Below are 143,415 nucleotides of genomic sequence, written 5' to 3' on the forward strand. Positions count from 1 at the left end.
GCACATGGGCTACTAACAGCTTACTACACAACATACACTTGTATTACTTTCTTAGCTACAGTATACATATCTCCCTGGCATATTACATCAATTATGCAGCAGAATACAGTAGCATTGTCATGAGACTTTGTCATCAAAGTCTGGAATTCTCTGGATTTATGGTGCTTTCAAGACAACTGGGAACTCGTAAAAAAAAATAAGGTCGAATCATGACGTCAGTGATCTCAAGGTCGGAGCTCTAGAAAGAGGATTGTTGAATTTGCGATTTCCAAGTTATTGTGTAATGTTTATGTCCAATGGCCGATGAGCACCGATACGTTTTATCTATAATTTCTCTTCATATGACAGGGATTGAAAAGGATTTGCAAGTAGATTGTCGACATGATTCATGATGGTGACTGCTTGTCAGCTTCCTAGCTAAGATCCAATCAAAGCTACAGTCCAATCAAAGCTACGGTAGATTTGACGTCATTTTATCTGTGGCCAATGACCTTGAGCCTTTTTGGATGGGCACTTCTAATGTAAATCTAAGGCAGCACGCAAGGGTGCTTGAACTGCCTAGCTCTCCCTGTAGATTCTGCAGTGACATAGTGTCCCCATGAGTGACAGAACACTGAGCCAATCACGGCGCAACTAGAGAAGATGACCAATGCCTACGCTCTGTATTTTCCGCTGGCTGCCTCACCACTACAGAAAGCACTGATCTAGGCTGAAACGTCTGTGTTTTGGAGCTGCCTTACTCAAGAAAGCACAAAAGAGACCATGTTTGTATGAGGCTTTATTAACTCAATAATTGTTCTTACATTGTTTGCAAACTGATATGTGACACGTATTAATATTTTTTTTCTTTAACCTTTATTTAACTAGGCAAGTCAGTTAAGAACAAATTCTTATTTACAATGATGGCTTAGGAACAGTGCCTTATTCAGGTGCAGAACGACAGATTTTTACCTTGTCCGCTCAAGGATTCGATATAGCAACCTTTCAGTTACTAGCCCAATGCTCTAACCACTAGGCTCAAAATAACATGCAAAACAGGTCACCAATGATAGATAACATGAAAACAGCCTAACCAACTCTGCTAGGCTGAGTAAAAAGGTGAGGTGTTCTCTCATTTGTGTCTTGAAGTAGCTCGCAAGCTAGCCAACTTTAGCCAGTTAGCTTGGGTACTTGACTGCTGTTGTGAGGTCAGAACGCTCGGATCAACCCTAGTCCTTGGCCAGAGCGTCCAGTGTGCGTTCTGAGCGCTCCGAGCGCAAAACGCTCTGAATTTACGAAAGCCCAGAGTGCAATCTGGCACTCCAGAATGAATTTACGAACACACCCTCAGTAGACTTTTATTTTGTCCCAAAAATCTGGAATATAAATCATCTTGTTGCAAACATCACACTCTAAAATCCCGTGATCTATCATGTGACCGAAAGTCATATGAATAGGCGGAGTAGTGTTGCACCATTAAAGGCACAAACCTTATTTCTTTATTATTTTTTTTTAATTACATATTTTCATTAAAACGTTATTTTGACAAGCCAATTAATACAACTGAATTCTTCCACCAGAAGATATAGCTAGTCCAGACAAAAATCTGGTTGTTAGGTATTTTGGTCATGTTGCTTTATACAACGGGTGGGCCTAATCCTGAACTCTGATTGGTTAAAACCGCATTCCATCCAGTGTCTATTCCACAAATTACCACCGGCTAAATCTATGCCATTAAAATGCCTATTTACTCTGTTCCATCTGACTGCGCAATCCACTGTCTCATCAACCCAGCCAAACAATTTATAAACTTGATCTCCATTATAAAAAGCATCTAGACATTATCTCACATTTATTTTAGACTAACATTTGGTTTTCAACAGCGGAGATTTGTATAAACCTCGCTGTCTGTCTCCCCGACATTTGTAACATTGTTTCAATCTCCAGCTGTCCCATAGTAATGAACATGTCGGGACAAGACAGACAGACAGCGTTTCTCAGCCAGTCGAAATCATGTATCAGCTGGCATAATTTTTATGGATCTAGACAAAGAAATGTCAGTTGAAAAAAGTAAAACGAAATGAAGTGGAGCTAGTTCACAGTCTTTCCAGCTTCGGTTTGAAGTGATTGTGTTAGCTGTGTTGTTGGCTAGCTCCTCTCAACAAATAAAATAAAATGTTATTTGTCACATGCACCGAATACAACCTTACAGTTAAATGCTTACTTACAAGCCCTTAACCAACAATGCAGTTAAGAAAAATAAGTGTTAAGTAAAAAATGTAAATAACAATTAAAGAGTAGCAGTAAAATAACAGTAGCGAGGCTATATACAGGGGTACCGGTACAGAGTCAATGTGCGGGGGCACAGGTTAGTCAAGGAAATTGAGGTAATATGTACATGTAGGTAGAGTTAAAGTGACTGTGCATAGATAATAAACAGAGAGTAGCAGCAGTGTAAAAGAGGGGGGACAATGCAAATAGTCTGGGTAGCCATTTGATTAGCTGTTCAGGAGTCTGATGGCTTGGGGGTAGAAGCTGTTAAGAAGCCTTTTGGACCTAGACTTTGCGCTCCGGTACCACTTGCCATGCGGTAGCAGAGAGAACAGTCTGCATTGCTTCTACATCTGCATTGCTTGCTGTTTGGCGTGTTAGGCTGGGTTTCTGTATAGCACTTTGTGACATCGGCTGATGTAAAAAGAGCTTTATAAATCAATTTGATTGATTGAACAGTCTATGACTAGGGTTGCTGGAGTCTTTGACAATTTTTAAGGCCTTCCTCTGACACCGCCTGGTATAGAGGTCCTGGATGGCAGGAAGCTTGGTCCCAGTGATGTACTGGGCCATATGCACTACCCTCTGTAGTGCCTTGCAGTCGGAGGCTGAGCAGTTACCATACCAGGTAGTGATGCAACCAGTCAGGATGCTCTTGATAGTGCAGCTGTAGAACTTTGATGATTTGAGGACCCATGCCAAATCTTTTCAGTCTCCTGAGGTGGAATAGGCTTTGTCATGGCCTCTTTGCGACTGTCTTGGTGTGTTTGGATCATGATAGTTTGTTGGTGATGTGGACACCAAGGAACTTGAAGCTCTCAACCTGCTCCACTACAGCCCTGTTGATGAGAATAGGGGCGTGCTTGGTTCTCCTTTTCCTGTAGTCCACAATCATCTCCTTTGTCTTGATGTTGAGGGAGAGATTGTTATCCTGGCACCACACAGCCAGGTCTCTGACCTCCTTCCTATAGGCTGTCTCAAAGTTGTCGGTGATCAGGACTACCACTGTTGTGTCTTAGGCAAACTTAATGATGGTGTTGGAGTCGTGCCTGGCCATGCAGCCATGAGTGAACAGTGTCCTGATGAGTGAACACATTTTCTATGCCAGGCGATATCGCACCTCATTAGCTCATTGTTATGGATGTATCCAAATAAATGTCACTAGAAAACAGCATAAACAAATGCAAATGCATTTTGCTGTTATTCTTGCTGCACTTTTTGAGGTGACTGTAAATTAGTCGTAGTTGGCTGGCTAGCTAGCAAGCAAGGGATAAGAAATAACGTTGCCAGTCAGTATGGCAATGGAACATTTAGAAGGAACGACTGGGTCACTTCCATGGATACAGAACAAAAATACTGAAGACTGGGTCGCATCTTTAGCAACCGAACCGATAGAACGCACAACCAGCTGGCTTGGGTAGAAACCCTAGATTTGTGTCGGGACTATATCTTGTGGGAGGATGGAATAGTATGAATAAATTCCTCAAAATAACGTTTAATCAAAATATGTAAATCATTATTTAAATATGTTGGTAACCCTTTGTATAAAAGTGATAATGCCCTCGAAGCCGGTGTTTGGAGGATATATTGACACGGTTTGCTGGCCAGAGACGAAACACCGGCTTCGAGGGCATTATCACTTTCACATTATCACACGCGACACCTTCATTTAATTATAGTTGCTATTCAAAATGACTGGTCGTCCATTCTAAAATAAATGGTTGCTATGCAGGCTGGATAACGTTCATGTGACTTGCTAGCTAACTAGCCAACTTCAGCTAACTCAGTCACTTCAAACATTGAACCTGGAATGACAGTATCCTAGCTTCGTTTGATTGTGCTTTTTTTCTATTGGCATTTACTTGGTTATGTCCATGATAATGACATTGATGCGCGATTTCGACTGGCTCTGAAGTTGTCTGGGCACGGTTCACTCTGTGTTTATGACGGCCAATACATACAGCACGGTTTGGAACGCTGCTCGTCCAATCAGCATCCAGGATCCAAACAACCAGTTTAATAAGAAACAATACAGTCTATTTTTATCCTGTATTTTCATCTGGAAAATTATGAAAAAGAGAGGCAAGTGCGCTAACCAACTCTTGACAGGTTAATATATTTTCTAACTTTTTTAGTTTTCTTTCTGCTTGCCTTTTGTATTTGTATTTTAATGTGTGTATTTCTGTAATTTCAGTAATTCAGGGATCATCTTAAAAAATATACCTTGGTCTCAGCATGACAAAACTGGTGGTTTTGTAGGTCATCAGAAACTTTACAGAGGAAGCTCAGGGAAATATTCAACATGAGGGTGTGATAATTGACTATCGCCAGTTCAGGAAATGACACAGTGTGGTTGAAGTGTCACGGGAGGTTCTGAACCCTGGTCTCCCACGGGAGAAACTAACGTCTTGGCCATTAAACCCTCATATGAACATTTAGATCACGAGGAAATTCCCTCAGCAGCATAGTGACACTGACACTGAAGTTGCAGGCAGGTATGGAGCAATTTCAGGTCAAACAGAAATTGTATTTGAATTCCGTAATTTAGAATTTGTATTAGGATATTGAATTTGAATTTAATATTTTTTAATTTGTTGTGCACACATTGAATAATTGAATTCATAAATTAAACTGGTTTTAAAATTGAATTAATATTGCATTCAGCTTTAAAATTAAATGTCAATTTAATTGAATATTCAAATTCAGTATTTATATATTGAGTTTCAATATGGTAGATATTGCATTCATTGTCTGTGTATCAAGTTTACAAACTATCAAGTTTACAAACTATAATTTCAAGTTCATCAAAGTTTCATATATTCAACTTCTCAGATGCATTCAGATTTAGTTTTCAAATTCAGTTCTCTAAATTCAGATTCAAAACCAGAGACAACATCCTGGTATTTTAACAGTCAGAAAGGTAGAGGAGAACGGATAGCGTTTGATTCTATCTCTGGTAAACAGAAGCTTTTAGCGGTTTATGAAGGGAATGTGACATGTTGAATTAATTTCCGTCCTATGAATTTGGAAAGCTAAGACTCTCTGGAACATGGATATGCCTTCTGTTTTCCTTTACGATGACCACATGCCGCGCAGGATACGTTAGAAGGGAGTGTCACAAAAAATGCAATTTGGCCTAATAAGAATATAATTCTAAGGATAGCCTTTCCACTCCCCATTTAATCTCGCTCTTGAGATTGACTGGGTTCGAACCAATGTTCCGCCTGATTCAGCTCATACCGAGACTCAAACTCAGGACCTCTGCCTCGAAAACACACATGACCTCTCTGCTGAAGCATTCCAACCCACCACGCTATTGAGAAAGGCCTTCTGCTAATGTACAAGGGACGACACTTCAAGCTGATGAGTGAGTTTCACATAACCCCATCTGCTACATTCACCTTCCAAACTGATTTCACAGTGACCACAGTGGTTGAACCAGCAAACTGCAGATTGGAGTTCAGTGGCACAATTGTAGAGGATGTTAGCTGCCTGCTTAGCTAGTACCGTTTACCCCTGATTCAGCTCAAATGGAGACTTGAACTCAGGACTCCTGCCTCGAAAACACACATGAACGCCCTACTGAAGCATTCCAACCCATCTTACTATTAAAAAGGTCTATTGAGTTTCACAGATCCCCATCTGCTACACCAATACAAGTCTTCAAGATCCAGCAAAATTACTCGTCAAAAGAGTGTGGTTTGGTGGGCCATGCTAATGCGATGAGAACCTTGCCTGAAACCTAAAGAAGTGTTAGTTTGACATGTGTGAGTTTGTGTTAGACATGTTAGTTTCAAGTCTCCGGCAAGGGTAGTCATGATGTGTAACATGTGACTGGCTGGGTTAAGACTGTGTTTGCCTGCTGAGCTAAAGCCTAGGCATTGGTCCTGTGACTTGGATGGTCTCTTCAAGGAGGAGATCAAAGGGGGGTGAAGCGTAACACAGGTGGTTTGGTGACCACGCTCGCATGATGACTAACTTGTCTGAGACCTGAAAAGTTGCATTGTCTGGCGCACAGGTGACCAGGGTTAGACCCCATCAGTCATACTAACACATCTTTAGGTCTCAGGCAAGGTTACTCATCACATGCATGGATCACCATACCCTCTCTATTGCACTTTCATTAAATGGGTTTTATTGGTTTACTCGGATCCCCATTAGCTTTTGCCGAAGCAGCAGCTATTCTTCCAGGGGCCAACACAACAAAAAAACACAACAAAACACTGATATACTGATAAACAAGAACAGTCACACAAATTTAAAATACAACGATATACAAACAATATAACTAAACAATAATGTATGTGTACTACCTCTTCAACAAAAGAGTCCTAAGAAAACATTTTGTATGATCTCTTATAAATTACTTTAGGCCCAACCTTTAGCACTTTGGCTTTCCTTGTTATTGCCACAATCTTATGGTCACTACAGCCAATCACTACAGCCAATTGCTTTGGAGCAAAGCTCTAGCAATAGTGAAGATATGATCAATACAAGTGGATGTCACAGCTCAAACACTATTGGAATATTGTGTTTGTAGATTGTGTGTGATAGAGTGTGTCTGTGTGCATGCGTTTGTCATTTCTCAGTTCCTATTGTTCCATGAGATGTTGTTTTAATATATTTTTGACAGTAATTTTGCTGTTTGCTTGAGTAATTGTAGATGACAATGCGATCATGGCTCTGTACAATACTGTCTGTTGCTGTGAATTAGTTTTGGACATGGGGACTGTGAAGAGACCCCTGGTGGGATGTCTTGTGGGGCATGTATGGGTGTTTGAGCTCTATGTTATTTGATTATGCAGACAATGTGAAATTTTCATAACAGTAATATTTCTCATAAAAACTAGACGAGAAGCAGTTAATCTCTCGTCAACCCTCAAGTAGACTGGCATGCATGCTGTTGATATTAGTTTGTATGTGCAGTTAAGAGAAAGGTGTGCTGCACTGTTTTGAACCAGCTAGGTCTTTTTTTGCGGAACCTGACCATATTACCTGACAGTAATCAAGATGGGACAAGACCAGAGACCTAACAACGAGTGCAGTTGATTTGTGGTAAACAACACAGAACATCTTTTTATAACAGACATACCCTTCCCCATCTTCACAACAACTTTGTCAGTATGACTTGACCATGATAATTGACCATCCAGTGGTATACCTAGGAGTTTAGCTTCCTCAACTTACTCAATGGTCACACCCTTTACACACAACTCCAGTTGAGGTTTAGATCTTAGAGAATGTTTGGAACCAAATACAACACTGTATTACTAATCACACATTCTGATACTGACTGTAACTTCTTATTTAGAATTTCTGTGAACTCACTGGCTTTGGGTGATGACATGGAGAGTGTGGACTCATCCGCATACATAGTCATTCTAGCTTCGTGTAAGACCAGTGGCAAATCATTTGTAAAAATAGAGAAGAGTAACGGCCCAAGGCAACTGCCCTGAAGGACACCACACTGTACATAGCTGATGTCAGAGAAGCTTCATTGAAGAACACTCTCTAGGTTCTATTGGATAAATATCTCTCCAAACATGTGATGATGGGTGATGCAAAGCTATAGCAAGTGAGCTTTTTCAATAACAATTTATGATCACTAACACCAAAGGCTGCACTGAAATCTAATAATAAAGCTCTGAATCAGTGCAGTACTAGTTGAGTGCCTTTCTTTATATGTGTGCTGAAAGTCAGTAGTTAACTTGTTCTCTGAAAAATAGCATTGTATTTGGTCAAACACAATTCTCCATCAGTTTACTAAGAACAGGCAGCAAACTGATTGGGCGGCAGTTAGAGCCAGCAAACAGTGCTTTACTATTTTTAGGCAGTGAAATTACTTTAGCTTCCTTCCATACCCGTGGACACACACTCTCCTTTAGTCTTTGGTTAAAGACATGGCGATCATTGTCCCCATGTGCAGTTGCAAACCTTAGTCTGGCTTTTTTTATGGCGGTTTTGGAGCAGTGGCTTCTTCCTTGCTGAGCGGCATTTCAGGTTATGTCGATATAGGACTCGTTTTACTGTGGATATAGATACTTTTGTACCTGTTTCCCATGATGTCAAGGAAAGAGGCACTGGGTTTGAAGGTAGGCCTTGAAATACATCCACAGATACACCTCCAATTGACTCAAATGATGTCAATTAGCCTATCAGAAGCTTCTAACGCCATGACATAATTTTCTGGAATTTTCCAAGCTGTTTAAAGGCAGTCAACTTAGTGTACCGTATGTAAACTTCTAACCCACTGGAATTGTGATACAGTGAATTGTGTGAAATAATCTGTCTGTAAACAATTGTTGGAAAAATTACTTGTGTCATGCACAAAGTAGATGTCCTAACCGACTTGCCAAAACTATAGTTTGTTAACAAGAAATGTGTGGAGTGGTTGAAAAACGAGTTTTAATGACTCCAACCTAAGTGTATGTAAACTTCTGACTTCAACTGTATGTGTACATTTATTTTGCAATGATCCCGCACGCAACATGGGCAGTGTGGTCAGCATGTAACTGGTCCTGCGCGGCCTGTGATCATCATAGAGGGGATCAGAAGGCACATCCATGTTCCAGAGAGTCTTAGCTTTCAGGAATGGGCTTATAATAGCTTATAGCTAAAACAGTTCAAACTTACTATTTTGCTATCAACATTGAAACAAGGTCAAATAACAGGAAGTTCTGCATAATTTCAACCACGCAATATATAGGTAACTGCCAAAATAATGGAAACACCAACATAAAGTGTCTTAATAGGGCCATCAGGATAGAAATGATTCACCATAGGTTCAAGGTCATCACTCAAACAATGGCTGTATATTTATTGGAGTTTACCTCGCCCTCTAAGGGGTTAAATCTTCCCAAAAAATATGAGTGCGGAATGATATAATATCAAATTGTGACAATTGTGGAAATTCTGAATAAAGTATTATGTTTGACAATATTTGAAGAGGGAAAGACTATCATATAGTATCTTATACATTTCATTGCCTAACCCTTCTAACCCTAACCCTAACCCATAAAACCACACGTTTTAAAACATGAAAAATATAATTTGCTGAGCTCAAAAATAAAGGCTACAGGTTAAATCTAATTAATTACATTCTTGCCAGGTATTCAAAATAAAAACACCCAAAAAAGCAATCGCTTTGGTTCCCATGGGAAATAACTAAACTGTGTAAATGATGCTATAAATCCACTTACATTGCCCACACTTCAGTTACCTAAATGCAATCTTACACAGCCAAGCATCAATACCTGGGTCAAATAGATTGGTACTACTACTTTCACAAGATGCAGATAGCATTGACCAGAAAATACAATAATTCAAATGGAAATTCCATTTTAAGGTGCTCATGGAATCATGAGAGGTTGCAAAATGCATTTTACACAACTGGATTGACATCACAATTTCAATATTTAGCATTCTGGCAGGCTACAGGATCAGGTGATCCTCTTTCAATTCCTGAGCAGGAGGCAGAGCCTGATCCATGGTCATTTTCGGTGGGAAGACAAAGCCAGGGTAGTCAATCCCATCCACATCTGTGCTGCCCAACTGGTCGCCAGAGCCCTGCTCAGTGAAAAGGATTCCTGTGGCAGAACCCTCGTCTGACTGCTCCTCCGGCTCTGAGCCAGCCTCTTCCGGCACTCTGGAAGAAAAACAGAAGCACAGTATCGTTAGCCATTACAGTCTACATCCTCTGAGCTCTTCCTGTGATTTTTCACTACAGAGCAGGCCTGGGAGTCTCTACACACCCATCCTCCCTGCTTTGTTTGTCTGAGAGCCTTGGATTGTATTAAGTTGAAGTCACAAAGCGTTTAACAAGAAAGGCTGAGTGTATGATAACTCTATAACCTTTCTTGCCAGAGAATATATTGTTGAAACAGTGTCCAATCTTTTATTTTATCAACTTAAAGCAGCATTATGTAACTTTTTGGGCGACCCGACCAAATTTACATAGAAATGTGTGTTATAGAGCTGTCATTCTCATTGAAAGCAAGTCTAAGAAGCAGTAGATATGTTTTATGTGCATTTTTTCTATGCTTCCCGCTCTTAAGTTTCATTTTTGTGTCTTTTACTTTCGGTTTTGTACACCAGCTGAAAATACAATATTTTTGGTTATGGAAAATATATTTCACAGCGGTTTAGAGTATACAATGATTCTCTACACTATACCTGCTTGTTTTGTCACATAAACTGAAATGAGGCGAACTATTACAATTTTAGCAACCAGGAAATGGCAAAGAGATTTCTACATAGTGCACATTAAAGTGAATGCGAAAATAACCACATGTAGATGAATAATTTGTAAAACTTTACAAAGTTGCTCTGATACCTGTGAAGAAACACTTATTACTCCAGTCACTATATTGGATTCATATGTTGTTACATAGTAATTATTTAGGAAATGCTTTGTAATTGCATAAAATACAATGTTATTACTAACATAATAACAGCACTACTACACAGGTTTTATTAAAATACTGAAGCTTCTGTTTGCATGGTACTTTTAACAAGTGTAATACACAAAATCCATAATTTAACAGTGTATTCCTGACTTTTTGCCATTGTACTTTATTGTCGTATAAGGCAGGTTTTTATATTTCTTCATGGTAACAGGGAATTTATAACGATAATAACTTTTTCTGCAAACAACAGTATAAGGAAGAGGGTTTTGTGAGATCCAACCCTTTTGGCTCTTAGTGTTTTTCTAACTGATACAATGTCTTGCTGAGGATTTTGACCACTAGAGGGGAAGTGGTGTCTTAGACCATGTGATAGCAAATGTTTAGCTTCCTCAATAGTGAAAACGTTGAACAAAGCGTTTAACAGAGCTGAGTGCATATTGTTATCTTCTGTCTGTCGTAATATAATGAGTGCAGAAATCACACATATATAATCAGATCATTTAAAATAGGTCGTAGTTTTAACACTGATCTTTCAGCAGGATAATCTAGAACCAAAGAGTAGGCCCACCGTGTGTAGTTTATACTAATAACAAGTCATCAAAGTGCTCTCTTTCTGTATGCTACCATCGCTCTCGGAATAAGACCGAATATCGGAGGCCATTCAAGTCACAGTACGTACCTACCAGGCTGATTCTGTAATTAGTAACATTTCCTACAGGAAATTGTGAAGAGATTTTTTGAAAAGATTTTGGAAATGTTATTGCTTAAGTCGGGGTTTGTGACACAATTTGTCAATGTCCGTTATTGCAATCCTTTATGGAGACATCGCTCATCAAAAGCAATGGCGCAAAGAAGTTAAAGTTTGAACAATTCTGTCACAGTCTGTTCAATTCTGAAATTCATTAGCCCATAGAGCCTTGGTCTCCTGACAAATTGATCTGTGATGATGACATATACTTACATATCCTTTACGGCAATTGAAGGGAGTCTGTCAGGAGGCCCGGGCAAGTCCATCCAGGGACCCCTCTGTGTCTCACAGTTGGTATTCTTGGCGTCTGGACTGCACTTAACCCACATATATCTGCCTTTTGCTGGAGTCCCTGTGTTTCGTAAAGGAATGACAATATATAAACATAACTCATTTGTGACAAAGGATCATTTGTCAACAATATTCCTATTGAATATGATATATGAAATATATGCTTTAAAACATTGGAATTTGATTAGGATCCCTGTTAGCTGTTGCGAAAGCAGCATCTACTCTTCCTGGGGTCCACACAAAACATTAAACATGATATAATACAGAACATTAATACATTCTGGAATGGCGCCCGAGACAGCGTTTTCCACCACCATTAAAAAAACATAAAATTATGGAATTTCTCATAAAAGAATGGTGTCAAATCCCACCAATAGAGTTCCAGACAATTGTAGAATCTATGCCAAGATGCATTGAATCTGTTATGGCTCGTGGTGGTCCAATGCCCTATTAACACACTTTATATTGGTGTTTCCTTTATGTTGGCAGTTATCTGTTTCTGGAGGCTGATTTATAATGCCCGGGAATAATCAATAGGCCTGAAAAGACTTCAAAGGACCTTGGAATGGTTTAGGAACAAGTCAAGGTAGCCCCCATCCCTAACACGGAACCCCAACCGGCTGCGCGCGTGCGCCATCGTGCATAAATGTATTTTGTCCCCCCACACCAAACGCGATCACGACACGCAGGTTAAAATATCAAAACAAACTCTGAAGAGCGATCTGCGTCAGAAATAGAACTGATTTCTATTTTAGCCCTTGGCAACACAGATGCTCGTTGGTGCGCGCAAGCAGTGTGGGTGCAATAATTGAATAACATAGATTTTGCGACGCGAGCGGTGTAGTCAGCCTGTAAGAGGAGTCTGGGAGTTTTGATATGAACAAGTGTGCTTGCTACCATTCTTCCTGACCAACAAAAATTATGTAACAGTATAAAACAACTTGTTTTGGGGGTATATTTTGACAACTTTCCAAAACATGTACTCTAAACTATTCTCGGTCTGGTCCGTATGTACCAAGCGTAGGGGTCTCAGAGTAGGGGTGTTGATTTGGGATCAGTTTTGCCTTTAAGATTATAATGGACAGAGAGCACCTGACCAGCACTCCTACTGTGAGAGGACCTGAGCAGCACTCCAACTGTGAGAGGACCTGACCAGCACTCCAACTGTGAGAGGACCTGAGCAGCACTCCAACTGTGAGAGGACCTGAGCAGCACTCCAACTGTGAGAGGACCTGACCAGCACTCCAACTGTGAGAGGACCTGAGCAGCACTCCAACTGTGAGAGGACCTGACCAGCACTCCAACTGTGAGAGGACCTGACCAGCACTCCAACTGTGAGAGGACCTGACCAGCACTCCAACTGTGAGAGGACCTGAGCAGCACTCCTACTGTGAGAGGACCTGAGCAGCACTCCTACTGTGAGAGGACCTGAGCAGCACTCCTACTGTGAGAGGACCTGAGCAGCACTCCTACTGTGAGAGGACCTGAGCAGCACACCTACTGTGAGACACTTTCCCATTTCTTGCTAGTAAACTTGTTCTTGCAATCTATGAGTACATTTTCCCTTTAGAAAAAACGAACAAACTAAATAGGTAGCCTACAGCTTTAGTTTTTGTTGGGCAGAATGGATATAGGCCTACTTATTTCGATTTTTTAACAGAAAACAAAGAAATACCTTATTCACACAAACTCACAGTGGCTACTCTGCATTTACACATTTAGCCTATATTATTATTATTATAAGGCATTAAAATGTCTTCACAGTATGATGGCGGCCTACAATAGACTATGTCAATACTATGATCAAATTACACTTTCACTTATGCAACCATCCATTTTATAAATGGCAGCTATGTTAATGGCAGGTCCAGTTATGAGCAACATGTGAATTGTTCTAACTTGTGGGGCATCAACCTTTTTCTTACTCGTACTCTATTCTGGTAGTAAAACGTGTCCTCCTGTCAGAAAATACAGACCAATTCAAACAAAATAGTCAGTAACCTATAGGCTATTTTGTCAAGCGTGCCAGAAGACGTCAACTTGAAAGCAGACGCGCGGATAAATGTATCAATACGAATTACTCAACTTTAATGTTATTGTTAAAAATCCTTAACTATCCCTAATTACTTTTGTCAATAGTTAAATATTCTAGTATCCTATATGTGGCTAATGCAAAAAGGTGATATAGCCTACTATTTATTTTAAAACTTACCATGTCCGTTATCTGCGAGAAAGAAGATGACAGCCAGTGTCAGACAGATCTTCGAATTCAGTAGTCCCTTCATTATTTTCGATGCTGTAATGAGGAGACGACAATATATGCTTTTAAGAATAACCTTTGTGTGTGAATATTCTGAAAGTACACCTAATCGCACTGTTGAATACCCCTAAACCCTGCCCATTTATGCGTCATTGTTTCCTGAAAGCAGAAATTTTAGCAAGAAGTTTTACATCCGCAATGGAAAGTTCTTGTCTTCCATATCTGGCATGCCTACGTTCAGCGCATTTAGTTTGTAACAAAAAAAAAAAGATAAACACAGTAGCTTAATCTGGAAATTCCACGGATATACAAATTGGTAGTCACACTTTAAAACTGCAATAGACCATCATATATTGATAGAAAATGACACATAGCCTAATTTGAATCAAGCGTTGGCCCAATAAATAGCCTAAATCCAATAGATGAAGTCCTAGATGAACAAATAAGATCTAAAACGTAAAACACTTAGTCTCTCTGTGTTTGGAGACATGGTATGCTATATCATCTCTCCAAAGGCTTATCATTGTCCCCCCCATTAATTTGCTGAAGGGAATTTTCAGCAAATGAATGAGCAGTATTTCACATTTGATTACCTTTGGCTAATTTCTCAAGAATTTTGAAGATATTATGAAAATTCTATGTATTGGTAAAGTGACTGTATGCATACTATATATCTAACATATCTACTGCAGCCCTCATCCTCCACATACAACACCCGTTCTGACAGTCACATTCTGTTAAAGGTCCCCATAGCACACACATCCCTGGGTCGCTCCTCTTTTCAGTTCACTGCAGCTAGCGACTGGAAAGAGCTGCAACAAACATTCAAACTGGACAGTTTTATCTCAATCTCTTCATTCAAAGACTCAATCATGGACACTTTTACTGACAGTTGTGGCTGCTTTGTGTGATGTATTGTGTATTGTGCTGTTGTCTGTGCTCAATAATGTTTGTACCATGTTTTGTGCTGCTACCATGTTGTGTTGCTACCATGCTGTGTTGTCATGTGTTGCTGCCTTGCTATGTTGTCTTAGGTCTTTCTTTATGTAGTGTTGTGTTGTCTCTCTTGTTGTGTGTGTTTTGTCCTATATTTATGCTGTAATTATTAATTTTTTAAATCCCAGGCCCCTGTCCCAGCAGGAGGCCTTTTGGTAGGCCGTCATTGTAAATAAGAATGTGTTGACTGAATTGCCTAGTTAAATAAAGGTTAAAAAAAAATTGGTAACAGGCGAAATGTTGAGGTGGGGTTACTGTCACTGTCTTGGATGTGGTTGGTATCGACCAAACAAATTACTCCTAGAAAACACCACACAACTTGGAAGAAAAGTGCATTTCAAACCATACTCAAAATACACAAGAGTGAGAATATTAGAATTATATGGATCTGACAAGCAATGTAAGCACTTAATAGAAATTATAAGTACATTAATGAAAGAGTATTGCTCAATGTCAGCTGAGCTTTGCAAATTAAAATACTGTGTTGGCTTAAAATACATGTCTTATTAACACATTTCCCAGTGTGCCTTTCGGCAAGTTGTATTATACTACATTGTAGTTAATTTACTTGTCAGAGACCTGCAGTGTCTCCACTTGCATGGGTCTAATAGCTACCTTTTCAGCGGTGGGACTGGGTAACACGCTTCAGGAGAGCGGTCATGTGTGTTTGGGAGGCAGAGGTTGTGGGTTTGAATCTTGAATCTCGATATTAGCAAGCAACATGGTGTCCTTCATGCTTAAAATATGGATGTTTATTAATAATAGGCCCTTTAGCAGACACTTTTATCCAAAGCAACTTACAATCATGCATGCATTCTTTCTGCACGGGTGGTCCTGGTAATTGAACCCACTATCCTGATGTTGCAAGTGCCATGCTCTACCAACTGAGCTACAGAGGACCAACACTTCTCCAAAATGTTGAGTAAACTCAAAAAGTCTGTGGAACTAGTTACTTAAAGATCCTGAGTTGGGCAACATCGATTTTTTTTACAGTGTACTCTAGATTCTGATGATTGATCTCTGTCTTGTTAATTGGTCTCTTTAAAATCTTGTTTTGAAAAGGTGACGTGCATGTGTATGAATGTTTCTTTTCAGCCAATGCGTAGTCGTAGATGTGAGATGGAACAGGAAGTGGGTTTATCGGGTGCTTTTATCTTTTCTCAGGAAATGACACTTCAGTTTCTTCACTGGCTTCATACTTTTGAAGCCAGCCATGTTATTCTTGAGATCAACACTTCTAACATGTTTAAGCCTTCATACTTTTGAAGCCAGCCAGCAATAGAGGTGCCTGGCCTGGGGAACATACATAGCCTATGCAGTTTGTCTTAAGGGGGAAATGTGTTGATCTCAAGAATAACATGGCTTCAAAAGTATGAAGGCTTAAACATGTTAGAAGTTTTTAGTTCAAAGTGTAAGTGATCAATTCATACAAGAACAACTTGACTTTATTCACAATTTACTAACCTTGTCCTGATCCTGTTGCTGTCATAACCCCATTGCAGCAAGTCACCTGTTTTGTATTAGGTCGCCTGTTGGAGCAACTGTCAGTCATACTTATGGGTCTAAACATATGGCTCTGCCAAACTGTCCTTTTCATAAAAGACTGCACTGGAGACCCATCCTGATGTGCTGAGGAATCTCCTCTTTTTGCTTTTAGGCTCCATTACAGTCTACCCTTCAGCCATGTATCCCATGAAAACAAATTATACTGAAAAACTATTGGACTAACTTTACTGATACCACTATACATGTTATGACTGATAGTGAAGTGTCTGTTTTTGTTACTTGTACTCATGCTGTTGTTTTAGCTCATTGAGACAGTTTCCCAGACACAGATTAAGCTTAGTCCAGGACTAAAAAGCAAACTCAATGGACAATATCCATCGAAAATAATTTTTGGTCTAGGACTAGGCTCAATCTGTGTCCACTGAAAACCACTCCATGTTGAGCACTCATGCATGCAAACAGAAGATTTTCTAGAGAAGGGTAGAAAGTTGAGACGTGAATGAGGTCATCTAGATTCTTTGCTGACTGTCTCTTTCTCAAATATCATTCAGAGTAAAATGCCCTAGCTGAGCAAAAACTGAAGTGTTTGATGACCTAGTAAATGAAATGCCTTAAATCATACATTGTTCTAGGGCAGGGACAAATCATTTTTCAACTGAATTATTGTTTATTTTATTTTTGTGGACACTGTTTTTGTTGAGTAAATTATATCAAATGTGCATTTTTTAAGCACAAAAAGAACGATTCTCCACCTTACCAAGGAAACATGTTTTTGCTTTAATAAAAATAAGTATTAGCTACTATTTTGAATGTTTTTAAAATAACAAGCATGCTCATCAGCTGTCTTGTCTGTCATCTCTCTTTAGCACAAATGGAGAAAAGATCATTCCTCTTCATTGGGCTTATAAAGAGAGCGACTACACTGCCATTGTCAGGTTGAGGTTTCATCCTACAGCCAAGTCACACCAAGTGGAGCTAAATGTCTCCCACAGCCTCGTTGGCATCTTGCTCAGGAGAATTCACATGGTAACAAAAGCCTCATCCGGATGGTTTTGCATTCAAAGTATATTTACAGAGCTGAAGTGGCAATAAATCTTGACACAGAGACACATTTATGCCTCTTAAAATGTAAACAATATAGGTCTGTAATTAAATCCTCCCAGCTCCTAAAATGTACAATTATGTACATCTAAGTCACAGAGCTATTATATATTTTCCCATGTAAGTATGAATGTTACAATGTTCCTATGTTCCTATGTTTGTATGAATGTTACAATAAAATGTTTATTTTATAAAAAACAAGTATTCATGGACATGATCATCAAACATTTGGGAACCTTTCAAAGGGGAACTAAGATGAATTTAAGTTTCTGCTGTATCCTTAGTAGCACTGAGCAATGATTGAGATACAAAACACTGTTTATCAATAGATAGACGCTGCTTAACAAAATTCTTCTTGGTAACTTGTCTGTGAGGAACTAATCATTTGGTAATAGATTAAGATTATCAGATGTTTTTATATTCAGCTATGAACACATTTATACATTCATACTTGAGTGAAGGTTTGATTATCTAAAAAACAATATATTAGTTTATAAATGAGGATGGGCGTGTGTATGCTTTTTCTTATCAGAGGAAAAGATTAAGTGATTCATACTAAGCATGGCCACATCTGCTAATACAGATAGCGGAAGGGTAATTTCCAATTACAGGCACAATCTGATATTTCATCAGCCTGGCCCTGCCACTTTGTTTGGTAAGCTAAGAGATGGGGTTGAGGAAATGTAACAACATTCAAAATTCATACACAGAGCTATAGACACAAAGACTGACAGTTCATGACATCAACATAATACCTTTTATATATACACTTTTTTTCAAAAAACTAAACTTGTTACAAAAACCTAAGCAATGGAGGAAGTGTCTTAGATTTGGGTTTATGATAGGGTAAGACATCTATGCTTGTACTAGCCTGAGAGCAATGGGTATATTTACATTTCAAATTAGTATAGTACTGACAATAAAGTAAAGTTAAAGTGAAGTAGCTAGATAAATAACTTCCGCTGTAACCTCTGCCCTGTACCCTCTGCCTGTGGATATTAATAATAAAAGCATTGCATGAATCTATCATCATATTTGAAGGTCTGATAAAATTGCTTTTGATAAAAGAATTTCATGCAATTCTATGTCAGAAGCCATTTGATGAGTAACAGCGCCCTCTTCAGTTTCTTTATAAGCCCTACTCTGACTCCGACGTGGCCCACACCGCTGTCTACTCTGACGCAGCAACATATCTGCTTGTATCTATGTATTAGAGTTCCGATTTGATACTGTGTTAAAAACACAATTGACACTTGCTGGACAAGAACACATAGATCGTCATAATCAACTTAATTGTTCAAATTTACTTACACAATTATAATTTGAGAGACAAGTGAAAGTGATTTGCACTTTGTTTATTTTTGGATGTCAATTGGAAATAAACCGAAAAACATCCTTTTAAAACAAATATCACATCAGTTAATTCATGTTTCCATTACATTGTTTTTAGCTACATATCTACATTCCATACAACATAAGTTATTTTCAATCAGCTAGAACAAATAAATTAGGCAATGAATGTGTAATCATGCATATAACTAATTGTTTTAAGATATTAAAGGTGTGGTTAATTGGTCCAAGAGTAACAATTTACACAGTGACATCAGGAAATGCAGATGGGGGTTAAGGAGAATTACATATGCAATATATGATAGGGGTGTTTAAGCAAGCTTTGTCATGTTGCGTTTAGGACACATTTAGAGTCCGTTAGAGGAGGCCAGATTTGCCTGGAGTCGGTTGATCTTGAGGGGCAGAAGGCTGACCATCTCTTCGCTCAGCTCCAGCTCTGTCTCAATGGCGCTTTTAGCCTCTGGGTTGTCCTTGCAGTACTGGACCACAAAGTTGTAGCACTCCAGGGAGCGGTTCAGGTTCTCCAGCTGAACGGTTTTGCTGGACGAGATCAGCCTGCTGTGGAGACGAGCCACCCGGAACTTAGCCACCAGTGCCGGCCTCAGCACCTCGTCCTCCAGTTTCTCCGGCCATTTGCCCTCTGGCGAGCGGACGGAGTCAAGGAACATCTGGTAGAACCTGGTGGAGGAGGAGCAGAGGTGGTTAAACTTCTTGACCGTGTGCGCATCCAAGTCGTCCTGCTTGTTGGCCACGGCCAGCTTGAGATCCATCATCTCGTAGTAGGTCTCAGCCAGCTCAAACTGCAGCTGGCGGCAGACGAGCAGGTAGTACTGGGCGTTCAGGTCTTTGCAGATGGGCTCCATCATGTCCACACGCCGCTTGTGCATCTTGCAGCGACGCTCCATGTCCTCCTCAAAGAAAGCCAGGGCCTTGAAGAGAGCGCTGTGGTCCTGCAGGATCTCGATGTGGTCTGTGACGTGGCCGTCCATTTCAAAGTACTCCTTGGCTTGATTTACGTAGGTCTGGCCAACCAGGAAGATGGCGCGGGCTTCCTCAAAGTCCACAGGGAAGACACAACTCACTTTCTCCTCCAGGCCACAGATGGAGTCAAAGGTGTCAGTGGAACCAAACAGAACAGCACTCTTCCTTCCCCTCTCCTTCTCCTCCTCCTCCTGTAGCCGTGTTGCTCTCAGCTCTGCTTGACGATCCATATCTAGCTCTCCAATGTTGTCCTGCTCAAACCGGTAGACATAAGAATAAGATACTGTCTCACAATTATAGGCTAATCATCTACAGAATTACATTTGATCTGAAGATATCTAAATTACCTCGAGAAGTTTCTTGGCATCTTGCAACAAATTAAGACAGTATTTTATCCAACACCTGGCTATTTCAGCTCTCTTCTGTCTAAGTTGGTCTCGCTTCTCAGCTTCAGCTTCACCTAGAGAAAAAGGTTTGAGATGTGTATTAATGAGTATTGAATGAAAAGCAACTTTACAAACATTTCAGAAAGAACATATACTATCAAGGTTGAGTATATGAATTCAGAGTGAGAACTTACTCTCCTGGGCAGCAGCTTCTGAGGGGACCTCCCCGGCCAGGTCTGCTATGACACTGGCAGCAGATAGACAGTGCCTGCCCTCCATGTAGAGGTTCTGGGAGGAAGAACAAAATATATGTGAGATTAATCCATAGTTGATGTTCTGTATTATGTCATGTTTCATGTGGACCCCCTGGAAGAGTAGCTGCTGCTTTCGCACCATTATTATTATTATTATTATGGGATCCATAATAATACAAATAGAAATGGGGATCTTATTAAAAATACCAAATATAATTTTAAAGAAATCAAGTCATGTACTGACTGTAAATACATGACAAGTCATTCATCTTGATGAAGACAACACATTTGTACAGTTTATCATTTACCTTGGTGATGTAATATTGTGATAACGTGGCTGCGTTGATGGCCCATTCCAGAGGAATGAATTGGTTGAATTTCAGCTGTCTCTGCAGAGTGCTGTGGCAGTAGCCCCCAGCTTTCTCATACTGCTCCAAGTTCTTGTACACTTGTGCAAGATAGTACAGTGTGTGGGTATAAGCCATTTCAAATCTGTTTGAAGAGAGGGAAAAGTTAAAAAGAGCAATGTCATTTATTTATGAAATTGTTGAAAGACTCCACAACAGTGATGTCCCTACCTCTTGGTCCTCTCCTGTTGGGGTAATGCTTCTTCCTCTGCCACAAAGAACTCGGTGAGGTCCATTGGGGGTTGCCCATCCTAAGGTGTGAATTAAACAAAACAATAGATTATTCCTTCAGCCTTTTCAAGGTCACAATTATTAAACATAGAATTAAGTCTGACAGGACAATAATCCAGAATGCACTGCGGCTGGCCTTCTGATGAAAGATGATGATGCTGCTGTTTTCTCTTCTCCCAAAATGAACCTAGCTAAGTAGGTAAATTATGCATCTAGACAGTGTCGTTACTAGCTACCTCTTTCATGTACCGAATATACATTGCTTCTGCAGTTTCCAAAAATCCTTGGGCTTTCTCAATTTCATCCCTGCCAGCCCACAGAATGCCCAGTTGATTCTGTAAAAAAAGACACACAAACAGCAAAGTCAGTTCACAGAATTTTACTAGCTACTTAATTCATTATCTTTAGCTAAAGTTAGACAATGTGTGTGCATATTTAATTATACAAATATTATGCAATGGACTGCTAGTTGCGGACTAAATTAAAGATTGCTAGGTGCTCTATTACTGCATTGTTGAGGGAGCTGCACGTTTTATACCGGCTGTAAACTGTGTATGTGATGAATACAATTTAATTTGATTACCCTGACTTGGATGAACAAAGACACGTTCTCTGGTGATATGCTGCACTTCTCCAGCAATGTCATGCAATTCATTAAATGTTCCTCTCCAGCAGACAGCTCTTCTGTTTCCACGTGGTTTACACCAAGATAATACTCCACCGCCCCGAGTTTAGCTGCTCTTGATCCGGCTGGGGAATCTCCACAGTGGCCTCTCCCAAAGCCCTCCTCCATTCCTCCGTCAACGGGCTGCTCTGTCGGGCGCTGGTCGGCTTCATCATTGACGCTCTCGTTTTCACCGACATCGAAATTCTTCAAGGAGCAGTAAATCTCTCTCAAAAGCTCCCTTGCCTTATACTTCGATCGAAAAGGGTCATTTTCTGGGTCTTTTCTTGATTCTACTTCAGATAGATCTTGAGCATTATTAAATTTGTCGCAAACTGCTCTCCACTCATGACTATATGTGGAAGCCATGTTTGTTAGTTCAGTATGACTCAACCGGGGACCCGTAGTTGTGTGCTCAGGGTCGTGTCCATTAGGATATACCGTTGCTAAACATTTTGCAACAGAAAACAAAAACGAGCGTTTAGTGTTGGACAAGTTCAGGTAGTCCCTCCCTCCCTGTTTCAGTTCGTCTGGTGCCTAATGAATAGAACCCAGGACACGGTACGTATAAAGAAAGCTAGGGTCATAAAGAAATAATGAGATTCACAAAGGAATCTCAAAAGCTGTTTTTAATTGACAATTTAACTAGGACTAATTTAGCTAGGACTAATCTCTCAAAGATTATAGCAAATTGAATTAAATACAGCGGTTTACACCAAGATAATAAATACAGCAGGACAGCTTTTTTTCTTAAATGATCCCACTCAACTATTTATACAACTGACTAAATTCTGCAATCACCACACTGTTTCGGTTTAGAACATGCCTGTTTTGTCCAACTACACTGAACAAAAATATGAACGCAACATGTAAAGTGTTGGTCCCATGTTTCATGAGCTGAAATAAAAGGTCCCAGAAATGTTCCATACGCACAAAAAGCTTATTTCTGACAAATGTTGTGCACAAAATAGTTTACATCCCTGTTATTGAGCATTTCTCCATTGCCAAGATAATCCATCCACCTGACAGGTGTGGCATATCAAGAAGATGCTTAAACAGCACGATCATTAAACAGGTGCACCTTGTGCTGGCGAAAAAAATTGCAGTTTTGTTACACAACACAATGCCATCAGATGTCTCAAATTTTGAGGGAGAGTGCAATGCTGACTGCAGGAATGTCCACCAGAGCTGTTGCCAGAAAATTGAATGTCCATAAGCCACCTCCAACGTCGTTTTAGAGAATCTGGCAGTACGTTCAACCGGCCTCAGAACTGCAAACCACGTGTATGGCATCGTGTGAGCGAGCGGTTTGCTGATGTCAATGTTGTGAACAGAATGCCCCATGGTGGTGGTGGAGTTATGGTATGGGCAGGCATAAGCAACGGACAATGAAGACAATTACATTTTATCGATGGCAATTTGAATTCACAGAGATACCGTGACGAGATCCTGAGGCCCATTCACCCGCCACCATCACCTCTTGTTTCAGCATGATAATGCACGGCCCCATGCATGTTTGGGATGCTTTGGATTGACGTGTAACACAGTATGTTCCAATATCCAGCAACTTTGCACAGCTATTGAAGAGGAGTGGGACAACATTCCACAGGCCACAATCAACAAACAGCCTTATTAACTCAATGCGAAGGAGATGTGTTGCGTGGCACGGTTGATCTGTAATTCCTCTATATGGGACTATCCAAATAAAGTGTGACTCAATATCATAGCACACTATCCATTCATATTTATCACGCAACATTCATGGGAGATATTTCCTGAAATTATATCTCAAAATGTGTTTTTTAATCTTCTCAATGCAATTCAAATCAAATGGTATTTGTCACATGCGCCGTAAACAACAGGTGTAGACTTTACAGTGAAATGCTTACTTACAAGCCCTTAACCAGCAATGCAGTTCTAAGAAAAATAAGTGTTAAGTAAAATATAGATGGGTAAAATATAAAAAATAAAGTAACAAATAATTAAAGAGCAACAGTAAAATAACAATAGCGAGGCTATATACAGGGGGTACTTGTACAGAATCAATGTGCGGGGTCACCAGCAGTGTTAACTCCATGTGTAACTCTGTGTTGTTGTCTGTTCACACTGCTTTGCTTTATCTTGGCCAGGTTGCAGTTGCAAATGAGAACTTGTTCTCAACTAGCCTACCTGGTTAAATAAAGGTGAAATAAAAAATAAAAAAATTGTTGAGGTAATATGTACACTACCGGTCAAAAGTTACAGAACACCTACTCATTCAAGGGTTTTTCTTTATTTTTACTATTTTCTACATTGTAGAATAATAGTGAAGACATCAAAACTATGAAATAACACATATGGAATCATGTAGTAACCAAAAAAGTGTTAAACAAATCAAAATATATTTTATATTTGAGATTCTTCAAATAGCTACCCTTTGCCTTGATGACAGCTTTGCATACTCTTGGCTGGGGCAGCAGGTAGCCTAGTGGTTAGAGCGTTGGACTAGTAACTGAAAGGTTGCAAGATCAAATCCCTGAGCTAACAAGCTAAAAATCTGTTGCTCTGCCCCTGACCAAAGCAGTTCACACACTGTTCCTAGGCTGTCATTGAAAATAAGAATTTGTTCTTAACTGACTTACCTAGTTAAATAAATGTAAAAAAAACAGCTTCACCTGGAATGCTTTTCCAACAATCTTGAAGGAGTTCTCACATGCTGAGCACTTGCTTTTCCTTCACTCTGCGGTCCCACTCATCCCAAACCATCTCAATTTGTTTGAGGTCGGGGTATTATGGAGGCCAGGTCACCTGATGCAGCACTCCATCACTCCGCTTCTTGGTAAAATAGCCCTTACACAGCCTGGAGGTGTGTTAGGTCATTGTCCTGTTGAAAAACAAATGATAGTCCCACTAAGCCCAAACCATGGCGTATTGCTGCAGAATGCTCTGGTAGCCATTTGGGTTAAGTGTGCCTTGAATTCAAAATAAATCACTGACAGTGTCACCAGCAAAGCACCCCGACACCATAACAACTCCTCCATGCTTCACGGTGGAAAATACACATGCGGAGATCATCCGTTCACCCACACCGCGTCTCACAAAAATCTCCTATTTGGACTCCAGACCAAAGGACAAATTTCCACCGGTCTAATGTACATTGCTCATGTTTCTTGGCCCAAGCAAGTCTCTTCTTATTATTGGTGTCCTTTAGTAGTGGTTTCTTTGCAGCAATTCGACCATGAAGGCCCGATTCACACAGTCTCCTCTGAACAGTTGATGTTGAGATGTCTGTTACTTTAACTCTGTGAAGCATTTATTTGAGCTGCAATTTTTTGAGGCTGGTAACTCTAATGAACGTATCCTCTGCAGCAGAGGTAACTCTGGGTCTTCCATTCCTGTGGCGGTCCTCATGAGAGTCAGTTTCATCATAGTGCTTAATGGTTTTTGCAACTGCACTTGAAGAAACTTTCAAAGTTCATGAAATGTTCCGTATTGACTGACCTTCATGTCTTAAAGTAATGATGGACTGTTGTTTCTCTTTGCTTATTTGAGCTGTTCTTGCCATAATATGGACATTGGTCTTTTACCAAATAGGGCTATCTTCTGTATACCCCCCCTAACTTGTCACAACACAACTGATTGGCTTAAACGCATTAAGATGGAAAGAAATTACACAAATTCACTTTTAACAAGGCACACCTATTAATTGAAATGCATTCCAGGTGACTACCTCATGAAGCTGGTTGAGAGAATGCCAAGCATGTGCAAAGCTGTCTTTAAGGCAAAGGGTCGCTATTTGAAGAATCACAAATATAAAATATATTTTGATTTGTTTAACACTTTTTTGGTTACTACATGATTCCATATGTGTTGTTTCATAGTTTTGATGTCTTCGATATTATTCTACAATGTAGAAAATAGTAATAAAGAAAAACCCTGAAATGAGTAGGTGTTTCCAAACGTTTGACTGGTACTGTCCAAGGAAGAATTTTTGGGGGATTAAAAACAGAGTACGTGAAAAAAGAAGACCTAGAATTTTATTTCCTCAGACCACCTTTAATTCTACAATGTAGAAAATAGTAAAAATAAAGAAAAACCCTTGAATGAGTAGGTGTTCTTAAACTTTTGACCGGTAGTGTACATGTAGGCAGAGTTAAAGTGACTATGGCGGTACTCAAACTATCTTTAAGGAAATGCTCAAATTAAGCTTTGTTGGTCCACATCTTGGCCACTGACCAGTATTTGAACACTGACCAGTACTTGACCACTGACCAGTACTTTCAGACAAATATGTCATGCTGCAAGTCGTTACAAACTTGTTCTTTGGTGTGTGGGTGTCACATTTCTGTATGTTGTGTAGTTGGAGGAGGGGCCTTAAAGGGTGCTGAGTGAAGGTAGAGTTCCCTTGAAATTCCTACGTACTTCTAAGGAAACCTGGCCAACTGTCAATGTGGGCACCTGTGGTTTAAGTAAACCTGTCAGTGCGAGCACACAGGAGGTTTGAGGATTCCATGCACTGGTAAGTGAAGTAGCTATTATCAAGATTCTTCTAAACAGCAGAGTGATAAATGATAATCAAATATGTGATGACAGCTATCACAAAACATAGACACCACTCATTAAGCAATGTCTGTTTAATGTCTGAAAAGCATTCTAGTTGGACTAATTCAGGCATATTCTAAATCGAAACAGTGTGGTGATTGCGGAATTGAGTCAGTTGTGTAAATAGTTGAGTGTGATCATTTAAGAAAAAAATATGTCCTGCCGTATTTATTACTATTTGTTATAATCTTTCTGACATTCGCCTGACAATGTAGGGTAATTTCACACCTCATTTTCTAATCACACACACTCACTAATCAAGCACAGTTCTGAATTCTGAATCCCCCCCCCGGACAATACGTTGATGTAGTTGAACAAGGTACACATCCATTTTGTGCAGTGTAATTTGTCAGGTGTGAGCTAAGGCAGACTGCAACCCTAGGGTCATTAGAAGATGCAACAAGGTCGTCTAAGACTGCGACCCTGGCTTGAGAAGCAGATACAGTCAGGGAAATACCCAGGGGTCACCTGGCTTGATGAGGTGAGATATTGTTCCACATGTTTTCAATCATTTTACAATAATATTTTCATAATCCAGATTGTCAATACTTTTGTTCTTATATATTTATAGTATGGCTACACTGTACTCAGTATGCATACTGTATTGTACTCTCTGTATGGATTTAGGTCTAAAGTTTGATAAATAAAAGCTTTTAGGCCACAAACATTGATTATGTTAGATATCGTGTAAGACTGCTCCCACCAGAAAATGTTTAAATCCATCCCCACAGATCAGTGGAGGCTGCTGAGGGGATTACGGCTCATAATAATTGCTGGAACGGCGCAAATGGAATTGCATTGAACACATGGAAACCATGTGTTTAATGTATTTCATACCATTCCAGCTATTCCGCTCCAGCCATTACCACGAGCCCTTCCTCCCCAATTAAGTTGCCACCAACAACCTGTGTCAAAGACATCAGATCTCAAGTGCAACATCATTTTGATCATAGCCATGAGAAGTTAATTCCACTCTCTAATGGGGGTATCGCATCGTTCTTTTGAGAATATACTGCTTTTGTCACAGTTCAGATGGGAAAAGGTGAATGGTAAAACATTTTGACTACTCTGCTTTGAACTTTAGACAGCTCAAGTTTTCCAGATTCCTTGGAAGCATGCGGCTCGACATGGTTGGAATATAGACAAGGACGCCACTTTGTTCCGAAACTGGGCAATGCACACAGGTAAGAAGCAAGTCCAGACACCAATGTACAAAGCTCTCAGATTGCACAATGCAAAGCTATCTTCCATCAAGGCATGAAGGTATTATGTACAGTTGAAGTCGAAAGTTTACATACGGTCAGGTTGGAGTCATTAAAACTTGTTTTTCAACCACTCCACACATTTCTTGTTTAACAAACTATAGTTTTGGCAAGTCGGTTAGGAGATCTACTTTGTTGATGACACAATAAATTTTTACAACAATTATTTACAGACAGATTATTTCACCTATAATTCACTGTATCACAATTTCAGCGGGTCAGAAGTTGACATACACTAAGTTGACTGTGCCTTTAAACAGCTTGGAAAATTACAGAAAATCATGTCATGGCTTTAGAAGCTTCTGATAGGCTAATTGACATCATTTGAGTCAATTGGAGGTGTACCTGTGGATGTATTTCAAGGCCTACCTTCAAACTCAGTGCCTCTTTGTTTGACATCGTGGTAAAATCAAAAGAAATAAGCCAAGACTTCAGATTTTTTTTTTTTTTTAGACCTCCACAAGTCTGGTTCATCATTGGGAGCAAATTCCAAACACCTGAAGGTACCACGTTCATCTGTACAAACAATAGTATGCAAGTATAAACACCATGGGACCATGCAGCCGTCATACCACTCAGGAAGGAGACGCGTTCTGTCTCCTAGAGATGAACGTACTTTGGATCCGAAAAGTGCAAATCAATCCCAGAACAACAGCAAAGGACCTTGTGAAGATGCTGGAGGAAACGGGTACAAAAGTATCTATATCCACATTCAAACGAGTCCTATATCGACATAACCTGAAAGGCCGCTCAGCAAGGAAGAAGCCACTGCTCCAAAACCGCCATAAAAAAGCCAGGCTACGGTTTGAAACTGCACATGGGGCCAAAGAAATGTGGAGAATTGTCATCTGGTCTGATGAAACAAAAATAGAACTGTTTGGCCATAATGACCATTGTTATGTTTGGAGGAAACAGGGGGATGCTTGCAAGTCGAAGAACACCATCCTAAACGTGAACCACGGGGGTGGCAGCATCATGTTGTGGGGATGCTTTGCTGCAGGAGGGACAGGTGCACTTCACAAAATAGATGGCATCATGAGGGATGCAAATTATGTGGATATATTGAAGCAACATCTCAAGACATCAGTCAGGAAGTTAAAGCTTGGTAGCAAATGGGTCTTCTAAATGGACAATGACCCCAAGCATACTTCCAAAGTTGTGGCAAAATGGCTTAAGGAAAACAAAGTCAAGGTATTGGAATGACCATCACAAAGCCCTGACCTCAATCCTATAGAAGATTTGTGGGCAGAACTGAAAAAGTGTGTGTGAGCAAGGAGGCCTACAAACCTGACTCAGTTACACCAGCTCTGTCAGGAGGAATGGGACAAAATTCACCCAAGTTATTGTGGGAAGCTTGGGGAAGGCTACCTGAAACATTTGACCCAAGTTAAACCATTTAAAGGCAATGCTACCAAATACTAATTGAGTGTATGTAAACTTCTGACTCACTGGGAATGTGATGAAAGAAATAAAGTGGAAATAAATCATTCTCTCTACTATTATTCTGACATTTCACATTCTTAAAATAAAGTGGTGATCCTAACTGACATAAAACGGAATTTTTACTAGGATTAAATTTCAGGAATTGTGAAAAACTGAGTGTAAATGTATTTGGCTAAGGTGTATGTAAACTTCTGACTTCAACTGTATTCCCAAGTCCCACATGTTTTATCTCTAAAGCAAGTTAGAATAACAGCAGTACATTTATCAGTTTGTGTTGTTGCAATATGATAATTTTTTGCCCGCGCTCCAGATGGCTACAGCAGTCCGCTAATACAGGACTAGTAAAGGCACAGTGCACTACTTTTGGTAAACAATATTTTTTTCAAAAGATAATATCTTTGTATTTTTTATTATGTATTTTCAGGGGGTTCTGCAGCACGCTTAGCACCCCTACTTCCTGCGGCTATGCATGACCCTTGTGGAATTAACTTTTTTCTCATCTTCCATGTTCAATGGCCATAGCACCTGGAGCATTTCCAAACAGCAGTGTTTTGATGCATTGTCATTCAAGCAGAGATTCTTAGGAAGCCCTGATAAGCTATTTGCCTGGAAACACTGTTGTCACACAAGCCAAACCACATTTTTGTGACGCTACTCTGAAAATATAGTTTACCAAGCTACCCATAACTTCACACTGGAAGAAGTTAAGCTACACTAAAGCTACCCTTAAGAAAAATTGTTTACTGAAGTTACTTAGAAAAAAAATTCTATGTAAACTGAAATGTCACAGATTACAAATTGCAAGAGCAAATTACTTTGGGGTCATACGTTAACAGAATGTTTAATTTAGCCAATTCAACACAAAATACTATGTTTTAAGTGAGAATTAGGCGGTCCTGATGCTGAAAAAGAAAGGAAATTCTTGCCTACTTCACCCATATTTTATTTTATTTTTGCAGAAAAAAGTAGTGTGTAGTTCCAGTAGTTAGCTACACCGCTACATGGCGAGAATATAACTAACTACTGAAAATACTACATAGATTAGAATTCAGTTCAACTACCACCCAGCTACTGCAAAATGTAGTTCAATTACTAGTTGAACTACATGTAGTTCACTACTACCCAACACTGTTCAGATCTATGGATGGTCAAATGCAATTCAATTGTTGTGGATATGGATAGTTTTATCAATTGTTACTATTTTTTTCTGTACAGACAAGGGCAACAAATTGACTAATTTGAGCGTGCGTTTTCAAAGTCAGTACTCGGAACCTTTGAATCAAATCAAATGTAATTTGTCACATGCGCTGAATACAACAAGTAACACACCTTACCGCATACTTACAAACCCTTAACCAACAATGCAGTTCAAAAATATTTACTAAATAAACTCAAGTAAAACACTACTTCCTCATCCTTGCTTGTATGTAAAACGACACAGTTCACAGGTTTGCTTTGATGAACTAATTGTATCCCTTCGTTTCAAGGCAGATACAAACCTGGGATAGACAAGCCTGATCCTAAGACATGGAAAGCCAACTTCCGATGTGCCCTGAACACTCTACCCGATGTGAAAGAGCTACAGGGCAAGAGCATCAAGAAGGGCAGTAATGCCTCCAGGGTTTACATGATGCTGAATGTTGTTAAACGTACCGAACGAAGAAAAGGTGAGTAGCTTTAGAATGCATGCTTTAAGTTGTTTACAATGTTGGGAAAGTTACTCTGAAAATATAGTTTACTAAGCTACCAATAACTTCACACTGGAAGAAGTTAAACTACACTAAAGCTACACTTAAAAAAGTTTACTGAAGTTACTTTGAAAAAGTAGTTCACTACATCCAAACTACTTCGTGAAAAATTATCATATGTAAATCGGATATGTCACAGACTACAAAATGCAAGAACAGATCAGTTTGCGGTCATAGGTTAACAGCATGTTTAATTCAGCTTATTAACCCAAAAACAATGTTTCAAGTGAGAATTAGGCAGGTCTGATGAAATTCGTGCCTACTTCACCCATATTTTATTTTTGCAAAATAAGTTGTGTGCAGTTCCGGTAGTTAGCTGCACGGCTACATGGCAAAATTCAAATGTATTTATTTGAATAGCCCTTCTTACATCAGCTGATATATCAAAGTGCTGTACAGAAACCCAGCCTAAAACCCCAAACAGCAAACAATGCAGGTGTAGAAGCATGGTGGCTAGGAAAAACTCCCTAGAAAGGCCAAAACCTAGCAAGAAACCTAGAGAGGAACCAGGCTATGAGGGGTGGCCAGTCCTCTTCTGGCTGTGCCGGGTGGAGATTATAACAGAACATGGCCAAGATGTTCAAATGTTCATAAATGACCAGCATGGTCAAATTATAGTAATCACAGTGAACAGGTCAGGGTTCCATAGCCGCAGGCAGAACAGTTGAAACTGGAACAGCAGCAAGGCCAGGTGGACTGGGGACAGCAAGGAGTCATCATGCCCGGTAGTCCTGACGCATGGTCCTAGGGCTCAGGTCCGCCGAGAGAGAGAAAGAAAGAGAGAAGGAGAGAATTAGAGAGAGCATACTTAAATTCACACAGGACACCGGATAAGACAGGAGAAGTACTCCAGATATAACAAACTGACCCTAGCCCCCCGACACATAAACTACTGCAGCATAAATACTGGAGGCTGAGACAGGAGGGGTCAGGAGACACTGTGGCCCCATCCGATGATACCCCCGGACAGGGCCAAACAGGAAGGATATAACCCCACCCACTTTGCCAAAGCACAGCCCCCGCACCACTAGAGGGATATCTTCAACCACCAACGTACAATCCTGAGACAAGGCCGAGTACAGCCCACAAAGATCTCCGCCACGGCACAAACCAAGGGGGGGCGCCAACCCAGACAGGAAGATCACGTCAGTGACTCAACCCACTCAAGTGACGCACCCCTCCTAGGGACGGCATGAAAGAGCACCAGTAAGCCAGTGACTCAGCCCCTGTAATAGGGTTAGAGACAGAGAATCCCAGTGGAGAGAGGGGAACCGGCCAGGCAGAGACAGCAAGGGCGGTTCGTTGCTCCAGAGCCTTTCCGTTCACCTTCACACTCCTGGGCCAGACTACACTCAATCGTATGACCTACTGAAGAGATAAGTCTTCAGTAAAGACTTAAAGGTTGAGACCGAGTCTGCGTCTCTCACATGGTGAGAGTGACCGTAGCGTACGTGTAGGTATGTACGGCAGGACCAACTCGGAAAGATAGGTAGGAGCAAGCCCATGTAACGCTTTGTAGGTTAACAGTAAAACCTTGAAATCAGCCCTTGCCTTAACAGGAAGCCAGTGTAGGGAAGCTAGCACTGGAGTAATATGATCACATTTTTTGGTTCTAGTCAGGATTCTAGCAGCCGTATTTAGCACTACCTGAAGTTTATTTAGTGCTTTATCCGGGTAGCCGGAAAGTAGAGCATTGCAGTAGTCTACCCTAGAAGTAACAAAAGCATGGATTAATTTTTCTGCATAATTTTTGGACAGAAAATTTCTGATTTTTGCAATGTTACGTAGATGGAAAAAAGCTGTCCTTGAAACAGTCTTGATATGTTCGTCAAAAGAGAGATCAGGGTCCAGAGTAACGCTGAGGTCCTTCACAGTTTTATTTGAGACGACTTTACAACCATCAAGATTAATTGTCAGATTCAACAGAAGATCTCTTTGTTTCTTGGGACCTAGAACAAGCATCTCTGTTTTGTCCGAGTTTAAAAGTATAAAGTTTTCAGCCATCCACTTCCTTATGTCTGAAACACAGGCTTCTAGCGAGGGCAATTTTGGGGCTTCACCATGTTTCATTGAAATGTACAGCTGTGTGTCATCTGCATAGCAGTGAAAGTTAACATTATGTTTTTGAATGACATCCCCAAGAGGTAAAATATATAGTGAAAACAATAGTGGTCCTAAAACGGAACCTTGAGGAACACCGAAATGTACAGTTGATTTGTCAGAGGACAAAACATTCACAGAGACAAACTGATATCTTTCCGACAGATAAGATCTAAACCAGGCCAGAACTTGTCCGTGTAGACCAATTTGGGTTTCCAATCTCTCCAAAAGAATGTGGTGATCGATGGTATCAAAGGCAGCACTAAGGTCTAGTAGCACGAGGACAGATGCAGAGCCTCGGTCTGACGCCATTAAAAGGTCATTTACCACCTTCACAAGTGCAGTCTCAGTGCTATGATGGGGTCTTAAACCAGACTGAAGCATTTCGTATACATTGTTTGTCTTCAGGAAGGCAGTGAGTTGCTGAATTTTTTTCTAAAATTTTTGAGAGGAATGGAAGATTCGATATAGGCCGATAGTTCTTTCTATTTTCTGGGTCAAGGTTTGGCTTTTTCAAGAGAGGCTTTATTACTGCCACTTTTAGTGAGTTTGGTACACATCCGGTGGATAGAGAGCCGTTTATTATGTTCAACATAGGAAGGCCAAGCACATGAAGCAGCTCTTTCAGTAGTTTAGTTGGAATAGGATCCAGTATGTAGCTTGAAGGTTTAGAGGCCATGATTATTTTCATCATTGTGTCAAGAGATATAGTACTAAAACACTTAAGTGTCTCTCTTGATCCTAGGTCCTGGCAGAGTTGTGCAAACTCAGGACAGCTGAGCTTTGGAGGAATACGCAGATTTAAAGAGGAGTCCGTAATTTGCTTTCTAATGATCATGATCTTTTCCTCAAAGAAGTTCATGAATTTATTACTGCTGAAGTGAAAGCCATCCTCACTTGGAGAATGCTGCTTTTTAGTTAGCTTTGCGACAGTATCAAAAATACATTTTGATTGTTCTTATTTTCCTCAATTAAGTTGGAAAAGTAGGATGATCGAACAGCAGTGAGGGCTCTTCGATACTGCACGGTACTGTCTTTCCAAGCTAGTCAGAAGACTTCCAGTTTGGTGTGGCGCCATTTCCATTCCAATTTTCTGGAAGCTTGCTTCAGAGCTCGGGTATTTTCTGTATACCAGGGAGCTAGTTTCTTATGACAAATGTTTTTAGTTTTTATGGGTGCAACTGCATCTAGGGTATTGCGCAAGGTTAAATTGAGTTCCTCAGTTAGGTGGTTAACTGATTTTTGTCCTCTGACGTCCTTGGGTAGGCAGAGGGAGTCTGGAAGAGCATCAAGGAATCTTTGGCTTGTCTGAGAATTTATAGCACGACTTTTGATGAGCAGATTATTTGTTGTGATTGCAAACGTAATAAAATGGTGGTCCGATAGTCCAGGATTATGAGGAAAAACATTAAGATCTACAACATTTATTCCATGGGACAAAACTAGGTCCAGAGTATGATTGTGGCAGTGAGTAGGTCCGGAGACATGTTGGACAAAACCCACTGAGTCGATGATGGCTCCGAAAGCCTTTTGGAGTGGGTCTGTGGACTTTTCCATGTGAATATTAAAGTCACCAAAAATTTGAATATTATCTGCTATGACTACAAGGTCCGATAGGGATTCAGGGAACTCAGTGAGGAACACTGTATATGGCCCAGCAGGCCTGTAAACAGTAGCTATAAAAAGTGATTGAGTAGGCTGCATAGATTTCATGACTAGAAGCTCAAAAGACGAAAACGTAGTTTTTTTTGGTGTAAATTGAAATTTGCTATCGTAAATGTTAGCAACACCTCCGCCTTTGCGGGATGCACAGGGGATATGGTCACTAGTGTAACCAGGAGGTGAGGCCTCATTTAACACAGTAAATTCATCAGGCTTAAGCCATGTTTCAGTCAGGCCAATCACATCAAGATTAGGATCAGTGATTAGTTCATTGACTATAACTGCCTTTGAAGTGAGGGATCTAACATTAAGTAGCTCTATTTTGAGATGTGAGGTATCACGATCTCTTTCAATAATGACAGGAATGGAGGAGGTCTTTATTCTAGTGAGATTGCTAAAGCGAACAGCCATGTTTAGTTTTGCCCAACCTAGGTCGAGGCACAGACATGGTCTCAATGGGGATAGCTGAGCTAACTACACTGACTGTGCTAGTGGCAGACTCCACTAAGCAGGCATGCTGGCTAAAAGCCTGCTGCCTGGCCTGCACCCTATTTCATTGTGGAGCTAGGGGAGTTAGAGCTCTGTCTATGTTAGTAGATAAAATGAGAGCACCCCTCCAGCTAGGATGGAGTCCGTCACTCCTCAGCAGGTCAGGCTTGGTCCTGTCTGTGGGTGAGTCCCAGAAAGAGGGCCAATTATCTACAAATTCTATCTTTTGGGAGGGGCAGAAAACAGTTTTCAACCAGCGATTGAGTTGTGAGACTGCTGTAGAGCTCATCACTCCCCCTAACTGGGAAGGGGCCAGAGACAATTACTCTATGCCGACACATCTTTCTAGCTGATTTACATGCTGAAGCTATGTTGCGCTTGGTGACCTCTGACTGTTTCATCCTAACATCGTTGGTGCCGACGATCACCAAAACAAGTAGTTACCTACTGAAAACACTACCTAGATTAGACTTTAGTTCAACTTCCACCAAGCTACTGCAAAATGTAGTTCAACTACTAGTTAAACTACATCACAGGAGGTTGGTGGCAACTTAATTGGGAATGGGCTCATGGTAATGGCTGGAGCGGAATATGTGGAATGGTATCAGATACACCAAACACATGATTTCCATGCATTAAATGCCATTCCACTTGCGCCGTTCCCGTTCCAGATATTATTATGAGTCATTCTCCCCACAGCTGCCTCCACCGAACTACATGTAGTTCACTGCTCCACAACACGGGTTGTTTATCATATTAAGTTGATTTAAATGATCAAGAGTATACATCTCAGTGATGGAATATAGTTCACTGATAATAATAAGTCATAATGTGTTGTTTCCTGTCCCTTTCTTTGTTCCTGTCTAGGACCACAGAAGTCAGAAGTTGATATAAAACATAGTCCGATCTTCCTCGCAGAAAATGAGGCACGCTCTTGTGCTCCACTGGATGGGTTTGAAGGTAGGGACAACTCACTATATAAGGTATTGGCAGAAAGTCACCGTCCTGCATTCTCTTATGGCGTGTTGATTAGTGCATTTGGGGTTCTCTTGATATCAACTCAAACTAGTGTTTAAGCATCAGCCCGTCCCCGTTTCCATAGAGGTTTTCCTGAAGTACAGAGGTGGACAGACCAGTCACAACCCTGCTATGTTTCATGTCGAGGACAAATACCCTCCCAACAACAGCAAAGAGGAAAGATCACCAGAACAGCCCTACTCTCACCAGTCTTCCTTCACACCTGAAGCATATAGTAAGAGCTGCATATGCAGGTTGGCATTTATTGACATGACTCATGTACTGCACGGTGGGAACTAGCTGGCACAGCCAGTTATAAAATCTGATTTCAAACCTAACCACACCCTTACCACACTGCTAACCCTAACCTTAAATTAAGACCAAAAAGCTATTTTTTGGTTTTCATGAATTTTTACAATACAGCCAATTTTGACTTTGCAGTTGGCCCATCTAGCAGAAATCGCTCAGTTCTGCCTACAGAGCAAGACTCATGACAATAAACGCCTTTTTACCTTCTAGAAAATATTCACAATCCCTTGACTTTTTCCACATTTTGTTGTCACAGCCTGAATTTGAAATTGATTATATTGAGATGTTGTGTCACTGGCCTGCACACAATACCCCATAATGTTTTACACATTTTTACAAATTAATAAAAAATGGAAAGCTGTCTTGAGTCAATATATTCAACCCCTTTGTTATGGCAAGCCTAAATAAGTTCAGGCGTAAATATGTGCTTAAAAATTTACACGGACTCACTGTGTGCAATAATAGTGTTTAACTTGTTTTTTAAATGACGACCTCATCTCTGTACCCCACACATACAATTATCTGTAAGGACGCCCAATAGAGGAGCGAATTTCACAAAGACCAGGGAGGTATTCCAATGCCTCGCAAAGAAGGGTGGGTAAAATGGGTAAAAAAATTATTAAAAAAGCAGACATTGAATATCCTTTGGAGCATGGTGAAATTATTACACTTTGGATGGTTTATCAACACACCCAGTCACCAGAAATATACAGGCGTCCTTCCTAACTCAGTTGTTAGAGAGGAAGGAAACCGCTCAAGGATTTCAACATAAGGCCAATGGTGACTTTAAAACAGTTAGAGAAATTAACTATGTCCTGAATACAAAGTGTTGTTTGGGGGGATATCCGACACAACACATCACTGAGTACCACTCTTCATATTTTCAAGCATGGTGGTGGCTGCATCATGTTATGGGTATGCTTGTCATCGGGAAGGACTAGGGAGTTTTTTAGGATAAAAAGAAACAGAATAGAGCTAAGTAGAGGCAAAATCCTAGAGGAAAACCTGGTTCAGTCTGCTTTCAACAGACACTGGGAGACAAATTAAACTTTCAGCAGGACAATATCCTAAAACAAGGCCAAATATACACTGAAGTTGCTTACCAAAACGACATTGAATGTTCCCGTGTGGCCTAGTTATTTTTTACTTAAAATCATCTTGAAAATATATGACAAGACTTGAAAATGGCTGTCTAACAATGATCAACAACAAACACGACAGAGCTTGAATAATTTAAAAAAAGAATGTGCAAATATTGTACAATCCAGGTATGCAAAGCTTTTAGACTTACCCAGAAAGAATCACAGTTGTAATCACTGCCAATGGTGATTCTAACATGTATTAACTCAGGGGTGTGAATACTTATGTTAAATTAGATATTTTTGTATTCCATTTTCAATAAATGTACAAAAACTTTAACTTTGTCATTATGGGGTATTATGTGTATTCAGGCTTTAAAACAAAATGTGGAATAAGTCAAGGGGTATGAATACTTTCTGAAGGTACTTTATAAAGCTAAAGTGTCAATATTCAAACAAAAGTAGTTTGAGTATTTTTTCTATAAAAGCTAACATTTTGCCTGGTCTTATTTGTACCAATACAGAAAACTCTGATGCTAATGAGCAAGCAGAGGCAATATTCAAGGTAAACTAGCAGTTTCTATGATTTCAGAGGGGATTTGTGTAAGCTCGTTACTATGTATAATATGAACATACATTATAACATTCCATGCAACTACAACTTCAAACCAGTGACATGTGCTCCTGCAGATAGTTGATCACCTAAAACACTTGGAGCACTGGAGCCAGTCTAATGACAACAGAAGCTGGAGGGCAGCAGACACCACCTGGGTGGACAGTTACTGTAAGTAAGGCACTTGGCAATAAACTATCTTCATTCCTCAAGCGGACAACTTTCAAGTCGTTTCCTCACAGATATGGTTCACATTTTGGGTGATAAATCCTTTTAAATACGTTTATCCTCCACTCTACAGGTGAGAATATGGATTACTTGGGGTATCCCATGGAGACTGACTGCTACACATACAGTGCACAGCAAATACCATTTCTATGAGACGAGCAGGAGCAACATGCATCGAACAGAATGCCAAGCTAAAATCCCTGAAAAAGGAGGATATACCACATTCCAAGCCATGCTGGCACAAGATCTCTAAAATTCTGTATTCTGATGGACTGCAAGACGGCGACCAAGGGACTGAGCACACATACAGCACATTAAAAACTATTAAGTTCTACACCATCACATTAGTCTACTTGTTCAGATTAGAATTACTGAGTTCTTTTAAATGTTTGCTTTTTATTGAACTAAATTGAGAATTTTAGCATAGCATCTTAGGAAATGCCCTTTAAGATTGAGATGGTTTAGGATGAGTTGGACCACAGAGTGAAGGAAAAACATCAACAAGTGCTCAGCATGTGGCAACTCCCAAGACTGTTGGAAAAGCATTCCTCATGAAACTGGTTGAGAGAATGCCAATAGTGTGCAAAGCTGTCATCAAGGCAAAGGGTGGCTACTTTGAAGAATCTCAAAGATGAAATATATTTTGATTTGTTTAACACTTTTTTGGTTACTACATGATTCCATGCGTGTTATTTCATAGTTTTGATGTCTTCAATATTATTCTACAATGTAGAAAATAGTAATAAAGAAAAACCCTGGAATGAGTAGGTGTTTCCAAACGTTTGACTGGTTCTGTCCAAGGAAGAATTTTTTGGGGGGGATAAAAAACAGAGTACGTGAAAAAAGATCTAGATTTTTATTTCCTCAGACCACCTTTAATGAAAACATCTCATTCTAATGAATGGGCTTATTCCAAGTACAGATAGTTGAATGCATAATTGCAAATCAGGTCATACATATTTTGCGGAATTTCCTTTCGCGCTGGTAACAGTCAGTCCACCAAACACCAGTAAAAACCAGGAAACAGACAGACAGCTATGTCAACAGTCCAGCGAATGGGAGGTCAGTGGTTAATAATCAAACGCACTGCTGAAGCTGCGTTTATGACTGCCTCCACCTCTCCAGTTGCCGCCGCCGCCTCCGCCGTTTCTGAAGCCACGGCCACCTCCCTGTCCTCCGAAGGAACGTCCATATCCACGGTCACCTCCCTGTCCTCCGAAGGAACGTCCATATCCACGGTCACCACCCATGCGCGGTTTCTCCTCCAGCTCAGGAAGCTCTGTGGCGATTGACAGCTGCCAACGTCTACCGTCCTGCCAGGCATCCTGAGAAGACAATTGGAGTGATCACCGCAAGGACAATAGGGACTCTGTTACTAACCACATGATCTATAGTGGCCTTAATTAATGAAGCCTTTGTTTTTAACAAAAAAAAGTGATGGATTGCTTGTGTTGTGAAATTTGAGGCAGTAGCATCACTCTGGCAGAGCTTGACAGTAAGGCTGGGGAAATACTCTAAAATGCCCACAATGAAAATGCAGTTTGAGAAATGGTCTTGGATAATTGCTCTTCTCAGCTTTGAATAACATTAAACCAAGCCTTTTACATGTGTCCATTTGTCACAGCTGAGAGGAAAAGTATCTGCTCTCGACTTACCTGGTACTCCTTTACCTTGTCAGCCGGAACATCAAAACAGACTCCCTGCAGAGCAAAAAACAAAGCTCACTGATCAAATTTTTGCTTAACATCAGGCAAGTAAATTACAGAGCCTCAATAGTATTGCTATTATAGTACAAAGAGTGAAGGAGGATGGTTTTATTTCAACGGTGAAAACAGAGACATCACCCTTCCCCTTCTGACCGGAGGCACAATGAATGACAAATGTACCATTTTGCCCTTGAGGAAGGTCATCCCCCGGATCATGTTGTCAATCTCCTCTCCCAGCTGCTCCTTCAGACCACGCCAGGCACAGCCAATGTTTTGCAGCTCCTGGGAGCTGTTCATTGTCATTGTGGTGTAGCCCTGGATGGATTGAATAACAAACATTAAATACAAGTTCGAACCTTTCACGGTGCATTTTAAACCATTATGGGCATTTACACATGTTGACAGGTCCTTCATTATTCAATTGCTACATGTAGACTGAGCTAACAGGGTCTAAACACTCACAGTGTCAGAGTTGAGGAGGGACCTCTGCTCCAAGGCAGTGGCTCCTGATATGTGTGCCAGGGCGGCAGACAGGGCCTCCACGGCCCCACGCTCCTCAATCAGCTTGGTAGCAGACACGCGGAAATACTCAATGGCTTGGGGAGGCACAGAGTCTAAAAACCTCACTGCGTCTTTACTGGACGATTTGATGATGTCATTGGCAGTGGGCACTCCAACCCGCTTAAATGTAATGCATGCTTTCTCCTCTACATATCGGAGCTGGTCTTCTTCTTTGCGTTGGTAGAAACAGATGCAGACGCCAGTCCTGCCAGCCCGACCAGTTCGACCTGACCGGTGAATGTAGGACTCCACATCCTGGTAGAGGGACAACGAAGCGTTCACGTTAATACCTTGTTGTTGTTGCTAGATCAATTACAGTGTTACTACACATGTATAAGAGCATCTAACATGGTGTTATCACAGTATTCATCTACCTTTGGGGGTGAGCACTGCACGACCAGGTCTACCTCTGGGATGTCCAACCCGCGGGCAGCAACGTTGGTGGCCACTAAGACCTCGAAGGTGCCACTTCTGAAGCCCTTCAGTGTGATCTCCCTCTGCTTCTGAGGAATGTCCCCATGAAGTGACTGGGAACTCTGCAACATTGAACACAATCAGACCCGAGAATGAATAAGCCGATGAACCCATTAGAAATAGTCAACTACCGCACTTGACTTTCAATGTCATTTACGTCCGTCGTGTCAAACCTTCCAGGTTGATCATTGTATCAATGTCCTACCTCACCAATTCAGTGTGCACAGTGTAGCAAAATTAAAACTAACAATCAACAAAGCTACGGCAGGTTTCTGGTACCTGCTTTATGGAGGCGTTCATTGACAGCTCGTTGGCATCCTTCTTGGTCTCACAGAAAACGATGGTGCGGCCGTGGCTCCCGCTGTAAACCTGCACCACATCCCCAATGACTGCAGCCCTCTGGGACCAGTGACACGCTATAGCAAGGTGCTGGGTGGGGAGGAAGAGACGGAGAAGACATTTAACAAAAAGTGTTGATCACTGTGAAAACAACTATGTTTAGTAGGCCTGAGTGAACCACACATTACAAAATGAGAAACATTTTGAAATGACAGCTAAAAATCAGTATTGCGTGGTCTTTTACCAGTTTGACATGAACAGAAAATGTCAAATGTATGCATGCATGAGTAAGTCGCTTTCGATAAAAGCATCTGCTAAATCGCATGTATAATTATTATAAATGGGACGGGCTAAATATGGGTAAAGCTGCTAAATAGCTATGCTATATGTTAACTGGTTTGTATGTGAGCAGCGGAAGTGCCTAAAATAATGGTGTTTTTGATCACTAGAGTGCTTCCAGGTAAGACACACTTGATCTTTATCGCTGGATTACAGCCAAGTAGAAACTACAATAGTATGAGTCTGAGGATACAAAAATATGAGTTAAAAGTAGCTTAAGTCAGAAGAAACTGGTTCAGCAAGTATGATGTTTAAGAAACTTGTTGTGCATTTCTTATGAACCATGAAACTATTATGACATTTTCATCACCTGAAAAAACACATTAATAGCAACCAGATGGCTTCATGCTCCTCTACAGAAGTATTAATAAATTATACATTTGGTTTCTAAAATGTACAATTTCAAATATGAAAAATGTCATCTGAATTGTGTGAGATTGTGAGAGTGAGATTTAAAAAACAAAAACAAAGTGGAAACCATTGTCAATCAAAATGAACCATCACTTGCTGAAAGGATAGGTAGTTTTCTTTCTTTCTTACCTCTACTGTGGTGGCAGTTTTCTGGGTCTTTTTGCCAATGAGGTCCACATGCTCATAGTTTGGCCTCATGTACCTCTTTGCCACATCATACACCCATGATGGGCATGTGGCAGAGAAGAGCAGGGTCTGGGGGTTGGTCTCAGAGTCTGCCCACAAATAAACCTTGGATCAGTTCTGTGCATTTATTCCGTACTAAATGTTAAGACACACTATTTTGGCCACCCATCCAACCCAAGGAAAATCTACAGTATATGGCCTAAATCAATCAATCCCATATGAAAATGTCTCATTACCTTTTTGGTAAGATGCCGACAGTATCTCCTCCACCTGGTCTGCAAAGCCCATATCAAGCATTTGGTCCACTTCATCTAATACAACGTGCTTCAATTGAGACAGGTCCAGTTTGTTATTCTGTAGATGGTCCTTGATACGACCTGGAGTTCCCACTAGGATATCGATGCCACTGCGGATCGCATCAACTGAGAGAAAACAGTTCAAAATGATTTTCCACAAATATGATCAACTTAACCGTATATGCAATTTATAGCGTCACTTTTCACAAATAAATAACAGGCACTTTGCAATCAAGCCAAATTGTGCACAACTAGAGGATGTTAAATTGAAAAAGTAAGAAATGGGAATGAAACTCACGTTGGGGGTTGTAGGAGCTCCCACCATAGAAACATGTAACAGACAGTTTCTTTGTCATGTCCTTGAAATCCTTGGATACTTGAATAGCCAATTCTCTGGTTGGAGCAAGGCACAAAATCTATAGAAGTGTACACGGTTAATGATGGAGAAAAAAACAAACATTAAGTATTTCGGTCAAAAGATTATACATGCTCTCCAAGACTACATTATGTAGCTAATTGACAATATCTTAGCACTAACAGCACATGCTGAATATCTGATGGCAGTATCTGCAGCAGACCTACCTTTGGGGCTCTGCCCCTCTTCTTGTCATCTGGGTCATTTTGGAGTTTCTCGATCAGCGGAATGGCAAAAGCTAAAGTTTTCCCAGTGCCTGTTCTTGCCTGGCCAATCACATCCTTTCCCTCGTACACAGAATTGAAGGTTTGTGTTTGGATGTCAAAGAGGTAAGATATGCCTCTTGCTAGAGGGAAAAGAGACAATTAAAATGTAGGCAGCCCAAATATCAAATAACAGACTGCACGTTTAAAGATGGGTAACTCAACTGAAAAAGCATTTTAGTTGAATGAAAATAGACAAATAAGAAAAAAATACCTTCAAGTAGTTTAATGGTGTTGGGGGAGATTCTGAAGTTAGAGAAGGCTCCCTCTTTCTGTTCTTGTGTCTCCTAAACGCATGAAAATAGAAAATTCAACAGACTGACAATGTTCTTAAAGTCCTTTAAATGATTTTCCCACAAACCACTTCACTGAAGAATAAGAACATCCCTGGAAAGACTCACGGTTTCTACTCCACTTTCGGAGTCCTCGCTTGATTGTGCTGGAGTTGTCACCGCGGTATGCCCATTAGTTTGTGCAATCAGCTTGGGAGTCTCAGGAAACACTCCGTTGACGATGACTTTTTCATCTGTCTTTTTTTCCTTTTTCTTCTTCTTCTTCTTCTGTTGATAATGGCAGAATGGGAAATGGTAAAAAGATGCCTTGCCATGTTGATTACTGATTAACATTTATTCTGTTGACCTAGCTAGTTTCAAAAGGTCTGATTATGAAATGATTATATTAATTCCCATCTGAAGACTAGCTCAAATAAACAATGTGTATTTGAAAAACAGATGTCAAAACAAATCCAATCTGTTGTAATGCAGTACTGAGTGTAGACATGTTTTATCAAAACAATATATAATATAAGTAACCTCGGTTGCTTTGTCATTGTCTGCAGACTCCTCATTGGAATGAGATGTGTTGTCCTTCAAAGGTGATTCTTGTGCGTTGCCGTTAACATCATCTTGTGTGTTGCCGTTAACATCAACTTCTGCGCCCCCGTTAGTTGCGTCCTCCTTTTCCTTCTTCTTCTTCTTCTTCTTCTTGGGAGCAGGAGGTTCACAGTCAGGTTCCTCTTCAACAACCGTTTTCTGTTTCTTGATTTTCTTTCCCTCCTTGGTCTTCTTCTCCTTTATTTTCTACCAACCAAACACAGGGCACCAGACATTAGCACAGGGCACCAGACATTAGCACAGGGCACCAGACATTAGCACAGGGCACCAGACATTAAGTTGAAGGGGACAGAACAGTTGCAAGCTATATCAATGTATAGCTATATTTCTTCTATAAGAGTGAACTAGAACTTAGTAGAAAGACAGATGGATACATTTGGCTCCCGAGTGGCACAGCGGTCTACGGCACTGCATCTCAGTGCTAGAGGCGTCACTACAGACCCTGGTTCGATTCCAGGCTGTATCACAACCGGCCGTGATTGGGAGTCCTACAGGGCGGCGCATAATTGGCCCAGCGTCGTCCGGGTTTGGCCGTGGTAAGCCGTCATTATAAATAAGAATTTGTTCTTAACTGACTTGCCTAGATAAATAAAGGTTTTTAAAAAATATTGTATTCGATAAATTGTTGCTGATCAGCAAGTTGGAATGGAGACATGTCGAGCAACGTCATCCATCAAGTGCTGTACGTGGCACAAATTGATAGGCTATGACTGTACCCGAGTACATGGCGGGCTCGCAGAGAGTCAGGGTTCCTGCCTGTGCGAACGGAGCTCAGTAGGCTACAGGGGCTACAGTAAATACAGTGCAGCTCAAGAGGCCGGGTTTGACCATGCAGCTCTGAAAACGTCACTAATCCAGTGTTTCAGGTGCCGAAGTCAATAATTGCTCACTAAGGTCTCCAGGTCGCAGTTGTAAATGAGAACTTGTTCTCAACTAGCCTAGTTGGTTAAATAAATAAAAAATAAGTGGGATGCATTGTTGAGCGCTACATCCCGAGGGGTTCATGTTGATTGTACAGAGATTGTGACAGCCGGTTGGTTATATGGCATACCTTGAGAAAGCAAGAACAAGATATATGTCAGGGGAAGTGCAGTATTATCATAAGGAGACATATAATTGGAATACAGAGAAGGAATGACGGGAAAAAGAGGCAGGGGAGGTCTAAAAGAGAGAGGGAGGAAGAGGGTGAGCTTGAGTCAGTTAAAAATTGCAGAAAAGGGGATGGTTTGTTAAAGAAGAATGGTAAGAAAGTATAAGCTGAATGAGCTGAAGACAGGAGGAGAACTGGAAGTGAAACAGGAGGAGAACTGGAAGTGAATGAGGGCGAAGTATTGGAGGTGGTAGGTGTGGTGAAGTTCTCAGAGCCCGAGGCTTGCACCGAGGGTCAGGATAAAGATGAGTCTAACAGTAGGAGTGACGTTTTTGGAAAAAGTGGACCTTTGCCTTTTGGCTGATCCACTTGTGCTCTCAGGGTGGGTGAAAACAGAATTGGGTACTATGAGATTGTGAGGGTAACCAGAAGTGGTCTTGTGATAATTGTTTGTTTCTGCTGGTCAGAGGGAGAAGGCTCTCAGTGTTAAACAAATGGGGGCAAGAAATGTGAATTGTTTTGCGCTCAAGAAAAGGGCGCCATTGAAAGGAGTGATTACTGTGGTAGCAGTAAATGTTAAAGTTGACCAACTGAAGGGGAAGATTCACGGTGTTTGTGATGCTCCTCATTTGGTGCGAGGGAGAGCAGGGAGAGTGGGAAGTCATGGTCTGTTCTTTTGAGTTTTGATGCTGAGTCTTTGCCCGACAAAGTGATGTTAGGATATATAAGTTACAGGGTGTGTTAAGGAGTGTTGTTACATAATTTCAGGTTGTTGGCATGAGGTAGGACTAAATAGAATTAAATAACGGAGTAGGGTGGTGTTATTTTAATTACATTTGTTATCATGAGAGCGTAGTGTTTGATGGTAGGGCATTTGTTTATTTTTCAAGCCAAGTAAAATGGAGTTGTACTCCAGTCTAGTAGGTGGCGGTAATGCAACATATTGGATGCCAACCGCCGTTAAACCTCATCGAAGAAGAGTACATGGTGGCAAGTTGATCCTTCTGTTTTGCAGATCAGCTGACCACGTGTCATGGGCACGAGGCTGCGCGCTAGTAGCATTGAACATGCCATGTGGTGATGGCTAGCTACTTTCTACAAAGACTGGCAGTTGTTTAAACCTCTAACGTTACTTGTATTTTCCCGTAAAACTTACCTCTAGCATAATGGCAATATAATTTGAACAATATGACGACATTATATAACGTTAGCTACCACGCGGATGTAGAATGTAACTAGCTAGCATGCAGTATGGCGGCGCTAGCCAGCGGCTATAGTACAGTTTCGATTATTTAACGAGCGTTAACAACCAGCTATTTGTGTTCCATTTTACTTACTTTGGGTGTCGTACTGCCCGCACTAATGTCCATTTCACCTTCCATTCCGATGTCTTCGTTTTCAAAAAGAATCTTTGATGGCATCTTCCCCGGTTGTTTTCCCTTAGAGTGGACACAGGCTAACCCTACCGGCACGCGTACAGAAAGGAACGACACGACTGTGTGGTGTTGCGCTAGAGCTTTTACAAGCATAGAAATTGAGTAGGTAGAACGGCCCTCTCATTGGAAGCCAGTACAGAGCAACTTAGACGCCGTGATGTGGAACTTTAGGTTGGTTCTTTAGCTTAAAAATATGTGTGTCTTCTTCACAGGTGTTTTATGCGCGTTTGTACTCCATTCATAACAATGTTAATCTAATCTGTGCTGACATATGATAGTTTTATGGAAATTATGTACACAATATTTATTCTACTTGTTCTAATTCTAGGGATATGACGGAAAGCCAGAGGAGTCAATACAGATTGGCATTGCGATGGTTAGTGTTGGGATTTTTTTGCGCAATCACTATTGTCAGAGCACAGAGAGTTGCCAGTTCACTCACTCACTGTTGGACGATTCAATTTCGCAATCGTGCAAATGCTGGCCTGTCTCTCTAGCCTACCTGGGCCCACAACAGAGAAACACACTGATATTATGGACACGATTCCAATCAGTTGGTCATGATAGCCGATCTAAAGAAAAATACAGAAAAATAATAAAAATTTATATTTTCTTTATATATAAAAGCACTCAATGACTGCAAACGTCAAATATGAGAACATATGTTGCAAATGGCTAATCAATTCAGATCTGGGTTCAAAACTTTTTAAGCATTTCAATTCATTTCAAACAGCCTACTTTTTGAAGTAAGACAAGCCTTTTTCCAAATAGAAGTATTTTAACATGCATTTGTACCCAGGTCTGTTTGGCCCTATGGGTATTTGAAATGTATTTGGAAACAAGTAGGCTGTTTGAAAATAGTTTCAAACAGTAGCTCTTTTTATAGGAGATTATTTTAAAATACTTCAAATAGAAGTAGTTGGATTCAGCCACATTATTTGAAAATACTCAAATACATAGAAAATAAGTATTTGAATTACAAACACTTAAATAAATATGCATATATTTGAACCCAGGTCTGCATCAAATGGGCCATGATTTCTAACTATATTCCAATGTGCTACACATACTTACTGGGTAATTAGACCTAATAATAATAATAATTAAAAAAAAACATAAAAATGTACATTAAGATATGTTTTCCCCTATAATATTAGGCTAACAGTGTGGTTATCTATGTAAAAGGGAAAGAAAATATATTGCAAATAAGCGATTAAAATAGTCCATAACTTTCCATTATATTATAATACATTGTACTACATATATAGGCCAGGTCATGAAAAAAAGTAATAATAGCTCTTGGCAGTTGTGTAATATTGCCTTGACCAGTGTCTGCTGCTTGGTGCTGGGATAAATTTGGAACAACGAGGCACGAGGTGAACAGCTGGCTTATTCTAGAACTAGACTGTACAAGGGGACTCCCTCTGATCTGTACGTGAGGTATGGCGTGGAGTGCCCATTGAATGGAAACGCACGTAGCCCCTGCCATGTCACCCCTGATAGTGGTACAACCGTCCAGAGCAGGCAGCCCAAGCTCAATGGGCATGGCATACATCCAGATGGTTTTCTGAGCCTTGGACAATTTTCAACTACATTATTGAAAAGCTACAAATAAAATAGGCAGTTTTTATTATAATAATTAGGCATACAGCCCTACACTACTAATGGTACTACTACTACCACCTTTTAGGCCTACTACTACCACCTACTACTGCTTCGACTACCACCTACTACCGCTACTACTACTACTACTACTACTGCTACTACCAGTGGTGGTCAGTGATGTTTAAGATGAGGGAGGACAAAAATAATTCATGAGCATGGCCTTATTTCTATTACAGCGTATTGAATGACTCTCATTCATATTCCATTCACCCAGCTCAATGTAACATCGATAGGTTTAGGCTACTACATGATACTCAAATTTACCCTATACCATGAGGTTACTACAACCTATCCTATGAGTTTACAACGTAGGTGCACACAGGTCGAGAGACAAATTTGAAGTGACAGACAGTGACATTCAATACCGCTTTGCACACTCTTGCCTGCATCTAGCAGCAAATTCAGGTGGAGCCCCAACCAGAACTCGAGCCCGGGTTCAGCAACTCAACCCAGGAGGCATTGGCTTAAAGATAGTAGTGTAAAGTAAAATACTTTAAAGTACTACTTAAGTCAGTTTTTGGGGGTATCTGTACTTTACTATTTATATTTTTGACAACTTTTACTTCATGGCATTCCTAAAGAAAATTATGTACTTTTTACTCCATACATTTTCCCTGGCACCCAAAAGTACTCGTTACATTTTGAGCGCTTAGCAGAACAAAAAAATGGTCCAATTCATGTACTTATCAAGAGATCATCTCTGGTCATCCCTACTGCCTCTGATCTGGCGGACTCACTTAGCACATGCTTCATTTGTAAATTATATCTGAGTGTTGGCGCGTGCCCCTGGCTATCCATAAATTTAAAAAACAAGAAAATGGTGCCGTCTGGTTTGCTTAAGTATATTTTAGCAATTACATTTACTTTTGATACTTAAGTATGTTTAAAAGTATGTTTAGGCTTTTACTCAAATAGTATTTGACTGGATTACTTTTACTTTAGTTATTTTCTATTAAGGTATCTTTACTTTTACTCAAGTATGACAGTATGACATTTGGGTACTTTTTCCACCACTGCTTAAAGAAGCACTCCAGCTATTTTGGAACTTTTCCTGTTGAAAAACAAAATCCCACGAATAAGTATAGAAATTTGTTTTGACCAAAATAGTGTTTTTCAGACACAACTGAAAGCCATTTAAGGATTTGGTCTGATGGTGTCCTCTGATGTCATCGGCATCCTCCTCTCTTGCTTGCGGGGAACAATAGAGGAGCTATAGAGAACAAAAGAGGAAAGTCCATGTCATGAGGACACCTGGACCACGTATTGAGATGTGACTTTTGTTAAGTAAATCCGGTGATAAATGAGGTGAAAAGGAGACTGGAGTAGGACCTTAAGGTCCCTATCATAATATTGACAATGATAACAATTACACAGTTTTGTGACCATTAATAATACTCATCCTCAATAATCAACATCATCATCCTCCTTCATATTCCATTTTTCAGATGAAATAAAATAGCTGAAAAATCACTGGAACATAATATGATTGTGTACAATGGATGCGTTTAAACAGGCAGCCAATTTCTACAATTTTTTACCACTAATTGATCTTTTGACCAATCACATCAGATATTTTCACATCGGATCTTTTTCAGAGCTGATCTGATTGGTCAAAAGACCATAATTGGCTCTGAAAAAGATCCGATGTGAAAATATCTGATCAAGAAGATCAGAATTGGGCTGTCTGTCTAAACGTTGCTAATGTGTGCAGTCTGGGTCCTCCAAAAAGACAGCCTCAACACCAGCCTCCACTGTTTCTGGTCATTTCTTAACAGGGGATATTATTGTATATGTTGTGTTCTATTTTAGTACTATATTTAAAATAGTGCCTATACTTCATAATACATTTAACCATCATCCCTGTTTCCGAATGAGGCTGCGGCAACCTATATCTGTGGTGGTATTTCCATTGCGCAAGAAACATACCCACGGGACTACGGTGAAATGTGTAACCTTAGTAAGTGTACAGTGGGGATGTGACGAACACGTGGGGTAGGGGACAGGAGGAGACCGCATTTATGGAGTTATCAACAAAGCATCACTGAGGGCTTGCGCAGGGTCGTTAACCAATGATGTGTGTTTACATCATTGCATGGAACAAGAGAGGACACTGCAGGGGAAATGTGGGTTGGGTCTCACCATAGCCGGACATGGAGACTTTGACGTCATGGCAGGGACTCCCTAAAAGCAGCTGTTGAAGAGTGTCACGTCGTCAGCCTCGTAGTATCAAAAGCGTGTGATTCTTTTCCGAATGAAAGCGCACGTAGACACCGGCAGCGGAGTATATACACGGATACTTTAGTTTTCACTTTTGCAAGGATTCTATGCACTTATTTAAGAAGAGTGCGTTCACGATGAATGTAAGTAACACAATACGTTTGTCTTGTTTTATAGATGTTCCATTTTATTATATGCCATTTATTAGTATATAAAACTGTACTGAATTAAAATGTTATTGTTTCAGAATTTTATCCAGTGTTCCATACTTATTGCAGCTAGTGCCAACTTTATCATAGTAACTCTATTACTGTTATTTTCATGGTCGATTTGTTGAGTGAATCAACAGAAATCCTAGTTTGTAATAACAGGCCGGAATAATAGGTCTATTGATAGGCCTATACTTTCTTGTTATTCTGTCTGGTTTCTTATTGTGAGATTATTTTGTATGTAATAAATGCAAAACCAAATCAACCTGTTGTGTGCATGAAACAACAGTTCTATAAATCTGAAAAGTATTTTATTGTCACCATAGAATTGGGACAGGAGGCCTCTAGAATCATAGAACAATAGCCTATTTTAAATTGTCATAACATTCTCATAATATTTGCAATGGTCTAGTTAGCCTATAGATCTCAACATGCTCAACACAGTATGTGCAAACTTCACACATATTGAACAAAAAGACTCATGCCACACCATGAAGAGTTTGTTTTGATGGCTTGTTCTAATCTGTTACCTAGGTGAGAACATATCCTTTAGTGGTCAGCACCCATGCTGTGGCCCTGCTGAGGAAACTCAATTTTCAGAGAATGGAGGGGCAATTTTGTGACTGTGTGATTCGACAACATCTGAACCCGGTGAAACTCTATCTGGCCCACAAAAATATCCTGTCAGCTTCTAGTCCCGTCTTGGCTTCCCTTCTCCCCAGTAAAGGTGCACTGCTGGACTTGCAGTTTCCATCCCCTTCAACTGAAATTCTGGGGTCTCTTTTGGAATTTATCTACACTGGGACACTACCCCCACCAGATCAGGATGAATCTATTCTCTCTGCTGCTACTTATCTGCAAATGGATGAACTACAGAAGGCTTTAATAAGAAGGAGCACACTGGACACATCATCTGAGTCTGACTGCACTGTTGCAGGTCAAATGATCTATTAATTATTTAAATCGTGTAAGAATAATATCACATTGTGTTCTAGTTTCTAAAATCATATATTCTTTCTAATTTCTATATTCATTCCTTCAGCAGATATAAAACCCAATCTAAAGAGGAAATGCTCAGATCAGCAGCAAAACAAGAAGAATGAACATTCTCCATCGCAGTGCACACCAACCCCTCTAAGTTGTGAAGTCGTCCCCGTCATATGCCATGTCAGCACAACTGGAAAGCCTTCTCTATTGTCAGAAACCAGACCTGAAAGCAGAAAGTTGAACAGTGAGTCTGACGTGACCATAAAGGAGGCAGGAGTCAGTGAACGAAAGGTGACACTTGGTCATGGACACAATTTAAAGCACTATGGATTACAAACGGATGATAATTATGAGGCAGCTTTATATGAGTCACAACCAAAACAAAGCAAGATTTTATCTGGCAGTGCATGCTCCAATGTCCAGGATCTGCCCATGGCTGCCCCAGAGGATGCAGCATATTACACAGGAAGGCGTCAGAGGGAGTTGGATGAAAAATCTGTATTACAAAGTTCTGGGAATGCCATCCTGACACATACTGCTGTATGTTCAGAAATTAGTGAGGAAGATGATACTGAAAACACCACAAATCAGGAATTTACATCCCACTTCAATACTTCAAGTCATTACTCCAGGATTCATAGTTGTCCTCACTTAGATAAAACTTCCAACGGTAGTGATAACGAAGGGGTAACTACAATAGATCAGTTAGAGTCAAACAAAGAGAAAGGTTCTAAATGCCACCCCACACGGCAATTTGAAAATATTTCAGATGCTGATGAGTACATCCCTGATAATGCCATAGAAAACACCCATAAGGGTAAATTAAAGGATTTATGGAGTTCAATGAACACCAGTGGATATTGTCCCCAGGGCGACGAAACAAAATGCTTTCAGAGTGCCTCTAGATTAAATCTATGGACTGAGGCAACGAGCTACTCTACACTAAACTCCAAAATATCTGAGGAGGTAACATCAAATGAGAGCAGATGTGATATCGAGGGCAGTAACACTAATACCAACGAAATGGAAACGTATCAAGGACAAGTTCGCTATCACTATCTTGCGAGGGAAAAACATCACCCTGTACAATCCAGTGACTCGGACGACGATGGTCTGTATAGTGCCATGGCTAACTCTGACCTCCGAGAAGGCCTTGGCATAAATGTCAAAGCCAGCACCTCAGATTTCGTTTTACTGGACATTTCAGCCAAACATCCCTCGGCAGGGTACCCTGACTCCAATGGGAGTCAACTGAGTGTGGGTGGGCCTGCATCTGCCTCTGTCCAGCCTTACCAGTGCACTATGTGTGATAGGGCCTTCAGCCAGCGAGGCTCCCTCAACAGACACATGCGCTCCCACCTGGGTGTTAGGCCCTACTCCTGCCCCCAGTGTCCCATGACCTTCTCCAGACAATACCGGGTCACTGAGCACATGCGCGTCCACCAACGGGGCTGCGAGGACCTTCAGAGGACAGGCCCCACCTGATGGCAGCAACAATCAAAGCAATGGAGCTTCAGCTGAAAATCCTACACAACTTTGAAATTAGGTCAGGGCTAAGGCTTGTTCAACTCTATCAATATCAGTTTGTGAGATTGAGTTGATCAGGGTTCAAGCCACTTGTGAACTGTATCCAAGAACCTTTGGGAAAGCGCTTTTGGTATGATACCAGCCATTTGATGAAAAGGAAATGCTTTCAGATGTTCTGTCACTTCGAAAACAATTTGAGAAAGCACCTTTTGGCATTAGTTTATTGTCGTTTGATGAAGTGAAAATGAAGCATGAATCATCAAGATGGATTTCTCTTATACTCTATTTCAAGTGGCCTTATATTCATGGGTTGCACATTTCGTCACAATATTGTTTTGAACATTAGTTTTAGGACCGATGCCTAGCTGAACATTCTACTCAATGTAGTCTCAATGGGTGTTGAGGAAAATTGTCTAAAGTGTATTACTGTGGCTTGGAAACACGATGACATTTCAAAAGGAGGCAAATAATTAGCAGGACAGGCCTTTGTCATCATTGTGATGTCTCCAAATTGACTTTAGATACAGTATAACTTTAGCTAGCTAGCTAAGATTGAGGGGAGAGTACTGACATTTTAGCTAGCTAACATTAGCATTGCTAGCTACAGTGCCTTCAGAAAGTATTCACACCCCTTGACTTTTTCCAAATTGTGTTGTGTTTAGCCTGATTTTAAAATGGATAAAATTGAGATTTTTTTTGTCACTGGCCTACACACAAAACCCACTAATGTGGAATGATGTTTTTCAAGTTTATAAAAATTAATTAAACATGAAAAGCTGAAATGTCTTGAGTCAATAAGCATTCAACTATTTTGTTATGGCAAGCCTAAATAAGTTCATGAGTAAACATTTGCTTAACAAGTCACATAATAAGTTACATGGACTCACTTTTTGTGCAATAACATTGTTTAACATGACTTTTGAATGACTACCTCCTCTCTGTACCTCACACATACAATTATCTTTAAGGTCAATCAGTTGAGCAGTGAATTTCAAAAACAGATTCAACCACAAAGACCAGGGAGGTTTTCCAATGCCTTGCAAAGAAGGACACCTATTGGTATATGGGTACAAATAAAAAAGCAGACATTGAATATCCCTTTGATAATGGTGAAGTTATTAACCCTTGTGTAGTCTTAACATTCTTTATACTCCACTTGTCCTAAGGGTAAAAAATTACCCACCTTCACTAAACCCCTAAAATAAAGCAGCTTCATTGAATTTTAAACCCCAAAACTATTTTGAATTAAGAAACAATCTGTCATTCATTACAAACTTTGTGAATATCTGGGGTTTCCCTCTTCACAATGCAGAAAGACTGCATTTAATCAGTGGACACCACTCGTTTTTATTACAACACACCTGTCATAATTGTTTTCTTTATTATTATTGCAAAAGGTACTGCATAGATTTAAACATATATTTTTTTTATCAAGAGATAGCACTTGTATAGCCTAAAAGTAGCAGAAATGTGCATAAAGTAGTTTTGAATGCATTTTATTGAAGGGAAACAATAATAGTCTTGAACCTTTTTGTCAACACAGTGATATATTCTTATATACTGTACAGTGAGGAATTCAACAACAAAATACTAGTCTTCTCCCATTTTTTTAACCATTGCCCCCACCCACAAGGTGTATACACAACAACAATAAATTAGAATAAAATAAGATAATCGATACAAAAACGTGAAGAACATAAATCAATCAACTCTAATTAGCACATGTAGGACAGTATGCAAGTGTGTGTGCATGGACTTTGCAGATGTATTTCTCACATGTGCAGCACATAGTATTTGTTTTACAGTCCTTCTTTGGGGGGCAGAATTGGCATCTCCTCCTCTTGCCCGCCCCAGCTGCGGCCTCAGGTGGATCAGGACAAGATTCAGCTCCCTGAACAGCTTTCACAAGTGCTGCAGAGGCTGCGGTGCGGGGGAGGCGCTCCCTGATTTGAATGTGTGGGATTACAAGTGCCTTTCCCAGCTGCTCCAGGAATACCCTCTTCTTGTTTCGCTGATCAGGTATCCAGGTACGGTTGATCTTGTTCCTTATCACAAAGGAATTGTTTGAGGACACATCAATGATGTTATGGAAGATGACCAGGGGCCAGCGGGCAGTTATCCTCCTGCATCTGTAAGTTCCAATCACCTTGTTCAGGTTGTCCACGCCTCCTTTGTTGTGGTTTTAGTCCAGGATGATGGCTGGCTTCCTGTTCACGATCACTGATCTCAGCCGTTTTGTGCAGTGTGCTCAGGAGGACCACATTCTTGTTCCTCTTTGGGAGGTGAGAAACTAGAGTGGTGGTGAAGGGGTGAAGGCAAACTTTGATATGAAGGCCTCTCTCCCCCTTGTTGCAAGGAGTGCAGGGGGGAGCTCAGGCTTATTGTGCCAACCATGGTGATCTTCTTCTTCAGGAGCTGCTGGCTGAGTTCGTAAGAGGTGAAGAAATTGTTCCACGTGACATTGTGCCCCCTCAGTCCATCTGTCACATCAAGGAAAACCCGCATCCCCTGGTTCTTCACCGGGCCTCAAATGGTCGGCTTCCCTGTGTAGACTTGCATCTTCCAAGCGTAGCTGGATTGTACGTCACAGGCCACCCATATCTTGATGCCATACTTTGCTGGCTTGCTGGGTATATACTGCCGGAAAGGACAGCGAACTTTTGACAAAAGGGATTACTATCAGTAATTCATATCAGTGTCACAGAAAACAATCACATAAATCAATGATATATCAATAAACTATACAATTAACAATGAAAATCACTTACATTACAGATATGAAAATAAAAATGTACCTCTGAATGGAACCAGTAGCTCTTCCACTGTTACTTCAGGCCCAGGGTTGTAGAGGTATGGTTGACACTACACCCACTGCTCCCAGACCTCTCTTATGGTCGCCAGTTTGTCTCTCACACATCTTGCAGGTCTTGACTCACGGTTATCAAATCGTAGCATTCATGAGAAAGTGTGAAAGACTTTCAGTGGCATCGTGGCATGGAAAATCGCTCTTCCACTCTCTGCATCCCAGACACCACATGTAGCCTTGCCTCAGGACCTATACACACTCGCTAAGATTAGCAGCCCTATGTAGGCACGCAGGTCAATCTCATCCATCCTTTTCCAGTTGTCTCCATATTTACGGAAATTATCCAAATTTGTGGCTGGTGTGGCTGGTGTGATGAACATGTTGAATGTTGAGGCGATGACCTGGGCATGGGCAACTGCATGTCTTGTGGGCCCTGGGGTCTTCCTTATGACATTTTGTGCTGCCATCCTGCCCTGGTTGTCATGTGGTGACAAGGACCATGTTCATTTGCTGTTCTTTGACAAAAATGTCTCTCTTTCAGCCTGGGGGATTTCTTCTTCATCTGATGATGCATCGTGTTCTGGGTTGTATTCTTCCCCATCTTCTTCTTCAGATACATCCTCCTCTTCTAAATCATTGTTCTCTTGTTCCTCCTGGACATCTGAAAAAAATCAGATCTACGGCCTGTTGGGCACTGAAACGTGCACTCATGGCTCAGCAAAGAGAGAACTGGGGGGGATTGTCATCTGCAGCACCTTTATAGCCTCTGTCTGCATTCCCCATTAGTAAACAATGCTTTCAAGAAATGTTTATTTTGTCTGAAATGTTGTTTATTTTGTCTGTGAACTTGAGTCATGTGTGGGGTCGTGGAGGAGAGATGCTGCACATGCACAAGAAAGTTTTAGTTTTGTCTGAGTTCAATCAGTAGCACACATAATCTCAATTTCTCATTGTGTGTGTGTGTGTGTCTTTGTGTTTTTTTGTGGTGTGTAAATTATTTTATAACTGCCGGGTCAAAAATGACCTTAAGACAATCTTTGTACCCTGGAGGTATACAGCTCTCATGGAAATATGAACAAAGGCGATGTTTCACTTTTCCTAATGTTGGGGTCACTCTAGGAAAAGTCATCAAATTTCAAGGTGAAAAAAATATAATTTAGGGGGTTTTCTCTGCTGTTAAACATAGTGGCGGGTCATTTTTGACCCTAAAGATAACACACCCAGTCACTACAAAGATACAGGCATCCTTCCAACTCAGTTACCGGAGAGGAAGGAAACCTCTCAGGAATTTCACCATGAGGCCAATGGTGATTTTAAAACAGTGTGTGTGCGCGTTCGTGCGAGTAGAAAACTGACCCTACTTGTAGAGAAACACCAATGCCATCCTCCTCTCTTTCATGTTGACGGAACGGTCTATGACTCTGTCATGCAGTACATGCTGTTAAGATAGCTCCGACAGAGATGGTCGCCTCGCTTCGCGTTCTTAGGAAACTATGCAGTATTTTCGTTTTTTTATGTATTATTTCTTACATTGTTACCCCAGGAAATCTTAAGTCTTATTACATACAGCCGGGAAGAACTATTGGATATAACTTACCAACATTACAACCAGGATTACGACCAGGAATATGACTATCCCGTAATGGATCCTCTGTTCAGACCACCACCCAGGACAATGGATCCGATCCCAGTAGGCGACCCAAAAACAACGGCGCCGCAGAAGGGGCAGACGGAGCGGTCTTCTGGTCAGGCTCCGTAGACAGGCACATCGCTCACCGCTCCCGAGTATACTACTCGCCAATGTCCAGTCTCTTGACAACAAGGTACACAACATTCGAGCAAGGATTGCCTTCCAGAGAGACATCAGAGATTGTAACATTCTCTGTTTCACAGAAACATGGCTCACTTGGGATATGTTATCAGAGTCGGTACAGCCACCCGGTTTCTTCACGCATCGTGCCGAAAGAAACAAACATCTCTCTGGTAAGAAGAAGGGCGGGGGTGTATGCCTTATGATTACCAACTTGTGGTGTAATCATAACAACATACAGGAACTCAAGTGCTTTTGCTCACCTGACCTAGAATTCCTTACAATCAAATGTCGACCGCATTATCTACCAAGAGAATTCTCTTCGATTATAATCACAGCCGTGACCCCCCCCCCCCCCTTCCCCCAAGCAGACACCTCGACGGCCCTGAAAGAACTTCACTGGACTCTATGTAAACTGGAAACCATATATCCTGAGGCTGAATTTATTGTAGCTGGGGATTTTAACAAAGCTAATCTGAAAATAAGGCTCCTGTAGGGTGTGCGTACTGGCGGCAGAGAAGTCAGGCGCAGGAGAGCAAAAACTGATTTACAACGGCTCAGTTTAATAAACAAAAGCATCGTAAACAGAACAATAAATCATTGGGTAAACAAAACCCGTTACACACCAGCATAACGTGCACAAGCACTACAATAAACAATTCCAGACAAGGACATGGGGGGAACAGAGGGTTAAATACACAACATGTAATGATGGAATTGAAACCAGGTGTGTTGAAAGACAAAACAAATGGAAAATGGAAGGTGGATCGGCGATGGCTAGAAGACCGGTGACGTCGACCGCCGAACGCCGCCCGAACAAGGAGAGGGACCGACTTCGGCGGAAATTTTAGCTCCCTAAATTTTATCAGCATATCGAATGCGCGACTCTAGTTGGCAGCATTCTGGATCATTGCTACTCTAACTCCCACGATGCATACAAAGCCCTCCCCTGTCCTCCTTTCGGCAAATCTGACCACGACTCCATTTTTTTGCTCCCAGCCTATAGACAGAAACTAAAACAGGAAATGCCCGTGCTCAGGTCTGTTCAACGCTGGCCCGACCAACTGGATTCCACGTGGACTTCTACTTTGATCACGTGGACTGGGATATGTTCCGGATAGCCTCAGACAACAACATTGATGTATACGCTGACTCAGTGAGCGAGTTTATTAGCAAGTGCATGGGTGATGTTGTACTCACGGTGACTATTAAAACCTTCCCTAACCAGAAACCGTGAATTGATGGCAGCATTTGCGCAAAACTGAAATTACGAACCACTGCTTTTAATCATGGCAAGGCGACTGGAAACATGACCGAATACAAACAATGTAGCTATTCCCTCCAAGGCAATCAAACAAGCTAAGCGTCAGTATAGAGACTGACGTAAGTAGAGTCGCAATTCAACGGCTCAAACACGAGACGTATGTGGCAGGGTCAACAGTCAATCACGGATTACAAAAAGAAAACCAGCCTCGTCAGGGACACCGATGTCTTGCTCCCAGACAAATTAAACAACTTCTTTGCTCGCTTTAAGAACAATACAGTGCCACTGACACGGCCAGCTACCAAAACCTGTGGGCTCTCCTTCACCATGGCCAACGTGAGTAAAACATTTAAACGTGTTAAGGATATATTTGGCTGTTCTCGCTTCATAACATGTAGAAGTTGTCCCTTTTCAGGCTTAGAAAAAGTGATTGCTAAATGCTAACTCCCGTTCGAATAAACTGGTGGTTAGCATAGCTAGCATACAGAAATCAGTGGTGGTAGTCTAATCGTTTTTAACGGTAATGCAGTTGATTGGTAAAGATGACATGAACATGTGTTGGGGTTGACATCCATACAAGCATTATACACTGATTTTTATGACGTGCTTCCATGGGGCAGAAATCAGGGTGTTGTTGTGATTCTGGGTGGCCAGATTGATAGCAAGAAAGACAAGAAATTGCCATGTGGGGAATCGTAAGTGGCTTGTTTCAGCATGTTTGATCTTGTTATTGATACCGTATTGTTCTGTGGTGTTTAAACTGATTTCATGTCAATGCTAATATGGCTAAACATTGTTAGCTAGCTAACCAACAACTGTGACAATGATTTGAGAGACAGCAAGTGCTCATTGTGCAAATGTATTTATGTTTTCAATAAACATTGGAGAGTAAGATATAGCTTACATTTTGTCAACAATCTAAGCCAACCCCGTCTGTTTTGCCCCATAGCTGCTCATGCGTCTGTGATCAGGTTCATTTTCTATTGCACTACATGGATGTTGTTTTATTTTGAAAGTGAAGTATATTTTGAAAATACAAAGATGTGTTTGCTTTTTGTATATTTTCTTATACTGTTACATAGGCCCTAATTGAGCAATTTACAGTACCTGTCAAAAGTCTGGAAACACCAACTCATTCCATTTGTAGAATAATAGTGGAGACATCAACACTATGAAATAACACATGGAATCATGTAGAAACCAAAACAGACAGTGTTTGCCTTGATGACAGCTTTGCACCCTCTTGACATTCTCTCAACCAGCTTCATGAGGTAGTCACCTGGAATGCATTTCAATTAGCAGGTGTGCCTTGTTAAAAGTTAATTTGTGGAATTTCTTTCCTTCTTAATGCGTATGAGCCAATCAGTTGTGTTGTGACAAGGTAGGGGTGGTATACAGAAGATAGCCCTATTTGGTAAAAGACCAAGTTCATATTATGGCAAGAACAGCTCAAAAGCAAAGAGAAACGACAGTCCATCATTACTTTAAGACATGAAGGTCAGTCAATACGGAAAATTTAAAGAACTTTGAAAGTTTCTTCAAGTGCAGTCGCAAAAACCATCAAGCGCTATGATGAAACTGGCTCTCATGAGGACCGCCACAGGAAAGGAAGACCCAGAGTTACCTCTGCTGCAGAGGATAAGTTCATTAAAGTTACCAGCCTAAGAAATTGCAGCCCAAATAAATGCTTCACAGAGTTTACGTAACAGACACATCTCAACATCAACTGTTCAGAGGAGACTGTGTGAATCGGGCCTTCATGGTTAAATTGCTGCAAAGAAACCACTACTAAAGGACACCAATAATAAGAAGAGACTTGCTTGGGCCAAGAAACACAAGCAATGGACATTAGAGAGGTGGAAATCTGTCCTTTGGTCTGATGAGTCCAAATGTAAGATTTTTGGTTCCAACCGCCGTGTCTTTGAGACGTGGTGTGGGTGAATGGATGATCTCTGCATGTGTGGTTCCCACCGTGAAGCATGGAGGAGGTGTGATGGTGTCGGGGTGCTTTGCTGGTGACACTGTCAGTGATTTATTTAGAATTCAAGGCACACTTAACCAGCATGGCTACCACAGCATTCTGCAGCGATACACCATCCCATCTGGTTTGCACTTAGTGGGACTATCATTTGTTTTCAACTGGGTTTTGTACACCTTTATTTAACTAGGCAAGTTAGTTAAGAACAAATTCTTATTTACAATGATGACCTAACCCGGCCAAACCCTAACCCGGACGACGGTGGACCAATTGTGTGCCGCCCTATGGGACTCAAGTGTGCCTTGATACAGCCTGGAATCGAACCAGGGTCTATAGTGATGCCTCTAGCACTGAGATGCAGTGCCTTAAACCGCTGCGCCACTCGGGAGCCCAACACATCTCCAGGCTGTGTAAGGGCTATTTGACCAAGAAGGAGAATGATGGAGTGCTGCATCAGATGACCTGGCCTCTACAATCACCCAATTTCAACCCAATTGAGATGGTTTGGGATGAGTTGGACCACAAAGTGAAGGAAAAGCAGCCAACAAGTGCTCAGCATATGAACGCCTTCAAAACTGTTGGAAAAGCATTCCAGGTGAAGCTGGTTGAGATAATGCCAAGAGTGTGCAAAGCTGTCATGAAGTCAAAGGGTGGCTACTTTGAAGAATCTAAAATCTAAAATATTTTGATTTCTTTAACACTATTTTGGTTACTACCTAATTCCATATGTGTTATTTCATAGTTTTGATGTTTTCACTATTATTCTGCAATGTAGAAAGTAGTAAAAATAAAGAAAAACCGTTGAATGAGTAGGTGTGTCTAAACTTTTGACTGGTGGTGTATGTTATATTTATTACAAAGTACAAGTGTATAGAAAGACGAGTGTATACAAAGACAATTCCATATATGTGGATTTAAAGAAATGTTCTACATATTTGTGAATACATTTATTTCATATCAATGGGCAAGTCCAAATGTTTTATCTATCCATCACGGCAGAGACAGTCAGAAAAGCCTTGTTTTCTTTATTCAGTCTGGTGATGGTAGATCTTGCATTACCACAATTGCCTGTAAAGAAGAAAGAACAGAGTTTATCTTAGGCATTTCTGCATGAGATAGACACACAAAAAAGGCATTATATACACTGTACTGTATATAAACATACACTGTAATAACATTAGTTGCAGATAAGATTATGTCTGGTTCTGTAGGGCACTTATAAACCAAAATGTATTTGATTAATTGTACTGGCATACTGACCACAGTCTACAAGCCTCAGGTCACAATACATATAGCTACGTTTTTAAAGTTTGTCACAGTACTTTACCTGTGTCTTGCTGGAACGCAGGGCAACCCTGGCAAATGATGTCATCACAATTAGGAGCACCATGCCTACTAAGCTCTGGTACATAAATACAGCCTCAAGGCTGATCAACTGGTACTGTGATGATGAGAGAGAGCAGAGAATGAAAGGTATCTTTATTTAGACAGAATGAGAAAGGTTACAGACGTTTTAAAGATGTGTTATAAGATGTTTATCCTTTCTTTATTACATTTTAAAAGAGATTGTGACGAAGCAAATTCCTAAGCTCTAATAATAATTGATCCAGATAACAGTGATCCGGAATCACAACAACAGCAACAAAACATACCATATGTTGTTTACGCCAGGGGACTACAACTCTGCCAGATTCTGTGGCGTTGTAGTCATAGTGGTAATGATCATAGTAGTCATGTGATTGCCGAATGTGCAGGATGCCTTTAAGGAATTCAAAGAAAGCCACTGTGACCCCCAACATAGAGATGATACTAAGGGCCAGGCTTGCTGTCACCTACAGGGTGAGAACAAATAAAGTGGTGAAAGAACTGCAACCACTTTGTGACAACGCCTCTTTCAAGGCACTTTAACATGAGGTGAGCCGAAAATTTAAAAGGCATTTATTTGCTTGACATTTCCAGACTGAAGTACAGAGTGACAATCACATTGTGATGAACTGTTGTCAGGGTCTGGGAACAGTCCTAAAGAATAACCATCTTGAAAATTGCCACTATTTACCTTTTGCACAGTGGTTTTTACTATGACTAATAAGAAAAAGAGAATGGGATGAGGAACTGTGGTCTGACATTCATTTACGTTTTGTTTTGGTAAAAGTTACTAAATTCAAAAGGCACTCGCACATCTGAGCAATCTTTTTTGCAGGTGCATGGTAACAGTTGAACAAGACGAAGGAAAAAGGAAACCGCACACTGCTCTTGATAGTATCACGGATCTTTAATAAGCTTACGTATCGGCCTCACGGCCTTCGGCAAAGCTTTTGTGAGTTTAAATTTTTTTTGCACCCTTATGTAGACCTAGTCCCACCCACATCCGTTCCACGCATCGAAAGGGGTTGGAGGCGAAGGAAAAACAAATAAGTGCTACCAAATATAACAATATGCATTTCATAAATATTCAAATAAAGTGTGTAATAAGACATATTAAACACGTCTGTAAAACCACAATGAGGACATAGACCTACAGAGCAAGTTTTCATTCATCATTGGGTACATCGTACAAAAAACAGAGTAATCTTAAATAGGGGCATAATTCATGTTCAAATTCACAACATAACATACGTAGGCATTTCATCATTAAGTCCTTTAGGAAATAATGTCTGGAGGGTGATTTGAACATGAATTATGCCCCTATTTAAGATTACTCTGTTGTTTTTTGTACGATGTACCCAATGATGAATGAAAACTTGCTCGGTAGGTCTATGTCCTCATTGTGGTTTTACAGACGTGTTTAATATTTCTTATTACACACTTTATTTGAATATTTATGAAATGCATATTGTTATATTTGGTAGCACTTATTTGTTTTTCCTTCGCCTCCAACCCCTTTCGATGCATGGTACGGATGTGGGTGGGGCTAGGTCTACATAAGGGTGCTAATTTAAAAAAAACTCACAAAAGCTCTGACGAAGGCCGTGAGGCCGATTACGTAAAGCTTATTAAAGATCAGTGATACTATCAAGAGCAGTGTGAGGTTTCCTTTTTCCTTAATCTGATAAAAGTTACTGAAAAGAGATCTCTCTGTGGAATGCACACATGAACACTCACTATACACTTGTGTACAAAACATTACAAACACCTGCTCTTTCCATGACATAGGTGACTAGGTGAATCCAGGTGAAAGCGATTATCCGTTATTGATGTCACCTGTTAATTCCACTTCAATCAGTGTAGATGAAGGGGAGGAGAGAGGTTCAAGAAATATTTTTAATCCTTGAGACAATTGAGACATGGATTGTGTATGTGTGCCATTCAGAGGGTGAATGGGTAAGACAAATTATTTAAGTGCCTTTGAACGGGGTATGGTTGTAGGTATCGGACACACCAGTTTGAGTGTGTCAAGAACTGCAAAGCTGCTGTTTTTTTTTAACGCTCAACAGTTTCCCGTGTGTATCAAGAATGGTCAACCAACCAAAGGACATCCAGCAAACTTTACACAACTGTTAGAAGCATTGGATTCAACTTGGGCCAGCATCCCTGTGGAACGCTTTCAACACCTTGTAGAGTCCATGCTCTGGTGAAATGAGGCTGTTCTGAGGGCAAAAGGGAGTGCAACTCAATATTAGGAAGGTGTTCCTAATGTTTTCTACATTATATTTTTTATATATTGAATATCGTTTGCCATAGTTATGAACAGTAATGTGCCATGACTAATCGTTCATAATGCCTTTGCGCAGAATTCCAATTCATGGGACTCACCAGTTGTTTTGAAGGATTCTTCTCTGTGAGCACATATAACAACCCAGAGATGATGAACTGTCACAAAGCAGAGGGAGGGGGTTTATAAGCTCAACAACAAGCAACAAGGTCTGAAAGATATCATTGAATGGAACATTAAGAAATAAGGGTTTTTAGGACTGAAAGGTATGTCATGTTAAGACATTTGGATTGTCAGTATCATAGATTTATATAGACACACGCAAGAAAGGCGTACCAGGATTCCTAGCCAAAAAGGGGTGAAAGTCTCAGCAGAGGACATCAGTGTATCCAGCCTCATGGGAATCCCCAAGATGAAGAGTGATGATCCCATGAACATCATTACAATCTAACCAACCAGGAACATAGAATAAATAGCAGCATTACAATCTAACCAACCAGGGACATAGAATAAAGACACCGAAATAATCATATGTTTACACAAAAATGAAGAGTATCTGTATCTGGTAAAATAATGTTTTCATTATGATTACTGTCGTGACATATGTTACCTATAACCATGCTATTACCACTTTATTTTGTGCTGTAATCTAAAGTGCTAACACTAAATTAATGAATGATAAATACAAACATTTTACACAAAATAAAATGTTCACAGCAGTGACTCCTTGGAATATTTGGCAACAATGAATACATCAGTTGTTTGTTTTCCAGTCTCACCCCAGTACTCTTTGGCTCGCCTCTGATGAAGCGGTGCAGTGGTTTACTTCCTCCCACCATAGTGGTATGTGGCCCTCTTTCTCCCCCTGCTGGACTGATGTCGGACGCCATGCTCATCGACATGATCATCTGTTGAAGGATAGTGACCAAACTGTAGGCATAACAACATTGATAATACCATGACAGAGAACCAGAAGAGGGCCTTAAAAAGACAGCAAGATCAGCTGTGATGAAAATAAATGAACATTAACCTGTTTGGTTTTAATTACTCTATAAACTATGTGGGAACAGTGTTAGAACAGTTGCAAAGCAAACCTAAAGCAGCCAGAATTGAAAATGCTTTTGTAAAGGCCCAGGCCCCAATCATAAGGGTGTAGATCTGGGTGAAAGTTCAAAATGACATGATATTCATAACACAAAAAGATCTTAGCAACAAATGAACCATCTGAAAACAACGCCAGAACTCATCTTGCCTACATGTGACAACCATCATAAGTCATAAACTGATACGCTGATTGTAAGGTGTAGCCAGCCAGATGCTATATGCCTCATCAAAACAAGATAGCCTAAGCTTTTAGTGTTTTGAAAACATATATAATAAGGTTGAGATTGAATACTAGGTCTGAACCTATAACTCAAAACGAACTAATGTCAGATAATATAATGTGTTGTATTCGTCTGAAGAGAACTGCAATATTCATCAAACAGTTCAACATCAACAAAAAAACATCACTGAAATTGCACAGAGAACCATAGAACCTATGACATAGATAATATGATCACTTTCAAATGAAATTTGATTACTGTCTGTGACATATGTAAACATTCTAATCTAAGTTTTGTTAATAAGAGAACCTAACCTGTTTGTTACAAATTCACAAATAATTGAACTGTAGCATATTTAACAGATAGATACTCTGCATGTATAGCATAGAAAGTAGTGAAATAGTTACAGACCTGGCTTGCCTGAAACAAAACTGCGTAGATTAACTAATATTACACAACTGGAGAGAGATATTTACATGAGGGAGACGGGTGGGTGTGGGGATGGTTGGGCGGGAGTATGATAGGGCCACAGAAACGTGCTTACAATGGAATCTGTCCCTAAACATTTAAAGAAAATGAACACTTTTGAGCGAGGTAGAAAGAAAAGACAGAGCAGAGTAGGACGTTGCCATCGTGCACTACAGGTTTATTTTGTTTATTCATGTTGAATGACCGTCAGTTGAATTTCGAAGAAAAGACATCGCTGGTTTTGTTCTGCGACCCCAGCTGCTTTCCGACATGAGAGATGAAGAGAGAGCATGGAGAAGAGTACTGGGGGATGGGACATGCGTTAGGGGCTTAACAGAAAGCAGAGGGAGTGGGAGGGAGAGAGAAAAAAAGTTTTACACAATGTCTACTTTCATTTGGCTGTGGGTGAGATTGCTAAAGTGTTTCGTAAGGAAGAGGGAGAAGAATGAGATGAGATGGATCATAAAGGGTATAAAGGAATGGTTTGAAGCAATATCTGGGTGTAACATCCTACACATTCAGGATTCAGAAAATATTCCATGCAGAGATGCTTTCTGAGCTAGTGAATAAGGGAAGAAATTGAGACATAAAAGGATCAAGATAAAATTGTAGCTTACCAAACTGTTGAGTTGATCAGTTGACTAAATCAAGAGGTAATCGTTCTGAACTTTCCAACAAATGTTCACTTTTAGGTTTTCCTGATCACTGAACTCAACTTATATGTTTCTGGCCGTCGAAAACAAGCCTTTTTAGCAATGTATAACATTCCCCAAATTTTATGAGACCATTCCCCCCCCCCGCCCACTTCCAGTCCCCCCCTCACTTCCAGCCCCCCCCCCCCCCCTCCCCCATCTTCCCCAACACAGCTGTGGAGGAAATCATTCTCTTCGCCCAACCTAGCCTAAACTCCCTCCCTCGCTCTCTCTCTCCACACGCATGCACATGAACGCACGCAGTAAGAGCTGACTCAAATGTTTGTTTACTCTGTGCCTGTGTAGGTTTATTGATTATGGAATAAACAGAAATATCAGGTAACCATGCAACCGCCAACCGACATATCCAATTCAATTATATTAATTTGCCAATCTATGGCATTTAAAACAGTTGAGTATATGAGTTATGGCCAATAGGGCAAATGATGACCAATACTGCCTACAAACCTAAGGATAGGCTTGGTCTAGTAAACCTTATGTAACGTTATTTCGTGACACTGAACAGGAACATAATACACTTGACCTTTTATTTGGGGTTATTCACATGGTGATTCACATGCAGTGTCACCTTCGGGTTGGGTTGTCTCGGTGGTTATGTAATAGCGTGTCATTTCAAAGTTCAAGTTGAATAGATGGCTGTGATTTACAGTAATAGTATAATTTAGAAATGGTGTATCAGCCGTGGAGCATGACAGACATAATAATGCTCTTTCTAATTCTGCTGAGTGGACAACAGGGACATTTAGGCTTCTATGCCAAAGTGACTAATGATCTGTGATACTGTATAAAGGTCATGAAGTGCGTCACTGTATACTGAGCCAAAATTTTGTCAAGGGGGGATATTTTTCTCCCACCTTAATTTTCACTTCCTTATGAATCCAAAGTCCGACCTACATTCGTACATTCGGAGGGAAAAAAATTGAAGAATTGATTAATGATTAGATTGATTAGACACATGAACAAGGAAATAAACTCTCTGAACACTGTCTTAAACCGTTGGAGTTACTAAGGTCCTCATCCATTTCAGATTTATGGATCTTATTTTTTGTAGACATACTGTAGTACAAATGAAGGGTCTTTGTATACTGAGGGAGTTTTTGAACACATTCATCATTTGTAATCCAAAAGCATTCTTAAAGTGGTCCTCAAAGCAAAATCACATCTCAAGGTGTTTAAGTTTGAGTGTGGTGGGTATTTATCTATGAGGTCCTTCATCATACTATGACCTTGCATTGAATACCTGCTCATTTATGTTCTGTAATGAGAGAACCAGAATATCAAGTAAATTCTGAAAGCATTGTTGCTATGTAACTCATCTAGGTGACGAAATTGCCCCACTGAAGACATGTAAATGTTTAAGGTGGTTAAGGTGGTCATTTCTGTGAGAGACAATAAAGATGTTAAAGTGATACGTTGTAAGATATGCATGACTGGCTGCAGGGAGGTCAGGCGCAGGAGAGCAGAACTGGGTAATAACTGGAGCAGTTTAATAAGCAAAACCAACGGCACCCAGAACAACAAAATATGGGTACAAAATAACCCGTCGCGAACCAGTCAGAAGTGCACAAACACTTTACAACAAACAATTCCACACACAGACATGGGGGGAACAGAGGGTTATATACACAAGAAGGAATGAGGGAATGTTAACCAGGTGTGTGGGAAAACAAGACAAAACAAATGGAAAATGAGAGGTGGATCGGCAATGGCTAGAAGACCGGTGACGTCGACCGCCGAACGCCACCCGAACAAGGAGAGGAACCGACTTCGGCGGAAGTCGTGACATACGTATTGTGGATGATCCTTGTACCTCTTTATGGGTGAACGGACAGTAAAAGAGGGAGGGGCTGAGGCATCTCAAATTGTGTTAGCTGATTACCGTAATTTCTGGACTATTAAGCGCACCTGAATATAAGCCGCACCCACTGAATTTAAAGAAAATATGTATTTTGTACATAAATAAGCCGCACATGTTTATAAGCCGCAGGTGCCTACCGGTACATTGAAACAAATGAACTTTACACAGCCTTTAAACGAAACACGGCTTGTAACAAAAATAAATAGGCTTTAACGAAACACGGCTTGTAACAAAAAAATAAATAATTGCAGTAAACAGTAGCCTACCAAGAAAGTCATTGGTCACTATCTTCCTCCTGTGCACTGAAACCACTGAAGTCATCTCCTTCGGTGTCGGAGTTGAATAGCCTCAGAATTGCTTCATCCGATGTTGGATCGTTTTCATTGTCGCTCTCGTCACTTTCATCCGGAGGCAAATTCCCCGCTGAGCTCATGCTGCCCTCTTCAACACGCAGCAGTCCAGCCTTTCGAAACCCGTTGATGATAGTGGATTTTTTGACAATGCTCCACGCTGTCAGGACCCACTGGCAGACTTGACCATAAGTTGCTCTTCGCATGCGGCCCGTTTTAGTGAAGGATTTCTCCCCACTTGTCATCCAAGCCTCCCACTGAACACGGAGCGCCACCTTAAATGCACGATTTACACTGATGTCGAGTGGCCGCAAATAATTTGTTGTGCCTCCAGGATTAACAGCTGGAATTGAGTTTGTCCTCTTGATGGCTTCTTTCACAGAATCTGTTATGTGGGCCCTCATGCTGTCCAACACGAGCAATGCCTTGTTCTTGTGAAAGAATCCTCCCGGTCGCTTGCCGTAACACTCCGTATGCCATTCATGCATTAGGCCTTCCGTCATCCATCCTTTCTTGTTGACTTTCACAACAATTCCTCCCGGGAATTTTTCTTTTGGCATCGTCATGCGTTTGAAAATCAACATCGGTGGAAGCTTTTCTCCCGATGCCGTGCAGCTCAGAACACAGGTGAAGTGCGTTTTTTCATGCCCAGTTGTTTTCAGCGTGACGGATGATTCGCCTTTCCTGTTGACAGTCCGAGTGAGAGGCAGGTCAAACGTCAGAGGAACCTCATCCATATTTATGATGTCGTGCGGGCCGATGGAATGCTCCGCTATCTTTGCATCAGTGAATTTGCGGAAGTTTTAAACTTTTTCCTCGTAGTCGGGAGGGAGCTGCTGACACAGACTCGTCCGTACCCTGATGGACAGGCCTTTACGTCTCATAAATCTTAGACACCACGATGGTCCACCTCTAAAATCCTCAAACTTCATTGCGGTGGCGATTGTTTTGGCTTTCAGTCGGATCTGCACAGTTGAAACACCTCGGCCGTCTGCTCTCTGTGTGTTGACCCAGTCTTCAAGCTCATTTTCTAGTTCGGGCCATCTGCTTTTCTTCCCTCTGAAAGGTTTTGTTGTCTTTTTGCACTGAGTCAGTTCCTCACGCTGCTGTTTCCAACGTCTTATCATCGACTCATTAAGGCCAAGCTCCCGTGCAGCAGCTCTATTTCCTTTTCCAACAGCCAGACCTTCAACTTGAAAGCTGCATCATATGCATTTCTCCGTGTCTTTGCCATGATGAGGGTGACAAAATGACTACCCTAATCAGAATGATGGGAAGTTTGAGCGCGCTCGATTTACGTCACATTATGTGACGGTGCTCAGTTTTTTGGCGGCATGAATCTTGTGAAAGCGGGAAAAATCCATAAATTAGCCGCGTCATTGTATAAGCCGCGAGGTTCAAAGCGTGGGAAAAAGTAGCGGCTTATAGTCCGGAAATTACGGTAAATTAAACCTTTATGGCTCATGGCATCAATATGTGTCTTAAAATAAAGAAAAAAATATTATTTTGAAAGATTAGCTGTCAAATAATTTGCATAAGGTGAGGGACCAGGAAAAGTGGTCACAATGGGGACAAAGTCGACGGATAAGAGACACATTTTAATACCATGTGTAGACATATTTCTCTGAATGTGTACAAGATCAGGACAAAGGATGCATGCTAGCGCCAGGTATAAACAAGGCTATACATTTCTAAAATAACTTCAATTGTTTTTGTGAAATAAAAGAGATATTCACTTCCTTATGAAACCAAAGTCCTACCTACATTCTTGGTGGATAAAAATTGAACAATCGACACATGAACAAGGAAATAAACTCTCTGAATTCTGTCTTAAGTCATTGGAGTTACTAAGCTCCTCATCCAGTGGAGATTTGTGTGTCTTATTTTTGTAGACATACTGTAGTACAAATGGAGGGTCTTTGTATACTGAGGGAGTTTTTGAACACATTCATCATTTGTAATCCAAAAGCATTCTTAAAGTGATCCTCAAAGCAAAATCACATCTCAAGGTGTTTAAGTTTGAGTGTTGTGGGTATTTATCTATGAGGTCCTTCATCATACTATGACCTTGCATTGAATACCTGCTAATTTATGTTCTGTAATGAGAGAACCCGAATATCAAGTAAATTCTGAAACATTGTTGCTATGTAACTCATCTTGGTGATGAAATTGCCCCACTGAAGACATGTAAATGTTTAAGGTGGTTAAGTTTGTACAGTATGTAAATGATGTAAATTGTCATAAAGGTAAGCAAAAAGATACCACAAAATGTTAACTTTCTAGTTTCATTCATTTCTGTGAGAGACAGTAATGATGTTAAAGTGTTACGTATTGCGGATGATCCTTGTACCTCTTTATGGGTGAAAGGACAATAAAAGAGGGAGGGCCCGAGGCATCGCAAATAGTGGTAGCTGATTAAAGTGAACTGATGCATGCCAATACCTTAGTACCTCAGCAAATGGACTAGCACCAAGGACCACTAAGCTGTACCACTGAGGACAGTGAAACATGGAGGAGCTCAAATTCAGAGGGAGGAAAAGGGAAGGGAGGCACAGGTTAGTTCCATTAATCAAAAATCATTTCATTCAGTTCACGTGAGAATCATTTCAATCAAAACTGTTAGGATTCACAGGGCCTGATCTTGAAAATAATTAGCACTGTAGACATGGAAAAATATTCTACCTATACTGAAATCACACTAAATAGAAGTAATACAACTATATCATGATACAACGATACTATGTACTACGGTAGATATCATTTACCATTATTGGGAAGCTACTGAGAATTTAGTTTTGAAGATATATAATATAAGGAAGCAAAGTTGAACTCAAATGCTCCTTATCGCGGGCCGCTGCTGTCACGTTCTGACCATAGTTCTTTTGTGTTTTCTTTGTTTTAGTGTTGGTCAGGACGTGAGCTGAGTGGGCATTCTATGTTGTGTGTCTAGTTTTCCTGTTTCTATGTTTGGCCTGATATGGTTCTCAATCAGAGGCAGGTGTTAGTCATTGTCTCTGATTGGGAACCATATTTAGGTAGCCTGTTTTGTGTTGGGGTTTGTGGGTGGTTGTCTTCTGTCTTTGTGTCTATGCACCAGATAGGACTGTTTCGGTTTTTCACATTTGTTGTTTTTGTAGTTTGTAGTGTTCACGTTTATTGTCATTATTAAACATGATGAACACTAACCACGCTGCGCTTTGGTCCGATCCCTGCTACACCTCCTCTTCAGACGAAGAGGAGGAAATCTGCCGTTACAGCTGCTTTGTTCTGATAATGCTGAAATTATCCTCGGCAGTGTGTGAGATGTCACTAGAAGCTGTTATAATTGATCTATTACTCTACGGAGGATATAGTGTTATAACAATAGATATTAGATCAATACTGACATTGTTATATTGAAAGAAAGCCGTTTAATAGGAATTAAAACACCACTAACATCTTACAATGTAATATTTGTTAAATGACTACACACATTATATGCTTAAAATAAGTGTTTTGAGACATTAGAATCAGCATGATATTGCAATGATTTCATGCTTTAGGATCAATAATAGCATGCAATTATAGGTATGTAAACCGATCAATAGATGAAAAGTTTTAAATATATAATTGTTAGATACTACTGCACTGTTGGAGCTAGGAACACAAGCATGCCGCTACACACACAATAGCATCTACTAAATATGTGTATGTGACCAATAACATTTGATTTGATATATCTTTTTAAATGACCGAATCTGTGGATTTTTTTGTCTAATACTATCCATCTAAAAGACCAGGGGTTCGCAATCCTTTCGGGTAACTCTACCCACAATTACATTTTGCTCTGCCTGAAGTAGGGGAGACTGGAGGAAATGTTTCTATTTTACTCTATTGCTCAGAGACCACTTGAACTAGGCCAGTCATGTTTTGATATAAGAAAGGTACATATGTCTCCTAATCATTCATACCATTTATAGGTATGTACGTAAGATGGTCGGATCACAATATCGATTTTAATCCGAAAAGACTGGATGTTAAATTTTCCCTGTGGCACGGGCAATTCTAACAGTGGTTGGGGTCAATTGTGACACCCAAAAAAGAATTCAAATAAATGTACTTAACTTCAAAACATTCATGTTCATGAATCATCATATGTAATAATTTTGCTAGAAATATTAGTATTTCTATGTACTTAACCAATAATTACAGTAACACCCACGTTTGTGCATGGCCATTTGGTTCTTCTCAAAACATCTGAATAGTCTGATGGTGCCCAAATGATATCTGTTTACAAATTATTTGGCACTCTACAGGACCTCAATGCTATTTAAAGTTAGTATTTGTAAATTTCATGTATAATTCATACAATCTTAAAGTTAAAATCATTTGTTTTCATAATTTGGCTGCTTGGCTCAGGGTAATTTTAACACTACTTTACAATTGCCCCCAACCCAGCTACCATGACAAAACCTCATGTGCTTAGCAACAGACAATATTAGTGACAACGTCATTCATGTCAAAGTTTAGCCGACATACTTTACACTATCGATCAAAAGTTTTAGAACATCTACTCATTCAAGTGTTTTTCTTTCTTTTTACTATTAACTACATTGTAGAATAACAGTGAATACATCAAAACTATGAAATAACACATATGGATTAATGTAGTAACCAAGAAAGTGTTTTAAAAAATCAAAATAGAGTGTGCAAAGAAAGCTGTCATTAAGGCAAAGGGTGGCTCTTTGAAGAATCTCAAATCTCAAATATATTTTGATTTGTTTAACACTTTTTGGTTACTACATACTACATAGTTTTGATGTCTTAACTATTATTCTACAATGTAGAAAATAGTAAAAATAAAGAAAAACCCTTGAATGAGTAGGTGTTCTAAAACTTTTGACCAGTAGTGTATAGTGATAAAAATTATGCTAGTTTGAATTATTGCGAATGAATTCTCAGGGCAGTAAGTAAAAATACTTTCACCCCTAAAAAACTAAAATGTGCCCATAAAACATGCAAATAGTGAAATATTTGGCTGTGACTTTACAAGCAAGGAGACAACCCAAATGTGCATGTCCTGTGTTTCATCACTCTAGCTTGTTTGTGTTTGGAGAAATGCAAGGTGTTACAGTGTTATGGGTCTTCCAACTACCCCCTGTGGATAGGTTGAGAACCACTGATCTAGAACATCATCAACAGACTATTCAGATCAATTATTTGAGAACACCGTCAACATTTTGCCCCCTCATTCAATTCAGTTTTATTCAGTAAACCTGGTGGACATGAGGTTGTTTACATAAGGTTGAGATAATGGATAATGGTCATATCTTAATTAGGGCGATTCACCATGTAGGGCTGGTCACAATTGGGTTGGGTGCGCTTGGATGCTTATACTGGCGCCATAGTTATGTCAAAGCCAAAGCTCATTAGATAAGGTAAGACTGGCTCTCTGAATACAGACCGACCGGGCATCATTCAGGGGTATGACATTGTCAGAACCTACTGCACCCAATTAGCAGTTTCATTTCCAATTCTACTGATTCAATAGTGGCTCATTTAGTGTCACCTTTGCCTGACACCCATAAACACTGAGGCTCCTTATTGCTATTATAAACAGGTTACCAACATTAGAGCAGTAAAAATAAATGTTTTATCATACCCGTGGTATACGGTCTGATATGCCATGGCTGTCAGCCAATCAGCATTCAGGGCTCGAACCACCCAGTTTATAATGGATGTTATATGATGTCACTTGTGACTTACTTCCTTTGACCCAATGATGAACTACTAAAATCATTTACAGGTGTAGGATCTTAATTAGATTACCCTGTTGTGCAGAAAATGTCATGCACAGCAGGAAATGCAAAGGCTTCTAAAGTTTGTAAAAAATAAATGTATCAACCCTTAAAAAAAATGTATAATGTTAATTATAGTCCACACAATAATTCACATTTCCTGTTGCTGCAGGATAATTTTCTTGCTGTGAGAAAATTAAGATCCTACATATGTACCTTCCCATCACTGGATATAACATATCTTCAAGTCAGACATTACAGTAACACTCTATACCGCTACACTTTATAAAGGGTTTATAAAGACTGGAAGTTATTATTTTAAGAACGGTTTATGAAACAGTAATGAACAGTTTTAACAAACTGTTTGAAATTGTGTTCGATACTGTCACAGAGACACCTGGGATCCATTCCAGTTGAATCCCATTGGTGCTGAGAAAGAGGAAAAGAGAAGATGCTTTGAGTTGTTCCAGCACCTGGTGGCAGCATTCGTGGGGATAATGGTCCTGTGCAGTGCTGTCATCAGCAAGGTGAGCCAAAATGAGGGACCAGCACCCAGTTTAGTCTAGACAGGATACATCTTATGTCAGAATTTACTTTTTATAACAGGTGGGGAGAACTTACGCAGCAGGTTAGGATAATTAACGTAACAGGTTATGACAATTAGGTTAAGATTAGGAAAAGGGTGCGTAAGATAAAATGCAAAAGAAATATCAACTTTTGACATCAATTTATTTTATTTTATTTACTTTTACCCCATTTTTTTCTCCCCAATTTCGTGGTATCAAATTGGTAGTTACAGTCTTGTCTCATCGCTGCAACTCCCGTACAGACTCGGGAAAGGCGAAGGTCATGCGTCCTCCGAAGCAAGACCCAACCAAGCCGCACTGCTTCTTGACACAATGCCCCCTTAACCCGGAAGCCAGCCACACCAATGTGTCAGAGGAAACACCGTAAACCTGGCGACCGTGTCAGCGTGCATGCACCCGGCCCGCCACAGGAGTCACTAGAGTGCGATGGGACAAGGACATCCCTGCCAGCCAAACCCTCCCCTAACCCGTACGATTCTGGGCAAATTGTGCGCCGCCCCATGTGTCTCCCGGTTACGGCCGGCTGCGACAGAGCCTGGACTCGAACCAGGATCTCTAGTGGCACAGCTAGCAACTGCGATGCAGTGCCTTAGACCACTGTGCCACTCAGGAGGCCCTTGACATCAATTTCACATAAACTGTATCACATCTAGCATTGACCCCAGCACCATGAACCTGGAAACTACTGTATCAAGCATAATACCTCCTGGGATGTCATCTTATAATAATATATAGATATATCGAATCCATACCATATCAGATACATTCCCACAACTCAGCATTGATGAATAGTATACAAGGGAAGGGGTTCTTTATGGGTTCTTTATGAGACAAATCTCAAATCTGCGAATTGTAATTCGGAACATATCATACCAAATTGGGTAATGGACATCCACAAATTAATTCGAAGGTCATGCGTGAAAAGCCAACTGAAAATTATTCATGATTATTATTTGACCATGCTTGTCACTTATGAACATTTTTGAACATCTTGGCATAGTTCTGTTATAATCTCCACCCGGCACAGCCAGAAGAGGACTGGCCACCCCTCATAGCCTGGTTCCTCTCTAGGTTTCTTCCTAGGTTTTGGCCTTTCTAGGGAGTTTTTCCTAGCCACCGTGCTTCTACACCTGCATTACTAGCTGTTTGGGGTTTTAGGCTGGGTGTCTGTACAGCACTTCGAGATATTAGCTGATGTACGAAGGGCTATATAAAATAAAATTGAATTCACACCATACAAAACATAAAATATCATACTAAATGGGGCCTCAGATTTTTGTACAGAATAATATGAAGTGCTCTGAGACCAGTTTGACACCCTAGACACTTAGTACTACTCTCCTATCTGTTTTTTTTCTCTCTAACACATACACTGCTAACACTATGAAGGAATTGTTCACACTCATTATGTAGATCAGTGTTTAAATGAATGAATCTTAGATTCTATAATATTAGGAGTCTGATGTCAGTTGTGTTTACATCTAACCCGCCAGGGCTCTCTACTGGTTCTCTCCACACTCTCAAGCCCCACATCGACTAGGACTTCCAAGGAAAGACAATATTACATGCTCATGCTGGTGGGCTGTTTGGTGATGCCCAACCTGCTCGTGTTCCTCAAGTCACTGTGGAAATGCGCTTTCAAGAACTTCGTCCCACCAAACATGAGAACTATGGGAATTGTAAGTTGAAATATTATACAATTTGACTTCTTGGTGATCTTTGTATGTCTTAATTGCTGCTCAAATTTCTTGCTGTCAGTGTTGGGGAATTCATTTCTAATCTATGCAGTATTTTCAGTAGTTAGTTATATTCTCACCATGTAGCGGTGTAGCTAACTACTGGAAATACACACTGCTTTTTTTCTGCAAAAAGAAAAGAAAATAGGGGAGAACTAGGCAAGAATTTCCTTTATTTTTCGGGCATTATACCTGCCTAATTCTCACTTGAAACATTGTGTTTGTGTTAAATAGGCTAAATTAAACATTCTGTTAACATATGACCGCAAAGTAATCTGACCTTGCAATTTGTAGTCTATGAAATTTCAGATTTACATATGATAATATTTCATGAAGTAGTTTGGATGTAGTGAACTCCTTTTCAAAGTAACTTTACTTTTTTAAGGATAGCTTTAGTGTAGCTTCTCTTCTTCCAGTGTGAAGTAATTGGTAGCCTGGTAAACTATATTTTCAGAGTAGCTTCCCCAACACTGCATGCTGTCAATACAAACTTAAATGTGTATTTTTCAGGTGTGTGGGATTGAATGCTTGGTGTCTCTTGGGACCTCCATCCTGGTGCTGGTGGTGATGCCCCAGTTTGACGTGCTGACCAACCTCTTTATCTCCGGGGGAGTCTGCATGCTTTCCTCAGTCCTACAGATTGTATTTCGTCTGCAGAGAGAGAACTGGAAGATCATCTTCCCCATTTGTTCTCTTATGCTTGTCCTGACCGGCTACTTTCTCCTTGGGGCAGACTATTACGTCCGGGTAACCTCTTTTGTATCAGGGCAGGAGAAAGACTGTTATTGGTATGTTGGCATTGCAGTTTTTGCATCTTTTTTGGTTTCTCTGAACTGGTGGGAAAACCCAGTGCAGGCGAGCAACAACATGAAAGAAATGCTGGCCGAGTTGGACACCTTCAGAGACTTTGTATTTGTGATATCGAGTCTCCTAAGGGTTGTAGTCATTGCTGCTGTGTACCTCATCTACCACGTATTGATACAGAAAAACATTGTATGGTCAGATTTTGATTTCACCCCTAAGGCCAATGAAGATGAAAGTACAATTGCGAGGCATAAAGAGACCCTTGATATTGGTCTTACTGTACTTTTCCTTCAAGCCTTTTTCTCTGCTGCATGCCATTGGTTTGGAGTGGTGGCTTGTAAGATCCACTCTGTGCGAATGAGCTTCGCCTTCCCTGTCTGTTTTACCGGGCCCTCTGTTCTCATTATCGGCATGATCCTTTTCCTAACGCAATCTCAATACCTAGCTGGGGCCAACACAACTTCTATCATTGACTTTTGCTCGAGCCTAGTTGACCTGAGCACCAAGAACACCAGCGCAGTCGTGATGCTGGAGCTCACAAAGAGCATCTGCAGGACTTCTTTGAGTAGCCATTACTGGACCTGGCCTTTCTCCCTACTTGTGCTGGAGGGCATTTGCATGTGGCTCGGGCTCATCACATGCACCTACTACGTGTGGAACTTCAAGGTCCAGAGGATCGAACGCACAACTGAGCTGTTTGTACGACGCCTCTATGAATCTGCCTTCATCGACCTGTCTCTGCTTCTGAACACCAAGATGAAGGTTGTGCAAACGAGGAACCAGGAGAGGCAAGATTTTGCTATTTAATTGATTAAAAGTCCACGTGGTTTAAGACTTCACATTGCAACAGTGTAAATAGACATTTGTTCAGTAATTGTTGAGTTTTGCCGACAGTGCACTATATAAGAAAGAGTCTTAGTGGTAGTGTGGTGAAATACACTTAATGACATTAACTCTGATCACTCTGCATTCAAACATGATTAGAAATGGTTCTCTATCCCCCCCTCCTTCCAAACATGTTCTCATACTTTCCCCATGTTTTTCATTCTACAGTAGTGTTGTTGACGACGTGGAGAATTGTGTCATTTACCTCTGTGCAACAATGTGGCATGAGACCTATGACGAGATGTTGAAGATCCTCACGTCCATGTTCAGGTATTGTGCTTATCAATTTCGCTGGCTGTGTTTGATATTTAAATATTTCTAGCCCTGAAAAGTTATTTAATATAAATTCACAATGTTAGTGTGTGTGAATGAGTTTGTGTGTGTGAGTGTGTGCAGCAGAGACCTCTTGTATACAACACAAGACAATGACCCCGTACACACCGCACTCAAGTTGTATAACTCATGTAGCCTTCAACACATTTGTCACTTGTTGTGATAGAGTTTTTCTGCACAAAAATAATTACACAAGCGTTGTGGAGACACCGTAAAATGGTTGTGTAAACATGTTTGTACAGACAAACTCTCCATTGTATTACAAAAATATCAGCTATGTCACAACCATTGTGTGAAATGCGTTCCACATCAGTTGTACAACCTTAGCGTGTACAGGACCAACAGACTTTGACAAAATACAGTGAATGATAAGGAGGTGATTATTATAATGTTTTGCATAAAAATAGGATGTTCACTTAACATGTGTCTTGATGGTTTCAGGTTGGACCGGTACAGAGGTGACCCAAAAGAGGAACATAAAGATGTTTTTGACTTTGAATGCCACATATTTGTAGATGACGCATTCATGATAGACAAGGAGACGGGCAAAAAGTTTATCAATGAATATGTGACCGATCTCATTCATGTGGTCATAGAGGTTTACAGGTAAGTGGACATTTTGTTTTTCTTTGCACTTTACTCCCTATAAACCCAGACCAAGTGTCAGTTAATGAGCACAAGCAAGCTCTACTTTAAGATGCATTCACTATAAATGGGGGAATTCTATAAATCCAAAAGACTGCCAACTGTTTCATAATGAATCTTGAATGTTTGTGCATTTCAGGGTATTCACCAATAAGGAGCCCGATGACGTGTCAATTATTGAGACTCCTTATGGTGGGCGATTAATGTTTGTGATGCCAGAAGGAAACATGCTGTATTTCCATTTGAAAGACAAACAGCTAATCAGAAACAAGAAGAGATGGTCACAGGTGAGTAGGATGATTTTCAATATTACTGTATTCCATGATTTCACCACTGTTAACCTACATTCTTTAAACATACTTGAATTACTTTTCTTGAAGAACATGAATATATTGTAATTGCTTTTTGGGGTTTTAGTATGGACACACTTTAAAATTAAAGAGTTATAAGTTTGCATCTGACATGTCTTTCAGATCATGTACCTCTACTATCTGCTTGGATGGAAAGGATACATTGTCAAGAATCCTCAAAAGATAACGGTATGTAATATATTTAATCCCCGCAATACAGCTGATCTGTAAATATAAAAAAATCAGTAGCGAGCCATGGTTCCATGGTTTCCCTAAATGAATGTGTATGATTTTCTTTGTATCTGTCTTCTACAGAGACAGAATAATCCTTGCCGTGCCAGTCTCATATCACTGGATGGGGAGAGTTTCCTGTTGCCACAGCATGACAATGACAGTAAGAGAAAACACATCTCTGATGACAATACCTACATCATGGCCCTGGATGGAGACACAGACTTCCACCCCTCAGCTCTGATATTACTGGTGGACCGACTTCGGAAGTACTGCAATGTGGGTGCTGCATGCGGACGAATCCACCCTACAGGAATGGGTGAGTAGAGCTGATGTTGATACACCCTTTACCGAAGAGTTAGGGGATCCACTCAGACATGGCTATGTCCAGCATACTGTATATTTCAAGTGCATCTATCCGTATTGCAGAAGCGTTGCGAAGGATCCGCGTTATAGCTCGCGTGAAATGTAAAGGCAGTGTTCCCGCGTTCGAGGAGACTGCATCCACGGTATACGCTGCATATGTCGGCTCAATCGGAAATTAAGTTGACATTTTATCGCGGATCTTCTGCGATACTTCCACGATACGGAGCCCCTAATCCAATTCCAACCATAACCACTGAGAGACAATATATCAACATGTCTCGCTACACTATAACTGAACTGACATGCATTGATTTCTATTTTAGGTCCAATGGTGTGGTATCAGAAATTTGAGTATGCTGTTGGTCACTGGCTCCAGAAAACAGCTGAGCACGTGTTTGGTTCAGTCCTCTGCAGTCCTGGATGCTTCAGCTTGTTCAGGGGATCAGCTCTGATGGATGACAACGTGCTCAAGAGATACACCACCACTGCAACTAGAGCCTCTGAGTATGTTCAATATGATCAAGGTGACTACTTCCTTATTCTCCCATCAACAGCACTTGGTTGTCAGTATAGGCTACTGGAGTATTAGACTATACCACAGGAGGCTCATAGACGTTTTATCACAGTTTCTTAAGCTATTTATGTTGGCTTCAATCGACCAAGGGTAACATAAACTCAGCAAAAAAAAGAAACGTCCCTTTTTCAGGACCCTGTCTTTCAAAGATAATACGTAAAAATCCAAATAACTTCACAGATCTTCATTGTAAAGGGTTTAAACACTGTTTCCCATGCTTGTTCAATGAACCATAAACAATTAATGAACATACACCTGTGGAACGGTCGTTAAGACACTAACAGCTTACAGACGGTAGGTAATTAAGGTCACAGTTATGAAAAGGACACTAAAGAGGCCTTTCTACTGACTCTGAAAAACACCAAAAGAAAGATGCCCAGGGTCCCTGCTCATCTGTGTGAACGTGCCTTAGGCATGCTGCAAGGAGGCATGAGGACTGCAGATGTGGCCAAGGCAATAAATTGCAATGTCCGTACTGTGAGACGCCTAAGACCGCTACAGGGAGACAGGACGGACAGCTGATCGTCCTCGTAGTGGCAGACCACGTGCAACAACATCTGCACAGGATCGGTACATCCGAACATCACACCTGCGGGACAGGTACAGGATGGCAACAATAACTGTCTGAGTTACACCAGGAATGCACAATCTCTCCATCAGTGCTCAGACTGTCAGCCATAGGCTGAGAGAGGCTGGACTGAGGGCTTGTAGGCCTGTTGTAAGGCAGGTCCTCACCAGACATCACCAGCAACAATGTCACCTATGGACACAAACCCACCGTCGCTGGACCAGACAGGACTGGCAAAAAGTGCTCTTCACTGATGAGTCGCAATTTTGTCTCACCAGGGGTGATGGTTGGATTCGCATTTATCGTCGAAGGAATGAGCGTTACACCGAGGCCCGTACTCTGGAGCGGGATCGATTTGGAGGTGGAGGGTCCGTCATGGTCTGGGGCGGTGTGTCACAGCATCATCGAACTGAGCTTGTTGTCATTGCAGGCAATCTCAATGCTGTGCTTTACAGGGAATACATCCTACTCCCTCATGTGGTACCCTTCCTGCAGGCTCATCCTGACATGACCCTCCAGCATGACAATGCCACCAACAATACTGCTCGTTCTATGCGTGATTTCCTGCAAGACAGGAATGTCAGTGTTCTGCCATGGCCAGCGAAGAGCCCGGATCTCAATACATTGAGCACGTTTGGGACCTGTTGGATCGGAGGGTGAGGGCTAGGGCCATTCCCCCCAGAAATGTCCGGGAACTTGCAGGTGCCTTGGTGGAAGGGTGGGGTAACATCTCACAGCAAGAACTGGCAAATCTGGTGCAGTCAATGAGGAGGAGATGCACTGCAGTCCTTAATGCAGCTGGTGGCCACACCAGATACTGAATGTTACTTTTGATTTTCCCTTTGTTCAAGAACACATTATTCCATTTCTGTTAGTCACATGTCTGTGGAACTTGTTCAGTTTATGTCTCAGTTGTTGAAACTTGTTATGTTCATACAAATATGTACACATGTTAAGTTTGCTGAAACTAAACGCAGTTGACAGTGAGAGGACGTTTTGTTTTTTTGCTGAGTTTACATATTTACTGGCTCATTAAGTGTTCCCTAGAGATAATCACTAAGTGTGCAGCTGTCCTAGGACCTGATAAGTATATTCATTTCCTTGAATCTTCCCTTTTCCCGCTGGCCAGGTGAGGACCGCTGGCTGTGCACCCTGCTCCTCCAGCAGGGCTGGAGAGTGGAGTACAACGCTGCGTCCGACGCCTACACCAACTCCCCTCAGGAGTTCAAAGAGTTTTACAACCAGAGGCGGCGCTGGGGGCCGTCTACTCTGGCCAACACCCTGGACCTCCTGCACAGTGGCAATGAGACGGTCAAGAGGAACTCTTCCATCTCCAGACTGTACATCTTCTACCAGATATTTACTGTCAGCTCCTCCATTCTCGGCCCTGCCTCTGTGTCTCTGATGATAGCAGGTACCTGTTCTGTTCATTCTTGTTCATTGTACACACTCTTTTATGTCTATATGTTGTTAACCAATATTCATTATACGACCTAGAGTAACTAGAACTGAAGTGCCACATTTTCCCTTAAGTCAAGTTATATATTTTATTTTTATTAAGGTGTATATCAGCTTTAATATTGCAGATTGATTGTTGTTTCTATCAATGTAATTGTCTGTATCATTTCCAATCCCCCATATATATTTTTTTGTACATACTGTATATTTGTTCCCCGGGCGCCGAAGACGTGGATGTCGATTATGACAGCACCTCTCTGATTCAGAGGGGTTGGGTTAAATGCGGAAGGCACATTTCAGTTGAATGCATTCAGTTGTATAACTGACTAGTTATCCCCCTTTCCCTAAAATATACAGTGTATATTTTCCTTTATTATTTTCCCCTAACCCAACCACCCCTCCCTAATTGGAGTAAACTAATGGACTAAAATACTTAGGCTTCTACTTCCAGCTTATTCATACTATAAACATTTCACAGACACAGTATATTTTACATTAGCTTTATTTTGTTTGTTTTTAGTCCCACCCTTCAGCTTCCCTCAACCCCTCCCATCTATCTCTGAAGACCATCCAGTTTTTCTAGCTGCCATATATTTTTCCACTGTGCTGTGATGTTTCACAAAAGTTCTGAACCTTTCTATTTTCATAGTTTCTACAGATTGTAAATGAAAAATAAATGTTTTTGCTAAGAGTATTATTGATTGAGTGATATACAACATTCTATTGTCACGTTAAGTATTTTGAATTGTCAGTAAGTTCAAAAGCTCAAAGTCAGGCTGAGAGCCAGCTGGGTGAACGAGATTACATATGACTACACATTTTAGGGCACAGGGCTAAAGGACAAACAGTATAAAGTATGCCTACCCATCAGTTATGACTTTTGCTTTGGTTCAATAAAACCATAAAAGTCATGAGGTGAAGATGAGGTCAAATTGTATTTTTTTAATGTGCTATGATATACAGATCTCCATCCCAGGAAGTATTCACTCTTTTTTCTGTCTTCCTCTTTAGGTGCTTTTCAGTTTGTGTTCAAAATTGAAGGAACCAATTCCATCATCATATCAGTCATCCCACCTATTTTCTACATGTTAATTTGTTTTTTGGCAAAACCAAACACCCAGATCACCATTGCAGCCATTATGAGCGTGTTGTACGCCTTTCTGATGTTAGCATCATTCTTCGCCATCATCGGTAAGCTTTGGCAATGACTCTTCACATGATCATTCACTCAACACACAAAACCAAGTTGTTTATGCAAAGATAAAGGTTACCTATAATCTTTTAAAGGGTGGCGGCTGGTGTTAAATGAGTCAGACTGTTACGATACACATTTCATTTCATGCGTTCCCCAGGTGACATGGCTACGCAGGGCACATTCATCACCCCAACTGGCCTCTTCCTGGTTTCCATGGCTGCCATGTACCTGGTGACAGCCATCCTTCACCCCCAGGAGTTCAGCATGATCATCTATGGTCTGATGTACTTCATCTGTATCCCCAGTGGCTATCTCTTGCTCACAATCTACTCCTTGGTGAACATGCACATTGTCACATGGGGCACTCGAGAGACAAACAAGGAAAAAGAACAGAAGAAGAACCAGAATGTTCTCTGTGATCGAAACTGCAAACTTTGCTGTTGGGATATGAAACTACAAGTCACCCAAGAGACGGATAACTTGATGCTCCAGCAACTCCAGCAGGCAGTCAATCCAAACATACAAGTCACCCAGCAGGTGGTGCATGAACAGAAGCCCAACACCAAGGAAGAGAAAAACAATGCCCCAAATGAAGAAAACAATGAGGAAATAAGTCCAGAGCTTTTAGACCGCAAAAGAGCCAATAAAGACTTAGAATATGATACAAGGCATGTACAAAACATTTCACAAAGGCCCAAAGGACCTCGCTCATATACTGTCTAAAACAAACGTCTATCAAATGGAGGGCCTGTTGTTACCTGTTGTAACTTTTCATCCTCTTGTTCACAGCAGTGTTGACAGGTTTGACAGCATTCCTAAAAAGGAGAGCGCCTATTCCAGCATCGAAGATGACAACGATGATAACCATGACGATGATGATGATAATATGCTTTATGACGGTTCGCTTTATAGTGGCTTCACGGAGGAAGAAAGAGAATTTGTACCTCAAAGTGGTAGGTGGTTCAGTACATGAAAGAGTATAGCTGTAACCTACAACATACTGACTTTTTGTATGTAACTACAAGTTGAATTATAAATCAACAGCACCTCTACACAATTTGCTTTCAATAGATTGGGTTCAGCCTGTCAAGGAAGAGTTCCTGAAGAAATTGACCTACGCCAACTTGAAAAGGAACCTTCAGGAGCAGATCCGTTACACCCTGAGAAACAAGAACCAGGAGGATGTGTGTGAGGAGCTGGTAATGATGCTGACGGACACGGTGAACGGAGAGCTGAAGGACAAGGTGGGCCCAGAGGACGTGCTGAGCGACAGCCAGCTAGAAGAGCTGCAGTACGCCCTTAACGAGGCCGCCAGGAGGATCCTGAAAACCAACCGAATGGAGAGGCTTGAGAGGAGGGTAAAAAGAGCCATAGAGAAAACCCTCATTGCCCCACAGGTGGAGAAACTCACTGAGGTAATGTTTGAGTGAAAACACACCCGTTCATATTGTATTTAATGTTATATTGTATTGCCTGGTGTCTTACTGGTAGCAGCTCCGGACGTTGTTTTCTCTACATCTGTGACCTGGGATGGACTTCAGCAATAAGTTGACTGAGTACTCTGGAACCAGACCCTTTGAGTGATAATCTGAAGAACAGATAGTGTTGGGCAACAATGTGTTCCAATAAAATGAGCAAATATACATACCATGTTTCCCTATGCATTTTGGCAGGATGAACACGACTTTTGGAAGAAACTACTTGAGAGATACCTCGCACCTATTGTTGATGATAAAGCTCATAAAGAGGAGGTGACAAGGGAACTGAAGTCACTACGAAACAAGGTGGGCTTTTCTTGTTTTATACTATTTATTCACTATGTTCTACTAAACACACATGGCTCGTAGAATGATCATATTTTGTTTTTGTTGTTTTACAGGCAGTGTTTCTGTATTTCATCGTCAACGTTTTGTGGATTGTGGCCACTTTCTTTTTACAAGCCATTGGAAATGATGTGATTAGTATCAAGATTCAGAAAATCTGGCCAAATGGCACATCATCAGGAGAATACCTGAAGGTGGAGCCTCTCAGTCTGATGTTCCTCTTGTCATTCGCTGTGCTTCTAGTGGTGCAGTTCCTGGCTATGCTTTACCACAGGTGGGCAAACATTTCTCATTTCTCAAACACAAAATGATATATCTACATAACACCACCATTGCAAACATGCATAAGAGGACAGAAATGTCAAAATAAAAGGCAGAAAGACAAATAGAATAAGATTACAATCTCATGCTGTGCGCCTTATGACAGTTTAACACATTTTTTTTCTCTCAATGCAAGCAAGTGATTAGTTTCAGTTATCTTATGATGAGTCTTGATGAAATCAAACTAAAAGTACACTGTGTTGTTTCTCTTTTCAGAGTTTATACTCTTATCCACGTGGTGTCGTACAGAAGCACAGAAAAAGACTACATTCCCAGAGACGAGGTGAGTGATCTCTGCTAATCCAAACAACAAGGAGGATAAAGTACATCTAGTCGCCATCTACCTGATTGTAGATTATTAATAATTTGAGTAATTATGGTGCAGATATACTGAATATCTAACAGGTTAATAAATGATTTACTAGTCGTTGTGTGAAAAACAACTATTATGAAGACCTAAAATGCTTCTTGTTGATCATTGTATTTCTCTCCGTTGCTTGTGCAGGAGGGCGAGGAGGGGGTGATTATTGAGAACCAGATAGCCAACGGCCTTGTGATCACCAGTGATGACTTGTGAAACTGGATTTTTTGCGGGCGTGTTGTTACTGAGTGTTCCATGAAACAAAATAGTGGCTTTGTGAAGTGTTTTGCACCTTTGTTTGAACATAATTCAGATATACATAGCAGTAATGATACTTATGATACTGCAGCAGTGAAATATGAAATGTTACTACTAGCATTAACATAGTTATCCAATGCCTGAGTTTTCTATAAAAAAAAAACTGTTTCAATATTGAGCCATAATAAGATGTAGAATGAAAATATTGTAATTCAGCCTGATTGGATGTACTTACTGGGAAACAGACGATATTATGATCAGTTAATACATAACAAAATCATTAAACATATCCAGAGAAATATACATACACAGATGCATACTTCTACGACTACATGAGCCTCCATTTTTCAAGGGGAAATGACCTTTCTAAATGTATGGCTCTGAACCTATCCAACTGAAGAAAACGGTCTTGCAATCTTTCACAGACGGACAATGTAACACATATTGTGAACATGAAGTAAATGTACTAGTATTTATACTGCAATATTTATGATATGACTGCCTATGTTGAACTCAAATAAAATTTACATTTCTAATATTATTATTACCAGTCAAAACATTAAATGACAAATGCATGTGGTGATTAGGGCTGTTACAGTGACTGTATTACTGCCACAGCGACGGTCGCGAGTCATGATGGTAGTCAAATTCCACATGACCGTTTAGTCACGGTAACTAGGCTTCTCCAAGCTCTGATGCTGCTGCTGGTCATTAGTAGCCTACGAAACTTGCTAACTGCCTGGTACTCAGCACTCTATTATTGTACCTCTTATCACTCTGACATCAATGCAAATGTAATCGAAAATCTAATCAAACACTTCATGAGAGCCCATGAGCTCATGTTGAGCAACATTTCTATAGGCTATGCAATTGTGTGAGAAAACAGAGTGATGGCCTCTACTAAAAAGAGGAGGATCAAATCAGCTTTCTATAGGCTAGGCACATTGCTTCTCTTTAAAACAGGAGTATAGCATACCTTGCTGGCATGAAAATGAACCACGGGAAAAGCGTCCTCCATCCACTGCCCGTTTCGAGACAGGTGCATGATAATGGTCCATTCTAAATCAAGAAAATTTCACACATTTTATTTAGTATATGTAAAGACAAGATTAAATCAAGAATAGTGTGATGATTGAAATATTAGCCTATCATTTGTGAATGATGCCCAGCTTATTTGGCCACTTTAGTTGTGATACAAACCTTATCAAAACATATAGGCCTATGGGCTAGGCTACATGAGGTGTGCGACTATGATTAGAAAAAGTTGCAAAAAAAAGTATGCGCTGTTTGCCTTAATTAAGGATCCTCCCCTTTTTTTAAATTTCCGCCTAAAATTACATACCCAAATCTAACTGCCTGTAGCGCAGGACCTTAAGCAAAGATATGCATATTCTTGATACCATTTGAAAGGAAACACTTTGAACTTTGTGGAAATGTGACATTAATGTAGGAGAATTTAAAATCCATGCGTCCTCCGAAGCACAACCCAACCAAGCCGCACTGTTTCTTAACACAGCGCGCCTCCAACCCGGAAGCCAGCCGCACCAATGTGTCGGAGGAAACACCGTGCACCCGCCCCCCTCGGTTAGCGCGCACTGCGCCCGGCCCGCCACAGGAGTCGCTGGAGCGCGATGAGACAAGGATATCCCTACCGGCCAAACCCTCCCTAACCCGGACGACGCTAAGCCAATTGTGCGTCGCCCCACGGACCTCCCGGTCGCGGCCGGCTGCGACAGAGCCTGGGCGCGAACCCAGACTCTGGTGGCGCAGCATAGCACTGCGATGCAGTGCTCTAGACCACTGCGCCACCCGGGAGGCCCTTACTTTCACACATCTAAATGGCCTGGCGAGGTGGGTGTGGAGCCAGACGCAGCAGTGGGGTCAAACTGTAAACCCCAGTTCCTACATTTGAACATAAACATTTATTTTATCAAGCAAAACTATGCTACATTTTATCTCAGTGACCCTCAGGATGACAAACCAGAGCAAGATTGCTGAATGTAAGTACATTATTTACCGTCAGAGGTGAATGTATCAAACCAGTTGCCGTGATAAAAGTTTTTTGTTGTTGTGCACTCTCAAAAAAAAGTAGCAAGGTATTTTTTCACTGTAATAGCTACTGTTAATTGGACACTGCAGTTAGATTAACAATAATTTAAGCTTTCTGCCCTTATACGGCATGTCTATGTCCCGGAAGTTGGCTGTTGTATACAACGTCGTTCTAGTCACATTAGCGCACGTTAGCAACAATCGTCCCGGTTTAGGGACACCCATCCCGTAGAGGAATAACTACTTAAAATTAAGCACATTAATCCGCTTTACGCCTAATTGGCATACACACACAGCGCGTGAGTTTCAAGTTTGGGGAAGATCATTTTAACCATAAAAAGGCACTTTTATTTAAAAAAAAATAACATGCATAATCAAATGGTGTTTTCCTGCTAATGGAACATTTGTGTATATAGCCTACTGGGTGCGCATTGCTGCGCTTATAATGTGAAAAAATAGCCTAACAGTTTATCAACATTATAAGCTAACCGTTCTGATCTGTTGCGTCATTCTCATTGCTTAAAACAGGTTTTTTGATGCTGGTGGTTGTATTAATTTGGGATATATCGCATCCCACAACTGTTCCGGACTATGTTTGGAATATTTATTTCTCGCACAGAATAGAATTGGTTAACTTTAGTACTACTAGATTGACATAGGCTAGTGCTTTTACTGTTCGTTAGGCCTACTTATCTTGTTGGCTGACAAAGTAAATGTGGAAAGTTCTTCCAATAGCTTCAATATGCGCCTCGGAATTGGATAAGTACACTCGCAGTTGCGTCCCAGATGTGTCGGTCTTCACTTGTAGCCAGTGAGAAAGACCTGATCACGTGACAGAGGGCCATGTGAGTGAGAGAGGTGCTTCTGCATGCAGTGGGGAGAAGGGAATTATAATTATTATATTCAGCCCAAGGGCACAATGGCCACTGTCCGCAAAAGGCATTGATTTTTTTTAGGGAAATTATGGCCACACAAAAGGGATGCAGCCAGGAAATTCTAGGCATTATCAAGTGCTTGTCAAACTGTGAATGAGAGACTGATGAAGTGTGTACAGTGTGCACAAAAAAACTAAGCAGAGCTCATGCCTTTCATGCAACTTTTTTCAAATCATCATTTGAGTCGCTTGGAGAAAATTGTTTGGAGAAAATATCCTTTCTATTTTATTCAGCTATGTTCAATTGTATTCTTCATACTATAAAATTAAGCCATGGAATTGTAAGCAAATCTTGTCTGCTAAATGAACTAGTGTAGCGCCTGAGCCATATGGCGAAAGCCAGATCAGGGCCTAACATAAGGACAACGCAGAGGATGCTGTTCTGTTCTTCTGAAATAAACATTTTCTTCACATCATGTTTCTTTAGACCTGTCTAAAATAAATAATGGATTTATTAGACTTTTTAAAATGTAGATGTCCCAAAGGTCTGCATCAGTGGCTTGTAGGCTGTGCGTGGAAGCCAGGAGATGCTAAATATGTTTATGTTAATTAAAGGTAAATTACCATGAGACCAGCAGATAATTGCTTGACAATCACCGGCTGACAAAATTTCATGATCGCCGTAGCCCTAGTGGTGATAAGCAGATATGTCTAGCTTCACCTCACGTGTCATTACAGAAATTAACAAGACATTTAAGATAAAATCATAATCAGAGAAGATACTGTACCATTTCAAAGATATTTCAGTACATGTAACTAAAGCAGCGTGTTCACTGTTGCCTTTCATCAAGGTCATTCAGAATGCAGCCTTCCTGGAAGAGTTGATAATAATAATACATTTATTTTACATTGAACAAAAATATAAAGGCAACATGCAAAAAAATGTAAATATTGTACTGAGTTGCAGTTCATATGAAGAAATCAGTCAATTGAAACAATTAATTAGCCCCTAATCTATGGATTTCACATGACTGGGAATACAGATATGCATCTGTTTGTCACAGATACCTTTAAAAATGGATCAGAAAACCAGTCAGTATCTGGTCAGACCACCATTTGCCTCATGCAGCGCAACACATCTCATTCGCAAAGAGTTGATCAGGCTGTTGACTGTGGCCGGTGGAATGTTGTCCCACTCTTCAATGGCTGTGCGAAGTTGCTGGATATTGGCGGGAACTGGAACACACTGTCGTACACGTCGATCCAGAACATCCCAAACATGCTCAATGGATGACATGTCTGGTGAGTATGCAGGCCATGGAAGAATTGGGCCATTTTCAGCTTCCAGGAATTGTGTACAGATCCTAACACGGAACCCAAACCGGCTACGCGCGTGCGATATTGTGCATACATTTATTTTGTCCCCCCACACCAAACGCGATCACGACACGCAGGTTAAAATAGCAAAACAAACTCGGAACCAATGACATTAATTTGGGGACAGGTCGAAAAGCATTAAACATGTATGGCAATTTAGCTAGTTAGCTTGCACTTGCTAGCTAAAATTTGTCCTATTTAGCTAGCTTGCTGTTGCTAGCTAATTTGTCCTGGGATATAAACATTGAGTTGTTATTTTACCTGAAATGCACAAGCTCCTCTACTCCGCCAATTAATCCACACATAAAACGGCCAACCGAATAATTTATAGTTATCTCCTCCTTCCAGGCTTTTTCATTACGACGACTACCGGCAAAACAGTTGGTCTTTCAATCGCCCACGTGGGTATAACCAATGAGGAGATGGCACGTGTGTACCTGCTTCTATAAACCAATGAGGAGACGGGAGAGGCAGGACTTGCAGCACGATCTGCGTCAGAAATAGGAATGACTTCTATTTTAGCCCTTGGTAATGCAGACGCTCGTTGGCGCGTGTGAGCAGTGTGGGTTCAATACTTGAATAAAATAGATTTCTAAATTTATTTTGCGACGCTCGCGCACGCAACATGCCCGGTCTGGTCAGCATGTTAGGTTAATGTCAGCAAACCGCTCACCTACATGACGCCATACACGTGGTCTGCGGTTGTGAGGCCGGTTGGATGCCAAATTCTCTAAAACAACGTAGCTTATGGTAGAGAAATGCACATTCAGTTCTCTGGCAACAGCTCTAGTGGACATTTCTGCAGTCAGCATGCCAATTGCACACTCCCTCATAACATCTGTGGCATTTTGGTGTGACAAAATTGCACATTTTAGAGTGGCCTTTTGTCTCCAGCACAAAGTGCACATGTGTAATGATCATGCTGTTTACTCAGCTTCTTGATATGCCACATCTGTCAGGTGGATGGATTATCTCATTCAACTCATTCATGGCTTGATGATTAGAAGTTAAATCAGGTCTGCTTGTCCAGGTTAACAAAAAAAATGTGTACTTTCCATTAAGAGTAACATCTTAAAATCGCTTAAAAAAAAAGAATATATATATAATTTAGCTAAACAAATGTATGGACCGGGCAGTTCTTGGGCGAAGGTCTTGCACAGCTTTAGAGTTATCAGTCATTATGAAGGTAAAAGCTCATCAGCCACTTCATGGATATCAGACAGTTTATTATAAATTATGGTCAGTGTAAGAGGAAGTTTAATTCATGATACATAGATAAGGGTTTATTCATTATATTCAGGAATAATGTTTCCATGGCAACACACCAGAGTACAACTTTTATTGCCTGTACATTCTGATAAAGATTGTGTTATTGGTATTGCTAACACATTTATTAAAACGAGGACAAACAGTAAATATTTGTGTTATGGACCATCTCTTTAAAAGAATCCCATCTGTAACAGGGCCTCACTAGATTCCATTCCATTTAATTAGTTTGTGCGTAAAAAACATTATGCAAAACAAATCTATTCATTGACCTTATATACCGGAAGAAACAGGCATGGTGATCGTCAACAGCAGTTTAATCTAAATTAACATTTTTTAAGTTAAGAGTTTTACATAGGTATGCAATGAGATAAACATGGTCATACACACGAAAACCATAGGGTCAAACTATGCCGATTTCCTAATGAAACTATATATTCTGCATTTGTCCATCACTAAGAAGACTTCTTCTCCATGCTGGAAAGAAGGAAAAAAATCCATCAGAATTACTGGAGACACACATTCTGTAGAACAGCATTAAGTCTAAATGACATATGAAATTATAACTAGTGACAATGTTTGATGATCTATGTGTAAACAGTATGAGAGATTGAAGTTAAGATGTTATCATGGATATGGATAAAACTAATTATGTTATGAAGTACTGTGCTTCCATGTTATACATTTTCAGTTGATTTGATGGCAACTTTCAACATATTCTTGTGTGGAAAAATCCTAAAATATATATATTTGGGCTTCAAGGCTGTGGCTTCATTGAAATATCAGTCTATTATACTCTAAGAAAGAACCCCAAATAATTTGTTACTAACAAGAGACACCACCTGAGCAGTGAATAAATCACATATGTTTTGAGGTTGTTGTTGCTTGGTAGCCAGAGTGGAATGCAGGTACAAACCAAAAAAAGTTTAGCATTGAAATAAGCAAATCAGTACAGTAAATTGTGAGCTTACTTGTATTTGATAAGTCGTGAACCTTGAATGAGCTGGGCGGTCTCATTGGTTAGATGGCAACCAAAGAGGAGCCAATTCCTTGGCTGAACTTTGTATGCAAACCTCATAAACAGGAGGGAGTAGCAGGTCAAAGCTGCGGGGGGAAAAGAACACACAAAAACACTCAATAAATAAGGAATTAACAGCCACTCGACACTTACATATCTTTAGGACAACCTTATCAGAAAACACAACATTTTCTTACCTCGTGTCAGACAGCAGGAAAGGATTATGAGGTTCAACGAAGAATGTTAAACTATTGGAATTCTACTTTATCAAAGCATGAAGGGCCATTCTGACTCAAAAAGCACAAGAAAGAGGATTGATAAATATTGTACCTAACATCTGATTTGGATCATCATTCTTCCTAACAACGAGTAAGACATGAGGAATCCAATAAAATGATCAAAAGCAACCCTAACCAATTAATTGGATTCCCTATGTCTTACTCAATGGTAGGAAGAAGTTTGGTCTAAATCAGATGTTGGGTTCTATATTTACTACATTTTATGTGAATCCCATAAATAAAATAAAAAGGGTCAATTTGGGGGCAAACCAATAAGCTTCATTTGTTCAGAGATCAAATTACATTTTAACAAAATAATGATGCAGGTATGCTAATCTTATCAGTTTCTAACTACAGAAATTATTTCAGAACAATCTGTGATAGTGGGTGTCATGGCTTGCTGAAATGACATATAATGACTCTGGAGTTATTCAACAAGAGTGACTATCAATCCCTGGCAGAAACGTGTCCCTAATGTTAGGCTATGGCTAAACATCAGCCATTGTTTAGCTATGTTTCAGTATTATGTCTCACCAAAGGTCATTCTGCCACTGATAATCTCGGGGCTTTTCTTCATGTCACTGATGGCTGCAATGGGCAGACCCCAGTTGGCCACAGGTCCCCAGAAGTGCTGGAATAGAAGTACACAACTACATTTTAAGGAACAAGGAATATAAAGAGCAACGAGGTTACTGTAAGGGTCAAATGTGTTCAAACTGCCATAGCAATTAAACAGTCTCGACAACTACCTAAGAGACGAGTATATCTGCAATGGTCAATGGAGCCAAAATATTCTGATTTTAGTAGACAAAAACTAAACTAGCCTGCACAATGAACAGAGAATACTTACTGTGCTTATTTTGAAAGTTCCCATGAGGACACCAAGATGACAGACATAACACAAAAGGAGTTTTGGTTAGAGGGATATGCATATACCTTATGAAAAACAACTAACACCTCACATCCTGCCTGGGATAACTAATAATACTCATAGGTCTCACATCACCGGTAACACATTAGCACACACAGCAGTAGGCTAGTTTGACAGCTAACAGTTAGTTAGCTTCGGCGATAGCAACAACATTCAAGCCAAACGTCCTTCAAGCCGGACACGTCGTTAGAAACATTTGTACAAACAAACGTTAACTGTAGTAACGTTACACTAGCTGCAGATGTGCACATGAATTTACAGCTAGCTAGCTCGCTTTGTTTGATCATTGATTGAGTTAACGTTAGATGTCTACTGTTAGCAAGCTTGCTTGCTAGTCGCTACAGTAAAATGTATCTCGTTAGCTAGCTATCTTCCAGATCTTCCAAATGTGTTTTACCTCATCAAATAGTCTCTGAACTCCTTGCTTTTAAGGTGGTCAACAGCTTTACGTGCCAAAGTACCTGCCATGACTTCGGATTGTGGTGGTTCGCAGAAGAAATTATAACTATGGGAATGTATAAACTGGGTAAATGCAGTTAAGCGTAGAGGACACCAGTGGTCACAGAGCTTCACCAAAACATTATTTTTACGACACAATCGCAATTATTCAGTTAGCACGCCTCTCATTGGTGTTGCTATGTAATCTCACGATATCCGACCTCATGGTGATGACCCGCCCCTACTTTCTGAGATTGTGCCACTGATCCAGAATCAGCAACTCGGCTCTATTGCTAGGCACTACACATAATGCTCAAGAATAGCTGCTGAACTGGTTACACAACAATTCTCCGAAGGAGGTGACCCTGTATTCATCACTTATTGGCTCAAACACATACCACCCTTAAAACACTTTCAACCGGGACACAATAATGCAATAAACTGACCAAAAGGTCACAATGTCATTGGATTTAGGTTCAAAGTTGGTTGAAAAAAGACAAAATCCCCTAACGTTTTCAAATCCAATCAGTTTCCCAAGTTGAATCAACGTTTTATCTATTTTTATTTTTTATTTAACCTTTATGTAACTAGGCAAGTCAGTTTTAAGGCCAGGCACCACAGGCTAATAGGGATTTCTTTCTTTCTTTACTCTCATCAGACTGAAACTTTACCAATTGAAAGTATACATGAATACAATATATTATTGTATTACAAGTTTTATTTATTTTAAAATTAAAATATGCAAATGAGGCAAACCGTCCTTAAATGTGCGCTAATTTGCATATTACCAGAATCTGTTTTTCAACACATTGCTTCAAGGCAGAATGTTTTTGTTTTATTGTGATAAGACACTGACTGGTCAACTTTTACAAATCAATTTATCTAAATATTGTCATTTCATGGAATTATAAAAAAAAAAAACACTATTCACATGTATTACGGATGCATATTTTGCATAAATTTACACATTCAATGACACTTAAAATCAAAACAACACAAGATATAAAAGAAAAGCCTCTGTAAAAGTCTGACTATAAGACCTAAGAACCTGTGTGTGGAATAAAGGGAATGTACGTCCTTTGAAGACTAAGTTAAGTGAATTGGCGCACAGGGAACATGTCATTTTGAGAAAATGGCCGATAAAGATAGGCTAATGCAATTAAAATGTACTTTCCATAAATATGACCATTTATGTCACATTAATTAAACTCATTCATATATCACTTCTAAACTGACAAATAAACATCAAATATACATTTTACAAATACATTAGCACGTTTAATACATTTGGTTCAAGCAATAGAGCATATGCTTTGAATACTGGTCTGTTGGACAAATATGCAGTTTTGGACAAATTCTCATACAAGGATTTTGTACGGCAGTTGAAATGTGCAGAACATGAATCAGCCAAGCCTGCCCCATATGTAAGGCCCTCTGAGTTGTTGCTGGTGACGATTTACTTTCTTGACTGTATCATGGGACCTGCGCTTGGCACACTCAATTGAAGCAGCATCAGCTCTCACAACTCCTCTCTGACTGCTCCAGTCTCACCAAAGTGCTGTCAATCCACAATTTGTTCATCACAATTGTTATAGCAGTGGCTCCATCATTGAACGTGGCTACTGCCATACTGGCTGCTCCGTCAGTGCGGCTTTTGCCCACGAAGACAGTTTTGGGGCATCGCGACCATATTACAGAGTTCTGACATTCATTTGCATTCTAGGTTCCTCCGTGCTACATTCTTTTGAGGACGTTATCATTTGACATCCTATGATATACAGCTACCATTTTCTGTGCAACCTCTCTATTAAAAAATGTATGGCCTCCAAGGTTTTTGTGACAGGGTGGAGGATCTTTACCATTTTCTATGGGTCGCTGGTACCAGCACCAATGCACACACCTATCCCGTAGTTGGAAGTGAATCCTCTCTTGTGCCAAGTGCCATCGAAGGATACATTAATGTCTATGATGACACTCTCATCCTTCTTCAGTAACTCTGCTATGTCTGGGTCTATATCTGTATCCTCATCCTCCTTCAGTAACTCTGCTATGTCTGGGTCTATATCTGCCTATGCTCTTCTAATTATCTTTGCAGCACTCTCCATTGACTGTAGCCCTCTCTGCATCTCTGAAACTAAAGTGGGGGGGAAAAGTACTTATTATGTCTGTCGACATTACAGACATAACTGCAGGACGAAATATTAGCATATCAGCATGTATTTACTTTACGTAAAGCTAATTTATCACTAATCACATTAGGCTACAGCCCTATGACACTGTAGGTCTATGTGACAGTCTCATTGTATAGTTATGTTTTCCTATCACTCTGTTTTATTAACTTTGAATACATTTGCTGGAGCAAGGAAATAAATATTATTTATACACAGCAAGTCACCTGGCAATAATGGGCTACTCTCCCTTTTTATTTAACTGTCATTCTACTATCATGTCTCTGATATGAGCTGAGACACAAGGAAGGAATCGCTAGGACTTTGCTTATTTTCTTTAGAGCTTCATAACCAAGTCCAAATTCGTGGGCTAGAAGAACCATCCTCACATTTATATCAAATGCCACATCTTCCCTGGAGCACTCCTGCAGCCGGGAGGAAGTGTAAACACTCCTCCTAAATGCATCACGATCACCTTCAGTCTGCACATTCTATCATGACAGAATTACACAATCACTGGTTGGTGAAGTCTATGGTGATTTTCAGTCCAGTGTTTAGACACTTAGGGCAAATCAAATCATGTACAAGTTGGTTTATTTGAGACGTGGAATAATCGCCACTGTTGGCTGTCTGCTGTCTGGTTGATCGCTGCTAGTTGGCGTCTTCATCTCAACTAATTTGCGTCTCAACGCGCTGCTGCGGGCTACCTCCTTTTCCTCATCTACCTGTACTGTCACTGCCTCGATCGGCGGATCAGGCACATTGTTTCTTTCATTCACTGCTTTTCTCGCATTGTCTAACTGAGATCGCCTATTTTTATTCACATACTGTAGTTATATTCTTCGAGATTTACTAATTTTGTCTCTCTTTACGTTGATTCTTCGCGGGGGATATTTTCAAACAAGGAAGAGCTGCGCGGCACGTGAGGCATTTTAACCAATCAGGTTGCCGGAAAGGGCCTTTAAATGCCAGTAACCAATGTCAGTAAATTACTAATCTTTCAGCACGAAGCACTACGTCTACAAAGGATATACCCACCCATGGACTAGCTAACGGTATGCTCCGGAAAACAAGCTTTTGAATGATATATGATTCAACATGGAGAGATTTAAAAATAGCGGTTGAAGTTCTACATGAAACATGCTATCAAGAACGACATTAATGCTAGGTGTAGTTGACGGAGTTGGGATAAAATGATACAAATAAAGTATTTATTTACATTATTGCCGATTTATTTGGACATTTTATGCAAAATATCCCCAAATCAGAAAATTGTCAGGTGGACGCAAAATCAAAATGTTTGCCTGTGGTGCCTGGCCTTAAAAAACAAATGCTTATTTACAATGACATCATCACATTCTATGTTTTGGTTGAAACGACGTGGAAACAATGTTGATTCAACCTATTTTTACCCAGTGAAAGAATGCTGTTTTGCCCTGTTTAGAGCTTTTAAACCTGAGCCACAGGCTGGGACATTAAATTGTCAGGGCAGGTCCTGAGAGATTTGGTCTTGTGAAGAGTACAATTACAATGACTCTACCACAGACTCGACCTCAGTTTAGAAAGTAATCTGTCCTCCACTGTCCCTCTCACTGTCCCAAAAATGAGTCATTCAATCAGTGGTAGCCAGGAGAAGTAGCAACGTGCAAATGTTCTACCGATTTCCCCCCATTGTTCTTTTTTGTTACTGTGAAAGAGGTTCAACCCGGTTTCTAGCGAAGGTAAACCAAAATTGCATTCAATTAGGCCTAGTTTGAAAAATAATCTGCATACTATTATTATATTAAATAATATAATATACATTTAGCAGACACTTTTATCCAAAGCAACTTACAGTAGTGTATGCATATTTGTTTTTGTATGGGTAGCCCCAGGGGAAGTCACCCTTGCATTGCGAATACCCTGCCACACAGGACCAGAAATTGTCCACAAACTGATAAGGGTCACTGTGTGTATGCCCGAGACTATCGTCACAAAATATCAACACAACAGAGTTTCTTTCCCACTTGATTTATTTGTAAAGTTTTGGCATGCACTGCCAATACAAGGAAAATAGTTAAGTAACCTATACAGTATGTACAGTCCTACTAGCACACAAGTTTCACAATGTTACTTTTTAGCTACTTACTTTACAGTGGTTTTGAGACAATAGTGTGTCCTCACTTGAGGGCTTAGTGACTGAACAACACAGAACAGGAGACTCTTTGAATAAATATCTTCTCAGAAGTACCTTCAGTATGCAGATCTATATACAAGCCACAGCAGCACAAGGTGAGTCATTGATCAAGGTTATCTATTGTGTGATTCTATGATTCTAATATTGTATTTTAGTAGTTATTCAATTAATCTTTGTGAAAGCAGAAATTGTTAAGGCTTACTGTTCATTAGGCTGTAATGCTTTTTACATGTTGTACTGTCAAATTTATGAAAATATTCTAGAAATTATGAAAATATTCTAAAGGTAAGTGTGTGGTATTTATCCTATGGAACCTGTTTTGTCATATTATCCCGTATTCTTAATATTATGGAGCAACTAAAGCTCCATTGTGTGCTTAAGTTGAATGATAAACCATTCCTGAATCCTGTGTACTTTCAACCTGTAATTCTATAATATGTCATTGTGTTGGTACACTGAAAACACTGTTGGGATTGCTGGTGATGGTTTCACACAGCTTCTTTACTACTTGATTTGCACCTAAATCATAAACATAAAGGCATCCAAGGTGGCATTCTACTGTACAGTTGAAGTCGGAAGTTTACATACACCTTAGGCAAATACATTTAAACTCAGTTTTTCACAATTCCTGATATTTAATCCGAGTAAAAATTCCCTGTTTTAGGTCAGTTAGGATCACCACTTTATTTTAAGAATGTGAAATGTCAGAATAATTGTAGAGAGAATGATTTATTTCAGATTTTACTTCTTTCATCACATTCCCAGTGGGTCAGAAGTTTACATCCACTCAATCCGTATTTGGTAGCATTGCCTTTAAATTGTTTAACTTGGGTCAAACGTTTCGGGTGCCTTCCACAAGCTTCCCACAATAAGTTGGGTGAATTTTGGCCCATTCCTCCTGACAGAGCTGGTGTCTCCTGACAGAGCTGGTGTAACTGAGTCAGGTTTGTAGGCCTCCTTGCTCGCACACGCTTTTTCAGTTCTGCCCACAAATTTTCTACAGGATTGAGGTCAGGGCTTTGTGATTGACACTCCAACACCTTGACCTTCTTGTCCTTAAGCCATTTTGCCACAACTTTGGAAGTATGCTTGGGGTCATTGTCCATTTGGAAGACCCATTTGCGAGAAAGCTTCAACTTCCTGACTGATGTCTTGAGATGTTGCTACAATATATCCACATAATTTTCCTGCCTCATGATGCCATCTATTTTGTGAAGTGCACCAGTCCCTCCTGCAGCGAAGCACCCCCACAACATGATGCTGCCACCCCCATGCTTCATGGTTGGGATGGTGTTCTTCGGCTTGCAAGCACCCCCCTTTTTCCTCCAAACATAACGATGGTCATTATGGCCAAACAGTTCTATTTTTGTTTCATCAGACCAGAGGACATTTCTCCAAAAAGTACAATCTTTGTCCCCATGTGCAGTTGCAAACCGTAGTCTGGCATTTTTATGGCGGTTTTGGAGCAGTGGTTTCTTCCTTGCTTAGCGGCCTTTCAGGTTAGGTCGATATAGGACTCGTTTTACTGTGGATATAGATACTATTGTACCTGTTTCCTCCAGCATCTTCACAAGGTCCTTTGCTGTTGTTCTGGGATTGATTTGCACTTTTCGCACCAAAGTACGTTCATCTCTAGGAGACAGAACGCGTCTCCTTCCTGAGCGGTATGATGGCTGCGTGATGCCATAGTGTTTATACTTGAGTACCATTGTTTGTACAGATGAACGTGGTACCTTCAAGCGTTTGGAAATTGCTCCCAAGGATGAACCAGACTTGTGGAGGTCTACAATTTTTTTCTGAGGTCTTGGCTGATTTCTTTTGATTTTCTCATGATGTCAAGCAAAGAGGCACTGAGTTTGAAGGTAGGCCTTGAATACATCCACAGGCACACCTCCAATTGACTCAAATTATGTCAATTAGCCTATTAGAAGTTTCTAAAGCCATGACAGCATTATCTGGAATTTTCCAAGCTGTTTAAAGGCACAGTCAACTTAGTGTATGTAAACTTCTGACTTCAACTGTATGTGTTTTATGCTGTGTTCAACATATGAACACTAAATCAATCCACTCATATTGGTTCCATAATGTTTTAAGATGAATCTTTGTTGATATATTTGCCACCCCCCCCCCCCAAATGAGCTATTTAACAGACAGGAAACAAGGTAATGCTAATAAATGCATACCAATGTATCTGCTACTAAAACAAATACATCCCTCTAAAAAGTAATTTACCTAACACATAGTGCACTTCAGATCAGGTAAAAACACTTAAATATGTAATGTATTAAAAAATAAAACAAACGGACATAAACATACATTAATACACAAACATAATGGATAATGTAGAAACAATATATACAGTTGTTTGATACAATAACTTAAGTCACATTTACACCAGAAATATAACTTGCATTGACAATTTATAATGAGTCTGTTTCAGTACCCCTCCCCAAAACAAAAGTAGAATATTATGTTAGAAATTGCCAAAACTATCAAAAGCATCCAACATAATGCGCAGTAGATTTTATAAAGAAAATAATATTGAACTGTAAGCTACAGAAAATAAATATTGTACACTACAGTATGTCTAACCTTATGAACCAACCTGAAAGTTATAGATTGATGCAGACCAGTAGAGGATGCTGAGGGGAGGGCTGCTCATAGGAATGGCTGGAATGGAGTCAATGGAATGGTATCAAACATGGTTTCCATGTGGTTAATACCATTCCAATGACATCATTCCAGACATTATTATGAGCCGTCCTCCTTCAGCAGCATCTACTGATGCAGACAGACAGTGCATTCGGATGTTATCAGACCCCTTGACTTTTTCACATTTTGTTACGTTACAGCCTTATTCTAAAATTGATTAAATTGGTTTTCCCCCTCATCAATCTAGACACAATACCCCATAATGACAAAGCAAAAACAGGTTAAGAAATGTTTGCTAACTTATTAAAATGAAAAAACAGAAATATCACATTTACATAAGTATTCAGACCCTTTACTCAGTACTTTGTTGAAGTACCTTTGGCAGCAATTACAGCCTCGAGTCTTCTTGGGTACGATGCTACAAGCTTGGCACATCTGTATTTGGGAATTTTCCCCATTCTTCTCGGCAGATTCTCTCAAGCTCGGTCAGGTTGGATAGGGAACGTCGCTGCACAGCTATTTTCAGGTCTCTCCAGAGATGTTAGATTGGGTTCAAATCCGGGCTCTGACTGGGCCACTCAAGGACATTTAGAGACTTGTCCCGAAGCCATTCCTGTATTGTCTTGGCTGTTTGTTTAGGGTCGTTGTCCTGTTGGAAGGTGAACCTTTGTCCCAGTCTGAGGTCCTGAGTGCTCTGGAGCAGGTTTTCAAGGATCTCTCTGTACTTTGCTCTGTTCATCTTTGCCTCGATCCTGACTAGTCTCCCAGTCCCTGCCGCTGAAAAACATCCCCACAGCATGATGCTGCCACCACCATGCTTCACCATAGGGATGGTGCCAGGTTTCCTCCACACGTGACGCATGGCATTCAGGCCAGAAAGTTCAATCTTGGTTTCATCACCAGAGAATCTTGTTTCTCATGGTCTGAGAGTCCTTTAAGTGCCTTTTGGCAAACACCAAGCAGGCTGTCATGTGCCTTTTACTGAGGAGTGGCTTCTGTCTGGCCACTCTACCATACAGGCCTGATTGGTGGAGTGCTGCAGAGATGGTTGTCCTTCTGGAAGATTCTCCCATCTCCACAGAGGAACTCTAGAGCTCTATCAGGGTGACCATCGGGTTCTTGGTAATTTCCCTGACCAAGGCCCTTCTCCCCCGATTGCTCAGTTTGGCTGGGTGGCCAGCTCTAGGAAAAGTCTTGGTGGTTCCAAACTTCTTCCATTTAAGAATGATGGAAGCCACTTTGTTCTTGGGGACCTTCAATGCTGCAGATATTTTTTGGTACCCTTCCCTAGATCTGTGCCTTGACACAATCCTGTCTCGAAGCTCTACGAACACCTCCTTCGACCTCGTGACTTGGTTTTTGCTCTGACATGCACTGTCAACTGTGGGACCTTATGTAGAAAGGTGTGTGCCTTTCCAAATCATGTCATATCAATTAAATTTACCACAGGTGGACTCCAATCAAGTTGTAGAAACATCAAGGATGATCAATGGAAACAGGATGCACCTGAGCTCAATTTTGAGTCTCATAGCAAAGGGTCTGAATACTTATTTAACTAAGGTATTTCCGTTTTTTTTATTGTACATTTGCAAAAAAAAATATCTAAAAACCTGTTTTTGCTATTCATTATCGGGTATTGTGTGTAGATTGATGAGGATGTTTTATTTATTTAATCCATTTTAGATAAGGCTGAAACGTAACAAAATCTGGAAAAAGTCAAGGGGTCTGAATACTTTCTGAATGCACTGTATACTCTGTACTCATTCAGCTATTTCAGTTTATTTGAATGTCTGTAATAACTGTGGATGTCTGGAATGCTACAAAATGTACCAACATATATATCCTTAGCAGCTGTAATTTAACTTTTAGACTGAACAATGTGTCAGCAAAGTAACATACCAACATGCTTATTTTCAGACACAGGGAAAAATACAGATGCTGTCGATAAAATCTCGTAAAATGTGTATCATGTAGTTATGAACTACAAGCTGTTCTAGACTTTTCTGTTACAGCCATTATGACAAAGTGTCAACTCAACGTTGCATAAGGTTACTTGGTCTCCTAGACAATATCATTCTAAACATACTCGACATAATACACAGGTGTCACTTAACAAACAAACAGTTTCAGATGCCACCTAAATGAAAAGGCAAATATGAATGAATAAAATATATTAATGTTACATTTCTTCAATACAAATGATACATTTAAGAACAATTGAACAGAATTCTGCTTTGTCTTCGATGCCACCATTTGTTTGTTTCGAGTGCATCTAAAATCTGTAAAGATTCCTGTCTTAGTGCAACAATGTGATGCATCTTCTCTACAATTTCCCCCCCCCTTGTTACAAGTGGCTCCTCCTTGTTCCCACTACTGTAGACTTCCTGGTTCTTTGGACAGGCACTTAAACCAGTGTCTGATGAAAGTCATTGCACCTTGCCCCATTTTCAAGCTGTCCCTGAATCATCTACGAGGGTGCTATAAACACGTGGATGTGAGTCTCTTCATTCCTCTTCTCTGGGCCAAACTTGAACACTGCACTGGCTCCAGCTTTGGGGCCAGAGGCGATCGATTCAAAGCCAAGTATGTTGCAGCCATTGCTCCCTAGGGAGACAGAAAACACTTAAAGTATATAAAGTTATTATATTCTAAAACTGCATAATTAAAGGGGGCAAAGCAAGTACAGTGTGTGAAACGTTGAGCAGGTTTCAAATTACTTTTGCTGACGTAGAGAATGCAAAAGTTCTACATGTAATGGTAGATCTGTACACAAGGTGGCAGTAGAATGACAACAGCACTTCTACAGAGGAATAATTCATGTGTGAGAGACCTTTCATCAGTCAGAGAGCTTTAGAAGACAACGTTGCTTGTGATGCAAAACAATAACTATCACAATTAGCTAGCATAATTTGCTTAGTGACAAAGATCGACCAGCCTGGTCAACCAGTCAAACCGCTGGGCTAAGGTGAAACAATGTTGTCAGTCTGTTTTACGAGGCTAGAGATTGGCAACACGTACAGATGATGTTGCTTCTTACATTATGTCAGGTTTGGGCTTTTCATCAGGGTTTCCTCTTTACCTTAACAAGCTGTACATCCTGTCTGATGAGCTGACACTGAGACAGCTGTTCTTGGTTGACTATCCACTGGTGTCTGAGGACCTGGGGAGCCGTCAGCCGTTGGTGTGGATCCACATGGAGCATCTTAGTGACTATGTCCTATTGGAACCCAATACAGAAATAGTCTAGTTAGGACCCGTATGAAATGCAGCATTGCAGCTAAACCAATGTGGATGGGATTTCATTTCAAACTTCCATGTACAACAATTGGATGTGAACTGGATTTATTAATCATTAAATAAACAGTGATGTTCTATTAATGAAGGACAAATAACCGCACCTTTGCAGCATCAGAAACCGTATCCCAGTTTCCGCCGGTGAGGGCATATTTTCCGCTACCAATGCGAGCCAGTATTTCCTCCGGGGTGTCATCAGGACCATTGGCAAAAGGGGTGAAGCTATAAACACAAGAGTGAAGAAGGACAAGACAATCAAACTTCCCTGCTCTACAGTAATAAATGTGCTTTACTGTTGCACAGTAGGGAAAGATGTATGTGAGTTTGTTTGAATTTGGGGTCTTAAAATCTATGAGTTTGTGAGGTGCGATTCTCCAATACCTCGGCTGAGCTATTTTTAATGAATAATGGAGTCTAAACAGTGTACCACTGGGCACAGACGTCAGTTTAACGTCTACTTTTGATTTTCATTTGGTTGAGTTGTCAACTAACGTGAATTCAATGTGAAATCAACAACAACAAAATCACCATGTCATTGGATTTAGGTTAAAAGTTGGTTGAAAAAAGATCCAATTCCCTTACGTTTTCAAATCCAATCAGTTTTCCACGTTGATTCAACGTCATCACATTGAATTGTTTGGTTGAAATGACATGGAAACAATGTTGATTCAACCAGTTTTCACCCAGTGAAAGAATCCTGCTTTGCCCTGATTAGAGATTTTAAACCTGAGCCGCAGGCTGGGACATTAAATTGTCAGGGCAGGTCCTGAGAGATTTGGGCTTGTGAAGAGTACAATTACAATGACTACCACAGACTCGACCTCAGTTTAGAAAGTAATCTGTCCTCCACTGTCCCTCTCACTGTCCCAAAAATGAGTCATTCAATCAGTGGTAGCCAGGAGAAGTAGCAACGTGCAAATGTTGCTTCCCCTGCCAGGTTTAAATAAACCAGTGAAATTAGGTTTACCCTGCCAAGTTTAAATAAACCAGTGATATTAGGTTTACCCTGCCAGGTTTAAATAAACCAGTGAAATTAGGTTTACCCTGCCAGGTTTTAATAAACCAGTGAAATTAGGTTTACCCTGCCAGGTTTAAATAAACCAGTGAAATTAGGTTTACCCTGCCAGGTTTTAATAAACCAGTGAATTAGGCTTACCCTGCGAGCATAGTGTAGAGTAGGATCCCCAAACTCCAGATGTCACAAGCAGCATCATACCCCTGCTTTTTCAGGACCTATGAAAGACATGGTCAATCTGTGTCACATCACAATATAGGGATGTACTTGAAATAAATAAGATCAAATGTCTCCTCACCTCTGGAGCCACAAAGTTTGCTGTGTAACAGGGCGTCATGAGGAGACCGTTTTCCGCCCTTAATTGTTTGGCGAACCCAAAATCACATATTCGGATCGATTCAGGATCTCCCGTTTCATCCACATAGAGGAGGTTGCTTGGTTTCAGGTCTCGATGTACCACCTATGACAAAACAGAGAAGCTAATAGGAATTATGGTATGAATGTGTGGTTCCTGAGGTAATTAAGCAATTAACTTCCCATCATGCTTAGGGTCATGTATAAAACATGCCTAGTAGCCTATTATTTTGGTTACCATGGCTAGAAGAGGAAGGAAGGCCAGAGGAAGACTATTCACTCAGCTACCGTCCGGTAAACGGTACCAGCGCATTGGCTCTCGGACCAACAGGTGCCGAGACAGCTTCTAGCCTCAAGCCATAAGACTGTTAAATAGCCAGACTGCTAAATAGTTAATTAAATGGTTACCCGGACTATCTGCATTGACCCTATCTTGCAGTGACTCTGTGCACACTCCCAAGACTCTATATACACACACTATATACACAATACACTGACACACTCACACATTCACTACACATGCATAGCGACAGAACACAAACACACAGACACCATTACCGAAACAACAAACACACATATACACATAATTTGCTGCTGCTACTCTGTTCTATATTTTCCTCTTATTATCTATCCTGATGCCTAGTCACTTTACCCTGCCTTCATGTACATATCTACCTCAAATACCTTATTATTATCTATCCTGATGCCTAGTCACTTTATCCTGCCTTCATGTACATATCTACCTCAAATACCTTATTATTATCTATCCTGATGCCTAGTCACTTTATCCTGCCTTCATGTACATATCTATCAAATACCTCGTCTGGTACTGGTACTCCCTGTATATAGCTATTGCCTCTGCACATTGATCTGGTACTGGTACTCCCTGTTAGCTCCCTATATAGCTCCATTCTTGTTTATTTAATGTTATTTCTTGTGTCACTGTTTTTCTATGTATTATTATTAAATTCTGCATCGTTGCGAAGGGCTCGTAAACAAGCATTTCAGTTACACCCATTGTATTCAGCGCATGTGACAAATAAAATGTGATTTGAAAAATGAAGAGATCTCAGTGATTTTGAAATAGGGGTCTCAAAGGAGCATCGGGGTGTGTGTGTCTCAGTAACTCAGTAACTCTCAACCCAATTGAAACACTTATGGGAGATTCTCGAGCGTCACCTGAGACAGCGTTTTCCACCACCATCAACAAAACTGATGGAATTTCTCCTGGAAGAATGGTGTCGCATCCTTCAAATTTAGTTCCAGACACAAGTAGAATCTATTCCAAGGTGCACTGAAGCTGTTCTGGCTCGTGGTGGCCCAACCCCCTATTAAGACACTTTATGTTGGTGTTTCCTTCATTTTGGCAGTTACCTGTACATGAATGATACTGACCCCGTGAGTGAAGCTACTCCACTGTACCTGTACATGAATGATACTGACCCCGTGAGTGAAGGTACTCCACTGTACCTGTACATGAATGATACTGACCCCGTGAGTGAAGGTACTCCACTGTACCTGTACATGAATGATACTGACCCCCTGTGAGTGAAGATACTCCCCTGTACCCGTACATGAATGATACTGACCCCCTGTGAGTGAAGGTACTCCACTGTCTTGGTAATAGTGCAGAGAACAGCAGAGGCCTCTCGCTCAGAGAAACACTTCTGATAGAGTATTCTGTCCAGCAGCTCCCCACCTCTCATCAGCTCCATCACAAGGTACACATACCTCCCATCGTCATAGACCTAGGGGCCAAAAATACATTTTAATACCAAGTGGAGGTATTTCTGAGCCAAAGACTACATTAGTCTAGACCTCACAGCCAACAAACAGTGGCTAGTAAAATCCAATAAGGACATACGTTTGAAGTCAGAAGTTTAAATATATTTGGCCAAGGTGTATGTAAACTCAGTTTTTCACAATTCCTGACATTTAATCATAGTAAAAAATCCCTGTTTTAGGTCAGTTAGGATCACCACTTTATTTTAAGAATGTGAAATGTCAGAATAATAGTAGAGAATGATTTATTTCAGCTTTTATTTCTTTCATCTCATTCCCAGTGGGTCAGAAGTATACACACACTCAATTAGTATTTGGAAGCATTTACCTTAAAATTGTTTCACTTGGGTCAAGCATTTCGGGTAACCTTCCACAAGCTTCCCACAATAAGTTGGGTGAATTTTGGCCCATTCCTCCTGACAAAGCTGGTATAACGGAGTCAGGTTTGTAGGCCTCCTTGCTCACACACGCTTTTTCAGTTCTGCCCACAAATTTTCTGTAGGATTGAGGTCAGGGCTTTGTGATGGCCACTCCAATACCTTGACTGTTGTCCTGAAGCCATTTTGCCACAACTGTGGAAGTATGCTTGGGGTCATTGTCCATTTGGAAGACCCATTTGCGACCAAGCTTTAACTTCCTGACTGTTGTCTTGAGATGTTGCTTCAATATATCCACATAATTTTCTTTCCTCATGATGCCATCTATTTTGTGAAGTGCATCAGTAACCACCTGCAGCAAAGCACCCCCACAACATGATGCTGCCACCCCCATGCTTCACGGTTGGGATGGTGTTCTTCGGTTTGCAAGCCTCCCCCTTTTTCCTCCAAACATAACGATGGTCATTATGGCCAAACACTTCTATTTTTGTTTCATCAGACCAGAGGACACTTCTCCAAAAAGTACAATCTTTGTCCCCATGTGCAGTTGCAAACCGTAGTCTGGCATTTTTATGGTGGTTTTGGAGCAACGGCTTCTTCCTTGTTGAGCGGCCTTTCAGGTTATGTCGATATAGGACTCGTTTTACTGTGGATATATACTTTTGTACCTGTTTCCTCCAGCATCTTCACAAGGTCCTTTGCTGTTGTTCTGGGATTGATTTGCACTTTTAGCACCAAAGTACGTTCATCTCTAGGAGACAGAACGCGTCTCCTTCCTGAGCGGTATGACGGCTGAATGGTCCCATGGTGTTTATACTTGCGTACTATTGTTTGTACAGATGAACGTGGTACCTTCAGGCGTTTGGAAATTGCTCCCAAGGATGAACCAGACTTGTGGAGGTCTGCAATTTTTTTTCTGACGTCTTGGCTTATTTCTTCTGATTTTCCCATGATGTCAAACAAAGAGGCACTGAGTTTGAAGGTAGGCCTAGAAATACATGCACAGGTACACCTCCAATTGACTCAAATGATGTCAATTAGCCTATCAGAAGCTTCTAAAGCCATGACATAATTTTCTGGAATTTTCCAAGCTGTTTAAAGGCACAGTCAACCTAGTGTATGTAAACTTCTGAACCACTGGAATTGTGATACAGTGAAATAATCTGTCTGTAAACAATTGTTGGAAAAATGACTTGTGTCATGCACAAAGTAGATGTCCTAACCGACTTGCCAAAACTATAGTTTATTAATAAGAAATTTGAGGAGTGGTTGAAAAACGAGTTTTAATGACTCGAACCTAAGTGTATGTAAACTTCCGACTTCAACTGTAGAAGATAAAATGAAATATTAGGGTCAGTGAAAATTCAATGAAGTTTGCAGGGGCACATTTTTTCTTAGGTATGCAAACTGGCAAGGTTCTCTGCCCTTATGGAGGGCTTTCAGCATGTGCGTGTGTATGGGAGTCATTGAATGATGACATACATCCTTCAGCGTGATGATGTTTGGATGCTGCCCGTATCTCAACAGAATCTCAATTTCCTCAGATGGATCTTTCTTAACTCTGTCGATGATCTGAAAGAGACACACCCCCTGTTAAATTACAACTGCTTGGTTCCCTCATGATAAAATGTGACTCAGAGCATTGTCTGCACAACATACAGAATCATTGTCGCTGCGTGAATCATCCTAAGGGAGACTATATTATAGTTGAAAGGCTCATAGTTGTTGAAGTGCAATGGGTAGCCTACATACAGTACATCACAAGGCTGCAATAATTAAAGGTCGTACATCAACCTGGAATCCTTGTAGTGATCGTAACGTCCCTTGTTGTATATGGTGCTGTTTCATGTAACTGACGAGCCGTGAAAATAGTTTATCATTCTTAGAGAAGGAAATTATCTATACATAAATATTCCCCTTGAAAAATCTACCCATACGGTTCACTTACTTTGACAGCATATTCAACACTGGTGATTTTGTGGATGCATCGTTTGCAGACAGAGTACGCCCCCAAGCCCACCTCCTCCTTTACCTCATACCCATCTGTGAAATGGATGTTGGTCCCATGAAGTTGCTGAAATGACAAACATGTCCAGCCATCACAAATACGTTTAAGCATATTTTACATAAAAGCCTTTGGTCATAATCATGCTCCAGTAAGCTTGTCAACAGACTTCCTTACTCTTCGCTCATGTTATAATCCTGCTCTGGCAGACTAGGGAATCCATCAATCCTTCTATAATCCCCAGACATATCCAGGGGAAGCCTATTTCATATGCAAAATGGAGCACACTGGTTTTCAAAACAGATCTATCAAATGATTCCCCTGGTAAGAATGGTCCTTGAAGAACATTCTAGGTGAACAGTGTTTCTGCGTGAGTGCCCTTTGGTCGCATTTCTCCTTTCTCTTGTGACGTATCACTTTACATGTGGAGATTTAGGAAGTGTTCTTCTTTCATGGCTGTATGTCAAATCACAAACGAGAGCAAGAAAAGTGAACTGAAAATGTGAATGTACTACAGTAATAGTCTATCATGGTTTCACACATCACTACAGTAATAGTCTATCATGGTTTCACACATCACTACAGTAATAGTCTATCATGGTTTCACACATCACTACAGTAATAATCTATCATGGTTTCACACATCACTACAGTAATAATCTATCATGGTTTCACACATCACTACAGTAATAGTCTATAATGGTTTCACACATCACTACAGTAATAATCTATCATGGTTTCACACATCACTACAGTAATAGTCTATCATGGTTTCACACATCACTATAGTAATAATCTATCATGGTTTCACACATCACTACAGTAATAATCTATCATGGTTTCACACATCACTACAGTAATAATCTATCATGGTTTCACACATCACTACAGTAATAATCTATCATGGTTTCACACATCACTACAGTAATAATCTATCATGGTTTCACACATCACTACAGTAATAATCTATCATGGTTTCACACATCACTACATTAATAGTCTATCATGGTTTCACACATCACTACAGTAATAGTCTCTCTTGGTTTCACACATTCACCTTGTGGTCTGCAGGACATTCCATGCTAGTCTATTGTGTTCTATGAGAGATGTTGGCTCATTCATCCACACTGCAGCAGCTTCTAACCTCACTTGTTCAATACAATGGAAAAAGCAGAGGATCAAAATGTTCCCAGAGCGTTGCCACGGCAGAGCGCACATGGCCATGATGTCATCGAGGGAACTATGTGCTACCACAAATCAATATGCTTTGCTGAGGTCTGAGGGCACTGGGAGGCCTTTCTGGTGAGTGACTTTCTCACTCAGGTATGAACCATCTGGTAGAATCAGTTATGCTGTTATTCATGTGAGTGGATGTGTTGTTGTGCACTGCAGGACACGAGAGGCCTTCTCTGGAGCAGTGGCTGAGATGGTTAAAACAGAAGACCATGGGGATCACCATCATCCATCTCACCACTGTCACCACATAAAATACATTGAATTCATCCAATGCTGTTTTTTTTATTTAACTAGGCAAGTCAGTTAAAAACCGGCCTACCGGGGAACAGTGAGTTAACTGCCTTGTTCAGGAGCAGAACAACAAATGTTTTACCTTGTCAGCTCAGGGATTCGATCCAGAAACCTTTCGGCAGGTAACCACTAGGCTACCTGCCGCCCCAAAGTAAGGGTGGTAGTTGATACTAAGCTGATAGGTAAGGGTGGTAGTTGATACTAAGCTGATAGCTAAGGGTGGTAGTTGATACTAAGCTGATAGGTAAGGGTGGTAGTTGATACTAAGCTGATAGGTAAGGGTGGTAGTTGATAGTAAGCTGATAGGTAAGGGTGGTAGTTGATACTAAGCTGATAGGTAAGGGTGGTAGTTGATAGTAAGCTGATAGGTAAGGGTGGTAGTTGATACTAAGCTGATAGGTAAGGGTGGTAGTTGATACTAAGCTGATAGGTAAGGGTGGTAGTTGATACTAAGCTGATAGGTAAGGGTGGTAGTTGTCAGTCCAAAGGAAAGAGGTCTCCCTGAAGCACCAAAAAAAGGTATCAATTATTTATATGAATGATATACATGAAGCAGATAATCAGAAAAGACCATTGAATATGAGTTGTTTTGATGTTTGATAGGCCTTTAATTCCTTTACACAACACTTTCTGAATAGAGTATCAAAAGTGGTTAATCTAATGTATTCTGATGTAATGCTAGGACATCCCCATGAGGTTCCTTCCTGATATCATACTGATTTCTTCTTCATTTGTACATACAGTTTCAAAAACAAGGCTTGATATTCCCCTTGAAGTTGAGACTATAGAGACACCAACGTCCATTTGGTGGTTACATTTAATTCATGGAAAATTGAAAATATATATAAAAAGACAATTGCCTGAAGGATGTCATATTATCTAAAAAAATATTTATATTTTTGATTGTTTCAAATATTCCTTTGAGTATTTAATAAGTCTATATGGTTGATGGATGAGCTGTACACCTGAGTTATTTAGTCCTCTCCCTCTAGCATACTCACTTGTACAATAGGGTTGACAGTTGAGTTCTGCTGTATTTCAGCAATGGACTGGTCCTGGTCCAGATTAGTGGCCACGAAGCTGAACCCTCTGAAGAGCTGGTGTGTGTTGTCACTGGGAGGGATGCCAGGCGAGTCTGACGGGAGAAGGTGACAGATGGTACAGAACCTGTTACAACCTCTACTGTCTGATGGGAGAACAGGATAGACATGGGAACGTGGACATATTAGCAACTGGAAATACATTACATCAGTTGATTGAATGTCATTTATCATGAGTTTACTTTTGAGGGACAGTCCCATTGTAGTGTACAGATGTGGCCTAGAGGGTCTTTTTTATGTATAGCTACCCATCTCTGACTTTGCACACTAACAGCTGATATATACACGAGGTTAAATATTGGTCCTTTTGTACCAAATTTCCTTTGCACATGGACTATGATTCATTGAGTACGTTTACATGCACACTAATAATTCAACATTAAACTGATTATGGCAGTAGGCCGAATATAGCATTAGTCATGTAAACACCTTACTCTGCTTATCTTAAATCGGCATAAAGTCATAATCGAAGTAAGCATACAGCGATTAAAACGCCTGGTTCTGAGCACTCTTTCAAATTATTTGTACATGTAAATGCTTTAAATCAGAGTTATACTGTAGCAGTGGACTTGATATGGCCATGTGTTAGCATCCTGTAGCAGTGGATTTGATATGGCCATGTGTTAGCATCCTGTATCAGTGGACTTAATATGGCCATGTGTTAGCATCCTGTAGCAGTGGATTTGATATGGCCATGTGTTAGCATACTGTAGCAGTGGATTTGATATGGCCATGTGTTAGCATCCTGTATCAGTGGACTTGATATGGCCATGTGTTATCATCCTGTAGCAGTGGATTTGATATGGCCATGTGTTAGCATCCTGTAGCAGTGGATTTGATATGGCCATGTGTTAGCATACTGTAGCAGTGGATTTGATATGGCCATGTGTTAGCATACTGTAGCAGTGGACTTGATATGGCCATGTGTTAGCATCCTGTAGCAGTGGATTTGATATGGCCATGTGTTAGCATCCTGTAGCAGTGGATTTGATATGGCCATGTGTTAGCATACTGTAGCAGTGGATTTGATATGGCCATGTGTTAGCATACTGTAGCAGTGGATTTTATATGGCCATGTGTTAGCATCCTGTAGCAGTGGATTTGATATGGCCATGTGTTAGCATCCTGTATCAGTGGATTTGATATGGCCATGTGTTAGCATACTGTAGCAGTGGACTTGATATGGCCATGTGATAGCATGAGCTTTCTTTTGCGCTGCGCGAGTGAAGTGAGTTCGGAAAAACTGAAAGTACGCATCTAATGAATGGTTTTCACATATAAAATGTATATGTCCGAACTCAGAATCAAATATGCTTCAGAAAAATAACATGGTAGAACGTTCATTCTGATTGGTGATTTTCTGCATTTATTTAAGTCCCACCAGGAAGTCTGATTTCAGATGTGTCCATGGAAACAGGATTATTAGGAAAATCGATCTTCTTGCAAAGCATGCAAACGTTTAAGTAAAACTATTATATTAATCTGATTATTCACAATAATCGTATTATTGTTTGCATGTAACTGTCACGATCGTCGTTAGGTGAAAGAGAGGACCAAGGCGCAGCGGGATATAAATACATCTTCTTTTTAATAGAAGAAGAAACGAACACAAACTAGACAAAACAACAAACGTGAAGCTGTCAAACGAAAGTGCAGACACAAGCAACTAACGTCAAGACATAGACAATTACCCACAACCTACCTAATGCCTATGGCTGCCTAAATATGGCTCCCAATCAGAGACAACGATAGACAGCTGTCTCTAATTGAGAACCAATCCAGACAACCATAGACTTACATAAACACCTACACTGAACACAACCCCATGAACTCTACAAAACCCCCTAGACAATACAAACACCCTAGACTAGACAAAAACACACAAACATCCCCCATGTCACACCCTGACCTAACTAAAATAAGAAAGAAAACAAAGATAACTAAGGCCAGGGCGTGACAGTAACTGCACTCATTGAATGATATAGTCATTTCAGAGGGTTGTGGCTGGTTGACTTTGTCGATATGGAAGTGTACTTTTATGTCGATATAAAAGAGGGGGTTATTTGTCAGTAATTTAATAGCAAATTGATGTCAGTTTGTGAGTGGAACACAGATGCATGGAGAAATTATTATTTTGAGTAAACAGCATAACAGTGAAGCAAACAGCATGAAATGAAACATAACATCATGATTAATTAAATTATGTGGCAACATCACACACACAAACAAACGCACACCACACACGCCAACGGGCTGAACTACTTCACCTACAATTACTAATCACCTGTTGGTGTGCGGGAGGTGAATTCGGGGTCAAAGTGGAAGGTGTCTTCTGGCCTCCCCACTGCTGGTTTGAATGGAGGCTTGATCTCTCTTCTGTAAAGCTTCTGTGGTTTCACCATGAGGGGGAAAGGTAAAATGCTACTTTAATTTTTCCATTTAGTATTGAGCTACATTTAATCCATGGTGATTTGATGTCTCTGCTTGATCTGTTAGTATGGCAACCAAAAACCAAAACAAGGTAAGAGAAATAGGTCAGTGACTTCTGAGAGTAAAAATAGATTATGTTTCAACCCAAATACTGTACAGAAAATTGTCATCTTGGAAAGAAGAAAGCTTTCAAGTATCTTGTTGTTTTCTTCCCTCTCTACTCAGTAGGTACAAAGTCTGAGGTAAAATGCCCTCACCTCTTGTATGAAAGTACAACAATCCAAAAGGAAATCCTCAGGACATATCAAAAAGCAATGGATGGTCATCTTTGCCTTTAATGATTTCTAGAAAAGGTTACGAGAAGCATTGTACTCACATTCCAATCTATATTTCCAAAGAAATTATGCCTTTTAATCTCCTCGACTCCATCTGGTCCAGCACCTAACAGTAAAATACACCAGGACATTTAGATTGAATACTCTTTTTAGCTTCACTGGGCTGTAAATTTCTCACTTACTAAATTTCCATCTCAAGTATCTCTGCTCATTCAGTGAGAACATGGGATATTATGGGTAATATTAGCTACACTCTCTAGACCATTTCATTTAACTAGGGTCTCCGGTGGTGGCTGCATAACATATAAGCCCTATGCAGTAATGCATAAAGGCTCAAATACATGCCTTATAAAGGCACATATTCATGCCTTATAAAGGCTCATATTCATGCTTTATAAAGGCTCATATACATGTCTTATAAAGGCTAATATAGATGCATATAACACATAACCTCTCAGCTTTAGGTAAATTATGACTCATATTTCCCGTAATCATACATAAAGAATGACTCCGGCTTGAAGAGGTCTCGGTGACATTACTCTCCATCTTATAAATCATGGAGGAAGTGATTCATATGGCTATATTCAATCCCACCACTGGCCAACCAGCTTCCACCGACAGGTAAGAGAAAACATACAGTAACTGTGCCCTCTAGCCTGCACTATCCTGAAAACCCTCAATGTGAAGATGAGTTAAGATTCAGATTTCAATGCTGTCTACTGTGTCCCATTTAATACATGAATAAAGGTTGATCTAATGCTGTAAATTTGTCTTTCAATTGATAAATAAGTCGCTCTGGATAAGAGCGTCTGCTAAATGACTTAAATGTAAATGTAATAAATAGAATGGATCATATGAAATTACACATTTTAGTAATGCTCTTGACTACATACCTAATCTATTGGCAGGATTTCTTTTGAAGAGGGCCCGTATTAGACTTTGCACCTCTGGGCTTAAGAATTGCGGCATGCCAAGTTTTGCCCTACAAAACAGATGAAAATAAGTTATTTCACAGAAAACTATTATTTCATATATAGGGATCCCCATTAGCTGTTGGCAAGGCAGCAGCTACTCTTCCTGGGGTAGTTGCCATAGACATTGTCAGTATAGTATCTTACTTCAGTATCAGGACCATTGTTTCCTTTCGGTCTTTGCCTTGAAATGGTAGAGATCCTGTCAGCATTTCAAACTGAAATCAAAGATAAACAATGTCAGTGGCAATTTACAAATCAATCTAATTGTAACGGGTTTCGTCCTCTTCGTCTGAGGAGGAGTAGCAAGGATCGGACCAATATGCAGCGTGGTAAGTGTCCATAATGATATATTTAATAAATCACACAGAACACTGAACGAAATAACAAAAGAACAAACAAACAAACAACCCGAAACAGTCCCGTATGGTGAAAACACTAACACAGGATACAACCACCCACAAAACCCAAAGGAAAACAGGCTACCTAAATACGGCTCCCAATCAGAGACAACGACTTACACCTGCCTCTGATTGAGAACCATACTAGGCCAAACACATAGAAACAGACAACCTAGACATACAACATAGAATGCCCACTCACATCACACCCTGACCAAACAAAACATAGAAACATACAAAGCAATCTATGGTCAGGGCGTGACACTAATGTATTTCACCACAATTTGGACAGCTTCTACTTACATTTAGGCAGACACTCTTAATCCAGAGTGATTTACAGTAGTGAGGACATACATTTTCATTCTGGTCCCCTATGAGAATCAAACCCACAACCTTGGCGTTGCAAGCACCATCCTCTACCAACTGAGCTACACAGGAAAGCTGTGAAAATGCTGAAAATACTACAATCAAACTGTTGTCATCAATTTCTTCAACCATTAAAATGAATGTGCAATAGCACTCAACTTTAAAAGCTTGCATTGATGCTAGCTCCTGTCCTTATGTATCCCTTTATGTAACATTTAATCTACAGATGTAGGATCTTAATTTGATCGCTCTTTTGCTTCATTATTTACATAAACTCACTGAAAACCCACACATGGTTATATTAACAGTATTGCACTTTTCATGTAGCCTACTTTTAGCCAGCTAATAGCCTAACCACTGATCAAGCAACATTATAGATTTAACATTAAAATCCTGTTGGTGCAAGATTATTTTGCTGTGACAATATAGGTCAAATTAGGATTCTACAACTGTATGCGAGTGTGAATACAAATTCAAGCGGCCATGCTCACGTGTTGAGCATTATATGGCTCAATGCTTTCTGACAATATAATCATCTGACAATACTTGAAACAAAGTACATTTGCTGTGTGTGTGTGTTTGTGTGCCTCTGCTAAATCATTGATTGATTCCTCGAAAACAATCCCCCACAGCCAGGGTGCCCTTATCAGTTTGAATTGAGCTCAACTCAGATTTCATTTACATAAATGAACCAGCTCTTCTCTGCTCTAGAGGAAATTCGATTTTCCTGTCTACATTATTTCTATTTTCATATGGTTCTCGTACGTCAAGTGTTACAAAAAAACATTACAGCGCAATGACTTTTCATTTCCTGATGATTGCTGTACGAAATGAGGGAAGTTGAGGAGCTGTCCAGGTCCGCAGTGTCACAGATGACTCACAAAGCTGTTTGCTTTGAGGACTCTGTGTTTGGCATATCAAGTCAGGTAGTTATGTAACACATCTTGGCTGGCTAAGGTGAATGCACCAATTTGTAAGTCGCTCTGGATAAGAGCGTCTGCTAAATGACTTAAATGTAAATGTTAAATGTAACTCACTATATATACTAGGGCATGATATAGGAATAATAATATTTTCCAGCTACTACACATGCTCTTCTTCTAGAACTGCAGATGGAGAGCCAGGTGAAATCAGTAAGAGTGCCTGGTACGTTTCTTTAGGAGAGAGCAGAGCTTGTGTTATAAAATCAAATCAAAGTAAATGTTTTTGCCCGCACAGGATACAACAGGTGTAAACAGTCCAGTGAAATGCTTACTTTAAAGCTCTTCCTCAACAATGCAGTGTTTAATATCAAAGGTAAAACAATTGAAAATCCAGAACAGGATTCTTAAATAGAGCACAAAATCAATACTAGGCCCAAATTCTGTCCCTAAAGGAATACATTTGACAATGTTTGTATTGATCTGGTTTTAACGTGAGACTAAAGTATTGAGCCTTGAAACCATTAAGGAAATATAAAGAAACTAGAGGCAGTCCCTTGTTCTTTAGAGGAAGTGGAGAACTAGAGGCAGTCCCTTGTTCTTTAGAGGAAGTGGAGAATTAGAGGCAGTCCCTTGTTCTTTAGAGGAAGTAGAGAACTAGAGACAGTCCCTTGTTCTTTAGAGGAAGTGGAGAACTAGAGGCAGTCCCTTGTTTTTTAGAGGAAGTGGAGAACTAGAGGCAGTCCCTTGTTCTTTAGAGGAAGTGGAGAATTAGAGGCAGTCCCTTGTTCTTTAGAGGAAGTGGAGAACTAGAGACAGTCCCTTGTTCTTTAGAGAAAGACCCTTGTTTTTTTTGCCTTTACTGCAGTGGGCTAAATCAAGGTCACACAGAGTATTTCTTGGTAGTCTTAAACAAATCTACTTTGAAACAAAAATATACACCTCACACACGGTTATGGGCTTAAAAAAAAAGAAAACACCTGTACCATGTCCCGCTCGCCTAGCATAGTAGTGACTACCGAACGGCTCCCTGACTCACCTATTGCTGCTCATTGGACCCTATGATCACTCGGCTACACAGCTGATGCCCCCTGGACTGTTTCAATAACACGGTACCTCATTTTGTTTATCTGTCGGCCCCAGCCTTGAGAACTCAGGTCCTGTATGTACACAACTGACCCGCTCTGCTCATTCATCGCCATTTACCCGTTGTTGTCTTAGCTCTCCCAATCAACACCTGTGATTGCTTTATGCCTCTCTCTAATGTCAATATGCCTTGTCTACTGCTGTCTCGGCTAGTTCTTATTGTTTTATTTCACTGTAGAGCCCTCAGTCCCGTTCAACATGCCTTAGATAGCTCTTTTGTCCCACGTCACATGCGGAGACCTCACCAGGCTTAACTGGTACCACCAGAGACGAAAACTCTCTCATCATCACTCAACGCATAGGTTTAACTCCACTGTACTCACATCCTACCATACCCTTGTCTGTACACTATGCCCTGAATCTATTCTACCATGCCCAGAAATCTTCTCCTTTTATTCTCTGTTCCCAAAGAACTAGACGACCAGTTCTTATAGCCTTTAGCTGTACCCTTATCCTACTCCTCCTCTGGTGATGTAGAGGTTGACCCAGGCCCTGTTGACCCCAGCACCACACCTATTCCCCAGGCACTATCATTTGTTGACTTCTGTAACCGTGAAAGCCTTGGTTTCATGCATGTTAACATCAGAAGCCTCCTCCCTAAGTTTTTTGTTTTATTCACTGCTTTAGCACACTCCGCCAACCCTGATGTCCTAGCCGTGTCTGAATCCTGGCTTAGGAAGGCCACCAAAAATTCTGACATTTCCATCCCCAACTACAACATTTTCTGCCAAGATATAACTGCCAAAGGGGGCGGAGTTGCAATCTACTGCAGAGATTGTCTGCAGAGTTCTGTCATGCTATCCAGGTATGTGCCCAAACAGTTCGAGCTTCTACTTTTAAAAATCCACCTTTCCAGAAATATGTCTCTCACTGTTGCCGCTTGTTATAGAGCCCCCTCAGCCCCCAGCTGTGCCCTGGACACCATATGTGAATTAATCTCCCCCCATTTATCTTCAGAGTTCATACTGTTAGGTGACCTAAACTGGGATATGCTTAACACCCCGGTCATCCTACAATCTAAGCTAGATGCCCTCAATATCACAAATGATCAAGGAACCTACCAGGTACAACCCTAAATCCGTAAACACAGGCACCCTCATAGATATCATTCTGACCAACCTGCCCTCTGAATACACCTCTGCGGTCTTCAACCAGGATCTCAGCGATCACTGCCTCATTGCCTCCGTCCGTAATGGGTCTGCGGTCAAACGACCACCCCTCACCACTGTCAAACGCTCCCTAAAACACAGCGAGCAGGCCTTTCTAATCGACCTGGCCTGGGTATCCTGGAAGGATATTGACCTCATCCAGTCAGTAGAGGATGCCTGGTTATTCTTTAAAAGTGCTTTCCTCACCATCTTAAATAAGCATGCTCCATTCAAAAAAGATTAAACTAAGAACTGATATAGCCCTTGGTTCACTCCAGACTTGACTGCCCTTGACAGCACAAAAACATCCTGTGGCGTACTGCATTAGCATCGAATAGCCCCCGCGATATGCAACTTTTCAGGGAAGTTAGGAACCAATATACACAGTCAGTTAGGAAAGCAAAGGCTAGCTTTTTCAAACAGAAATGTGCATCCTGTAGCACAAATTCCCAAAAGTTTTGGGACACTGTAAAGTCCATGGAGAATAAGAGCACCTCCTCCCAGCTGCCCACTGCACTGAGACTAGGAAACACTGTCACCACCGATAAATCCATGATAACCGAGAATTTCAATAAGCATTTTCTACGGCTGGTCATGCTTTCCACCTGGCTACCCCTACCCCGGCCAACAGCTCTGCACCTCCGCAGCAACGTACCCAAGCCCCCCCCCCCCCCCGCTTCTCCTTCACCCAAATCCAGATAGCTGATTTTCTGAAGGAGCTGCAAAATCTGGACCCCTACAAATCAGCTGGGATAGACAATCCTCTCTTTCTAAAATTATGTGCCGGAATTGTTGCAACCCCTATTACTAGCCTGTTCAACCTCTCTTTTGTATCGTCTGAGATCCCTAAAGATCGGAAAGCTGCCGCGGTCATCCCCTTCTTCAGAGGGGAAGACATTCTAGACCCAAACTGTTACAGACATACTGTATATCTATCCTGCCCTGCCTTTCTAAAGTCTTCGAAAGCCAAGTTAACAAACAGATCATTGACGATTTCGAATCCCACCGTACCTTCTCTGCTATGCAATCTGGTTTCTGAGCTGGTCATGGGTGCACCTCAGCCACGCTCAAGGTCCTAAACGATATCATAACCGCCATCGATAAGAGACAGCTGTATTCATCGACCTGGCCAAGGCTTTCAACTCTGTCAATCACCGCATTCTTATCGGCAGACTCAACAGCCTTGGTTTCTCAAATGACTCCCTCGCCTGGTTCACCAACTACTTCTCTGATAGAGTTGTGTGTCAAATCGGAGGGCCTGTTGTCCGGACCTCTGGCAGTCTCTATGGGGGTGCCACAGGGTTCAATTCTCGGGCTGACTCTTTTCTCTGTATATATCAATGATGTCGCTCTTGCTGCTGGTGATTCTCTGATCCACCTCTACGCAGACGACACCATTCTGTATACTTCTAGCCGTTCTTTGAACACTGTGTTAACAAACCTCCAGATGAGCTTCAATGCCATACAACACTCCTTCCGTGGCCTCTAACTGCTCTTAAATACTAGTAAAACTAAATGCATGCTCTTCAACCGATCGCTGCCCACACCCGCCCGCCCGACTAGCATCACTACTCTGGGCGGTTCTGACTTAGAATATGTGGACAACTACAAATACCTAGGTGTCTGGTTAGACTGTAAACTCTCCTTCCAGACTCACATTAAGCATCTCCAATCCAAAATTAAATCTAAAATCGGCTTCCTATTTCGCAACAAAGACTCCTTCACTCATGCTGCCAAACATACCCTCATAAAACTGACTATCCTACCGATCCTTGACTTCCGAGATGTCATCTACAATATAGCCTCCAACACTCTACTCAGCAAATTGGATGTAGTCTATCACAGTGCCATCCATTTTGTCACCCCATATACTACCCACCACTGCAACCTGTATGCTCTCGTTGGCTGGCCCTCGCTACATATTCATCGCCAAACCCACTGGCTCCAGGTCATCTAAAAGTCTTTGCTAGGTAAAGTCCCACTTTATCTCAGCTCACTGGTCACCATAGCAACACCCACCCGTAGTACATGCTCCAGCAGGTATATTTCATTGGTCACCCCCAAAGCCACCTCCTCCTTTGGCCGCCTTTCCTTCCAGTTCTCTGCTGCCAATGACTGGAATGAATTGCAAAAATCACTGAAGCTGGAGACTTATATCTCCCTCACTAACTTTAAGCATCAGCTGTCAGAGCAGCTTACCGATCACTGCAGCTGCACACAGCCCATCTGTAAATAGCCCACCCAACTACCTCATCCCCATATTGTTATTTATTTTTGCTTATTTGCACCCCAGTATCTCTACTTGTACATCATCATCTGCACATCTATCACTCCAGTGTTAATGCTAAATTGTAATTATTTCGCCACTATGGCCTATTTATTGCTTTACCTCCCTAATCTTACTACATTTGCACACACTGTATATAGATTTTTCTATTGTGTTATTGACTGTATGTTTGTTTATCCCATGTGTAACTCTGTGTTGTTGTTTTTGTCACACTGCTTTGCTTCATCTTGGCCAGGTCGCAGTTGTAAATGAGAACTTGTTCTCAACTGGCCTACCTGGTTAAATAAAGGTGAAATAAATAAAAAAGAAAAGATTTAGAGTTGAAATGTATTCATGTTTGATTTCGCATCCCAGTATTACACTTAATATACATCACAGAAGACTGAAATATAATAAAACCGATTGATATAGAAACAAAAAATAAAAAATAATGTTTATTAATTATGGAATAATGAAAAGGATGAATAACATTCCACCCATGAGACCACTAGAGGGCGATTTGGTCCTTTGACCACGGCTACAGGTAGTGGAGTAATGTGTGGGTGTGTGGATTAGTGAGCAGCAACCTGATTATAACATGTTTGGCTCTATTCAATCCGCATTCATCTTCTAATTTAAGAGGACTGAAGAGATGAGTGTATGACGTCGTAGTAGTGGACTACTACCATACCAGTATGCATAGTCATTATTATGTCTCTTTTGCGTGATGCATTAAGATCCACATTTGGAGTATACAGATGTACTATCTTAATTTGACTAGTTTCCCACAGCAGGAATAAAAATCCTGCAGCAACAGGATATGTGAATTATTATGTGGATTATAATTAATGGGAAGTAGAAAGCAAGTATGAGAGTTTGCGCACAGGCTAGAACGAAAGGCGTCCAGTGCGTGGGAGAGAACATATCTGTAAAGAGTTCAAAGAGTTTACAAGGAAGCCAAGATGCAAAAATAATATAATTAATTTAATCTATGCTCCAAAAAATACAAAAAGTGAAAATGCAGAGTGCTAATACAAATGAAAAGGAACAGTTATTTATTTTTAAGGTTTTGAGGTCGATTATAATTAATGTAAATTTTTATAGGGTTGATACATTTTTCGTTAGGGCAAATCAAGTCTGAAAAGTTAAAGTGGAATTTACAAACTTGAGAAGCCTTTTTAAACCTGGAATACACTACAAGTTTGCAGTTCCTGCTGTGAAGGAGAATTTTCTGCAACAAAGTGATCAAATTAGGATACCACATCTGGTCGTACAGGCTGTATGCGTAGTGCTACGTCCACATACTGGATGCAAGCATAATTCTACTATATGAAACTCTGCCCTGGAGATTGCGTTACAGCAACATTGCAGCCAACCAATAGCTATAATATGTGTGTAATGCATTATCAAAAGAAAGGGAGGGAGGTCCATACCATTAAGACGCCAAATGACCACCAGTCCGCACTCTGTGTATGTCCTCTTCTGTTGACCACCTCAGGGGCCATGTACTCTATCGTCCCGCAGAAGGAGTACGCTCGCTTGTCATGGTCTGTTGCCTCTTTACTCAGCCCGAAATCTAAAACACAAAGGGACTGATGTTAAAGACGGAGGAAAATGGCCATTCAATGTAGAAGAGAGACTACTGCTATTCCAAGGGACTACTAATGTTACTAATCTCTTTTCAAAACAGTTTTTAGTCACCTGTAATCTTGATGTGGCCCTCCTCGTCAAGAAGGATACTGTAGAGGGAAGGAATGTGACATCAATATACAGTATATCTGTATAATAGAAATACTGTATATAAAATCTTTACACCTCTCTGCACAGTACATGTCACCCACACATTTATTGAGTGTTTGTTTGTTTGTTAGAACAAATGGATTTGTGCACAGCACACTGTTGCCCTTGGGTTGCTGTCATTAATCATCAACAGTAAAGCTGGGAATAGCTCGCCCTTCAAAAAAGGAGGCCCACTGCAAATCCACTGAGGCTCAGTTGGTAGAGCATGGTGCTTGCAATGCTAAGGTTGTGGGGGTTCAATTCCCATGGGAGGACCAGTATGGGAAAAATCTATGCACTCGCTACTGTAACTCGCTCTGGATAAGAGTATGTGCTAATGACATATATTTTTGTAAATAAAATGAAACCTGTAAAGACGTGACACCTTCACGCATCAATTATTCCCATTGGAGAGAAATCAAGGAGCAGGCTGAGAGCTCTTCATTTATTTCCTCTCATAAAATCCCCTTGAGAGCCAATTTACTAGTCCTGCATTCCACATTGTTAACATGGAAAAAATGAAAAATAGAGCTTGATGGAAAAGTGGACACTTTTCACATCTCAAGGGCCCAAACGTTTCCTTGACTGATGCATTGGGAGGTCGTCAAACGTTTCCATCAACTGTAAAAGCCCTCTGATAGCCCTTTCAGAATAAACAGAAGGATGTGCTCACGGAAAAGAGACAGACAGATGCTGCCTTGATTGCACCAGAGACATGTAGTTGTTTTGATAGGCCCGGAGAAGGCAGCAAAACAGAGCAGCAACCTTGTTTGAACTCCTGGATCAGTATTATATGATATCAAATCAGATGGTGCTCCAGTAATCCAACGCAGTTATGTGCTTGGTCATTCCCAATCAGAATATTCATAAATCTCTGAGATGAAGAAACAGTGTATTTGAGCGCTCACATGCGTAAAAATGGTATAATATATGCCATTTAGCAGATACTTTTATCCAAAGCAACTTACAGTCATGTGTGCATACATTTTAGGTATGGCTCAACACAGCAGGAATCGAATCCACAACCCTTGCAAGCGCCACGCTCTACCAACTGCGCCAGACAGGACCACAAAAGGTGGTCTTTGAACAGAGAAGTAGTCTATGGCACTGTACAGTCAGTGGGTGTACAAGTGTTTTACTTCTCTGGTTTGAGGTCTCTGTAGATGATGCCCAGACTGTGAAGGTGATCTAAGGCCAAGGCCAGCTCAGCCAGATAGAACTTCACATCCTCTTCAGTAAACATCACCTGCAAATGGACAAAGGAGAAAGACTACCAGTGACAGTTCATGAGTCATTGACAATATGCAAACAGTACACACGTGATATATGATTGTGAACATGAAAGATAATATTTTTAAAATCTAAGAGTAGCCTACATTGATGTGTTTTAAACAGATCAAATTTAACAGAGAGTTTTCCATTATTCCAATGTCAGGTAGCCTGAGCAAAACAAGAGCACTAGCCACAGATTGAACTCATATTGAAACTCATTAACTTGATCACAAAGCCAGCTGCTTGGAAACTCACCCAAAATATTTGCATTTAGGATGTCATAGAACCTTTGCCAAGTTTCCTCAGTCAGAGCATGGATTGTTGACTTCTCTCCTTGTTTACTACAGAGCTCATGTTAGCCACAGTAAGATTGATTTAGCTCCCAAATAGAATTTGTTTGGGGAATAAACCCTGCGGTGCCAAGGAGAAAATTGAATTGCCGTTAAAGTAACAAGATCCCGCCAGCACCCGTGCATCTGCTAGCTGCTCCAGATGACTGATTCCAAGACCAGCAATAATTAATTCACATCTCAATTCCCACATGTCTCTCTGCCCAGTAGAGCAAATTTAAATCCAAAGAGACAAATTGTTTACAGATTAAGTTCAACTTTATTCCAGTTGTTATCATTTACAGAATTGGTAGTAGTCACGATGACACAGCAGAGGCAGTAGTTTTAGGAAGCATGGGTGAATGGATGAATGCGTTTACAAAGTTGGTGGTCTATTATCCGGACAGCAGGTTGTTTTTATTCTGCAATAATAATCTCCATCCACTTAATCATTTGGTTAAACTCCCCTCAAGTACCCCAACAGTTCATTATATATGATCTGTTCCAGTAGGCCTACTAGCACACCCGATTCAACCAATCAGGGGCTTGATGATCAGTTGACCAGGTGGATCAGGTGTGCCAGTTGGAAGTGAACAAATAAGTAGAATGGCTGGGGGTACTCTAGGAGAGGTTTGGAAATATGAGTCACTGAATCGATATTAAGATAAGCAAGGAAGCTAAATAAAGAAAATGCTCCAGTCCATCACAGGCATTGTTATCTATAATGTATTCATAATAGCGGTATTATTATATGGGCTAGTGTAGGGGTTGGCAATCATTTTTACTTGTGGGCCACATTGGGATTTCGAAATGCAACGGAAGGCCTGCCTATTGTTTTTAGGACCGATTTGTTTGTCCAAATCAATTTGTAGGCCAGAAAAAGGGTAGTTATTTGAAGATATATAAAATATATCGGTCCATTATCATTTCTACACACTTTCTATCTAGTTGTAGACCTTCACGTGTGGCCTGGAGTGTTTTTGAACCCCCCCAAATATATTATTTTTGACTGGTACTATATATATTAATTATTTTACTCACACTCGCCGCGGGCCAGATTGAATGGGCTCGCGGGCCATGGTTTGACTATCCCTGGGTTAGTGGATGGATTCAGGAGTAATGAATCAACAGAACAGAGGAGATATTGTAATCTGACTGATCGGGACTGAGGTTGTTTCTGCGATGAGGTCTGGCCCACTGGTGCAAACAGGCAATTAAGTTGAGTGAAAGAGCATGAGAAATGTCAAGATTAAAGGACTGGTCAAAAATAATAATAATACACCTGGGTTGTTCACTTGAAAACACTGTTTATTACTGAAGTTCTTCTCTCAGCTCACTCTGTAAACAGTACATGGACATTCAGAGATGCTGAATAGCAAGATTAAAGCAAAACCAAATAAGGCAAAACCAATATCATTCAGAATGTGTTTGGACCCAATCATAGAGGTGGCAGGTAGCCTAGTGGTTAGAGCTTTTTTGTTGTTGTCAATAAAGGCAAGAAAACCTATATATTGATAGTTCAAGGGCCATGATTTAGAAATAACATGTTGGAATGGTTTTTACTCTATTAGTAAAATTACCATGGCTGTTGAAACATTAGTGACCAATTAAATAAAAATGTATCACACAAATTGAGAATAACTCGAAATATACTGTACCTATTCAATCACAGGGACATGTGCACCAAGAGACTTAGCATTCTAAATGTGCCCAAGTCAATTGGAGATTGATTGTGTGAACTGATTGCGTGAAATTTGATTAATGATGCAGTAATTATAATCAATTATATTATAATCAGAGCGCTGCTGCTTTCTCGAAGCAACCTTTTAGGATTTGCTGTGGTGGTCGTCTGCAAAGTTGTTTCCGTGGGTTGCAAAAAGTCAAAATTACCATGACACAAGCTTAATTAAATGTAAAAGGTTTTGAAAATAAAATGATTGCGGTACGCTCAGTGTTCAGTTGACATTTCACAGAGATACGCTTGTTTTTGTCAGAACTCTTCTAAAAAGAACAGAAATGTTGCATTATTATGGAAACCGTATACTAAAATATGAAAATACCATGTCATGTCTCAAAATCGATATCTATCTTACCTCTATATTGTTTTATGCCCTCCGAATTTGAGAAGAAAGATGACGAGTTCAACCGTGAGCCTGTCAGTTAGCCTTAATTCTCGCACAGCATCCAGCCAAGCTGTGACTATAATGTGGCCTCCATTCATGTAGTCATCCTAATATTGGCCATCCTACAAGGGTAACAACTCTAATAACTTTTGAACTGATTATTATTTTTACCCATTGGTCAAAAGGTGTTTTTGATTGGACACAATACATCATGTGGTGATTGAATGCATTAATAAAACAGTGAATTAGGGAGCAGTAAGCCCTCACAGTGAGTAACATGACTGACCTCTTTGGAAAGCCGTGTGAAGAGGTCTCCCCCTCGGAGGAAGTCTAGAATCAGATACAACTTCCCTTCCGTCTGAAAGGCTGGGCCAAAACAACATCACAATGGTCACTCAACACATATTATCCGCTACATGACATGGAATAAAAGGAAAACACTCTAAATGTGAATTAGACTTTTGTGAGAGGTTGTACTGCTTCAAGGCATGCGTGACAAGGGAAATATTTATTTCCTGGTCTAATTTTGAGATAAAAATGTAAATAGAAAAACAGATAATATGGTCTCCTCCTCTAGTATTGCTTTATTTGGCTTGTTGAGTGCATCTGTTTGTCAGGGGCTGCTGTGGCAATACTCAGAGCAATACTCTCTGTTTACCAGGGGCTGCTGTGGCAATACTCAGAGCAATACTCTCTGTTTACCAGGGGCTGCTGTGGCAATACTCAGAGCAATACTCTCTGTTTACCAGGGGCTGCTGTGGCAATACTCAGAGCAATACTCTCTGTTTACCAGGGGCTGCTGTGGCAATACTCAGAGCAATACTCTCTGTTTACCAGGGGCTGCTGTGGAATTACTCAGACCAATACTCTCTGTTTGTCAGGGGCTGCTGTGGCAATACTCAGAGCAATACTATCTGTTTACCAGGGGCTGCTGTGGAATTACTCAGACCAATACTCTCTGTTTGTCAGGGGCTGCTGTGGCAATACTCAGAGCAATACTCTCTGTTTACCAGGGGCTGCTGTGGAATTACTCAGACCAATACTCTCTGTTTGTCAGGGGCTGCTGTGGCAATACTCAGAGCAATACTATCTGTTTACCAGGGGCTGCTGTGGCAATACTCAGAGCAATACTCTCTGTTTACCAGGGGCTGCTGTGGAATTACTCAGACCAATACTCTCTGTTTGTCAGGGGCTGCTGTGGAATTACTCAGAGCAATACTCTCTGTTTACCAGGGGCTGCTGTGGAATTACTCAGCGCAATACTCTCTGTTTACCAGGGGCTGCTGTGGAATTACTCAGAGCAATACTCTCTGTTTACCAGGGGCTGCTGTGGAATTACTCAGAGCATGCTGATAAACAAGGAGGTGAGGTGCTTTGAGATGAGTGACAGCTTTCGCTGTCTGAAGGGCTCCAGACGTCACTGAAATGTTTAGAGAGACGTGCCAAGCTTTATAAAACGCTTGGAGAGTTATTCAATGCAAGATCCAACTACATTTAATATCAAAATGTGTTTCTGCCTGATGTCTGAGGACAGACCCATTCTAACAACACCTAAATAAAGACAATCTGGTTACATAATTATTTGCCTGTTTTAAAAACAGGGTTTTCAGTTTAGACATGTCAGTGTCTGTTCTATGTATGTGTGCCAGTCAGAACATGGTTGCGTCGATGAGCTCACCGTAATGGAGTTTGACTATGAACGGGTGATTGACTTCAGCCAGAATATCTCTCTCCATTTTGGACCGCACCCGATCCCGGACTGAAAAACAAACAAAGCATATCAAAGTAGTGGTAATGAGTTAAGATACTTGTAGAACTGAATAGATGTTGACGAAAGCTATACATATTCAAACCCTTACAGTTGGGCCGGTATCCGATGATACTGTATAAAATACCTCAGGTTCGAATTTCTATACTGTCAAAGCTGTTGAAACTATGAGACCTCCTAACCAGGCATTTCCCTCACTAGTCAGCCACTTATCTGGTCCTGCAGTGGGAACATCGTAGTATAATATAGACAGCTGCTTTCTGCTAATCTATCTGCATTACCTAAGCCTTCTTCCTAGGTCACCTGTGAAATGGAAGTCAGCTACTTCCTTATGAATTATTTTGTGTTAAAATCGTAACACTGGAAGCTTCCCCTCAAGCACCTGTACTGCAATGCAGAGTATTATGCCAGTTTCCTCTTCCAATGGCTCTCTGCTTTGCAGTGAGGACACTCCTGCAGCTGTATTATGTAAGCAAGGAGGACATCATCTCAATTTCCTGAGACTTCATTTTTTAGAGCTGATTAAAAAAAGTAATGTTTTTGACTGAGATTTGTTGAGTATAGGAAACATAATATATATTTTTTTACTTATGTAGAAAAAACTGTTAGTCTGGATAGGGACTTCAATCATGTCTGTTTACTGTAATAATCAATAATTTTGGTCATTTAGCAGATGCTCTTATCCAAAGCGACTTACAGGAGCAATTAAGGTGAAATGCCTTGCTCAATAGCACATCGACAGATTTTTCACCTAGTTGGCTCAGGGATTCGAACCAGCAACCCTTCTGTTACTAGCCCAATGCTCTTAACCGCTAGAATCTTCCTGCCCCAATCATACCCTGATCATTTTACTGTAATAATCAATCATACCCTGATCATGTCTGTTTACTGCAATAATCAATCATACCCCGATGATGTATGTTTACTGTAATAATCGATCTTAGCAAGATTGGGCTGATGAAAAACAAACAACTCTTCGAAAGTATCATAATAAGTACCTTTTAGCGTTGCTTTCCTTAACACTTTCATGGCATAAAGCTGTCCCCTGTCAGAGCCTCTGATTTTTCTCACCAGGAACACCTGTGGATGAGATTAATATCAAATCAAATCAAAGTTGATTGGTCGTATACACAGATTTGCAGGTGTTATAGCAGGTGCAGTGAAATGCTTATGTTACTAGCTTCAACAGGGCAGTAGAATGTCTCTCAAATACAATACTAATACACACACCCAAAAATATCTGAATAGCCGATTGCAAAAGTAACAGTAATGTCAGATTGAACAGTAGGGGAAAGGGTCACAAATGTATAGTACACATACAACACAGAGTAGGTATAACATACTGTAGATCCAAACACCTTAATCAAGGTATATGCTTACCTTTCCATAGGAGCCTTGGCCTAGCACTTTCAGCAGCTCAAACTGGGAGGGGTCTGCCTTTTCAAATCCCTCTTTGGTGTGCTGCCTAATGTCAATCTCTTTCAGGATGCCATCGTCCTGCAGGGAAGCAAATGGCCCACATATCAAACCAAGCAAGTGACGCCAGGAATAGAGAGAACACCCATGTTGTTCCAGAGACACCGGGAGAGCCAGAGAGAGGGATTTAGACAGATGTCCAACCTGGGAAAGTCCCATTTTATCAGAGCCAACAGAGACTAGTCAACTTTAATGACGAATAGAGATGGCATAGCCAGCATCACGAGTAGACCAGAATAACCAGAAAAAACTAGGCATGACTATGAGGATAGAACAGTGCTACCACATTCTCTGCCCTTAGTATCCTCAATGTCCACACATATCCACGTTAACTAGTAACAATAGGAGGGTTTGAAACAGGTGTTGTAGGCTACCAATCAGAGAGTGACCTTGGCCACAGAACCACTGAGGTATAATAAGAACCAGCCAGTAGTCCATCCTGTTCCCCTCGTGTCAGGGGAGATTAGTGTGAGCACGTTTTGCGTGAGTGGGGCTGTGTGGCTGGCAGTAGAGCGAGCGCTCTGGCTATTAATGCTGTCTTCATGGCGTGCCTCTGAAATGTGCCGACCACAGCATGTGAGAGTCCTGCCCTGACCGTCGCTGATTGATGCAGAATCTGTCACGCTGACACAGCTGAGAGCCTGGTAAAACCGACTTATCTCACTCACAGCAAAACAAATACAACAAACAGTCACATAACCCTTTGTATACAAAACGTTGTTGGAATGGAATAAAAAGGATGCTTTTCAAATCCACACATGCAGATTTGTCTCCTCTGATGTATGTTAATCTATAGCTTCTCCTCCTCTATACCATGTTGAACACAGCATTGAAAAGGAAGAAAATCATGTATCATGTGGATTTTCAAGAATCCATGGGTTAAGGATGACCTCTGTGGGGGCTCTAGAAAATAAAAGCTAATACATGAAACAATGGGATTACAAACGCTCCCAGTCCATCTGTAGCTATTCAACGTGTCAGTTCCATAGGGACAGTGGGCTTTTCATCCTATCCAAACCTCCAACACCTCAACACTCTGCTGTTGAAACTGGGGAAAAAGAACGCCGGTTGCAGTTAGTCATGATGCCTTGTACAAGCAGTGATATCCCACATTAACCAGTACACTATCTAGTACACTATCTATTCATACTAGTTAAAACACCTGTGATTGATTTAGAATAATTGGTAGAAAACGATACAATTTTAGACTACAGAGAATGGCTATTATTATCCTAAAGATCAAACAAACGTTACGAGGAAGAAAAAGCAACAATAGTCCTACAAATCAGAAAGAAAGTAAGGATTTGGCCTAGTTCCACATAGCAGTATTTCACACTATTCTAAAATACTGGAACGGAATAGAATGAAACATCTACCTGTGAGGGGAGTCTACCAAGTAGTACTAGTAGGTTTTTACAGTATCCAAATCAGTCGGTTGATAAATCAGTCTTTTTGAAAAGAAACTCTAGTGATGATTATCTTATTGAATCAAAAGTATAAACAACCCTTGTCCAATTACTACTCTTTGCCAATAAACATGGACAACAGTGTGACATGTTGCGTAGTGTATCCTGAATAACACGGTTTGTTATCTGGGTCAACAGCTTATGATGGTGTGTATTTCTAAATAAATCTCTTTGACTGAAAAGGTAAACTTGGCAAAATGGCTCAGTTAGTTGGATCATGGTGCTTGCAATACAATAATTGTGGGTATGATTCCTACATGGTCCACATGGATAAAAACATCTGGTAAATGCTTCCCCTCAATAGTAGCTTGCTAGTTCTACTGTCAACTCTGATAGCAGCTATAACAGTTTACTATTGCAGACAATCACCATGCATTCCATTCCATCCATGCTGTTTGTAAAGTCTGATCCTCCTATTTAGAAGTAGTCTGGCCTACACCATGTCAAAGTAGGAATAGAGTTAAATGTTACCGCAGCAGTTCATCTCGCCCATTAATAATCTCAGTATAATGGAATAACAGACAGTCCTATGAGTCTCTACCTGACTCAGTGCCAGATTCTTCCTCCTTAAGAAAACTCTGACCTCCAGAATCGTTCTTAATTTCATGGGCCTGGGTACTTAAAGGTCAAATGTAGACGTTTTTATCTCAATATCAAATCATTTCTGGGTAAGAATTAAGTACCTTACTGTGGTTGTTTTCAATTAAAATTGTAAAATATTCATCAAAAATACTGTAGCTTCTTAGCAAAGAGCAATTTCTCAAGTAAGAATTTTGCTAGGACTGTCTGGGAGGGGTCTGAGTCGGGAGGGATAACTGAAAAGTAGCTGTTATTGGCAAAGAGGTTTGGAACTCTTTCTTATTGGTCTATTAACTAATTTACCACCTGGTGATGTCACCAGGCAGGCCAAAACTCCTTCCCACCAAAACAGGCTGAAATTTCAGGCAGTCTTTTCAAACAGCTCTAAAAGGGCATTATCATAATTTACCCAAGTTCACAGTATTATTCCAACATCAGTCTGGAAATATATATAAAACACAGGACAATCACGTTTTTGACTGCACTGGGCCTTTAAAATAGATATGCTGACTGCAATACCTCTTTGGCCTCAATATTGATTGGCGCCATCTTTAACTGATTGAGTTGGTCAGTGCCACACATCTGTAAAGACCCTAGTCTCAGGCCTAAACAATATGTTTTCTTAATGACATCTAGCTACAAGGGTGTCTTCATCCAAACATATATGAATTAAGTATGTAATAATGACAATGACAATATAATGAAAATCACTTAGCGATTTGCTAAATAGCATCAATTTCTTGTGCGATTCCTGATACAGCCAGGATTACTCATGAGGCAATCATACCCCATGATGTCACGAGCACTCTCATATCTAAATCCATCAGCTATTGTCTCCATATATTTATTTGTATGTACAGTAAGTTAATCATGCTTAGTATGCCTCAGTGTATTGCAGATGATTTCCAGACTGATGAAATGTTTGGTGGAACCTAGTTTGAAATATTATGTCTAGTGTGTAATGTGGATTGAGGTTTTGTACATGATGGTTGAATCAACGTTGTTTCCACAACATTTCAACAAAACAATTATATGTGATGGAAAACTGATTGGATTTGCAAAAAGTCATCAACTTAAGGGAATTTTGTCTTTTTTTACACAATGTTGAACCTAAATCCAATGACATGATGAAATGTTTTGGTTTCACGTTGAATTCACACTAGTTGACAACTCAACCAAATGTAAATCAAAAGTAGACATTGAAATAACGTCTCTGGCCAGTGGGAACATTATCTCAGAGAGGCTGGTCGGTCTGCACATCTTGTTATGACACAGTCAGAAAGGATTACAAAGAGCCGTCAAAGTGAATCTCATTGCTACTGATAACTGCACACAGACATAGAAGCATTCTGTAACACAGTCACAAGTAGTGACATATCTATAACCCCCAAGCAATGTTTACACCAGGGATGGGCAACTTTGATGGAAGTGGGGGCCACGAAAACTCTAAACTCATCATGAGGGGCCACAGTTGCTCACGGGTCTGCGTAACCACACTTTGAGAATCTTTGACCCTCTTATGAGGTCTTAACTTTGAATTCATTGAGGCAGGTATGTCAACACTGGTCATTTTAACAGCAAGTTACTTGAAAGCTCAGCAAGAAAGGACAAAATTGAATGACAAAGTGTTCACAGCGGTTAGAAACTGTTTCTACAACACGTAGAAAAAGAGGATAGGTATGCGGTTAAATTGGGATAGAGAATTTGTTTCGTGTATTTGCATGTCAACTTCGCAAAAATGAATTTACATGTAAATTATCATTCAAATATTTTGTATGGTATTGTATAGTACAGATTTCCACCCATAGTAATTTAATAGGATATACTGTATGTGTTTCCACCACTTTAGAAGTGAACTATGCGGGAATCCCTTGTTGTGCCTTTAACCATTGGCCAACATTCAGCACCATGGACAGTACCGCAATCAACGCAAATGGACAAAAGACTGATTGCAAATTCAGCCCCATGGCCACTGAACAGCACCGTGTCCAGGTAGCTTTGCAATATGGTGAATCAAAAGGTGAAGATTACAATCTCCTGGGTCGTGGTTGGATTGGATAGGTGTGTCTATGGATTCCAATTCCCCTTTGTAAATTGTAAAAAACTAGGCCTACAGAATAAAATGAAGATCATTGGAAATCAGTCTACTGCTCTCTTGTTTTCCTGATTCAATATTTTCATCCAAATCTAATAAATAATTAATTATTTTAAAAGGGTCAATCTGCTGTTAAAACAATAACAAAGCGGGTAAACAGCAGATGGATGGGGCTGGAGAAATTGAACCTCTCCCAAATTCATAGATGGGGCTATACATGCAAGGACTGACCATCCATGATATCAAAACGATAGCTTTGATTACATTGTTTACAATTTTATAGTTTGGATTCTGATGGGCTTTAACAGTTGAACTCAGCTCATGAGGCAAAATAAGTTATATTCTACAAGAATCAATAAAAGTAGCCCACATAAGTTTAAAAAAATGTCCCTCATAAACAAATAGGCCTAGCTACACCAAACCCAGAATGCATTAGGCCTATATTAGACGTAACATTTTTTTAAATAAAATGTAAAAAGTAGCTACAAATCAACAGAGCGTGGCAGGGAATTTATTCAACAAGCAAAGCAACTTAGTCCATAAAATATAATTTGGCTCGTGATAGTAGAATAGCCTACAGGAAACATACTCAGGTATCGTGATTGAATTCATTTTAAGGTAGCTATGTACAGACAACAACATATCACAGTCATAGTAAGTAAAACGTTCCTGAATAAAGCAGCTATCAGCAAAGTCAGTGCTAGTAGGACAAGACAAGTGCAGGTGTTTGTGCAAGAAAGGCGGGAACACCTGTAGGCCTATCTGTCGGATTCAGACTTGTTGTGGCACAGCAATACCAGTCTATACAGAATTCAACATGATCATTTTAGCATGAAAATGTTGCGCAATGGTAGGTTACAAAGCTTGTCAAAATATTGAAATTGTACTGGCATGTGTAGCCTAATATCATGTCAGGTGTATAACAAAACAACACCTGTAAGGTTCCACAAAACAGCCTACAGCCTACCACAATATCATTGAGTGACAGCAGTGGTTGAATCACACCATTAGCAAACAATTATTCTACGTTATGGCGCACACACGTGACACAAAATAGCAATACACAACAATATACTAACCTCCAATCTGCAGAGGTTCGAGCTTTTGGACCGTGACTTCTTCCGAAGGTAGACGGAAAACCATCTCCTAACTGTAAATTTCCGCATGTTCGTGTCCATTGCGCCCTGCTTCAGATCTGCATTTCAGATCAGCCCTGGCAGTTTATATTTGCTCAACAACTATAGATGAGTAAACAACAAAAAGGGATTTAGCGTCCTCCTAGTCACTTCTAATCCATACTTCCGATACGGCAGATAAACAGCTACCAGGAAAACCTTTGCGATTTGGTCACGGTTGACACCACCGCAGTGTCTGTCCTTCCTTGCTACCGCGCAATGCTTTGATTTGACAGTGGCATCCAAGCAGCAGTGATTCTGGCGAGTGTCCTCAGCACCCGCCGCTATCCCTTGCGTCCCGCTGAATCAGCACGTGCAGTGAGTGACGCAATGTGAGGCGAGCGATGGCTCCCTTCCTCCTCCTCAGCATTCGGATTCTTCTTTTCGCGCCCAATCAAACAGGACGTTGGTAGTCTAGTAGAAAACTCCCCTTCTCGATCAAACTAGAGCAGCTAATCCACATGTTCATGATGGTGGACACTGCAGAGAGCAGCATGCAATGTTGGTATGATGCCCAGTGAAATGCTGAGGTCTCATCTGTCATCATCAGGCATGTTAGGGATGCATGGACCACAGGGGAATGTGTGGTAGTGTTTATAAAATGGTTATAAGAAGCTGATTAGGTTAAGAAAAGGCAAACCACATTTAGGATGCCTGTAATATAACCTGTATACCCCATGGGTTACATTTTGTTAGTAAATCAGTCAATTGAAATGGATAAAGCAGGATCTTGATAGTGTGCATTGAGAATCCTAATTGACCTCTGAGGACTAGCTCATTATATAATGTGCATTAGATTATTAAATAATGTGCATTAGATTATTAATATGGCAGCCATTAGGAGAAAGCTCCATTAGGCCTACCACCTAACCCCATGACCTAGCCTTTTGGGGGCCCTAAACAAGATTTGGTTGCCCACCCACACACTTTTAGTGGCCCCCCTTTTCAAGGTGGAGAGAAAAATGTTTTACCGTACATTTTCTGCAATTCTACACATTTAGCCATGGGGAGTATATTTTCTTAGCAGTTTTAAAGCAAGCTTTCTGCAATGCTACACATTTGCCATGGGGCGGAGAGAAATGTTTGCAATTTTGTTACAAATTTCTTGCAATTCTACACATTTCTCAAGACTTATGTCATGTTAATGATATCAGAGTGAGAGAGACTAACATAATCAACGGAGCATTAGTCAACATGGCCGAGAAGAAGATACTGAGACCGACTGATAATAAACTGCTCCAATATTACAGTTCATAAATGATTCAAATGAACATGCTCTGTTAATGTACATAAATGTCATGATTTTTTGGGGACTGACTTCTTCCCGAAGGTAGACGGAAAACCATCTCCTAACTGTACATTTCCGCTGGGCACCTGCCCTGCATGCCCGGTCAGTATTTGACCATGATTACTACATGTTTATGTAACAGTTTAACTTTAGTCCGTCCCCTCGCCCCGACCCGGGTGCGAACCAGGGACCCTCTGCACACATCAACAACAGTCACATACGAAGCATCGTTACCCATCGCTCCACAAAAGCCACGGCCCTTGCAGAGCAAGGGGAACCACTACTTCAAGGTCTCAAAGCGAGTGACGTCACCGATTGAAACACTATTAGCGCGCACCACCGCTAACTAGCTAGCCATTTCACATCGGTTACACTTAGCGCCTTCAAAAAGTATTCACACTCCTTGAACTTTTCAACTTTTTGTTGTGTTACAGCCTGAATTTAAAATGGATTAAATTGAGATTGTGTGCCACTGGCCTACACAGAATAGCCAATAAAGTCAAAGTGGAATTATGTTTTTTAAAACTTTTACAAATTAATAAAAAATGAAAAGCTGAAATGTGTATTCAAACCCTTTGTCATGGCAAGCCTAAATTCGTTCAGGAGTAAACATTTTCTTAACAAGTCACATAATAAGCTACATAGACTCACTGTGTGCAATAATAGTGTTTAACATGATTTTTGAATGACTACCTCAGTCGAGCAGTGAATTTCAAACACAGATTCAACCACAAAGACCAGGCAGGTTTTCCAATAACTTGCAAAAAGGTTACCTATTGGCAGTGGTGTAAAGTACTTAAGTAAAAATACTTTATAGTACTACTTAAGAAGTTTTTTTAGGGTATCTGTACTTTACTTGGCTATTTATATATTTTTTTACAACTTTTACTTTACTACATTCCTAAAGAAAATAATGTACTTTTTACTCCATAAATATTCCATGACACCCAAAAGTACTCGTTACATTTTGAATGCTTAACAGGAAAGGAAAATTGTCAAATTCACACACTTATCAAGATAACATCCCTGGTCATCCCTACTGCCTCTGATCTGGCGGACTCACTAAACACAAATGCTTGTAAATTATGTCTGCATGTTGTAGTGTGACCCTGGCTATCCTTAATTAAAAAATAAAATTGTACCTTTTGGTTTGCTTAATATAAGGAATTTTAAATGATTTATACTTTTACTTTTGATACTTAAGTAAATATAATTGCAAAAATGTCCTTAAGTATCAAAATTATATTTAAAACCAAATACTTTTAGACTTTTACTCAAGTAGTATTTTACTGGGTGACCTTCACTTGAGTCATTTTCTATTAAGGTATCTTTACTTTTACTCAAGTATGGCAATTGGGTACCTTTTCCACCACTGCCAATTGGTAGATGGGTAAAAAAAAGAAGCAGATATTGAATATCCCTTTGAGCATGTTGAATTTATTAATTACACTTTGGATGGTGTATCAATACACCATCCACCATCAATACAATAAAGATACAGGCGTCCTTCCTAACTCAGTTGCTGGAGAAGAAGGAAACCACTCAGGGATTTCACCATGAAGCTAATGGTGACTTTAAAACACTTATAGAGTTTAATGGCAGTGATAGGAGAAAGCTGAGGATGGATCAACAACATTGTAGTTATGCCACAATACTAACCTAAATGACAGAGTGAAAAGAAGGAAGCCTGTACAGAATAAAATATTCTGAAACATGCATCCTACAAAAAAATTTGGCAAAGAAATTAATACAAAGCGTTATGTTTAGGGCAAATCCAAAACAACACATCACTGAGTACCACTCGTCATATTTTGAAGCATGGTGGTGGCTGCATCATGTTATGGGTATGCTTGTCATATGCAAGGAGTAGGGAGTGTTTTAAAGATAAAACAAAAAAGGCAAAGGGCTAAGCACAGGCAAAATCCTAGAGGAAAAACTGGTTCAGTCTGCTTTCCAATAGACATTGGGAGACAAATTCACCTGTCAGCAGGACAATAATCTAAAACAAGGCCAAATATACACTGGAGTTGCTTACCAAGATGACATTGAATGTTCCTGAATGGCCTAGTTACAGCTTTGACTTAAAAATCGTCTTGAAAATCTATGTGAAGACTTCAAAATGGCTATTTAGCAATGATCAACAACCAACTTGACAGAGCTTGAAGAATTTATTATTTTTTTGAAAATATTGCACAATCCAGGTTAGCAAAGTTCTTAGAGACTTACCTAGAAAGACTCACTGCTGTAATCGCTGCCAAAGGTGATTCTAAAATGTATTGACTCAGGGGTGTGAATACTTATGTAAATTAAATATCAGTATTTTATTTTCAATACATGTGCAAAAGAATCTGGGGGTTTATGGGGGTATTGTGTGTAGATGGGTGAGAGAAAACAAATATTTAATCAATTTTGAATTCAGGCTGTAACACAACAAAATGTTGAATAAGGTGTATGAATACTTTCTGAAGGCACTATAGCTGGTTAGACTAACTTACCAGTCTAAAATGTTTTTGCTGACATGCTAATTGAGTGATTGTCAGTGACTGACATAACAAGAGAGAAACTGCTGATGCACCAAATTTAGAAATTGCACCCTGTGTATTCTACTATTCTAACTCTCAATAGTAAGTTGAGAACCCGACTGAGTTCCTAAAATATTATTATTATTTACTTTTTTTGTCAGGGGCCCCCTAGCCTAGGTGGCCATAAGCGACCAGTTATGTTGCTTATGCCTGGAGCTGGCTCTGCCCATGACCTGTCTCTATAGAGGCTTACCACCTAACCCTGTGACCTGTGTCCATAGAGGCCTATCACCTAACCCTATGACCTGTCTCTATAGAGGCCTACAACCTAACCCAATGACCTGTGTCTATAGAGGGTCATCACAGGGCAATTACAAATACATAACCAACTTTGAATAGGCTTACTGTGTAGAGATTGTTTATGAAATCATGCATTAGGCCTACATTATAGTGAGACTGTCTTTGCAGCTGGTTAAAGTGGTACCTAAACCAATGCTCTAAACAAGGAGAGATGAAATGTATGTACAAATCTGATGATGCTTACATAGTCACCCTCACTGAAACCTTCAAATATAAAAAAAAATGTCTCCTTCTGCATGTGCAGCTTAGAGGTAACAAGGTGAGAAATACCCAGTGCACAGTGGATTTCATTTTTTTCAACACTCAGATGTTCCACATTCATCAGAGCATGCACTGCAAAATGCTTATATGAACATCCAGACATTGCCTATGTCTGGGACTGGTGGGATTAGATTGCACTTGTATCAGAAGTACAACCAAACAGTGGTAACGGTTGTTACCGGCCTTATAGGGATGCTTGCTTTCGTTCTCATAAAGGGGACAATGTCTCTGAGAATAATGAGTTATATACTGTACATAATCCTGAGGCTATGGGAGGACATCTCTGATCTATCCCTGATCCAGAGGCCTTGGGAGGAGAGGACACCAGAAGCTGTCAGAGCACATACACAACTTTCCATACACCTTTCCATACACCTGTAAATTAAA

The 143,415-nt window shown here is 40.5% G+C and overlaps 9 protein-coding genes and 1 long non-coding RNA gene across 16 annotated transcripts; 3 read left to right on the forward strand and 7 right to left on the reverse strand.

Moving 5' to 3' along the window:
- Window positions 1-9,040: 9,040 nt before the first annotated feature.
- On the reverse strand, window positions 9,041-14,209 carry LOC139580426 (serglycin-like). Its single transcript, XM_071409086.1, has 3 exons — window positions 13,907-14,209; window positions 11,617-11,755; window positions 9,041-9,895 (listed from the first exon to the last, which is right to left on the reverse strand). The coding sequence occupies exons 1-3, from the start codon at window positions 13,977-13,979 to the stop codon at window positions 9,682-9,684; spliced, it is 426 nt and encodes a 141-aa protein (XP_071265187.1). The 5' UTR covers window positions 13,980-14,209; the 3' UTR covers window positions 9,041-9,681.
- On the reverse strand, window positions 11,762-13,900 carry LOC139580427 (uncharacterized). Its single transcript, XR_011676031.1, has 3 exons — window positions 13,179-13,900; window positions 12,983-13,010; window positions 11,762-12,786 (listed from the first exon to the last, which is right to left on the reverse strand). It is a non-coding gene; the product is annotated as an uncharacterized lncRNA (long non-coding RNA).
- A 4,688-nt stretch (window positions 14,210-18,897) lies between the features above and the next one.
- LOC139580425 (KIF-binding protein-like) lies at window positions 18,898-22,237 on the reverse strand. The gene is made up of 7 exons (XM_071409085.1): window positions 21,750-22,237; window positions 21,403-21,501; window positions 21,107-21,186; window positions 20,837-21,020; window positions 20,469-20,562; window positions 20,236-20,348; window positions 18,898-20,139 (listed from the first exon to the last, which is right to left on the reverse strand). The coding sequence occupies exons 1-7, from the start codon at window positions 22,197-22,199 to the stop codon at window positions 19,255-19,257; spliced, it is 1,905 nt and encodes a 634-aa protein (XP_071265186.1). The 5' UTR covers window positions 22,200-22,237; the 3' UTR covers window positions 18,898-19,254.
- A 3,966-nt stretch (window positions 22,238-26,203) lies between these two features.
- On the forward strand, window positions 26,204-39,126 carry LOC139580429 (interferon regulatory factor 2-like). 3 transcript variants are annotated; one of them, XM_071409090.1, is made up of 9 exons: window positions 26,204-26,328; window positions 26,752-26,892; window positions 27,496-27,595; window positions 30,604-30,783; window positions 35,983-36,075; window positions 36,218-36,367; window positions 38,045-38,085; window positions 38,211-38,304; window positions 38,435-39,126. In XM_071409090.1, exons 2-9 carry the CDS (start codon window positions 26,806-26,808, stop codon window positions 38,512-38,514), a joined length of 825 nt encoding a protein of 274 aa, XP_071265191.1. In that variant the 5' UTR covers window positions 26,204-26,328; window positions 26,752-26,805; the 3' UTR covers window positions 38,515-39,126. The 3 variants fall into 3 exon arrangements, with proteins under 3 accessions (XP_071265191.1, XP_071265193.1, XP_071265192.1); XM_071409092.1 differs by having other exon boundaries at window positions 26,259-26,328; window positions 26,765-26,892; XM_071409091.1 differs by lacking the exon at window positions 26,204-26,328 and having other exon boundaries at window positions 26,678-26,892.
- Window positions 39,127-39,203: 77 nt separating this feature from the next.
- On the reverse strand, window positions 39,204-46,958 carry LOC139580428 (nucleolar RNA helicase 2-like). Of its 2 annotated transcripts, none has more exons than XM_071409089.1 (14): window positions 46,672-46,958; window positions 44,164-44,430; window positions 43,753-43,908; window positions 43,566-43,638; window positions 43,256-43,434; window positions 42,972-43,089; window positions 42,614-42,799; window positions 42,321-42,466; window positions 41,382-41,531; window positions 41,003-41,164; window positions 40,530-40,883; window positions 40,248-40,382; window positions 40,017-40,061; window positions 39,204-39,686 (listed from the first exon to the last, which is right to left on the reverse strand). In XM_071409089.1, the coding sequence occupies exons 1-14, from the start codon at window positions 46,861-46,863 to the stop codon at window positions 39,432-39,434; spliced, it is 2,418 nt and encodes an 805-aa protein (XP_071265190.1). In that variant the 5' UTR covers window positions 46,864-46,958; the 3' UTR covers window positions 39,204-39,431. The 2 variants fall into 2 exon arrangements, with proteins under 2 accessions (XP_071265190.1, XP_071265189.1); XM_071409088.1 differs by having other exon boundaries at window positions 43,753-43,911.
- A 3,657-nt stretch (window positions 46,959-50,615) lies between these two features.
- On the forward strand, window positions 50,616-54,161 carry LOC139580418 (hypermethylated in cancer 2 protein-like). Of its 2 annotated transcripts, none has more exons than XM_071409072.1 (3): window positions 50,616-50,795; window positions 51,396-51,798; window positions 51,904-54,161. In XM_071409072.1, the coding sequence occupies exons 1-3, from the start codon at window positions 50,760-50,762 to the stop codon at window positions 53,331-53,333; spliced, it is 1,869 nt and encodes a 622-aa protein (XP_071265173.1). In that variant the 5' UTR covers window positions 50,616-50,759; the 3' UTR covers window positions 53,334-54,161. The 2 variants fall into 2 exon arrangements, with proteins under 2 accessions (XP_071265173.1, XP_071265174.1); XM_071409073.1 differs by having other exon boundaries at window positions 51,907-54,161.
- Window positions 54,162-62,065: 7,904 nt separating this feature from the next.
- Window positions 62,066-67,482, reverse strand: LOC139580419 (B-lymphocyte antigen CD20-like). 3 transcript variants are annotated; one of them, XM_071409075.1, is made up of 7 exons: window positions 67,296-67,482; window positions 65,665-65,793; window positions 65,222-65,332; window positions 64,987-65,043; window positions 62,886-63,065; window positions 62,561-62,674; window positions 62,066-62,301 (listed from the first exon to the last, which is right to left on the reverse strand). In XM_071409075.1, exons 2-7 carry the CDS (start codon window positions 65,791-65,793, stop codon window positions 62,263-62,265), a joined length of 630 nt encoding a protein of 209 aa, XP_071265176.1. In that variant the 5' UTR covers window positions 67,296-67,482; the 3' UTR covers window positions 62,066-62,262. The 3 variants fall into 3 exon arrangements, with proteins under 3 accessions (XP_071265176.1, XP_071265177.1, XP_071265175.1); XM_071409076.1 differs by having other exon boundaries at window positions 65,665-65,815; window positions 67,296-67,464; XM_071409074.1 differs by lacking the exon at window positions 67,296-67,482 and adding an exon at window positions 66,622-66,740.
- Window positions 67,483-72,107: 4,625 nt separating this feature from the next.
- Window positions 72,108-87,931, forward strand: LOC139580287 (chitin synthase chs-1-like). Its single transcript, XM_071408832.1, has 19 exons — window positions 72,108-72,154; window positions 75,768-75,903; window positions 77,457-77,642; window positions 78,210-79,294; window positions 79,566-79,658; window positions 80,163-80,327; window positions 80,506-80,653; window positions 80,840-80,905; window positions 81,032-81,266; window positions 81,637-81,837; window positions 83,585-83,869; window positions 84,925-85,104; window positions 85,266-85,776; window positions 85,901-86,061; window positions 86,180-86,523; window positions 86,782-86,892; window positions 86,988-87,205; window positions 87,469-87,535; window positions 87,758-87,931. The coding sequence occupies exons 1-19, from the start codon at window positions 72,108-72,110 to the stop codon at window positions 87,827-87,829; spliced, it is 4,311 nt and encodes a 1,436-aa protein (XP_071264933.1). The 3' UTR covers window positions 87,830-87,931.
- A 5,445-nt stretch (window positions 87,932-93,376) lies between these two features.
- LOC139580430 (mitochondrial pyruvate carrier 1-like) lies at window positions 93,377-96,268 on the reverse strand. Its single transcript, XM_071409093.1, has 5 exons — window positions 96,062-96,268; window positions 95,584-95,587; window positions 95,268-95,364; window positions 94,409-94,541; window positions 93,377-93,914 (listed from the first exon to the last, which is right to left on the reverse strand). Exons 1-5 carry the CDS (start codon window positions 96,130-96,132, stop codon window positions 93,893-93,895), a joined length of 327 nt encoding a protein of 108 aa, XP_071265194.1. The 5' UTR covers window positions 96,133-96,268; the 3' UTR covers window positions 93,377-93,892.
- Window positions 96,269-102,557: 6,289 nt separating this feature from the next.
- On the reverse strand, window positions 102,558-139,027 carry LOC139580431 (ribosomal protein S6 kinase alpha-2). The gene is made up of 21 exons (XM_071409094.1): window positions 138,502-139,027; window positions 133,187-133,303; window positions 132,805-132,886; window positions 131,717-131,797; window positions 130,325-130,404; window positions 127,454-127,560; window positions 126,237-126,274; window positions 125,969-126,111; window positions 118,436-118,506; window positions 118,211-118,299; window positions 117,359-117,423; window positions 116,837-116,939; window positions 114,454-114,587; window positions 111,869-111,994; window positions 111,403-111,492; window positions 109,351-109,509; window positions 107,706-107,867; window positions 107,549-107,625; window positions 106,497-106,614; window positions 106,178-106,315; window positions 102,558-105,702 (listed from the first exon to the last, which is right to left on the reverse strand). The coding sequence occupies exons 1-21, from the start codon at window positions 138,598-138,600 to the stop codon at window positions 105,577-105,579; spliced, it is 2,205 nt and encodes a 734-aa protein (XP_071265195.1). The 5' UTR covers window positions 138,601-139,027; the 3' UTR covers window positions 102,558-105,576.
- Window positions 139,028-143,415: the final 4,388 nt, after the last annotated feature.

This window comes from Salvelinus alpinus, chromosome 7 (assembly GCF_045679555.1).
Source record: "Salvelinus alpinus chromosome 7, SLU_Salpinus.1, whole genome shotgun sequence".
Taxonomy (NCBI): Eukaryota; Metazoa; Chordata; class Actinopteri; order Salmoniformes; family Salmonidae; genus Salvelinus; species Salvelinus alpinus.

Excerpts from the sequence above, each read along its gene's own strand:
- LOC139580426 (XM_071409086.1), bottom strand. The coding sequence starts at position 13,979 with ATGAAGGGACTACTGAATTCGAAGATCTGTCTGACACTGGCTGTCATC. Across the intron at positions 11,756-13,906 it reads TCTCGCAGATAACGGACATG|GGACTCCAGCAAAAGGCAGA; the intron begins GTAAGTTTTAAA and ends TACGAAACACAG. Across the intron at positions 9,896-11,616 it reads TCAATTGCCGTAAAGGATAT|AGTGCCGGAAGAGGCTGGCT; the intron begins GTAAGTATATGT and ends TTTTTCTTCCAG.
- LOC139580425 (XM_071409085.1), bottom strand. The coding sequence starts at position 22,199 with ATGGCTTCCACATATAGTCATGAGTGGAGAGCAGTTTGCGACAAATTT. Across the intron at positions 21,187-21,402 it reads ATATTCGGTACATGAAAGAG|GATGGGCAACCCCCAATGGA; the intron begins GTAGCTAGTAAC and ends TTCACACCTTAG. Across the intron at positions 21,021-21,106 it reads CAACAGGAGAGGACCAAGAG|ATTTGAAATGGCTTATACCC; the intron begins GTAGGGACATCA and ends CTCTTCAAACAG.
- LOC139580429 (XM_071409090.1), top strand. The coding sequence starts at position 26,806 with ATGCAACAAGGTCGTCTAAGACTGCGACCCTGGCTTGAGAAGCAGATA. Across the intron at positions 26,893-27,495 it reads GGGTCACCTGGCTTGATGAG|ACAGCTCAAGTTTTCCAGAT; the intron begins GTGAGATATTGT and ends TTTGAACTTTAG. Across the intron at positions 38,086-38,210 it reads AAGCAGAGGCAATATTCAAG|ATAGTTGATCACCTAAAACA; the intron begins GTAAACTAGCAG and ends GTGCTCCTGCAG.
- LOC139580428 (XM_071409088.1), bottom strand. The coding sequence starts at position 46,863 with ATGCTTGTAAAAGCTCTAGCGCAACACCACACAGTCGTGTCGTTCCTT. Across the intron at positions 43,435-43,565 it reads CACCATTAAACTACTTGAAG|CAAGAGGCATATCTTACCTC; the intron begins GTATTTTTTTCT and ends TTTTCCCTCTAG. Across the intron at positions 40,062-40,247 it reads CCTTCCTCAAGGGCAAAATG|GGAGTCTGTTTTGATGTTCC; the intron begins GTACATTTGTCA and ends TTTGCTCTGCAG.
- LOC139580418 (XM_071409072.1), top strand. The coding sequence starts at position 50,760 with ATGCACTTATTTAAGAAGAGTGCGTTCACGATGAAT. Across the intron at positions 50,796-51,395 it reads AGAGTGCGTTCACGATGAAT|GTGAGAACATATCCTTTAGT; the intron begins GTAAGTAACACA and ends TCTGTTACCTAG. Across the intron at positions 51,799-51,903 it reads GTCTGACTGCACTGTTGCAG|CAGATATAAAACCCAATCTA; the intron begins GTCAAATGATCT and ends TCATTCCTTCAG.
- LOC139580419 (XM_071409075.1), bottom strand. The coding sequence starts at position 65,793 with ATGATCATGTCGATGAGCATGGCGTCCGACATCAGTCCAGCAGGGGGA. Across the intron at positions 65,333-65,664 it reads GCGAGCCAAAGAGTACTGGG|ATTGTAATGATGTTCATGGG; the intron begins GTGAGACTGGAA and ends CTGGTTGGTTAG. Across the intron at positions 62,675-62,885 it reads CCTGGCGTAAACAACATATG|TACCAGTTGATCAGCCTTGA; the intron begins GTATGTTTTGTT and ends TCATCATCACAG.
- LOC139580287 (XM_071408832.1), top strand. The coding sequence starts at position 72,108 with ATGGAGGAGCTCAAATTCAGAGGGAGGAAAAGGGAAGGGAGGCACAG. Across the intron at positions 85,777-85,900 it reads GACTTAGAATATGATACAAG|TGTTGACAGGTTTGACAGCA; the intron begins GCATGTACAAAA and ends TGTTCACAGCAG. Across the intron at positions 87,206-87,468 it reads CTGGCTATGCTTTACCACAG|AGTTTATACTCTTATCCACG; the intron begins GTGGGCAAACAT and ends TTCTCTTTTCAG.
- LOC139580430 (XM_071409093.1), bottom strand. The coding sequence starts at position 96,132 with ATGGCAGGTACTTTGGCACGTAAAGCTGTTGACCACCTTAAAAGCAAG. Across the intron at positions 94,542-95,267 it reads CAGTGGCAGAATGACCTTTG|CTTTGACCTGCTACTCCCTC; the intron begins GTGAGACATAAT and ends TTCCCCCCGCAG. Across the intron at positions 93,915-94,408 it reads TCACGACTTATCAAATACAA|CATGGAGAAGAAGTCTTCTT; the intron begins GTAAGCTCACAA and ends CCTTCTTTCCAG.
- LOC139580431 (XM_071409094.1), bottom strand. The coding sequence starts at position 138,600 with ATGGACACGAACATGCGGAAATTTACAGTTAGGAGATGGTTTTCCGTC. Across the intron at positions 116,940-117,358 it reads TTGGAAATATAGATTGGAAT|AAGCTTTACAGAAGAGAGAT; the intron begins GTGAGTACAATG and ends GTGAAACCACAG. Across the intron at positions 107,626-107,705 it reads CAAACTTTGTGGCTCCAGAG|GTCCTGAAAAAGCAGGGGTA; the intron begins GTGAGGAGACAT and ends TGTCTTTCATAG.